General features: G+C 35.5%; 2 protein-coding genes across 4 annotated transcripts; one reads left to right on the top strand and one right to left on the bottom strand.

The window, feature by feature from the left end:
- Positions 1–23,779: 23,779 nt before the first annotated feature.
- Positions 23,780–98,455, bottom strand: DHX15 (DEAH-box helicase 15). Its single transcript, XM_074229696.1, has 14 exons — positions 98,217–98,455; positions 82,840–83,275; positions 79,009–79,202; positions 66,128–66,287; positions 62,189–62,407; positions 55,100–55,267; positions 50,794–50,880; positions 49,588–49,737; positions 49,122–49,230; positions 46,791–46,982; positions 43,552–43,674; positions 40,538–40,728; positions 35,221–35,390; positions 23,780–34,241 (listed from the first exon to the last, which is right to left on the bottom strand). Exons 1-14 carry the CDS (start codon positions 98,285–98,287, stop codon positions 34,124–34,126), a joined length of 2,388 nt encoding a protein of 795 aa, XP_074085797.1. The 5' UTR covers positions 98,288–98,455; the 3' UTR covers positions 23,780–34,123.
- On the top strand, positions 97,931–135,158 carry LOC141518043 (uncharacterized). Of its 3 annotated transcripts, XM_074229698.1 has the most exons (3): positions 97,931–99,547; positions 102,073–102,250; positions 134,940–135,158. In XM_074229698.1, the coding sequence occupies exon 1, from the start codon at positions 98,286–98,288 to the stop codon at positions 99,027–99,029; it is 744 nt and encodes a 247-aa protein (XP_074085799.1). In that variant the 5' UTR covers positions 97,931–98,285; the 3' UTR covers positions 99,030–99,547; positions 102,073–102,250; positions 134,940–135,158. The 3 variants fall into 3 exon arrangements, 2 of the variants coding, with proteins under 2 accessions (XP_074085799.1, XP_074085798.1); XR_012477065.1 differs by lacking the exon at positions 102,073–102,250 and having other exon boundaries at positions 97,931–98,445; XM_074229697.1 differs by lacking the exon at positions 102,073–102,250.
- Positions 135,159–144,179: the final 9,021 nt, after the last annotated feature.

Below are 144,179 nucleotides of genomic sequence, written 5' to 3'. Positions count from 1 at the left end.
TTGTTTTGTTATTGTTCTTTCCATTTGCATTGGTGTATTACTGTTTATATTATTTTCTTGATTCTACTTCATTTTGCATCAGTTCATAAAAGGGTTTCAGGGCTTTTTTTTGTATTCACCATGTCCAATGTTCCTTAAGGTACAATAATATTTTGTTACAAAGATTTGCCACAATGTATTTATTCTCCAATTGATTGCATCAATTTGTTTCCAGTTTTTTGCTACCTGAAAATAATGTTATTCTAAACATTTTGGTCTTTATTAAATACACATATCTCTTTTCCTCCTCCTCCTCCTCCTCCTCCTCCTTGTTTACCTTCTTCTTACAGTGACCTCTTTGGAGTATAGACCTAGAAGTGAAATAGCTTGTTAAAGGGTAAGGACATTTTAATCACGTTCTTTGAGTAATTCCAAATTGCTTTCCAGAACTATACCAATTCAAAGTTCCAGAATTATCATGTTGTCTTTGAATAACCTCTCAAACATGTATTATTTTCATCTTTTAAGATATTTTCTGGGTATAAAGTGAAACCTCAGGGTTATTTTGATTTGCATTCCTCTAGTTATTAGTAAACTCGTTCATTCTTTCATATTGTTGCTAATAATTTGCCATTCCTCTTGAGAAATGTTGTTACACATTCTTTGACCATTCGTCTTCTGGAGAATGGCTTTTGGTCTTATATATTTTCAAGTTGATTTTCTATGATTTGCTTTTTTTAAAAAAAGCTTTTGCCCTTTAGTATGCTATTAGCAGATTTTCCCATATTTTAAAATTTTTGCCCTTTTAAATTTCATAGTTGTGTTGTTCCCAAAGGATTTTACCCTTTATTAAGTAGTCAAAACTAATTATGCAACAACTATTGTCAGCAAACAGATGCTTATTTGTTTGATAAAGCCCACAGAGCTTAGCACAGTGGTAGATATACAATAGCCATTCAACAAATAATTGTTTGGCTCAATTAATAAGTACTTCTTCAGTACCTACTATGTTTGAAAACTCACCCCAGTGATAGAACTCCATTCTGGCATGATTTATTATTACTTGGACTTTTAGATATTTGGTGGAGCAAATTAGAGGCAGTGTGGTATAATAGAAAGGGTATTGGATTTGAAGTCAGAGGACCTGAAGCTTTCTCCCTGGATGAACTTGAATAAGATGCTTCATCAACCTTAGCCTCAGTTTTCTCATCTGTAAAAGGAGAGAATTAAAGAATTCTTTCCTTTCCTAATGTATGGTCCTATGGTTGGACTTCAAGTTCTGATTTGTTTCCTGTGTGACTGAGAAAACCACTCCACCTCAACGAAGAGAATTTGATGGGTGTCCTTTGAGTTCCTACCCATTTTACATAGATGATCCTGTGTATTCCCCAAGGGAACATATAAAGTGATTGGTCTACTGGCCATGTCATTCAGCATTAGTATACCAAAATGGGTTCCACTTTATCTTTGAACAGAGTACTTACCTTTCACTTCTGTACTTTAGGAATTCATGATTTCTTGAATTAGGTGTCCTCTCCAATGATGAAAAGTAAAACCCCTCTGCAACTTAACTTGTTAAGAGTTGTGCTCAGATCTTTGCCCTATGGCCAGTCTGGTAATGAACTCTTTCTACCAAGCTAGACTGGTTCCTAGATAACAGACATGGATGGAAAAATGCTAGAGTCCTTCCACATTGCAATGTCTTTTTCACCTCCCAGGCTCTGTGTATCTTGATAAATCTTTTTGGAAATGTAGACTCCCTCATCCTAATAACAGCAGACCTGGACTCAAAATCTTCTAGGGCTAGCTGGACCTTAAAAAAGTCAACATTTTGTTGGCAGAGCTTAACAGAACCACTATCACCTTTGTACCAGGCTGAAGGTCTGGGATGGGTATAAGCCTGGATACACAAAATACACAAAAAGGGTTGTTAAACCAATGAATTAAGAAATATTAAAGCTTTTGGTTATTTTGAAAAAAATCTTTTCAGAGCCAAAGAATGAGCCATTTAGAACTGACTCAAAATTCCAGGTAAAGCAAGTGCTTAAATGCATAGAGTTATACAGACTGTCCCTGATGTCATTTTATCTTTAACAAGGAGAACACAAACTTATTTATGTAGTTGTAGTGTTTGCTGGCATTAGCAAAGGAGGCTTTTATGTTGCTCAGTTGTCATGAATTGGAGTGTTATGAGAAATGCCTGGCGCCACAGCCCAGATTCATGAGATCAGTACCATATTTGGCAGAAGCCAGTGAAGCAGCCAGCTGGCGTACACATGGCTGTCTCTAGTGCAGGAATGAGCCCAAATGGACCAATAGTAGGCACAACTCACCAGCTGGCTGTCCTGATCTCAGTTCTGACACCCCTGGGAATTTCAGCTCAAGTTCCTTAATAATAAGAGTTTTCAATTTAAATGACCTCCATAGTTTCTTATAACTCTCAGTCTAGGATTGTTTTCTTTTTTTCTTAGCATTATTTCTCTTGTCTATCAAGGGAAATAGGAATTGATGAATTAATTCATCCTTAATTTCCTAAAGGGTTCTTCTTTTCAGGCAAGGCACCCTGAGAGAGAGAGGCAGAAGTGGTATCAGTTCCAACTGATCTGCTACCATCTCAATCACTAACTCCTTTTAGACCTTAATGGAGACAGGCCAGGACTCTGAACCCAAGACCTCAGAGAATAACAGTGTCCCCCCCTGACTACCAGCCCTGCTTCCAACCTACCTTTCACAAGCATCATTGAGGAAAGCAATCTCTATGGAAAAGAGACCCACCTTCCTTGCAACAACTTACACCAGATGCTGACCATTAGTCACAGATGGGCAAGTCCAATGAATGACATATTTCCCTAGACCACTGGCCCTTGTTCCAGCCCAGCCCCCATAGCTACAGTTCCAGCAAACAGCCCCTAAGGAGTTAGAACATGACAACCCAAGCTAGCCTCCTCAACATATCTATTCTAGACAAGAAAAGAAAGCCTTCCACACTGAATTCATTGACACTATTGGTTCTACAGCAGAAACAGATATGATTTGATTAGTGGAAACAACATTGAATAAAATTCAATACTTTGTAGCAGCACCCTAAGGACCAAGGGGCCTTTCCATCTGATTTACTAATGAAAGCTCCTATCTGTTATCTCGTCCTTTAGAATGTGAGGTCCTTGAGGGCGGACAGTCTCAGGTTGTTTCTCCATTGCTTTGTACATAGTAAGAGTTTAATCGGTAGTTAGTTCTTCATTCTTTAGTTTGTTCATTCATTGATTTATTCATCCTCAAGACAACTGGAAATTATTAAGAATTTTCCATGTGCTAAGCATGGGAATATAAATGTAAGAAAAAAAAAACAGAATGAAACGTGGTTGTACTGGGCCAGTCCCAAAATGGAGGTTCTTTAGAGGAATTCAGGGGTGAAAGAAAGGGGTTAGCATGATAATGGGATATTCCAGTGAGAAGGCCTCAGATCTTGAGAAAGGTCACAGGGTCTAAAAGTCACTGAGTTATGATGTCAAAGTCCAAAGAGTCAGAAGCACAACTGTGAGGGTAATTTTAAGTTGCCACCTCCTCCCAGAAATCTGATTGGATTTCCCAATTTCTTAATCTGCTTTCCCTTCTCAAATTATAGTGCATGTACTTGCCTTTTTATATGTTTTTATCCTCCTTAGCCTCAATATATGTTTACTTGAGGGCAAGGGACAGTTTTCATATTACCTTTCTTTGTACCCAGGTATAGTTCACAGTAGGCCCTTTATGAACACTTATGAAACTGAATTATTTAAGGAGTAGAAAGGAAGAATAAAAAGAAAGGACAAAATGTATGTATGAATGCATATACATTTTCATTATCATGATGAAAGTATATGCATATCTATGTACTCCTAGAAGAAAGGAAATTTTAGATAATTAGGAATTTGAATGAAACTAACACTTTAAAGGAAATAGAATCTTCAAGGATTTTCTCTGCCTTGAGGTACATGATTAAAGAGAACATAGATTGTTAGTGTTGGAAAGAACCTTAAATATTACGTTACTTCAATTTATACATTAGTGAAAAACAACAAAACCTGAGATCCTGAGAGAAAAGTGTTTTGTCTAAGTCACTAAAGCAGAAATAGATCCAAAGATTTTCATTTTTTTTCATAGCTTTACTCAAAAGACTAGAGGCAATTAGATGTAGAGTACATAGGAGCACTTGCTCTGAAGTCAGGAAAACCTAAGTTTATATCTTGGCCTTGTGAACCTAGGTAAGTCATTTAACTTTTGTCTGATTCAGTTTCCTCAACTATAAAATGGGGATATTGATAGTACCTACCTGGCAGAGTTATTCTGAAGATCAAATAAAGTACTCAGCACACTGCCTAATGTTTATTCTCTTCCTCCCCTTCTAATAGACATATACTTTAACCACACAGAGATCTATGCATATATCAGGTGGGGAGCTCTCTGTGTAAATATATGCACATCCACAAGATGTGTTACCAAGAGAAATTTTTTTTGCATTAACCTTGGGAGAAAAAATAAATGTATTTTACTCTTTTCATTTGTTGTTTTAATAACTGAAATGGACAATTTATATTATAAAATCAGTCTAAACGAACACTGACATCTAACTAAAATCCATTTTCCTAAACAGTGGAATTTGCTTAACATTTTTAAGGCTCTCCAAGGGGATTTAGTTCTTGATACACCACAAAGATGACATTATAAGGTGACTCCAATGCAAGGGGTGTACAAACAGCATTCAAGAGCGGCTTTGATGTCATTTTAGCAAACTCTGTCACCCTACTTATGACATATTAACTATTCTCTAAAGAGCTGGAAAGAGTAGAGTTCAGTGATTCCCAACATGTGGAACCCAAAGCACTGGTCAGATGGGTAAAGGAAAGCTACACTGGAGCAGAGTAAGGACACAATTTCATAAGCAGTATGATAGTTTTGGGAGTTAAGAGGTCTGGGTTTCAAATCTTGACTTAGAAACCAGACAGAAAACCAAAGGTAATCTTTAATCTTTTGCAACCTCAGTTTCTTTATCAATAAAATGGAGACAATAATACTAGGACTACTTAATTCATAGGACTATTATGAGAAAAGTGCTTTGTAATCCTGAAAGAACTACATATAAGAGTTATTATTATTCCTATCATCATTTTATTGATATTATCATCATTGTCATAATAGAATCAGCATCAGCATCATTGGTATATGCCAGTCCACAAATAAGCAAGCACATACCTCCAGTGGACTGTTTCACACATTTATTGTAAAACTTGACAATGCCAGTACTCATAGTGTTTCAAATGTATGTAGATGTTCTTGTGATTCATAATATAAAAATTCACCAAAATTGTTATTCAGCTCATCATTTTGCCTTCATATATTTTCTTGATCAAGAAATGTTTATAATGGGATTATTATTATGTGGGAATCTGATAAAGTTTTTTATGTTTAAAAGGATTCTTCAGACTCCATATGATTGGGAAACATTGGATCAGTGCAACTAGTACTATTACAGAGGAAGAAAATTATGCAACTAATTCTGGGTCAAACAAGTAAACACAAAAGCCCTACCATGAACCATCATCTTTCCTGCCTCCCAATCTCTTCATTATTTTGGGGGAAAATTGTGAAAGACTAGATTGGAAATCTAGATTGGGGTCAGATTGTAAAGGGCCTTTAAACTAAGGAAGCAAGACTATAAGCATTAAAGTTCCTACAATATACAGGCATGAGCTATTATCCCCATTTTATAGTTGAGGAAGCTGAGGTTACCAGAGGATAAGTGGTTTGCCTGTGGTCACATAGCTATTAAGTATCTGAGGCCAGATTTAAATTTAGGTCTTCCTGACGCCAAGTCCAGGACTAAGGAATTTGGTCATTATCTCGTAATGTGAATGTAATTGTAATTGTGATGAGGAGTGCAATTTTGAGCTGGGAAGTGACATGATAAAAATCATGAAAACAATCTTCAGATATTTACCTAAAGGTAGGTGGCTGGATCAGATGGTTTCCCCCTTTCTGGATCTATTATTTTTTGAATCAAGATTCATATTAAGCTTTCTGCTGAAATCAGAGGTGGGTACACACACACACACACACACACACACACACACAAAATCTGACTCCCCTTGAAGTCTGTTAGCATTTCTCATGTGTAGCTGAGATTAGCAGTTTTATCAAGATAATAGTTTTTACATTTGCCCTTTACATAGCAAAACAGTTCAAATCACAATAATTACTGTTTTGAAATGTTCCTGGTTTGGTACTATATTTTTTTTCTCATTTGCAACATTGAATTAAGTTCTGAATTTATGTCAGCCATGAATACATTTAAAGAGTTCTGTGCTTCCAACTATCTCTTAGGGTTGTTGAAAGAAAAAAGTGATTTGGAAACTACAAAGTACTTTAGAAAAGGAAGCTTTTACTATGAAAGAGCCCTCTTTGCCTAATTCAATGTTCTCAGCTAAGGGAATGTTGGTGAAATCATGGAGAGAGTTGGACTGAAGCACAAGCAGACCATAGATTCAACAAACTAGATTTGCAATCAGTAAGACAAACTATGAGCTGAGGGGGGCAAGGAAGGGGAGGGGGGTAGAGGCAGAGTCAAGATGACAGAATAAATGCAACAACTCAAATGAGCTTTCTCTCAGTCTACCCATAGATTAAAAGGATGGGATGGGAATCTGACAATTAGAAGGAGATTACAGAGGACTCTTTATCTGGCACTGGGAGTGGCATTTGTCCATAGGAGGTTCCAGGTTGCAGTTCCAGGATGAAGAAGAGCATTAGCAGGAGAAGGGACCCTTGTCACAGTTCCAGGGCAGGAAAGCATTACTCACAGACAAAAGCACAGGCCAAGAGAACTGTGATCATATCCCTCCTTAGATTCTGCCCCCTTGGAAAAAACTAAAAATTTGCAGACCTCAAGAACTAGCTCTGAAAATAATGATATGAACAACCTGAAGCTTTAGACAGTGGTCCCTGAACCTCAGGAGCAGAGCCCAACTCTAACACAATGCTAAAAGTTAAGAACCATGCTGGAAAAATGAGCAAGCAACAACAAAAGAACCTCACTATCAGATATCACTTATGGTAATAAGGAAGATCAAAACAGAAACTCGCAAGAGAACTATGGTTACCAGGATTATCAAAACACAAGCCCAGAAGACATCAATGTCAAAATGGCCATATACAAAGCATCAAAGAAAAATGTGAATTGGTCTCAGGCTCAGAAAGAATTCCTGGAATGATTTTTAAAAATCAAATAAGATGGGTAGGGGAAAAAAAATTAAAGAAATATTGAGAGTCATGCAAAAAGATGATTAAAAAATAATAGTCAGTTTGGTAAAGGAGGTTCAAAAATAATGAAGAAACTAATAGCAGAATGGGAAAGGAGGTACAAAAAAATTCACAGAAGAAAAAATGCCTGAAGAAATAGAATTGACCAAATGGGAAAAAAGATACAAAAACACACTGAAGGAAATAAATCCTTAAAAATTAGAAATGTGTGAATGGAAGATAATTATTCCTTGAGGGAAGGAGAAAAAATTTAGAACTTAGAATTTTGAAAAATGAATGTTAAAAACATGTAATTGGAAAAATGATATTTTTCATAGGATGACAAAAAGAGGTTGCAGGATGTCAGTATATGCCCTCACTTCAGGGCACTACATTTTCACATGGACATTAATAAGATGAAAAACATCTGAGTGTGCCAAACTAGATAGTGAAAGTCATCAATATCCTGCCATCCAAATGAGAAGTCATATAAAGTCCAATCAAAGGAATTAGGGAAGTTTAGATTGAAGAAGAGAAGTCTTGGAAGAGGAGGAATGTGATATCTGTCTTCAAATATTTGATGATCAGGGCAGCTAGGTGGCACAGTGGATAAAGCACCGACGCTGGAGTCAGAAGTACCTGGGTTCAAATCTAGTCTCAGACACTTAATAATTACCTAGCTGTGTGGCCTTGGGCAAGCCACTTAACTCCATTTGTCTTGCAAAAACCTAAAAAAAAAATCAGGACAAATATGTGATGATCTGCCTTGTGGAAGAAAGACTGAACTCATTCTGCTTGTTTCTTGAGGACAGAAGTAGGAGCAGTGAGTGGAAGTTGCAGAGGTGACATTAAGTTTAAATTAAAAGTATAAATAGCAGAGATAGATCAGACTGGGGTGCAGTGGAAGTGGGAGAAAAGTCAGAAGTCATTTTTTGCACAGAAGAGTGTTTTAGAATTTTATGGTCAAATTAACTCTTACATAGAACAGAGGGACTATTGGGAGTTTGAAAGTTAAACTTTGCTTCAGTCAATCTAGGGAAGCAAAGTTCTGGAGAGATTTGCTTTATCCAGGGGGTAAAATAAATCCTAAAAATGGTTTTAGAAAATAAGTTTGGTAAAGTCAAACATGTAGAAGACTAGATAAAAGAAGAAAAGAATCCAAATGTACAAAAAGTATTTATGGCAACTCTATTGTAGCAAAGAAACTGAAGGAGTGCCTATGAATTGGGACAAGAGTTGACAAATTATAATACATTATATGAGAGTGATGGAATTCTATTACTTTTTTAGAAATTATAAAGTACTGCTGTGCTAAAAAGAAATGATGAAGGGAATGGTTTCAGAAAAGAAGAAGACCTATATGATCTGATACAAAGTAAAGTGAGGAGAACCAAAAGAACAATGTCCATAATAATAGCAACATAGTAACAATAATCAACTGTGAAAGACAATCAATATAGTGATAAATGATGATTGCAAAGAACTTATAATGAAAACTTTGATCCACCACTAGATAGAGAACTGATGGATTCTATGAGTACAGATTGAAACATATTTTTTCTTTTTGTTTTCTTTCTTTTTTTCCCCAAAACAAAGCTAATGTGGAAATGTTTTGAATGACTTCACATGTAAAATAAGTATCACATTCTCAATGGGAAGAGGGGAGGGGAAGTAAAAGTAAAAAAAAATTGTACTAAAAAAGAAAATCTCACTATGAAAAAGGGGAAAAAGAAATGATTTAAATGATTTTTAAAAAAGAATTTCAGAGAAGCCTGGGAAGAATTGTATGAACAGAAACAGATTGAAATGAGCAGAGAGAAAAAAAAGAATAATTCATATAATGACAATAACATCATAAAACAAGACATTCAAACTTAGAAACTCTGATCAATACATTTATCCACAATCTAAGGAGTCTCAAGATGAAACATATTGTCTACTTCTTGGTAAAGAGGTGATGAATCCAATGAAGTTTCAGAAATATGTTTTTGGTTGTGGGCATGGCAGGATTTTTTTTTTTGGCTTGACTATACATGTTTGTTGGGCAACTAGGATAGAATTCAGGGACTAGTATCAGGAAAACTCATCTTCCTGAGTTCAAATCTAGCCTAAGATACTAGCTGTGTGACCCTGGATAAATCACATAATCTTGTTTGTCTCAGTTCCACCTATGTAAAATGAACTGAAGAAGGAAATGGCAAACCACACCTGATATTTGTCACAAAAAAAACCCCAAATGCAACACAAAGAGTTGCACATGCTTGATGATTAAACAACACATGCTTATTACAGGGGCTTTATTTTTATTGTTTTCGGGGGCGGGGTGAAGGAAAGAGTTTAAATCTGAAAATAAACTTGAATTTCTGGAAGGAGCTGAATTAAGACCTGTTAAATAGAGTCATGCTGAATAGAGGAGAGTTCATAAGAAAGGGAGCAATTAAGAGATAATGTGGCAATTGGTTTCAGCCCAGGTCTCTGAACTCACCATTAGGACCTTATTTGAGGGATGAAAAGAAATCTTCACTTTTATTGGCTGAGAGAAGCTAGCTAAGATGATGAAAGCAAAGCTATTGGTTGAAAATGTGGAGTGGAGGTAGCTCCTTCCACTAAAGGAGTTTAAATATCTTTTATAGTTCTTGTCTAAGAAGACTTGACTCAGCTGCAGGGTAAGAACTGTAGTTGGCCCCACTACTGTATTATTCTCTGAACTAGTGAAATTTAAAAGTGGTTCTAAAGGCAGAGCTTCAGTGGGGACAATAGGGAAGATTAGAAAAAAATCAATGTGGTTGTCTTAAAGAATTGACTAAATTGACCTTTGTTACCAATCCAGAAGAGGGTGGATGTGATTGGAAGAGAAGGTTAAAGACTGACAAATTGCCTTCTGTGGGGAGTAGGGGTAGGGAAGTAAAATTAGGGGAAAAATTGTAAAACTCAAATAAAATCTTTATATTTAAAAAAAAGAAAAAAAAGAGCAGGTTAAAGTGCTGTGAACACAGCACCCCCAGTGGATGTTTGTTTCAAGGAATGATATAATCCTCATACTAGCCAGAGGTGATGATGAATTGGAGCTGATATTTGAGACAGCGGCATCTGACAGAGACTTAGTGTTAGCAGTAGAAGACAGTAGCAACTTTGAATCATTGGCCATGGGAGTTGTGCCCTTGTTACACAAGTTATGTGTGTGAACTTCATGTGAGTCCCTGGACCACAGGTGTTGCCCCTTGTGTGGGACAGTCTTTCAAATGCATACTTGTGGGAGAATAAATTTAAGGTTAATAAGTGAAATGTTCTGGATTAACTTTTACATTAAAATGCCTTTGTTATAAACTTGAGTGTTTCATGGGGATAATTGGTAAAGTTATTATCTCAGGAAGGGGGAAAGGAAGGAAGGGATAGAATTTGGAACCTACATCTTTTTTAAAAACTGTTTTAGCAGGTAATTGGGGGGAAATGAAATATTTTTTAAAAATGAAATCACAAACGTGGAGGGGAGCTCATTAGAAATGGTTTGGAGAGGATTTGGACCAAAAATACATAGAACCTGGAATTGCTAAGTATGGGCAAAGAGTGAAAAATACCCAGCCCAGGAACTAGAGAAGGAAAAATGTCTGAACAATTAGAACTTTCTCACAATGGAGCCAGGTCTTCATTACTAGGTTTTTTTCAAGCAAAGACAGAATTGGAGAAGTTGAAGAGAGGATTCTTTCACAGGCATGAGTTGGACTAGGTGGTTCCTGAGGATTTTTCCAACTCTACGATCCTGAAAGTTACAAGAAGCTGAGGGAGAGAGGGTATCACAGTTGAATGTCGTTAAATAGCAAATTCCCTTTATGAAATAAAATTACTCAATGTTTATGAATACATCTATTGTCTGAAAGCTATTTTTGCTTTTATGCAGTCAATTAATTCTTTATTAACTAGACTCACTGGAATGGGTGTGGAGAAAGGGAAACACTAATTATTTACATCTATTGATGATCCTGTCATTGCCTTTCCCCAAATCATTTTCCTAAAAAATAATCAAACTAATTGAATTTAATTTTTTATTTTCCTTGTCCACCCTCTAGTGGAGATGCTAACGAGTAGTGAAAAAGTCCAAAAGATAGGGTGACAATGAGAAGAACAATAATAGGTCCCCGGATTCACAAACAAGATCAAAGGACCCCAAAAAATGTCAGAGCAAATAATGAGGACAGATGGTGGTACCCTGTACACATGGTAGGTTTGTATTTAATAATTATTTAAGGGACTATATTCCCAACTCATTGTTCACTCTATAACACAAGGTTTAAAAAAAACTTTAAAGGAGCTGGGTTTCAGGGGATCTCAACTCTATTACCTCAGATCAATGAGAAACTTGAAAAAGTAGATTTTTCAACCAGTTTGTGGTAGAGATATTTGAGTCATCTTTATAGTCATTATTAGAGAATCACATGTCCACTGCAAGCCCTCTAGATTCCAGTCTAATAGAACATCATATAAACTAAATTATGGCTTAGAAACAGGCAATCACAGAACTAAGAGCTGTTGCTTTGAGGACTACTGCTTTCTGAATGCAAACTTTACTGCTGGAGCTTTGAAGATAACAATCCAGGGGTACATATGTGGATATGGTGATTCATATTTTGTTTTTGAAGATGACCAGCAGGAGACTCTGTTAATTTAAGGAGATATTATAAAATATAAATAAGAAATTGACATTTGTTTTTAATAGTATTTTATTTTCCCCCAATTATATCTTAAAATATCTTTAACATTTTTAAAATAAATTCTGAGTTCTAAATTTTATCTCTCCCTCTTTCCATCCCCTCCCTGAAAGTATATAATATAAAGACTATAATATCAAGTATTATCATGCACAATCTTATAAAACTTTTGCATTAATCATTTTATTTGAAAAGACTCAAATACAAAAAACAAAAAAAAGAATGAAAGAAAGAAAAAAGGAAGGGATGAACAAATAAATGAACAAAGGAACAAATGAATGAAGGAACAAGGGAAGAAAAAACAGCATATTTCAGTCTATATTAATATTAGTTATTTCTCTGGAGGTGGATAGCATGAAGAAGAATGACATATAGCAAAACAGGTGAATAATTTCAATTACACAATTATCCCCAAAACAAACCAGATAAAAATAACATGAAAAGCAGTTAAATGTTTTCCCCTTCTCTAACTGTTCAATGCACAGGACTTGCGTCAATTCATAAGATTTATAACTGTAGAGAAGTACCAATTCATCTAATTCAATTCTCTCATTCTACAAATAAAGAAACTGAGGTATATATATGACTTGGCCAAGGTGACCTCACTATTAAGTCAGATAGAAATTGAACCTGTGATTTCACTGGTATAAGGTATGGAAGGTGGCACCACTGCTACAACTTAAAATATTAAGAGTTTTACCTAATGCATTGAGAGACTCAAGGACTTGCCCAGAGTCACATAGTCAGTTTGTATCAGAGATGATGAAATAGCTTTGCAGTCTAAGACACTCACACAATGACTTTTACTCTGTAAATGATGCTGCATTCAGTTCTGGGTCCTTTGCCTCCATTATTGTACTCTTGCTTCAATGCCATACTATTTATTAGAAGTCAAAAAAAGAAAAGGGAAAGAAAGGAAAAATAAAGGAAAAGGAAAAAGAAAAAAAGGCTCTATAGGTGAAACATTAACATTCTTAAGCAATTAAATATTACTAATTTGAATATAGCTGTCTACCTTGCTGATTCAACATTAACAGGAGGGACTATGTATTATAAATAATACTCATTTTAAAAAAGAAGTTTGGAACTTTTCATTTCTTTAAAACCTGAGTTTGAATGAATGTATATAGTTGGTATTCTTATAATTTCTATACCTCCTGAACAGTAGCTTCACTTTTAATTTAGTGGTCCACTCTAGCTTTCTTTCTTTTTTTTTTTTTGGCAAGGCAAACAGGGTTAACTAGGTAATTATTAAGTGTCTGAGACCGGATTTGAACCCAGGTATTCCTGACTCCAGGGCCGGTGCTTTATCTACAGTGCCACCTAGCCACCCCTCTAGCTTTCTTTTAAAGAAACTCATTGTCTACCAAAATAATTGTATAGACTTAATAAAAAGAGTTCCTTAAAGAAATAAAGAACAATTTAAACAATTGGAGAAATATACAATGTTGATGACTGGGCTACATCAATATAATAAAAAAATATCACCACATAATTTATGTACATTTGTATACATGTGAATCAATTTATTAGAGATATTTATAGAACTTAGTAAAATGATAAAAATTCATTTAAAAAGACTATAATATCAAGGAAATGATGGAGAAAGGTAGGAGTGAAGCAGGAATAGGACATCCAAGACTCAAACTATTTTATAAAGCAATGATCACCCAAACTATCTGATTTTAGCCAAAAATTAGAACGGTAAACAAGGGAACAAACTAGACAAATGGGAATCAGAAACAACAGAACTTAGTAAATCATTGTTTAATAAATCAGAAAACATGAATTACCTAGGAAAGAACTCTCTATCTGAAGAGAACTCCTGGGAAAATTGTAGAGTGATCTAGCAGAAATTTAGACCAACCCCCCCTGCACCAGAAGTGTCAAACATGCAGCCTATATATGGTCCACAGTACTCCCAAGGGTGTCCTAAAGAGGATTAAAATGTAAATGGGAAGTAAGTAATGAAACAAATAAAAATACAGTAAAAGATAGAAGGTCCTACATTTTAAAACTAAATCAATATGTGACCTGCAAGGATCCTTATGTAGTGTTTGTTAGCACCTCTTTTTATTTGAGTTTGAGACCACTGAGTGACACCATGTTCCACAAAACATTATAAATGGATACATGACCTAAATATTAAAAATCATACGATAAAAAAATTGGAAGAGAAGCAGATCATATGCTTCTCACACCTATGAGTTGGAGATCTATTCTTAAAGGATAGTAACATACAAAAGATAAAATAAATAACTTTTACTGCACTAAACTTTTGAAAAAAAGTGTTGGTACTCACAATCTATAAAAATTAACATATAAGGTATATATACACAGAAATATATATATATATATGAATAATCAAAAAACATTCCTCAATAGATAAGGGGTCAACAACTATAATCAATTTCAAAAGAAGAATTGCAAACTATTAGCAAGCCCATGAAAGAATGTTCCAAATCACTAACGATACAAAAAATGTAACTCAAAACAACCTTGAAGCTTCCTTTCATACCTTGCAAATTGCCAGAAATATCAAAAAATGGGAATAGTCTTTGTTGAAAAAAATTGTGGGAATATCGGCTCACTGATGCATTGTTGATGGAACTGTGGGGGAAAAAATTTTGAAAAGTAATTTGTTATTATATGCAAATAATGTGATTAAAATGTCCTTTGACTCAGATGTTCCATTACTGGACTTTTACCCATGGAGACTGATGATGAGGAGAATGTATTCACATACTCCAAAATATTTATAACAGTACTTTTCATCCTAGCAAAGAATTAGAAACTAAGTCATTAATTGGGGAATTGTAGTACATGAATGTCATGGAATATTATTGTCCTATATAAAATGATGAATATGAAGAATATAGATAAGTATGGAAAGTTCTATATGAACCAATGCAGAGTGAAATAAACAGAACCAAGAAAACAATTTACTACAACAATGTAAATGGAAAGAACAACCTCACAAAATAATCAAAAGTGAATTTTGCAAAATTATAAAAATCAGGCATGAGTTGAAAAGAAGAGATTTGAGGTGACATTACCCCTTTTGTAGAAGGGCTATCTATGAAAGGGCAATTATTCAGCACAGTGGAGAGAGTGCCAGACCTGGATTCATCTTCCTGAGATCAAATCTTCCCTCTCATATTGACTATTTATGTGAACCTGGGCAAGTCATTTAATCTGTTTGTCTCAGTTTCTTCATCTATGAAATGAATTGTAAAAGGAAATGGAAAACCACTCCAGGATCTTTGCCAAGAAAAACCCAAATGGCATCACAAAGAGTCAGACATGAATGAAACAATTGAACAACATTGACAAAAACTGATGTCTACAAGTGTTGCACAAATTTTCAGACTTTTTCAATTTATCAATCAGTTATTCTAATTTTCTCTCCTTTTTTCTTTAAAAATACTATTATGTGACTGAGTCAATCAGAAACAATAGAACTTAATAAGTTAGTGTTCAATAAACCGGAAAACATGAATTATTTAGGAAAGAACTCTCTATTTGACAAGAACTACTGGGAAAACCGGAGAGCCACCTGGCAGAAATTCTGGAGGGGGTGGGGAATCAATACTGGGGGAAAATATGATGATGTAAAAAGAAACAGAAGAAATCAATAAAAATGTATTTTTAAAAGACATCAATAAAAAGTTGTTTTTTAAAAAGAAACTTACTGTTATATGCAAAAAGGAATAATTCACAGGTACTTGGCAAAATAAAGATCACTTGAGCAATGATGGTAGTGATTTAAAAAAAGGAAAACAAGGCTTCTGGTAAAACTGTCTCCATTGTGGATTTTGGTTTGCTTTTTATCATTTTGTGCATTTTCCCTATATTGATCAATGAATACAATGTGAAGCTCACCTAAGTGCTTCATAAAAATATGTTGAACAAACTGATCTTCAGTAAAGGTTTATGTATTTCCTGAAAATTTATATTCAATAAGTAGAAACTGAAAAATCTAATTCAATTCAACAAGTATACAACAAGGGCAAATTATGGACAAGGAATGGGGGATGCAAGGGAATAAGTAAGTCTCTGAAAGGATTATATTCATGCATACACACACTTTAAAATACATATATAATGTATGTTTTATATATATATATATATATATATATATAAAACATACATATACTATAAATAAAACATGTGGGTTTATGCAAAACTGTCATATATAACCATACATATATTGGTTGATTGTTGTCCTTCATTTTTGAAGAGGAGCAAAATGGCATTGCTATTTTAGAGTCTTACAGTCTTATTGATAGGGCTAATCAGACTGATTTGAGTTTGGAATGCTCTGCCACAGGTCAGACACAAATACTCCATGTGAAAACCTACAGTGAGTTCTCAGAACTTATGTATCCCATGTTTCCTTTGAGCTGCTTCCATTCTGCCTTGCTCATAGAGCATAGCACCCTCTCTGATGAGGGCATGTCATGCTAGTTGATCCTGTGCCAGTGTCTCCCTTGCTGCATTCTTTTTTTTTCCAGATTTTTTTTTTGCAAGGCAATGGGGTTAAGTGACTTGCCCAGGGCCATACAGCTAGGTGATTATTAAGTGTCTGAGGCCAGATTTGAACGCAGGTACTCCTGAATCCAGGGCCAGTGCTCTATCCACTGTGCCACCTAGCTGACCCTTCCCTTGCTGCATTATTAAAAGAGACCGTGTCCTTGTATCACTTTTTCTGACCACCATGTGAGCTCTGGCCCTGTGGAGTTCTCCACAAAATAGTGTTTTTGACAAGCACAGATTTGGATTCTAAAAGTCCATCAGAGTTGTGCTCTCTGTAGTAGAGTTTGAATGCTTGGCAGTTTAGTTTGAGAAAGTATCTCAGTGTCTGGTATCTTCTTCCAGGTAATCTTCAAACTCTTCTTAAGGTAATTCAAATGAAAGTGATTTCATTTCTTGGCATGGCACTGGTAGACTGTCCAGGTCTCACAGGCATATAGCAATGAGGTCAGTACATCAGCCCTATAGTCAGGTATTCTCTCCCACACATTCTCTTGGAGCCTTCCACCACCAAGCTAGCTCGGGCAAAGTTTGTCAACATCATTATCAATGGGTACATCCCTGGAAAGTACACTACCAAGGTAATCTTGTTTGCCTCTTGGAATGAAAGTAACTAAAGAGGACAGAAAGGAAGTAAATAAAGCCGAAAAGGTGGGTTGAGGCTACATTGTAGAGAACTTTAAATTCTGGCCAAGTATTTTATATTTAATCTCAAACTTTTTGGTCTCAGAATTCCTTTATATCACTGAGGACCCCTGAGAGCTTTTATTTATATGGGATTATACTAACCATATTGGGCATTGAAACTGATAAAAAAAATTAAAATGATTTTAATTAACATTACATGTTAATATAATATTAACATTACATGTTAAGTTAATAATAACAATTATGTGTTAATATAATTAACATTACATGTTAATATAAATTACATTTTTATGAAGAATAATCCTATTTTCCAAAACAAAAAAAAACATTTAGTGAGAAGAGTGACATTGTTGTACATTTTTGTAAATCTCTTCAATGTCTGGTTCAATAGAAGACAGCTGGATTCTCATTTCTTATTCTGCCTTCAATCTGTTGTGATGTGTTATTTAGGTTGAAGTGTAGAAAGAAAATCTGGCCTTGCAGATATGTAGTTGGGAAAAAGGAGTATTTTAATCATCTTTTTCAGATAATTGTGAATATTCTTCTTTGATATTAAAACTAACTTGATAAGTGATAACTTCTCAAAAGTTAGTTACAATAAGGAATCTGAAAACTATGAACTAATATGAATCTATGAACTTTTTGAACTTTCTTACATTAAATCCACTGGTCTGCTTTGTAATTTGAATGGATCCTTTTATCCATGTTACCCATTGTAACATAATGCATCATTTGGAAAATATTGGTTCACTTAGTCATGCAGATCTTTGAAATGGTGGCACATCATTATGCAATATCCAAAAATCACACTTGCTAGTATCAACTCCTTTCTACCTACTCCATCTCATCAGAAAAATCATAAAATATTGGGAAGCTGTCAAGTTCATGGTGACAAATGTAAGTTCAAATTTTATCATTGCCAATGAACACTGTCAATTGTTTTCCTTTAAGTGACAGGCTGACTTCATTCATTTTCAGGAAACTGTCTGCCAAATGTCCAAATCTGAAGTATAGTTTATCTCTCAGTTGTTCATTCAAGTAACAATGGTGTTCCAGGAGAAATGCAGCTAGTTCATTTCACAACTCAAATAAACAAAAAAGTGCTTCCCCTCAAGACAACCATGGAGCTTTGGCACATTTTATGCATACTTCCCATTTAATTAAATGGGATATTAAAAAAAAGATATGTACTCAAAGGTCAAGAGCTAATAAAATTAATAACTTTTATTGCTTCATGAAGGATATTCTCAAGTGAAACTGGCATTTTATTTTTGAGCTTGTGGCAGTGAAGAATACAATGACCACTAGTTCAGTTTGGTGCCGGTCTTGATTCCTGCTAAATCATCATCAGTTTTACCCAACATTGATTGCTCCATTAGTTCAAATGTCAATAGTTGCTCCAGAGTAAACCATGAAATTCAAAAACTCGTTTTAACATTGTGAATGTATTTGTGCCCATGTACTTACACAAAGTAACAATCTTCTTCAGTGATTAGTTGGTGCTCATACCAGATGAATACAACCAAAACAGATTCATCCACTTACAAGGCAAGAAGACAGTTCTACAGATATTAACTCAGTCTTCATGTTTGCAGCTAAATCTTTAAATCACAGATCTTGTGCCTCTGGAAAACTTCATGAGAGAATGAGAGTGAAAAAAAAATACTGTCGTGGTATTACTAATCATCCCTTCCACATCCCACCATATCATGATTTTCCCCATTGAGATTTCATTATATCAAGATTGGCATAAGAAATTAAATGGGAATTTTAGGGGAGTTTTGTAGAAGCTACAGGTGACACATGAAGATCAGTAGATGATACAGAAAAAAGTTTAGAAACTCAGAAATGTGTATTTGTACAATATGTATTACATTATATGATATAGCCTATGATCAAATATTTAACCCAAATTTTCCCGATAAGATACTATAAAATAACCCATTAAAAACAAGAAAAAAAACTTCAAAAAATAAAGAAAAAATTCAGACTTCTCTGCTACAAATGGAAAGGTAAAAAAATTTTACACGTTTTTCCCAACTTGTTAAGGGCACCACATCCCTAACTTACTGAGATGTGGAAAGGATAACAGTAAAATGAAATAGTTTTTAAGTTTCAGATCCCTTGAAAACTGCTGTTAAAGATAATAACACTGAAGGTTTTTTTTGAGTAGGGGGTGACATAAGGAAGTCCAAAATACAGTTTGTGAGGCTGGATTCTAGTCACAGTAGGAAAGAACGTTGAGGAAACAGTAGGAGCTAGGAAGAGATCAACTGTCTTATTTTCACCAGTTTTAAAATGCTTTTTTGCAGCCAGTAAAAGGAAGTTACTTCCACCTGCATGGTAGTGAGTACAGGGTACTTCCATGTAAGGTATGTCTAGGAGTACCTCTACCTTATGTGTCCTAGAGAGGTTCCAAAGACTGCTTTAGATTTTATTGAATAGTATGCTAAATTTATCTTTTGAAGGCTCACTGCAAGTGTCCTACTTACTAGAGTAGCATGGATGAGGAGGACAATATGTACCTCAACCTATTCTCATTTGATTTTTTTTACTAGACTTTGTCTTTGGTTTTGAATTTCATTTTCTTTTCATTTTGTATTTTTTTTTTTGTCTTTTGATAATGATTTGGCTTCAGTACAGTTTTTTTATTGATTTCTTGAGAATATTCTGAGGATTGGATTTTTCAATATGGGGATTTTGACAAATACATCTTTACATTCTTTAGTTATTTCAAACAATCATTTTGAAGTGAGGTGTTCAGAACTCCAGATGGTCCCTGATGGAATTTATATTAGTTCTGATAGCATCAAACTGTAAAATACTACAATATATCTTTGTCTACTCAAGAGACTGGATCAAAAATCCATGTGAGAAAAAGAAAATGTTTATCATCCAGACCATCATCAATCAATAAACTAAGAATTTATTTTGGCTAGATATTGGGGATACAAAGATAAAAGTTAAAGTGTCTGCCCTCAGGCAGTTTACATTTTATTAGAGGAGAAAATGTATACATGTGGATATTTATACAAAACAAATACCAGCAACATTAGAAAGGGAGGCATTAACAGGGAGCATGGTAAGGAAAGAACTCATACAGAATGTGTTACTTGAACAAAAGGACAACAGTTAATTCTAAGAGGTGGAGATAAAGAGGGTGGAACAATCTTGTAATGGGATGAGCAGTACTAAGGGAGTTAGGAGATGGTTAAGTTATGGTCAGGAATAGGAAGGATATAATATAAGTGAATCACAGAGCTTATGTAGGGGAATAATATTGAAGAATGGAAAGATATGACAAAAGGCTAAACATGGCAAAGTTTATATATGATCCTAAAAGTAGGAAGGAGTTACTGCAATTTAATGAATGGAGGTGAGGTATATTTGTGCTTTAGGAAAATCACTCTGGTTGAGGATGGTTTAGATTGGGGAGAAATTAAGTGATCAAGACCAATTAAGAGGTTATTGCTTTAGGTTAGGAAAGAAGTGATGAGGACTTAAGAGGGTTGGTTACCTGAGTAGAGAAGATAGAATAAGAGGATGCTGTGGAATTAGAAATGTCAAGATTCGGCAACCAATTACAAGACAGTGAGGAAGAGGTGAATACGGTCTTGTCCCATAGCCAATTGATTGCCAAATCTTGTCATTTCTAATTCCACAGCATCCTCCCTTTTAACAAATAAGACTGAGATGAATCAGACACTCATGAAGGAGGAAAAAGTAGTGGGTAGTATTACTAAAATCTAGAGTAGAAATCAAGGAGATGGTCAACATGGTAGAGAGATCAAGATTATACCATGCAGTTAAAAGACTTGTATTATGTATGTATGTGTGTATGTATGTATATGAGCAAAGGATCTAGTATTAAATAGAAAAGATGGGATTGTGTTTGGGAAAATTGTGCAGTTTATTCAGTGATTATCAGCAGCTCCCATAACATGTTTGTCCTTCACTCTTGAAGACCATGACATCAAGAAGGTGATGCCATGACAAGCTCATGCATTAGATGGGTGAGGGTATGTGTGCCAAGTCAACAGCCTCAGTCTCTTCTCTAGAGCCTCTGGATCCAGTGGTAGGCCTTCTGCAATCAGGGTTAAGTGACTTGCCCAAGGTCACATAGCTAGTAAGAGTCAAGTTTCGGAGGCTGGATTTGAACTCTCATCCTCCTGACTCCAAGATCAGTGCCCTATTGACTGTGCCACCAAGTTTACACTAATATTCTTCCAGTTTTTCTTATTGTTCCATCATTTCAGTCATATCCAGAAAATGAAATAGGTACCATTAAGTGAAGGGGAACAGCTTTATTACCAGACTCCATGGATGTTAAAAGAAGTAAATGAAGGTATTGGGGGAGGGGTTGGAATGGGAGCGTTAGATCTTATAAGAGCATGGAAAATTGTACAGTATGAAACAGTTGGTGATCTGCACCACTGGAGGAAGTAGCCACATTAAAATCATCATAGAGCCATTCTTGGAAGCATTACAAATAAGTCGCAGGTTGATCAACCTTGTTGGATGCAGCATCTCTCAGCAGGTCAGAGACCTAGGATAACCCTAGACCACCAGCTATGAATAATGCAAGTCCCATCCAAAGGAAGAAAAACCAAACCAAATCAAACCTTCAGAATCTGAATGATTACCACATTCACTTTTTAAATTTTTTTATGTGATTCTTTCCTATCTCATGGTTGTCTTTCCGTTCCCTTAACCCTAATTCCTCATAGTGAAGATGACTAGTCTGTAAATGTGCTAAACACGAATTGAATATGTACAATATTCACTTGACTGCCTCTGAGGGGGTGGGGTGGGAAGAGAGAATGGAAGGAAATTATTTAACTTAAAAAAAATGTGTATGCTTGTGAATGAATACTGAAAAATTTGGAAAAATAAAAAAAATTTAAAACTATCAGGTTCACATCTCATAGAAATGAATCAGCAAGGTAGGATTCATACATATGCTGCAAATGGTCTCAGGAAGACCTTAAGACTTAAGCTATATGATTCTAATGAAAAAGTCACTTTTTTCAGACATGGTTTGCTCATTTGTAAAATGGGAATAACTTATTCAGAGGGTTATGAGGCTCAACTGACAAAGTGCTAAGGAATTTTCCACTGTTAAAACATATAAATGCCAATCTGATTTTTGATAGGTACAGTTCAGAAGGTAAAATAGTATAGCAGCCTGGTCAGGTCAAGCAGGTCAGTAGAGAAGTGAGAGGGCTTAATTTGGGGGCAAGGAGAAAGGGGTGACAACTGACAGAAGAGACTGTTAAAGGTGGGAAAAAAAAAGGGGAATCTTCTAGAAGGGACTCCAAGATTGCTATGTTGGTGACATAGGAAAGAGTCACTACAAGGGCTAGTTCAGGCTATGGCAGTAGAGGATCGAGCTGCAACTCAATGGATCTGCCCTGGCTGTCTGAATTTGTTTTTCCACACCTTCCCTTGGTTAGGGGAGGTAATTGAGTGCTTTGGTTTAAAAGACCTCCTGCTGGGTGCCAGGCTCCATGGGGAAGTAAAATAAATAAGACATAGTTAATTGTGTCAACTCTGCTTAATTATGTCAATAGAACTTGGAAAGCAAGGTTTGCTAAGGAATTCAGAATCAGAGTTGATTGTTAAGGCAAGGATAGACTACCCAGAGATTGTATTAATCTGACTACATCAATAAATAAACTAGGGTATACAAATAATACCTCAGAAGTAAAAGATAGGACTTTCAGCCTCCTAGTGTAGAGGGAATGGGTAATGGTGTGAGTATACCTGGCTTGGGGGTTTAGACATCTGACTCAGCCAATCACTTACTTACAAGGTTGACCTCCCAGAGGTGACAGGAAGGAACTCTGGAAAACTGTAAAATGTGGTAGAAACAGGAATTGTCAAATTTATGTGTACAATGCTGTGGTTTTAAGAGATTAAGATGTAAAGAATTAAATCAAAACTGAAAAATACCATTTTCCATTTTCCTCTGTATAGCTCAAGAAGTATTCCTCCAAACTTTATCTGATTAAAAAGTCTGATCTTTATCCTTAAATTCTAATCAAATAATTTAACAGCCTCATTGACAATTTTCAGTTCCCTCCCTGACCTAATGGATCGCTTAAAATAGCCAAAAACTTCACTGACAATCATTACCCAGTTTGAAAATTTTTGTCATGAATTCTTATCAGTTAGAAAAATCAGTTTAGAAAGATGATTTTTAAAACAAGTTTTGGACTGCATACCTGCAAATGACAGGCAGCTTATTTAGAAAGAGAACTGCACAGAAAGATTAGGAGACAGATTCTAGTAACATAATAAAATAGATATAAGACCTTGGAAAAGTCACTGAGATTCTCCAAACCTGTATCTTCAAAGATAATTACACTAGTTTTAAAGTTTGTAAAGTGCTTTGCATACATTAGTTCATTTGGGACTTACAATCCTGTGAATTATATGTATCATGCTTCCCATTTTATCACCTTGACTGAGCTCACATGACTTACTACTTTTCCTATTTTACAAGATGGTGGTAGTGGGGAAATGATCATTAGGTGAGCCTAAGTCATATATATATATATATATATATATATATATATATATATATATATATATATATGTCTATATCTCATCAAAATAGAATTTGAACTCATATTTCTGACTTCATGATTCCACTCTCTATTTGGACCAGATGATCTCTAAAATTTAGCCCTACTCATTCCGTAATCACATCATATCAACACAACTATCATTTAAAAGACCAAGAAATCTAATTTTTGATTTGCATTTTGAAATGGTACATAACTTCAGGTTAGAAGAATATTTTCAAAAATAGAAAATTAACTCATTGAAAGGTAAAACCCACCACTCCAGCAAACCAAAGTAGATTTTTCAATTCAGCAGAAAATTTGAATTGGCAAAAGCAAGCCAAAAAATAGCTTGCAAAGCTACAGCTTTCCACAAAGTATGGTCAGGTCATCTAACTGATGCTTGGTTTAACTCTTCATTGTTTATGCTCTTTGTAGCAAAGTAAGGTGGAGTTTAAATGTGTTATGCTTAGAAAAATCAAATGGTAAGAAATGCTTTTCAATGTCAGAGTTGTTTAACAGATTTAAAATGATCAACAGTCAAATTATGTGGCATCCAATTCTGGCTTTATTCACTGAACCCACATGTGCCTTGGCAACAGATGTCTGCGTATATTACACATATACAGTTGAAAGACTACTGTATAACTTTTGATGTAAAGTGGAAAATTTTTTAAAAAATCATTTCAAAATCAAATCTTATATAATGGAAACACTTTAAGCACAGCATTCACATGCTCTTACTGTGGGTCCTAGAGGCTTATCTAAACGCAGGCAACACAATTAAACCACCTTCACTCAAAATGGTGTCAAGATGAAACTACCTATTTACAGACCACTGATAAGTTATGACAACACTATTTCTCTGCCTGTCACTGCATTTCTTTTAACCTCCTGGCACTAGGAGTCAGGATTTCCTCAACACTATGGACTTATCTCTAATGCATTAGTGCAGAAGAGTTGAAAATCTGGGCTGCTACTGCCATATACAGAAATGGAAAGATGATTTGGAAATAAAGGGAAGAAAAGTGATGAACTGCCACATTATCTGTTCTTAAAAGTTTCCAATTTTCAATAAAAGATAAAAAACCCATAAAACTTTATATATTATACAATTGGTAGAAAAATAAATCTAGCAGGCCTGGAAATTCTGATATGAAACATGATGGTCAATGATTCCCTATATTAGAGAATTTATATAACAGCAGTAGTTAACCCATGTTTCTACTTGTGCTAAATTTGTACACACACAAACACACACACACATGCAAAAACTACACATAATGTCAAGATAAACTTGTCAAACTTTGATATTGTTTACAACTGTTCATTACTAGAGAAAAAGTTAAAAACTTGGCAAAAAGGAAACATTTAAGGCTCTAATGTGAAATTATTCCACTATCACCTTTTTCAGAATTTCCTATCAGACTAAAAGCCAAATAAGAATGGCTCTTTAATATGAGAATACGAAGCTAATTTTGTTAACATTCTCTCTGCATATGCAAATAGGCAAAATGGAAAATAGGATCTGTAAAGAAAATTTACTAAAATGAGGCTCAAATATTTGTTCCCATATAGCTACATGAAAAGTGTTGGTATCTGGTAATCCAACCAAGGTCCATGCTTGCTTTCCTTATTGCTACAAACCCCTGAGAGGGGCTGAATCAGACTGGAAAGGCAAAAGGTCTCATTGGGTCTCATTCAAGTATTTGACCCAGAAATAATTTCATAAGGTAATTTGTAATCAACAACAGGAATAGATTTTGTGAAGTGTAAAGATTGCTCCAATATTCCCTAAGAGATATGAAATTAAGGATCACTTGAAGGGCACTCTACAATATATTACCAGAAGGAATTATGCAGGAAAAGAACTAAAAAGGATCTCAAACAATTCTATAATTGAGAAAGATGGGTTGGGGCACATGGCAAGGAATAGCCAACCGTCAGCCTCCATGCTGTGTTGGCATCAAGCTGTCATGAGAATTCAAGGAAAGCTCCTAGCACTTTGAATGATCTCTTAAGTGGAGAATATATATATATATGAAAAGACATAAGAGACGAGAAAGCACAGATCAACTGGATCACCTACAGTCAATTTAAAATGTAAGCTGAATGGATTCAGACATTAGTTTGGTACTAAATTTTGTCTTTTATTTACTTTTGGCATTTGTGATCATAGTTTAGGAAACTTCCAGGGCAGTTACTACCTTTACGCATATATACAACCCTTTAATGAATTGCAAGGAGAGGTAAACAAGTTTGCCCAGTCAGTATTTATTTGTCAGAGGCTTAAGTCATTCCAAGGCCATTCTTTTATCCTCTATGCTGCCCCACCTAATGTTAAATAAAGCAAAATAACTAAGAAACTGTCAGGGTACAATCCATACACATTTTTCATTAAGCCAAAGGCTATGCATGCATCTTGATGACCTTAAGAAATATGAGAACAAGGAGCTAGCTAAGGACAAAAGAATTCTGAATAGTCAAAATAGAGGGTAATAAAGTCACTGTTTGGTGCCTAAGTCTCTTCCAATCCAAATTACTCTCAATTTACACCAAATTTATTTATTATTTATTTCTAAGTCACTACAATTGAAGCAACAGATCAGATATGTTTGAACAATGGAGGTAGTAAAACTTGGAAGAAGCAAAAAAGACGAACCCATATAAGTCACAAAAGCAGGGTCATCTGGGGCCATTCAATTACGAACACCCAAGGCTTGTTCCATTCTGCAGTAGCTCATGAAGCCAGCCCTGGATTATCATGGAGTACTAGAATTAGTGTTCATAATGAAGCTGTCATCAAGAAAAAGTTAAATTAGATTCCACATCCCCTGTTTAAGAAAAGATAATTGTGGGTAATACATTTTAAAAAGATTTCCATCTAAAATAGTTAAATATAATAATAAAAAAATCTAGTACTGACAAAGGTAAGCACCAATAATCTGGAAAATTCACTTTTGTGGAAGAGGTGTTACTATTATAAAAGCAAATATAAATCTTAAAACAATCATCTATTTCGCATTATCCACATCATTGCTTCACTCCATTAGTATAGATCAAGAGCTTAACACAAAGGAAAATTCTCATGGAATATGATGTGACTAAAGCAGAAAAAAAAAGCCTCAGGATCTCCTAATCACCAAGCAAGCAACACCCCTCGGAAAGTCCTGGCTCTCCACTGAAAAGGCGTCTTCTTGGAGCCTGGAAAAGGCTGCAATCAGCTGGGGTCTCCTGAATAGCAGAGGACCAATATTTTCAAGAACATGGGATGGCTGGGTGGAAGACTCCAGAAATAGGGCCTAGATGACCCTCTGCTTATTCCTTTCAACAGTTATAATTTAAAAGAGGAGATAGTACTTGGAAAGGAAGTCGCTCTGGATCTGGAGTCAGAAAACCACCAAGTCCCAGCTCTGCAAATCAGTGGCTAGACCAGTTTTGTTACTTGTACAAAGGCTAGAATACTGTTTGCCCTCATTCTATAGGGAAATGAAAATCGAAGCAGTTAAGTAGGTGCGCTTAAATGTTTTAGATCTAGAAAATATTACTTTATAGTTCTTTCCAATGCTTCTATAAACCAGGAAATTTTTATATGAAGGTCATCAGTAAAATTGCCTATATTTTTGGAAGATAAGAACAAAGTATATGTTGGGAAATTAATAAACTAATCAAGGTATTTTTGGTCATGTATAAAAAAGTCACAGACTTTCTCAAAGTTAGTACTTCAGTGCCTTAAGAGGGTAGGCATTTATTTTTAGTTTTTGCAAGGTCAAGTGACTTGCCTAAGATCCCACAGCTAGGTAAGTTTCTGAGGCCACATTTGAACTCGGGTCCTCCTGACTCCAGGGCCAATGCTTGATCCACTGTGCCACCTAGCAGCCCCAAAGCATTTATTTCTAGGAGCATTTTCACACACTCAAAATCTTATGTAGGAATTGTTGTATACATACCCCTATAGTAAAGTCATTCATCTTTAGAGGAAGTACAAGTAGTCACCTCTGAAAATGGTGCAAAGAATTCATTAGCAGAGCCCGTTTCCCTTTTAAGAATTACTTTCAGTATCAACTTATTTCAACATTAAGCATCCATTTCATTCAGTGTGAGAATGTTTAACACAAAAAAAATCTACAATTCTTCCAAAAAGGCAGTTTTTAAGATGTGGCTAGAAAGACTAATCGACTTGATTGCAGCAATCAGCCTCTATGAATCTAGGTAACTGAAGTCTTGAGACAAAAGGTGCATTTCTCTAACTTCATAGAAATCAGAGTAGTAAGGGAACTTGGTAGAAATTGTCCTGAAACAAAAATCTTCTATTAAAAAATTACATTTGTTTTCCAGCCTTTGCCTAAAGACTCCTATAGAGTGTAAACCCACTATTTTCCAAAGCAGTATGTTCAACTTTGGGCTAGTTCTAATTACTACAAGTTTTTTCTTATATAAAATCCACATCTTTTGCAATCCTATCCATTGCTTCTAGGCCTGTCCTAATTTTCTCTAACTTTACAGGACCTGTCACAGAGTTTATGATTTATTGGCATAGCCTTTTGAGAACCCAGGGTTACCTCCATGAGGTACCACAGAGCAGCACTTTATTGAAAGTTCATCAACAATACACATTTATTTTGCATCTACAAGGGAAAAATGAATATACTTGAGGAAAACTCAAACATCAGAAGACATGAAATTGGAAGATTTAGCAAAAAAAAGCAAGAAAATGTAAAATACAGTAATGCAGGTATAATATAAACCATAGTTCAATCTAAGAAACAAATACATTTCGGTAATGTATTTAATCTTAGGAAGTACATACATTTCAGACAAAATTCCCAAAATAAAGCTTTAAGACTTTTACAATATATCTTTCCAGTAACTTGTTTTTATCTTTTTTACTGTTGATAAGCATAACTATGGTTGCTTTGCAAACATATAAAGCAAAATACACTAAAGATAACCTCAAATACCCAGTCCATCACAATACATAGTGAAATCCTTTTTCATGCTGTCTACTAATAGGTCACAAGTTATTTTCATTGATCTTTCAAAATTAAAATCTTGAGAACAAAAATAGCACTGGTAGACTCTACCTGTGTAAAGCATCTATCTCTGTAGCATCTGGGCTCTCAGATGAGGTATTATGTATGTACTAGTGCCATAAAGTTTAAGTTTCTCTAGTGCTGTTATTCCACTGTACAGTTCACAACACTATGAACAAAATACTCTTACAATCATTAAGAAATATTTGTCCCCAAATCATTGTTTTGAAGAGCTTCCATGCAACAAATTGCTCTCAGTAAAAACACCTATCTTAATTTCCTTCTGCTCATTCCTCAGTTATTAGGCATGTCTAATATATATAGAAAAGAAATAAAATTCTATTTTTCAAATGACTTGTGAATACCTTGTAAATCACATAGAGAATTTATGGTCTGAAATAAAGTCTGTATAAAACATCAAATTCCCCTACTGAATTATCTACAGAAGAACTGTCACTATTGCTTCTGTTTAAGGTAGAACAAATGATTAAAACATGGGGGGGGGGTGTTACCATGTAAAAATACAGATGTAATGCAAATTTATTAAAAAAAACAGTATTTTTTGATTTCTAAAAGATTATTTTATTAAATCATAAGGGTTCTTTAATCTTCATACTAATCCAACCCACAAATACCAAAGGGCTGGCCTTTCCAATCCCCAACAATGGATAACCCTCCACCATTTTTTATGCTAAACTCAGTATTCTAACACTGGTCAGCAAACTATTTGGGCAAACCTTTTGCCCTTATTTATTTAATTCCACATAGTAGCTGCCTTAGGTCTTTTCCAAATTCTAAAATGTCTCCAAACTAGTTCAATTCACTCTAAGCAAATGAGTTCTCTTAAATTTCTAGAATATCTCTATTACAAAACATTTCTTTTTCTCTTCCAAGGCTAATTCTTTCACTTATAATAATTCCATCTCCCTCATATATCTTCAATGTTTTACCTCTATAGTAGTTCCTTTGCTTCTGCCTGAAAACATGGCCAGCTCTCTAGTATTAAAAACCAAAACTTTTCTCAATCTCTTCTTTAACTTCCCTTCAAACAAATTTCTCCAAAAGATTACTATAAACATTGCCTTTATTTCCTTTATCCTTTTTCAATCCCTTGCAAATTAATTTAATGGTCATTCTATTGAAACTACGTTCTCCAAAATCTTATTACTGCTAGAAAGAATTAAACTTCCTAAATGTCATTAAAAGTATTCCTCTTAAGTTTTAAGCTCACCACATCCCTATGACCTTTTAATCTTACATTTCTCTGTAACCTCAAAATTTGTCTCTTTTGACTTCTACGACAGTACATGCCGTTTTTCACCTCCCTGGTCAAATCTCTTGTCCCTGAATGAAGTCTGTCCTATAAGTCTGACATGTTATTTCCCAGAATTACTTGTTGACTAAAATACTATCTTTCTTGAATCAGATAAATATCCCATTTTTCCTAAGGATGTGAGCTTTCTCACCTTATCTTCTTATACTGATCACACACAGGTTTAAAATAAAGTACATCAAATCTCTATTTAGGATGTAAGTCCCTGAAAGGAAGGGGACTAAGGAGACCTCTCATATTTTTCCAACTATGTAAACTTTAGGACATTATTTTACAAACAGTAGGCACTCAAAATAATATATGCTGAATGATAAATTTGGCCAAATTTGTATTTGCAAATTATTCAGGAATACAATCAGATGTAATTGTCCCACGGGACAAAAAAAATAAAAAAAAAAACAAAGCCAAGTACACAAAACTTATTTGTTACATTTACATATCAAACAGACCTCTCCTGACTCTAATGGAACAAGACTTAACACAACTAACTGAATTCTCACTTAATTAGCAGTAAGCATCAACACTATACTAGAAAGAACACTTTGTTACACAAACTATAAACCAAGATAATATTCTTTAGAAGCCTTCTTATAATACCATGAAGGGACTCAAAAAATGGACTATACTGAGATTTCCCAGAAAACTTTTTTTTTTTGCTAATATGAGATTTTACAATCTTAAAATATGCTATTTAAAAAGCCAAACACAGCATCAAGAATGGCTGGCTTGGAGGCAATCAACATAAAAAAAATGTTTTAAAGAACTTACTTGTCAAATGTGATAAAATCCCTTGTGACACTGCTATTAGCAAAACAACTCATAACAATCCCCAATTCTTTTATCTTAGTCCATTATTAGAATCATACAATTTGAGAGTTGGAATCAAACTCCAAGTCTTCCACTCTTAAGCCCTATTTTTGACAAATGAACTTAATCAGTACAGAATCTGAAAGCTGGAAGACCTTCAGCAGTAATCTAGTTGAACATGTCTGACAAGTGATCCTGCAGCCATATCTAGAATATGGTGTTCAGTTGTCTAAGTTTCCCTGAAAGAAAGATTCTGATAAGCTGGATCAATCCAAGAAAACAGATTCAGAGGGATGAAATGTCTGAAAATTATGTAAAGGGAGACAATCTTTTCATACAATGTATCATACAGAAAAGGAACAAATGGGTTAGACAAGAACCAACAAATATTGTTAGAACTAAGAACTAACAAATAATGTTTCAAATTCACATAAGGAAAAACTTAAAAAGAGACCGGCACTTTAATCAATGGCTGGATGATTAATAATGATGCTTTTGAAGTATTTTTCACTGAGTTGGGTTAGTTCTTAAGACTTCTAAGTTGCCACTAAAGTCCTATGATTCTGAGGTTGCATTTAAAATCCTCTTTCAAAATGCCATTCTCATACCAACTGCTTATACTTCAAGAGATAAAGAGCACCTTTTTTTGTTGTAAATAGGCCTGAAAAATTTCTTAAGTGAAGAAAACAACTGAAAAAGACCCTTGTCTTTTGATACTAATGTCTGGCTTATTTTTAATATGATAGTATCTAGTTGGCCATGGTTATAGACTTGTCCTTTCTTGACCTCAGTCTACTCATCTAAAATTCTATGACTGTTTAGTCTCCAAATTACATAATTTAAAGAGTACAAGGAACATTAAATTAACAGCTGCTTTTTTCATGGAAAAATTAACCTCAAATTTCTTTTTGGGAAAATAAAATACATAACAATTTAACTAACATATTAAGCAAAATTTAATTCTAAAGTAGGAATTGGAAAGCTTTATAACAACCATGGCACATAATGTCACTTCCACACGTTTTTCAATCATTAGAAAGCTTAAGCTTTGGTCAGACAACTTCAGGTTAAAATATCATTAAATATGATTGAAGGCAGGGAAGTTCCTACTGTGTCCTAATGGTAATTCTCAGGAGCAATAAGTCTACCCTATTAGACAGTTAATACTTAAAAACTGTTAAACTATGCCTTGAAAATCTGAAAATCTTTGCTCAATACCAACTTAAATGCATAGCTTTCAAGCATCAAATTTAAAGTTCAAGATCATTCCATTTTAAGTAAGCCACATTGGAATCTATAGATTTTTATAGACTGTAAAAGGCTCCAATTGACATTCACAATGACCCAGAAACTGCACACTTGTAGATATTTTTAAACAGGTCATTTTTTAAACTCTTTTCCTTTGACAAAACTTTCCCACGAAAACACATTTTGAGTCAAGTGTCAGTAGGTCACTTTTATTAAGCTTAGCCTTTAAAAAGGAAAAAGAAAGAAAAAAAAGAAACATATTGGCCTCTAGCAGGTAATGCAGTCAAAGGACTCGAGTGCAGTGAGTTTTTAAATTGATCAATAAAGATATTCCAAATGTAATCAGGCATATTCTCCCAGTGTAGAAATTATTCTTTGGAAACAAATTTCATTATTTCCTTCAAGGTCACTAGGGCACTATTTAGTAAACAATAGCTACCATTTAAGGCCTTAGTGCTTCAAAGAGTTAATGTTACAAAATAGGTCTGAATCCTATAAATCCTAAAAAATCAACTACTAAAATGTACCTTTGAATCACAATTACAGACCTACAAATTTGTCTTTAAAAATTGATAAAATGAAATATTTAATAGCACATTTATTTTAATAGCTTAAACCTACAGTTGAAAAAAAAAACTGGTTTATGTGAGATCCAGAAAAAGAATGAAGTTTTTCCTGGAGTCAAAAATGAACCATTTTTTTTGTCATGTTAAAATTTGTTTGATTTAGCCTAACTGCCAAGTTAAAAATTCAAATTCATGATTTAAAAATGTTTTACCTTTAAAATGAATGATGCTCCCTGACCCAGGAAATTCAACACTCAGGATCTATTCTGATCAGTTTCACAAAGCACTAACATGAAAACAGCATCTTTTATATGCAAAAAAGAATGCTGACTATTACAACTTTTTTTCTTCCTTTTTTGGAGGGTCAGTGTAGTGTAGAGGGGATCCAAAGCCTGTGATTTCATCAGTGTGGAAGAAATTCTGTGTGAAAATTCCATCCACTGATATAGGTCAGAAACTCTCTTATAAATTAATGGTCTAACTAAATTAAGTTGTCTATGACATGGGAGAGCATAAATGACCAGCCCAGGATCACAAATTACTTAGCTAGTATATATATGACACAGGACTGCAACTCTGTTTAAAAATATCAGTCCTGTCCCCTCTCCCTCCACCCTTGAATAAAATATATATCATGGGTGGAAAAAATCATCATATATTGTTTTCTGGAGGTTTTATATTGGATGAAAACCATGTACTAGCATTCTCATTTTGTCCAATTTTATATCTTATTTAACAAACCAAGATTCCAGGATAGGCTCTTTGAATGATAAATTTGATTAATTTCTATGAAGTCACTGTAGAGAAAAGCAAATAGACCTGAGTTTATATGATATAACATGTAAACCTTTTGCTTATATCACAGATGTTACATTTATCATTACTTAAGTATTTAGCATTTACACAGGGTGTGGGTGTGGGTGGAGGGAATCTATCCATTCTGAGACCAGAACAAAGATACTGAAGTACTCTGGCCAAAATTAGTATAAATAGACTTTATTGAAGTCATTGCCTCTGTACTGAGACTGAAGATTGTGTCTACATAAGCACAAGTTGTAACATTTCACAACTTCTAAAAGGAATGTCAACAATTACAACGATCATGCATACCATGGTCGATAATCACATTTTAGAAGCATTTTCAACCATTTCTAAAGAAATGCTTTAACATTGTTATATATATAGAACTACTTTCAATAAACTGCAAAACATTGATCGACTTTTCCAGTATGAGCTACAGTGTCAACACAAAAGGGAGGCATAAATGTTTAATTTATGAAATCAGAATGGAATATTTACTGTAAAGAAAAATTAAAAAGCTTTCAAATAAAGGCCATTATTGAACCAATGTGAAGAGCACAACTTGAACTTTGAGTTCATTCATCTTTTAAAGCTGTCCTCTGAATAACTTCAGTTCAAAGCACTCAATTCAGTACTGTGAATATTCCTTGGATTGAAGTTTGGCAATGATGCGGTCCAATTGTCTCTTTGCTTCGCACTGTGGGAAATTGCTCATATCATAATATTGAGGGGCAATTTTCACCAACCTGTCAATAAAAATTTAAAAGTTACTTTATTAATAACATGTGATTAAAACACCATAAGGCAATATTTATTATCTGAACAACAGTTACGGATAATATACTGATAAACACAATAAAATCTGCAAATCCAATCCATTAATAAAAACGCATGTAAAATAGTCCAAGTATTCCAATATTAAATAATAATCTCAATATTTTTTTTTCCTGGCTTTTGCAAAGCAGTGTGGGGTTAAGTGACTTGCCCAAGATCACATAGCTAGGTAATTATTAAGTGTCTGAGGCTGGATTTGAACCCAGGTCTTCCTAACACCAGGACTGGTGCTCTATCCACTGCATCACCTAGCTGCCCCCATGACTTTTAACTAATGAATAAATTAATAATAATAAAGAATAATAATAAATTAATAAACTAAATATCTTTAGTATCTGAGGCCTGATTTGATCTCAGATTGTCCTGGCTTCAGGTCACTGCAGGCTCTATCCATTGCAGCACCCACTTGCCCCTTTCTTATGTGGTAAAGTGGGGATAATAACATCTGTATTAACTACCTTGCAAAAGTATAGTGAATGTTTAGTAAACATTAAATTTGATACCAATGTAAATTAATATTCTTATGGATTGTCCAATGTCTGAATTACAGATATCAACTGAGAAGTCCTTTGGCTAGAGAGCAACAACAAGCTTAAGTGTGGTGACTGCAAATAGTTGTGATTCTTACATTTAAAGAGTAAGACAAGCATAGTCCAGATTAATTTTCTAGGCATATCAAGTCCAGGCATATCAAGTGTGCAAAAAGGGAAAAACAACTGGGAGAAGATCCTCCACAACACAGTACTACAAACGTAATTCCTTTACTCATTTTGAACTTGTTTAATTCATGAATAGACATCATCAATGAGCACATTCATATGGTGTTAACTATTTTTCTACAATATGATTCTAAAGAAAAATGTAATATTTTAGATAAAAACACCTACTTACCATTCTGGTTTGATATCTGTACATGTCCGAATATAATTCTTTGTTGTAAGGACAAATTCATTGTAGAGCACCCATTCTGGCTTATGATCCAGAACAGTTGAAGGATGTAACTGCACTACTTGGTTGTCCTTTACAGTTAAGTAATGCCCTGTTCGTTCCAAATGCGCCACCTAAAATCAAAACCAAGCTAAATCAGTACAAAGCTGTGATATACCAAATGAAAAGTTAAAGTGGGTTAAGAAATGCTTAAGTATAGATACTGCCTTCAATTTTTGTTGCTTTAGATTTCATGGCTCCTGTCATATAAATTACCTTTAAAAAGTTCAATTTGGTGCAGCTAGGTGGTGCAGTGGATAGAGCACCAGCCCTGGAGTTAGGAGGATCTGAGTTCAAATCTGATCTCATTCACTTGAGAATTGCTTAGCTATGTGACCTTGGGCAAGTCACTTAAAACCCCATTGCCTCAAATAAAATTTCTTTTTTTCCTCTAACTTTTGGCTACTTCTAGTGTTAGAACAGATGGAGCACTTATAAAATCAGGTTTTGTATGATCTACCTTTACATGCAATTTCCTGGAATGCAACTTAAAAGATTATTGAAAATATTCAAACCCAGCACTACCCAGGTAGCTTTAGACCCCATACCTTTTGAGGTTCAGTTTCCTAGTTTGTAAAATGAAGTGATCAAACAAAGTGATCTAAGTTCCCTTCTTGCATTAAATATTATGCTTCTATAACCTTTTATAGAGCTTATGGAAAGTAGCAGTAGGGGTTATTTTATAACCATCTCACCAAAGAGGAAATAGGGCTGATACATAATGAATGCTTATTCAATTTATTGAAATAATCTAAACCTAACAAACTTGGTCTTCCAGCCTACTAGCAGATTGGAGCTATGAATATAACAATAGCAGTTAATGAATGATGTCAAAATTGTGAGATATGTTTGAGACACCCAGGAGGAAACATTCATCACACAGGGATACAAGACTGGAAGCTAAGAGAGAATTGGATATGGAAATCTGGGAGTCACTGATAGGAAATAACTGAATTCATGAAAACTTAATTAGATGACCAACAAAGTTAAAGGGAGGTTGGGAGGAAGAGGGCACAGGAAAGATAGGGAGTTAAGTCCTCAAATGAAGGTGAAATACAGATAATGATCTAGGAAAGGAGACTAAGGAGCAGTGAGAATAGTGGAAGAAAGAAAAATGAGCAAAGAACAATCTTATTCCAACTCTGAGAAGAGTATCTAGGAGGGCTGTTTTATCAGAGATGTCAAGGAGGAAAAGGAGAAATGATTTCACTTTTTGTTCAGAGAAGTATTTAATATATCTAAAACACTTTCTAACAAAATGGTTAATTTTTAAAAAATAGTAATTAAAAGAGTAAAGCTTCAAATGTCTGCAAAATACATAAAACATTACAATCCTTCCTCTCAACAATTAAGTGCTATTGTAGTAGGTTCTGGTTAGTAGATTTAGTTAAATCAGATATAAAGTCAATTATGATGAAGCCTATAAAAATAACCCCCCTGTGCATATGGATTATATTAGCATTTTTTGCAGTAAAAAAATAGAGATAAATAAGTGTCTATTGATTGAAGATTGGTTAAAGCAATTAGTTAATAGAATGGAATATTACAGTGCAGTAAGAAATTCTGAGTATTATGTATATAAAGCAAAAGACTTACATGAAGTGATGTAAAACTATTAGATAGAACAAGAAAACAATATAAAACTATAAAAAAATATAAATAGAAAAGAAAAGTTCCCACAAAACAAAACCAAATGCTGGCAAAGTGACCATCCTTGGACTTGAACTAAAAAGATCAGAAGGCACTTCTCTTTCTGTTTCTTTGTGGAATGGTTATCGATGAATGTGGATCACTGTATAAAATGTCATGCTGACAGCACTAACACTTCTCTCAGGTGATATTGCATTAATCTCTATTATAATACTATCCTAAGGCCTTGCAATTTTTAAAGCACTTTGTTCAAAATAACACCATGGGATAGCTAGTTCAATGTTAGTACCCCTTTTCACAGATGATATAACTGAGATACACTCTGATCAGCTAGTAAATGATATGACATTTAATTTTTTTCTCAGGTCCCCAAGATTCCAAAATCAGGTATTTTCCCAATATATGATACTGCCTTCAAACATTCCATGTTTGATGAAGATCTGCAAAAGCTTCTATCACTTATAACATTATTTTTTAATTCTCACTGATAAAATGATGGTATATAATAGTGACTACACAACTTTAGTTAATCAAAATGGGGAATTTACTCTTCCAATTTCAGGCTGGGTTCTGAAATAAAAGTATGGCTAAACAAAATACTACTTTATCAAAGCAAGTGCTTCATTAAAAAAGTATCACAGAAGATGAGTGATTTGACCCAGGTCACATAACAGTGGGAAAATTAGGACACCACATACAACAAAAATTAGTTCATCTCTCAGGTCTTTCCCTTCTATAAAAGATAGGTGGAACCCATTCAGCTTTGAAGAAATCCTGGCATTCTATGATTAGATTACAGATGAACAGTTTAGTTACTTATTATGTCACTCAAATTTTAAATATAATTGTAAAATCCTAATGAGGATTATGCTATATTACATAATTTATAGTACCATGAAGAAAAAGTAAATTGGAGGAATTTAAAATCTTTAAGGGGAAAGATGCTTTAAAATATGATAAAAATTTTCTCACTATTTTCTCTTCCCATTTCCTTAAAAATCAGTATTTTAAATATCAAAAGGTAATCGAGATAAAGTGAAAAATTAAAAATTAAGTGAGGTGAGGATGAGGTAGATTATCTCCATTTTCTACCAGCACTTTCCATCTTCAGACATGATATGTTTAAACATCCTCAACTATAAGGATAAGTTCCATTTATACTCAGTCATTTCTTTTCTTATCAACTGTAAGAAATGGAGAAAAAAATAGCCATAGTAGGGCTTTGTATATTATTCTTCATATAAGTACTCTATTGTGGTTAATAGGGTTTATTTAATTTTTAAAGGATTATTTTTTTTTAGCCTGCAGAAAGATAATTTTTTTTCTCCTATAGAGAATACCAGAGGAAATTACAGCAGACAATATTTAAAATTTAAAAGAATTTAAGGGTTGATGAAGTAAAGAAATGGGATGACATGAATACTTATGGGGTTTTCTTTCCTGAAAAACCAAGGAAAATCAACTATCTTCAAAGGTCCAAGAAGACTAAAGGTAATTCTTGCCTTTGTGGGTTCAGAGTAAAGTAGATCAGTCTAAAACAGTCTAGACACATAATGCTCAATTATTCTTTTCTATACGTTTTTAGTATAAACAGTAAAAACACAGACTAGGGAAAAAAGTGAGAATTAAAGTATAGGTACAGATCCAGATAACTCTAATGACATGAATGCAAGGACTGTATGCAAACAACTATTTTCTATAATCTACTATATAACAGAAAATGTTCTCACCCTGGTTTCTACATTCAATTCATTCTCACAAAAGCAAAAGATTTTGTCTCTTAATATCTTTGAACCCAATTTGTCTCAAGCAGATTCTTTGGCAATATACTTTATATATAAAGTATACACACACACACATACACACAGAGAAACAGTTGTAGATACATATCAAGTAACATAGACACATAAGGCATATATAGAAATAAGTACGACATGGGATACTTTGATACAGGGAAATACCTAGGAAAGCAGATTAGAAGGAAGCACCTAGAAAAGTGACTAGGATTTGAAGGGATGTATTTTAATAGGTAGAGATAGGGATGAAGTACATTCCAGACATGGGGGTTGGCCAGGAGAGGGCATAATGAGATTGAGGAACAGCTATTAGTCCAATTTTAGCTGAAATGGAATATGTAAATGAGGAGTGTTTAATGGAGGCAACTTTAATGTCAAGTTAAGGATTTTAATTAGATTAATCTAGACAATAAATGAAAATTTCAAACATGGAAAGCATGGCCAAACCTCTAAAGTCGGTTCTCGGAAGGATGGACTGAAGGAAAGGAAAGGAAAGGAAAGCCTTAAAGCCAGAGACTCAAAGAGTAAATGGTAATACTGATTTATCTCAACTTTTGTAAAGGGGATACCAAGACCAGCACAATCCTTGCTCTCCAGGACATTTGGGGTGGTGGTGGTAACAACACATAAATTGCTTTGTCCACAGAAGTAACATACAAAATGAAAGAAAAGAACCAGTTACACGAATCAGGGAACTGGGGTCACATGAGGAACAATGAGAAGAAAAATTAATTCCTGATGCTTGCTAGGTAATTAGCAAGCTCAATGCTAGCTCATCTTATGTAAGGAGTCACCAAATATGAATCAAAAAATTTTTACAGTACTATGAGTATTAATATAAAAAATATTTTGTGGGTAGGATCAATAGGACTTGACAATCAACTATATTTGAGGAAGAAGAATGATACCTGAGATCACGGGAATAAGTGAGACCGCCTAAAAAAATGGAAAAACCATTTAAAAGCTGACACTAGAAAGTTTCCTCACTTGACCTTGTAGAATACTAACATTTACCACATAGGTGCAAAAATCCCCTTAAAGCGAAAACAGAATTATCAGCTTCTAATTCTCCACTAGCCTAATTATAAACAATTCTCAGGGAGACAGTTCCAGGAATTATGTGAATCTTGAAGGGGACATAAAGCACTGGAGTGGGTAGAATCTCACTCATTAAACCTAGTTTAACTTTCTGTGTTCACCAGTTGTTGAAAAGCACAAACTTTATTTCCAATTATAAAATGAAAATAGCCTAAGGCTAAAATAGAGTAATTCAAATCACACTTTTACATCTGGGGGGGGGGTCATCATCATATGAATATTGTTAATCATTTCATCGTTCTATAGCCAATATTCTAGTTATGTAAGCTTTCTGGTTGTTTAGATTAAGAAAATTTAATTGAAAAAAAAAAAACATTTATCAAGTATTAATGCCTTCTTTTCACTTTTCAAGTAATAAATGTCAGTTATGTAGCTTCATAATGACCAGATTGGCCATTTGATACAATTTGGATTACATTAATAAAACTAAAATTTAAGCATGCATGATTTGCAATGCCAACTTTGCCATTTACTGGGTTAATTGGTTACACATTCTTAGACACATAAAATTTCTTAATAAAAGCTCCTCTGAGACATCCTGACTAAACAACCTTTTAAGAGCAATTTTCACTGGATTTCTTAAATTCACCTCACATTTGAAGAATTAAAGGCTAATTAGCGAAAAGCAAAGAATATCAATGTGAACAGGGGACTTTTACCCTATTTTCTTCACATACCTGCATAAAATACCCAGTAACCAAAGCTTTTCTTATATTAATGTAATAGTCTCTGCTCGTGAAATCTGTACTTCTACGAGGCAAATTAAATCTGTCCATGATTCGCGACAGCTGCTGGCGTACATTGTCTGCAGACATCAGGGACCTGTAGTTAATGAAGTTGTCATAACACCACTGAACCGACTCATGATCTGCAATAAAAAAAAAAAGAAAAATAGAAAAAGAGGATATGTATCACCTAATTTACCTAATTAAGAAAAAGTGTAACTAAATGGTCAAACCAGGGGAAAAAAGTACTTTATTTACCTTTTCAGAATATATGAAAAACCACAGTAAACTCTTATCATTATAAAAGATTAGATGACAAAATGAAACACTTTCCAAATCCTTAGTGAGTCAATATAGAGATGAGACAATTTCAAAACCAATTGCTTTGTTCTCCCCCATGACCTTTCAAGAAGCAAATTTTATACTAATAAAATGATCAAGGGCAGGGAGGCTCCAAGTTCAAATTCTGTCTCTTGTCACTGGCTAGGTGACCTCAGACCATATCTCCAAGATTCACTTTCCTCTCTAGTAAAATGAAGGTGCTGACGTAAATGTCTTCTAACCTGCCCCCCCCCTCCAATTCCATTATAACAATCCCCGGGTGATATGATTCCATTACAAAATTTTTGCTTAAATTCATTGGAATAAAATCCAGAATCAAGAAATTTCTTTTCAATTTTAAACTGTAATTTGCTTGGCTGTAATGTTATTAAACTCATATACAAGTAGTACCTTTTAGATTTAAAATGAGATGGGTTCTAATAATTCACTTAAAACACGGGATCAAAAATCATACGATTTTACACTGGAAGGGAATTCAGAAACCATCCAAGTCTTCTCTCACTTTACATTATAAAAAAAAAAAAGGAAACTAAAGACTAAGAAGGTCGAGTAACTGACTCATGGTCAAGCAGCTAGTGAGTGTCAGCAATGATTCAATCTCAGGTTTCTCCTGACTTCAAGATCAAGGATTTTTTTTAGTAGTCCCTACTGATTTCTAAGAACTCCCAGTCCTATTGTCTACAGCCCTATCTAGGTAATGCAAACTATGGAATGGTAAAAATTAACACTGTGGCTTGATGCCTCATCCTTTCTTGTGTCCATATTTAAATATCACTATTACCTGGAAAAAAAAATTAATGTGTGACCCATGTGGATCAAGATGGCAAAAAATTTACTGAATCTTGTCACAAATAGACAGTTTCACATGGCATTTGAAGCCTCACAAATTATTTCTAACACAGTCTTTACTTCAAAGCATCTTTAACAGTAACTGTGTTACTTTATAGATATAAAGACTTCGTATCTTAAAAACTGTGTTTAAACTTCCACTTGACAGACTATACCTCACAAAATATATTGGAAGCAAATTATCACTGGCATACTATAAGGAATAGAGCTATATCCATATTTCTCAAAAACAAAAAAAGTTGAGTTATTTGTATGAGGTTCTGCCTTCTAACAGGTTTATACTTATACCATTTAAGAAAATTGGCTATGCTGAAATAGAATGGTACTTAAAAACCAAAAGTGAATCAATTTTTTATTACTCCCATAAGAGATTATCTGTGACAATTTTTAAAAAAAATTTCTTTGTACATTACTTCTGTTTAATTAATTTGTTATCATAAGCCAAAAACAAACAAAATACTAGAAAAACAAATGAAAACCCTCTGACTTAAAAATCTAAGGTACCCTTTAAAAACAAAATTCTTATGGATGATTATGTCCCTGTGAAAGACAAGTAACAACTAAAAAAGTGACAACTCAAATAAAACTCTCCTTGGTTTCTTTATTTTGCTGGAAGAGCTTGATAATTAAAAGTTCAAAAACATAGGTGAGATTTCTGTTTCTCTGTATCTCAAACTATTTTCACTGAAATAGTCTTTGCTAGGAGAAATGGCAAAGCATAGAAGATAAAGGTTAGAGTCAGGCCAAAATGGGTTCAAGTCCTGTTTCTGACACAGCCAGCTGAGAGACCAAGGGCAAGTTAATTAACCTCCTAGGCAACTTTCAAAGAGGACAAACTACAGGGCAGGTTGCTGATCCATAGCTACAGGAGTTTCCTAAGCCTAAAATTACATGGTCAGATCTTTTCTCTGTCATTGACACTAAAAAAAAAAAAATAAACCTTAACAATGTAACTTAAAAGATGAAATGGAAAGATGAATTTAGTAGTGTCTTTTTTCCCCTAATTAACTCCAGTCCCTTGTTGATGTGAGAAATTGAAAATTTGCATGCTCAATTCAGAAAAGGTAAGTAATTCCCAGGAGTTAATGGTAAGGGAGAGTTATAGAGGAGAAAGAAACGTAAAGAGAGGTCAAACAAGAAGTTAATTATTGACCTGACTCCTTTCCTGAGCAGTAATAGACAAATTACATAAATGTCATTGGGACAGCATGATCTAAGAAAGCTAATGTTTTATCACTTCCAAAACAATTAGAACCAGAAACAAAAAGAGATTTAGAGGCCTCTGAATGAAAACTATCTTTTATTTTTATATGATCAGAAACCTTATATAGCAACAACTCTGCATAAATAATCTTAAGAAAAATTAAGTTTTCAGTCTACCGATAAATAACATCATCACAATATGGTTTTATGAACACCACAAAACTCATGCTTTACATTTGGATTAATTTTCTTACAAATATCTGTCACATGGCCTAGAAATGATTGATTTAAAAAATTAGAATAAAAAATTATTACTGATCAAAAAATATTTAAGATATGGCTTTATTGTTGGAACAGAGGATTACTAAAATAAAATAAATTTAGCCAGAATGTTTTTTTTAATCACAGGCAAGAATTTAAAGTAACTATAGATGTGGTTCTAATGGAAAGGTCTCATTAATATCAATAAATACACCAACACAAAAATGAATGAAAGTCAAATGAGAAATAGAAATCAATGTTATTACTTAACATTTAGGAAAAAGTAGAAATTAAATGTAATTAAAACCTACTTTGTTTAAAAGCGTGGTAAACGTTCAGCAGTGTCAGATGATCTCCATCTATGTGGGCAAACCTCATCTTGGCTTCATCTGCTGCTTTCTTGGCCTCCGTGGGGCGAACAAAACACTGTGGGACTAAACAAGGTTGGTATGGGCCCAACACAAACGCCCATATCGATGAGTCACGCATTCACAGACAGAGGAACAAGGCCTAGCTAGGTCAGTTCACAGAGCATAGGGCAGGGCAGGATGGCCTCCAACTGCATCTTGGACTGTTTACTACCTTGATTTGGTACATCAACACCTAACCACATCTGTAAGACAAGAGGGTTTCAAAGCTACAGAGTACCTGATTATTTTGACTAGAACTAAAAGTAGGCATCAAAACAGCTATTCTGAAGGCCATCAAGATTGCTAAAAGTATACAAGGAGAGCTCAAGAGAACTTATTTCAAAAAACCAGTGCTGATAGCTCTACCAATAACCAGAATTATGGTGACAACGGCCTTTTAACTAAATATGTCTTCAAAAAAGAAGTCCACTAAATAACACAATTTAAGAACTTTACTTCACCACTGCTGTGGTTATAAACAATTTTTACAACTAGTCCTATTGACCACAATTAAATGAAAAAGATGAAATAGTGTTGTGGCTGTCACCACTGGTCGGTATTACTATAAGCACCGATGTGCAGAAGCATATGTGAACAAGAAAATCAAGGAAACTTAGGTTTTGATGGTAGCAGTAGTGGTGGAAGGTTAAACCGCCCTTTACTATTATTTAAATTAAGGAAATTCAACCAAAAGGCTGGGGGAATACAGCCTATTCTTTCAGTATCTTAAAGTACCAATAGAATCCTAATGAAGATTTTTAAAAATGGTATTATGAATCAATATCCCCAAATAAAAACCAATACTCAGTAATAGAAAAGTGGACACTGTGAGTCCTTGACATTATTTCAAGGGTCATCCAGAATGCCAGTAAGGTAAGCCCAGTATGTAGTTGTATGAAGCCCCAATCTTAATTCAAATAAGGCTTTAGTCAATACAAGGTGTTTTGTATGCTGCATTAAAAAATACAACTTTCCTTAAACCACTATAGCAATTCCATATTCATAAGATTATAAAAAAAATTAAGTATGTAACAAATTGGGACCTTTTTCAACACATTTTAAAAGTAAAGTTTTTCAATTCGTGATTATCATAAGTCATCATCAAATCAGATGGAAATGGAATTAGCAGACTTTTAGAATGAATACAGAGTCAAATGAATTACTCTTTCCCATAATCTTTTCCCCTTAAAAGGATGACAAATAGCCAACAGAAAATAAAGAGACATTCATGGTAAATACTAGAGGTCTGACTTAAAATAATAGGAGCAAATCAAAACATTGAAGCACAAAATTAATTCACATTGCTGTGACTACATATCAGAAAGTAGTGTGGAAAACTGGTCACCATAACCACAGTGGGAAGGAATAGTATTATAAAAAGAGAAGGCCCTTGGTTTTTTTTTTTTTTGCACAGTTTATGTCAGGACCATATTTCTGAAACTTAAAATTTAAATGGAAAATAAAACATGAGAGGCTTGGCAAGTTGTTCATTTTTGATGGTCCCTCTTTTTAGTTCACTAATTTCTTCTGAAATGGCCTGTCCATGTATTGCTGTAAGCTCAAACTTTGATTTCTATGGTGAACTATGTATTCACTAATCCATCATTTCATGCAGAACATCTATTACTGACCAGGACCATGAAAAAAAGGGAATTTAAAACAAGATGGAAGATTTCAACTGAATCCAAATAATAATTTCCTTAGAAGGGCTAGCTTTCTTATCAACTTGTAAACTAGTTTCCATGAAGAGGGATACATTAGAAAACAAATCAGGCAGTAAAGATTGAAAATGACAGGGGAAAGGTAGGTGAAACATAAAAAAGAACTTGCTGTTTTTTGCAACCACAAATTCTCTTAAATTTTTTTTTGGGGGGGGGATGAAACTGACTGGAGAAACTAATAAAAACAACATATAAGAAAGGCAGACAACAACCTACCACCACCTCCGCAATTAAGACTACAATTTAGTTAAAAGTGATTAGATTCTGCCCTGCCCATCTGCTCTGAGTCTGATCAATTATAACTCTGCAAAAAAAAAACATTTTAGCTAGTTCATAAAAAAAATTCACACCATTAATATATGTCACAAGACTGAACTAGGCCATAACTTTATAAAACATTTTTCAATTTCTCTTTTTTAATAAATTTAGAAGTAATCAGGAGAGGGTTTATATGGCCCAAAGCTTTTAAATATTTAAAACCTTCATAAGTATCCTGATTACCAGTGAGCAGGTGTTTGTAGACATAAAGTCCACTATCCCCAATATCTGAATCTATAATTGTAAGAGCATCTTAGTTATATTCTGTACAAAATCTCATCCCATTGCCTTATTTTCTCTTCGAAATTTCACTCAACTACCACACCAGCAATTTATAGCTGTAAAGCTCAATATTAATTTCTTTACTGATATGTCCTTTCTTGCTTTTGGAATATTTATATCCAAGTTGGTATCATTTCAAAGACTGAGCTTTACACTCAAATGGATGTTTCTTTCTTGAATCAATGTCTGGCTTTCAAATTTAAACTTTTATATACAAAGATATGTCTTATAAATGTTTCTATCACCATGTAATACAGCCATTTAAACAGACTGACTTAGATTTGAGACTTTTGTTATCACTACTATTTTTATTTATTTCAGTGACAGTTTAATTGATGTTCCTTTTCACTTGCATATTCATACACAATCAAGAAGATCACTATAGCAGTGTTCAAAACAAGGTCCTTCTGGTACTAATGGCAAATCTAGGGAGTAAAGTCTACAGATGACTCACCTTGTTCAAAATTCTGAATTATGGGATTATAACAGTTACTGTTATAATGAGGTACCAGTATTCTTTTCTTCACAATTTGGCAATCTAAGTTTACCAGTATTTCAGAGTTGATTTTTTTGCTATGTTCATACAAAAATTATTTTGCTTTTAATAAATTTTGTGAAGATTTTATTTTTCTATGTAAGTAAATATTTTCATATACAAGATATGTGTTTCTTTTTTAAGACTATACACCAAAGTACCATGTTAGAAAAAACTAAGTGATGTCCACCCAAACTGGACTTTTTGGAAGGGGGGGGAAGTAAGAAATGGAGGAGGCCAAGGGAAAGGGGAAAAGGATGGGAGTGGCTTTTTCCCTCTATTACCTGACAACATGGCAGTAATAGAGAGGACCTCATTAGAACAGTTGTAGTCACAACTTGCAATAACCATTTTAGCGAGTTGTGGATCCAATGGAAATTCTGCCATCATGGATCCCAATTCAGTCAAGTCTCCATCATCATTTAAAGCAGCTAGATAATTCAAAAGCTCCAGGGCTCTCATCAGAGTTTCAGGAGCTGAAAGGAAAAAATACTCTATTAGTCAAGCTGCCTTTAGTAAGCAAAAATGTGACAAAGTACAAACTATTATAAGCAAACTCATTTTTCATTCTACAGTGGGCCAAATTCAGAATTCAAGCTGTCATCAAATTCAATTATAGGAATCTAGCAACCAATGAATCACCCAAAATCTCAAAGTTTGCTACAGGAGTTTAGAAGTCAGTTTTTCTTCTAAAAGAGTTAGATAGTTTGCTAACCAATTAGAATTATTATGCTAAATGTATTTCTCAAAGGAAGATAACCACCTTAAATCTTAAAAATATCAATGTTAGTGACTAAATGTGGCCAGACAAACCCAAATGTGCAAACATGTACATATACATACATACACACACCTCACCCCAAGTGTCAAGTCTGAGACTAAAGTTCAAGGATTCAATAAAGGCTACTATTATATAGAACCTTGGTAACTAGAAAAGATGTTAGAAAACAATTTACCTTTCTTAATAGCACTGAAAACCAAAGCAAAAAAGAAGCAAAATGACCGTCCCTTGGTCACCCAGCTAATTCTGCAATACTAGAATTCAGACTAGAAGTCTGGTTTGAGTTGTGATTTCCAGAGAAGTTAACATTGTATGGAAAAAAGTATTCTTAGTATTAACTTAGTTGCATATGAAATTGTCAAGAACTTGAAATCTTCTGAAGGCCATATGTTACTCTCAGCCAAAGAAAAAATGCTCAAACTAAGTTCAAAGTACAGAAAAGCTCCTGAAACCAGGGACCAGGAAAAGGGGTAGATTCCCATGCAAAGCTGTAGTATTTTTATTTCATTGTTATGTCTGTAAGTTTTTGAAGTATGAACTGTTTGGGACTAATAATCATTCTTTAAAAAATGTAAAATCTCTTTTTAGATTAAGGATTCATCATTAATATGATTAATTCAAATTATCTAATGCGAACATCAAGGAATAGAATAATGAGAAATAGAGGATATTTTTTTTTATCTTGGAATGTGAAGATTGAATAAGGTATACCAAGTGGGAAAACTAAAAAAGCTGAAGGTGGGTTCCATGGCATCAGATACTATTATTTGCAAAATGGACTTGATGCCATCTCTAAGGCTCTTTCCAATTCTAAATATATCCTACAATAGTCATCAGGTATGTTGGAGAAATGATAAGTTAGTACATCTGTTCAACCTCTGGATGACCTCAATAAATTAAGGTGCGTTTTATTAAGTGTTGACTGTAGTAGGCACTACGCTAATACTAAGTGTTAGGGATACAAAGAAAGATAACAGTCCTTACTCATGAGAAAAAGTACGAAACTCCAAACAAATAACTGACCACAGAAAATGGGGGATGTAATAACACAAGTTACAACTTTAAGTCTTTCAAAATTTTGTAAAGGGTCAAAGTCACACAAAGAAAAGCTCAGGAAATATCCTCATTCACCTTTTTTTTCTGTCCTATGACTTAGACATGTATTTGTTCTGAGGATGTGGGAGAGTCAAGCTATTAATATTCAATTCTTAGCACTGAGCCCTTGTAACCTACCCAAACCAAATATCTGATCTCTGAATTTTACCAATATTTACATTTCCTCTCTTTAGAAAAATATATAAATAAGTTCAGAATTATGTACAACTTGCTTACAAACTTTTGAGACATAAGTTAATATGTTGAAGACTGGTAGAAAACAAAGAGTTGTCAATAATCACTACAACAATTTTATATATGTACAGGTTACAAGAACTCAATACCACTCCTAAGGAATAAGCAAAAAAACATGCTGGAATACTTGAATTAGCCTGATTAGATCACATTATTGTCATCTCCATTGACTGTGAAACGGAAAAAGTGAAATGATATTATTAAAAATTCTTAATAAGTTTCCATTAATATAAAAATAAAATAATAAAAGGCCACATTTTAAAAGATCTATGTTCTCCAAACAGGATATACATAAAATATTAAGTCATTCATAAAAATATCAAACCATTCATAAAATTCATTTAAGAAAAAGCAAAATTAACACACCCTTTTGAGTTTGATGATACAAAGAAATAAGATAAAACTTAAAACTGTTATTTCATAAAGCAAAATAATATATCGACAATATATTATTAAAGAACAGTATTATTTTAAAAAATTTTACCTGGTGGATCCATAAAATCAAAGTGTACCAAGTCATCAATTCCAAGTTTCTTCAACTGTAACACCACTGAACCCAAGTTAGACCTCAAAATTTCAGGGTAAGTATTGTCCTAGGAACAAAGTACAGTCTATATTAAAACATTAATTTTGTTTTACATTTATTCTCACACCTTTCCACCGGAAATAACATGTTCTTATATCTGCCTATCCCATCAGAAGAAAAGGAAAGCAAATAAGCCAAACACTGACTAATGAATAAGGAAATCTTGCTTCACATATGAAGTGTAGTTTAACATCTAACAGGTACTATACATTAGGTGACTGTCTGATTTTAAGATCTGCATCACAGGTTTTTACTGATAAGAAAGGAGCTTTGAAATTGCTAATGTTGCCTTCTGACAGTTTAAAAACAAATTTGGGCAACTCTACCTGGAAAGGTCACCCAGTAAATGAAAACAACCTCTTACCTGCATTTCAGTCTTATAGGCTTTCTCTGTGTAAAGTCTAAAACATTTTCCAGGCCTGGTACGACCAGCTCGACCAGCTCTTTGCTGAGCAGAAGCTTTACTGATTGCTGTCACCAAAAGAGACTCCACTCTAATTCGGGGATTATATACCTAATGGAAATAAGAAGTCAAAACAACAGTTATTCCCTCCACTTAAATCTGTGTGTCCTGATCAAGACTCCTGGTGACACACTAGCCCATAAAATGTAAACAGTGAAATTCTTGACATACTCATGACACTTGCCCAGTGATAAAAGATGTGGCAGCAATGGAAATTTTGAAGAGTTTACATACATACATACATACATATGTGTATATGTACACACACATATATGCGCCTTGACTTAAGCTGCTAATTTAGCTTTCTAATTCATAAGACTAACCACAAAAAACTTTTAGCTTATCCTATTTATCCAAGACTCTTAATTCCATTGAACCTAATAAAATCAAATTTAATTCTATTACTGTAAGAGTTCATTTTATCCATTAAAAATTTCTCAAATCATTCAATAAAAAGACAAATTGTATTTTCCTCCAGTGAATTTCATTGTAGTCTCAAAAATAAGAAAACATTCCAGGGAATATACTAATATTCATGGTATTCGCTCAAAAAAATTTATGTAAAATATATATGTGTACTATGTGTATTAAATTTCATCCCTAAAGTTAATCTAAATGGACAACTAAAGAACCTTGTATAAAGATTAAGACAGTAGGAAAAGATCGGTTAAAATATTAGGGATCATTCAATACTGAATACTGAAGCAGCCATACTGGCTATGAAAATATTCTAGATATTTGTCCTAGCTAGGAGAATAACAATTATTAGGGTTTATTCGGGTTGGGTTTTTTTTGGGGGCGGGGAGGGGCAAAAGAGACAGATATTAGTCCAATGATTTAGACGCTGGAGTCAAGCTGTACTATTTTCAACAATTACTACTATTCACCTCTCTTAAAGAAAAAAGATATTCCTTAATTCAAAGAAAAAGGTTACAGATGCTAATAAACTAGGATAACAAAGTTCCTACTGTCCATTTTTGTTCTTATTACTGAAATAGGATACTAAAAAGTTCCATTTTCTGAATTCAATTTGAGTGTTAAATGAAATGCAAAAAAGCTATTTGTAGAAACCTAATTATTTTATATTAAGTTAGGAAAGCAAGTTACCTTTTGTTTTGCAAATCCAGGGTCAATGACAAACACAACACCATCTATTGTTAGTGATGTCTCTGCAATATTGGTAGACACAACTACCTATTGAGTAAGATAAACACTATATTTAATACAAAATTAAATGACTGTATAGTTTGAGTGAAACAAATAAGTTATAAAGCACAATAAATTCCAGTAAATGGAAAATATTTTCTAGCATTTAAATAATTCTTTCTCTTGAATTCAACTATGTTCTTAAATCAAACTGAATACAATCTGGCCAACTTAAATCTTAAATGCAGTTTTCTCCTACAAAATTAAAATATAAAATATATTCAAGTTTTGAGTCTATCTTGAGGATAAGCAAATAGCAAAATTTTAAAAATTTCACAAAATCCTCAGTGTTGCTGGTTAATTCCTTTTGACAAACATTCCAATTCGTACTAAAATGCCAAGTTACAGTTTTTCCCTAGGATCACAGACTAAGAACTAAAAAGTATGAAGAATGCAATATTGTTTGCCCTTCATTTTTGAAGATGACCACTATATAAGGAAGGTGATGCCATGACAAGCACATGAACTGATTTGAGTGAGGGGGTGCTATGGCCCCAGCCTCCTTTTCTCCTCCAAAGGCCAGAAATGATCAGAACAACTGGAGATGGTCCTGATGCAAGGCAATCAGGGTTAGGCAACTTGCCCAAGGTCATACAGCTAGTAGGTGTCAGAGGCTGGATTTGAACTCCCTTCCTCCTAATTTCAAGGTCAGTGCTCTATCCACTGTGACATCTAGCTGCCCCTTGATAAGTAACTTCATTCAAAGTCAAAAAACTGGGAAGTTAATAGGGTCAAATCGTTATGTTTTTCACTGCACTATACTGCATCTTCATGGCAGTATAAATGAACAATTACATGATCCTAATGAGGTTTTTGCTACACACACATAGCCACACAAATAAAATTCTTATAGCTTACACCTATATTTTGAGCATAAATTATTCTCACATGCACCAGATCATCAGTGGCACCAATAATTAAAAACATTAATAGTCCTTATTTGACAATTGCATTAGTTTTTAAAATTAATTTTAATGTTACATTGACATTTTTAATGTTTTACATTACATAGTGATTCCATTAAAAAGGACTGTATATTAGGTATAATCAATACCCAATTGCTTATCATCTTGAAGAACGTAAAGAGCCAGGAAGGAGAGAATTTGAAAACTTTAAAAAAGGATTGTCAATTTTTTCTTTTACATGTGATTGGGAATTTTAAAAAATAAAAATAAATTTTAAAAAGTGACCATTTTCTAAACTTGCCAACTTTCTTAATACCTACCACAGAGCTCTGCAAACAGTAAATATCAAGAGCTTGATGCTTACTGAATTGGGCTGAAATTGAACTTTTCTCATTTAGCCACTACACCTATTATAAGAGGTTGTTGAATTGCTCTGTTTGTGGCACAGTAGAACCCCACAAATTATATACAATAACAGCCACAGTAGTACTGTTTTTATATAACCTAAACCTAACCACTAGTGAATCCCCAACCCCTGTTCTAGGTCTGGGGTAAAATATAAGCTTAGATGTCAGGCAGATTAAGCTCTAGTTCTTGTTCTGTAACGTGGACCTGAGGAAAAAAAAATCACTTCTGATTTAATGATAATGTTTATATAGCATATCTATATTCAAAAAGTACTTTCTTCACAATAAGTCTGAAGTAGGCTATGATCTCTTAAGATCCCTTCTCATAAAATAGGTTAGAAGGTACCTAACAAGACTGATTTCATTGGTCTAAGTTTTCCAAAACAGAAACTTCAGTTCAAAAAAGTGGTTTGAGCTGTTTTCTACACATAAGGGGAAACCTCAAAGCACACTTTGTGGTAGTACAGAAAAAGAGGTTTTGGTGTACATTGAATACATCTTATTTTGGTGGGGGGGAATAGATTTGCATAACTGTCAGCAATATGAAAAGTAATTTTAAATTCTTCTTAGATACCCCACTGCCACAAATGACATGACACCACTACAACCAGAATAATAGTGTGTTGTATGTGTGGATATTGACAAAAGTCCAGGCAGACAAAAAAACAAATATAATGTCATGTCAAACAAAGTTTTTCAGAGAAGAATTAAATGAAGAATTCAAGAATTGGTTAGCTTAATGACTCTTTCCCAGAAGTCTTGTCAGATGAAGACAGTGATATAACTGTTTACTACATGCAAAGCATGATGGAAATAAAAGACAGTCTGTGCTTTCAAGAAGATCAAATTATAATGGGGAAGACAACACAGATGTAAGTTTACAGCTCCAAAAATAGGTAGAAAATTCTTATGGTCCTAAGGATGCAGGGATAAATGTCAATCCTTCTTGAATACCACTTATTCTTGACTATCTGTTTCTGATGCTACAACTTCTTACAGTGCCATGCATTTTCTTTGCGGGGTCTCCTACAGCACCTGAAAGAATAGGTGCCAGGCTACATCTCCACAGGAATTTAATCTAATGACTGTCATGAGGAGGAATTGATCTTGATAGTTACAGAGCTGTTGAGCAACAGTGTCCATGAAATCAGTTATTGGAAACAATATCTTCCTCTAGGGATAAGAAATAAAAGGTAAATCATGGCATCTACTTTTGGAAGTGAGGATGAACACAATGGAGAAAAATCTAACAGGTCTTTTCTATGAATATCTTCATGAGTCATGATTATTTCCAAGTCCTTGAGAAAATTCACTATCTGGAGTTTGGAGGTAGGTGGAGTATAAAGAATTCTGAAAACCCTGTTTTAGAACAGTTTTAAAACAGGGCAGATAACTGGATCAGAGATTATTTAAGAGATAAAAGTCAAGACTGAGGGATATGGCAGTAAATGAGGAACAAGACAGAGGTGGTCATAGTTCAGGTTAAGGAACTTAGGGGTTAGTTAACATGTACATCACAGAGATTTTACTGGGAATATGCACATAAAAAAAGTAAAATAAATGAGTGGGAGGGAAAAAAGACTTAACTACTAGGAAGTCAAGAATGTCCTTCCTTCACTCCAACTGCAACTAAGCTGAACCAAGAACTAAATGAAAGATGAGAGAATATTGGGAGAGTAGAAAGAGAGCTAGATTTGGAGTTGGGTCCTTTTGTCCTGCTGTTCTGCTGCAGTCTGTCCAAGGCATCTGTTCATCGTTTCTATACTAGCTATTTATCCTATCTTCCAATTATGTGTCCAAAGTATTTAAGCTCCAGTTTCAATATTTGACTTTCCTGAGTTAATTTCTATTGCTATCCAAGAGACTTTCTAAAGTCTTCTTCTGTACCACAATTTAGAAGCACAGATTCTGTGGCACTCCACTTTTCCTATAGTCCAACTCCCACAGCTATACACTGCTATGAGAAAAACCCTCACTTTGACTCTATGGATCTTTATCAGCAAGGTGATGCCTTCTTTTAAGAATGCTGTCCAAAGCCACTATAACTTCCTTTCAAGAAGTAAATTTCAAGGTTTATACAACATCAGCAGTGATTTTTGAGCCCAAGAATATAAAAACTACCAAAATGAGTGATGACTAAGTCAGGTCTCAGTTAAAACAAAGTTGGGTTGGGGGGGGGGGGGGGGGGAAGACGCAGGTGTAGGTATATCATAAAAGCAAAATTATAGTAGTGTTCTTATTCATGTAAACTAGTGCTAAAAGGGACTCAAGTCTTAATTACAGTCAAAAGCAATACATGGAAAATGATAATAATGAAAAATAAAAAACAATTCACTTCCATTAATCATCTTGGTTCCTATTATTACAAGTCTTCTCCAAGTAAGAAAGAGAGAATTCCTATTATGATCAATTTTGACTAAGAATATATCTAGTCACAAGATGTGAAATTGAGGAATATCAATTAAAATATTTAATCATTATTCCTTGAAGACAAAGAATTTGAAATTTCTAAATAAAATCAAATCCATAATTACTCACAGCACTATACTTCCCAAATTACTTAGTTTAGTATTCCCCAAGGTATTTTGGAATTCATTTAACAGAATATCATACTAATAGTATTTCTTATGTGACTTATCTTGTAATGACTAAGTAATTGCTTTATCCGTTTCCACCTGCATCTCTATTCCAGCCTTGACACTTAGTAGCTGCCCTTGGACCTCTCTGTGTCTCAGGTTTGTAGATAATAACATTTGTGCTTCCTATTTCCCAGTTATTATGGAAAAAAAAATTTGTGAACCTTAAACATTAAAAAATGTATAATTATGATGATTATTTTGCCACAGTAGTCTATTTGCTATAAAATACGAAACATAAGAAATCTTTAATTGTTACCTTTCGTCCTATTGCTCCATTTTGTTTTTTTGGAGGAGGAGGCTCAAAAATTCTCTGTTGTTGTTGAGGAGGAAGTGTGGAATATAGAGGAATGATTTTAATGTCACCAACTTCTGGACCTAAATCATCAACTTCACGCTTTATTCTCTTACAAGCTTCATCAATTTCCTTCAGAAAAAAGTTTAAAGTAAACAAAACCAACACGAATTTAAATTTTTTTTCTAGTATTTATCATAATCAAGTTCTATGCAAAGTTTATTTTGTATATACTAGTACATTTTAATCTTCATAGATACTGTATTCTCAAATTAACAACTTAAATTAATCTAGTGAATATCAATAGATTTTCACCACAGTCCTAAGAAGCTAAAGTTGCAATATTCTAATGAAAACATAAATGGCCTTATTTGCATTCAACACCCCTTTTTTCTTCAAGTCAGATTTCCTAATTAATTCTCAACAAATTGTGCTAAAATTGAAATCTCTCACCCAGGAATATTAAACTGTACTCATGACCTTTTCAATTTTCACGATCTAAAAGAAATTGATGGGCAAGATATTTTAAATAAACCAATTAAGCTTTACTGTCACGTATCACTAATGCAATTATATGGAAGATTTGCTTTATTGTACCTAATGAGGACAAACACCTTAATATTATCAACACGGATAGCCAAGAATGAGGCTTAATATAGTTTCTAAAAGTATTGTTAAAAATTTTGGTGAAATTTTATTACAAGGCAAACCATTATTAGCTGAGGTAATTCAAACACTATATGTACAGATTCAATTAGAATATACTTTAAACTGTGCTTTTAAAGAAATGTTCATTAAATACCAAAGTAGAAGGTAAACAATCAGATATGCAGTGTATTTAACTTAATATTGTGATTTTGTTAAAATGGTAACAAACATTTGCTTGAAAAATCATGGAATGTCAATTTAATTTTTACTAAAACATTAAATAATTCACAATATAGCAATTAAGAAAGTATCTCAAGTCAACTTCTACTTGATAGAACTATAGCTAGCCTTTGTCAAAATTGTTATTTAATACTTTAAAACAGTGACAGATTACCTCTGAACACAAAAATAGGAATGTGGGGTGGAGGTGGAGAGAGCGGGGAAAGAAGAAAAATTTGGCCATATTATCCTAAGGTGTGCCTTTTGTGCCTTTCTTTCATTCATTTAGAGAATCTTTATGACAATGATATCAGGAGGAGAAAATCCTTAATGAAATTAAGAATAGGGCAGTATATCTGCAAATGATTAATTACAGCACACCACATATCTATAACCAACTGTCTAAAAGATTCTTGGGATAGAAGACCCCAATGAAGTTTTTTCCCCCTCTGAAAAAGAATTTCCCACGAAAATTATAAGATTGTGTAAAGCAGTTGATGAATAAAATCAGAAATAAAACGTGAATAGAATCAGAGATGCTAACTTGAGAAAGGCACCCTTTAGTTATCAGCAACAATCAAGACCTAAAATGGGAAATTTATGCTCATGAACAGTTTACAATAGCCATGGATCTTGGTCTTCATGTGTTTGAATCACTACTCCAGGGAGGAACTTTTAATAGGTTTCCTCATTTGATTATACTTTGATTCAGAGAGAATATACTCTAAGGAAACTTAAGAGAAGGAAAAATGGCCTCAATACAAAATCTAGAGTATTTAAGATTACTCTTGCTTCTGCTACTTAATATTCTTGTGACTGTAGCCAAGTCACACCTTAAGTTTCCTCATCTCTAAAACGAGAGTGGCCTAGTTTTCTTTAAGATCTCAGCTGCTCAACTTGGTTTCAATGCCACGGAACTTCATTGCCTTTCCCAGGATAAGTTCTTCATCTGAAAAATCACTTCAGCTTTGGTACCCTGAACCTCAACAACTGCAGTTTCCTTCTTCTCTGAGTGGAAGGCTGAAGGAACAAGAAACCTCTCCTAAAGTCTACCTTTGTAGAGGGCTCAGAACCCAACAGTTAAGAACAAACCCTTCAAGCTGGAACCCCCATCCTTACCCAGCGCCATCCAGTTCTTTTCTATGTAGTCAATTTTCCATTAATTAGACTCAGTTTCTTGAGGGCAAGGACTTTCTTTTAATTGTATCTGTAGCCTGGATATAGTAGGGTACTTAATGGTCTCTAAAATTACAATTATTGTTTTGTGGGAAAGGAAGAATATGAAGTATTCAAGAGAAATTTATAAAAACATTTGAATTGAGGAAGAATGAATTCGGAAGATCCAAAAAAAAAATCCAAAACCAAAAAAACAACCCCACAACAAACTAAAAGATTCCAAAATTCAGGTAAATGCAATGACCAATCCAAACCCCAGGATTATAAATGCATGCACATTCACACTGAAGAAAGTACATGAGAAATTATAAGCAAAGAATGAAGCACCTACAACTTATTAGTGATCATTAATACTGTCCTTTTGTTTTACTTCCTTGTATGTCTTTGTTTTTTTTTTTGATACAATGGAAGTTTGTTTTATGGATTTTGCAGCTTCAGCTTTTAAAAAAAAACAGATGGGAGAATTTTAGGAACAGTCAGCTTTCCCCTAAAAAATTTAAATAAATTTTAAGAAAATTCTTCAATGGCACACTAGTCACAACTCCAGAAGAGTTAAATTAAGTGAGTTCACTTATTTCTACTAAAATGCTCTACACAAATGGCTAAAACTCATTAGTAAAATCACAAAAAAAAGACATGAAAAATCTTAATGTGTTTGCCTCCTAATGGTTTGTAGTGTGCAAATAATCCCTGACTTCTGCCACAAATCAAGACAATCAATTGATGACCTAGTAAATTTCAAATCCTTCAGGCAGTTAACTGGCACAGTGAATGGAGCCCTAGGCTGGGAAATAGGAGGACTCATCTTCCTGAGTTCAAATCCACCCTCAGATCAGCTGTGTGACCTTGGGCAAGTCATATGACTCTATTTGATTCATTTTCCTCATCTATAAAGTAAGTTGGAGAAGGAAATGGTAAAAACACTCCAGTATTTTTTGCCAAGATAACTACAAATAGGGTCATGAAGAGTCAGTTACAACTGAAAACAACTCAACAATACCGCTCTCAAATATAGCGAGACCACCAGAAGAAATTAGATGATGTTCTAACCCAAATGAAAGCTATCCAAGATCAGAGAGATCATTAGTATAACACCATCATACTAATTAAAATTATTCTTAATCTGAAGCAGTTCTCAAAAGGGCTTTTATTAGGTAAAACTTCAGGTTATCCATTATGTGCTTTTGTAACAGAATCATTATTTTTGGAAAAATTTTAAACTAATCTAAAATTGACAGGATTTAAACTATAAATGATTTCTCTAATATGTGAGATTGTACTAAAGTACTAGTTCAATGCTTAATCGGGAAAAATAAACCAAAAAAAAAAGGTACAAAGAACTATTAATAAAGAGAAAAGTTAAAATCTCAGGTTTTCAGAACCAAACTGAGCACTAGGATATAAAAAGAATCATTGCAACAAGAATTATCACAACAGTCAATGACCAAAAGCTTGCATTAACTCAGATTCTATTAAACAATTATAACCAGTTTGGATACATAACTCCCTACTCACTAAAGACTAAATTTTTCTCTTCCAAAATCAGTCAATTCCTAGAATAGTTTCTGACACATAGTAATCACTGTCATAAAACTGTTGCTAATAATGTAATAAGATCATAAAATCTTGAAGAATATCAGATGTCACCTATTCCGACCTAACACCCAAAGAAGCAATATCTTCTGTAAAAGCTATCAAGGTTAGATTACAATCAATATGTTCAATTTAAGGAAAGATATTTTAGAAAGATTGGGAAGGAAATGGGGAGGAAAAAAAAAAAATCAGATGTTTTATGTCTAAAAGGAACAACCAAAATCAATTGATTCCCCAAGGTTCTGATCTGAGTGGCAGAAGCTTTACAGATTTTTACTTCAACTCTCTTTGAAAAAGTCCAAACTTTTAAAAATTAATCATGTAAAAAGCCTTACTATGAGAATTAGCTACCAATAAAAACAGCTTTAGATTAAGCTTTAAGTTTAATCTATCCTTACTTTTCCTCTGATGTTGCAGGAAGAAGCCTAAGAAAACCAAGTTTTAAGAATAAAAATCTCTGAATAATTTCAAAGGAGTAATTGAAAGTGTGACATTAAAATAGGAAAAATCTGTTTATATCTATAGTCATATGAAAAACTTTTAAATCACTACTGATTATAGAAAAGCAACTCTGGGGGTACTACTTCACACCTATCAGACTGGCTGATATGACAGAAAAGGAAAAATGACAAATGTTTGAGTAGATGTGGGGAAATTGAGACATTAATGCATTGATATTGGAGTTGTGAACTGATTCAATCATTCTCAAGATTTGGAACTATGCCCAAAAGGCAATCAAATTGCATACCCTTAACACTACTAGGTCAGTATCCAATGAGATTAAAAAAAGGCAAAGGATTCACATTTACAAAATTATTTACAGAAGTTCTTTATGTGGAGGCAAAGAATTAGAAACGAGAGGATGCCTATCAATTGATGAAAGGCAGAACAAGTTGTGGTATATAACATAACCTATATGAAAGGAGCAGGATGATATCAGGAAAACCTGGAAAGACTTACATGGACTGATGCTGAGTGAAATTAGAAGAACATTATATACACAATAACAGCAAAACTGTGAAAGAGCTATGAAAGTCTGAAATGGAGTCTGAATACAGGTCAAAATTTTCATTTTTTTTTTGGTTTTTGTGGGGATTGCCCCCCATTTGTTCTAGTTCTTCTATTACAATATGACTAGTATGGAACGGCTTAACATGACTGATCATATAAATAAGATTGCTTTCCATCTTAGGGAGGGGGAAAAAAGGAAGCAGAAAAATTTGGAACTCAAAATGCTATAAAAAAATGAATGTTGAAAATGATATTTAAACAATCTGGAAAAAATGTATTTACAAAAAGAAAGCAACTGAGAGAATTAATTCTTTGTCCACGGTCTAGATATAACCTGTAAGCATTTGTATAGCCAGGAGAAGCACCCAATTGGAAGTAAAGCACTTTCCCACTATACAAGTGAAAACATCAGAGTTTTTGCCCACAAGATTAATAAGACAATAATGTGATGGCTATTAAGAAAAGATTAGGTAGTAAACAAGTAATGTTAAGGGGGGAGGCGGGACAATATTAAACCCAGTAGATCTGAATTGTGGTTATGTTAGCATCCCATTTCAAAAGAATAGCATGACTTGTAATTGAAAGCAGTTGTTATTAATAGTTTTTTTATGTCATAGATCCCTCCTTTGGTAGTCTGACAAAGCCTATAGATACCTTTTCAGAATGTTTTAAAATGTATATGATTAAATATCAAGCATTAATGAATGAAAACAATTATACGGACATGCAGTTATGAAATTATTTTTTAAAACTAAATTCACAAATCTTAATCTAGTTAAGAACCCCTGGAACAAAATCATCCCTAAAGTTCCTTTGAATTCTAAATCAATCTTCAGCCTTAAATTCTAGATCTAAAAAAAGCTTGGTTTTGTGATTTTTGGCAGTGAATTTTCTTAAATATATTCTATAAAATGAAAAGGATTATAAAGGAAACCAATTAAAATGAATAATAGTAATGAAAATATCTAAAAGCAATGGTGAATCTAGAAACTGTAAGGTAAAAAATGCTTAAGGTACCAGGAAATTTATTATGGGAAAAAAAAGATCTAAAAAAAATACTATTTGCAAATATTTAAAGGACGGTGACATATTGCATTAAAAATATTAGCAGCATTGAATGCAAGTTTTAGGGAGGTAAATTTTAAAATATTACAACAGATTCCCTGTATTCAAATGTTTATGATATGGTGCTATCCATGAATTCTTGAAGTTATGCCATTAGGGAAGACTTGGGCACTGAAATAAGTTAGATATCTATCATTGGATAACTTCATCCAAAATTTATGAGTAACTTCCATAAAGGACAAGGAGACTTGTGATCTCTAAACGAATAAAGAATATCCAGGACCAAAAGTCCTTGAAGTATTAGAGCAGATCAATATTGGTCAACTTCATGAAGTAATCAATTCCCCATCTAGATCCCTGGGACATTGTAGAAATGTTTGTTAGACTGTAGGAGTAGCAAACATTTTCAGTAGTTTCCAACAATGAGATTCTAAAATTAAGACTGAAGTGCAAATAACTGATGAGTTCTTTTAGAAGGACTTAAGAAATTTGGAAAACAAAACAAACAAAAAACTTCAGCATATCACCAGTCCAATGATCACTATTCTCCAAGTAGAGAAGGTAAAATGATTTGAGAAAAAGCTTTACAATTGCTTCAGGAAATGAAACATTCCTTTAAAAGAGTAGGGTGGGAAACGGGAGAAGAATCTGAAATAAAGAGGAGGTCTAACAAAAAAGTTCCTTATGAAGGAACTGGAAAGCAGAAGGTTAGCATACAATGGAAAAAGGAAAATGATCCTTGGAATTAAAAAAAACCCCTACACAACTGAATCTCCAAAGAAGCTAGATGTCCTACAAAAGAAGTAACTTCTTGCTCTTTAAGCTAGAGTCTGAAATTATCAAGCATAATCAGAAAAACTGATTGAGTGTAACATAAGTAACAGTTGTGAACTATCTCAAATAAGTACTAGGGTATTTTTGACATAATTATGTGGGGCAAAATTTTGAAAAATACAAAGGCTTATTATTATTATCCAAGACCTGTCAAAATGGATGATTACTACCCATTTCTAATGACTGATCAGAAATGTTACTACCAGAATGAAACAAAAAGTACTGACAAAGATCACAGTCTTAAGAAAGAAACTTGGGAGTAGATACATAACATACACACACACACACACACACACACACACACACACACACACACACACACCAGAATATATTTACTATTATCCAAGGAAATTCCTGTTTAATATCTACCAAGGTCAAACACAGAAAATGTTATATATATCATCATCATGAATGCTAACAGCTACAAAATGATAAAAAAAAGTTCTGATAAATATCCTAATAATAAAAAATCACTATAGTTTTATAAAATGAAGAAAATAAAAATACCTCTTGTCCAGTGAGGAAAAGAAGAAGATCTCCTTCCTCCTCTTCACACATGTGAATTTGTATCACAGTTCGAATTGCTGCTTCGAGGTAATCTCTTTCTGGTTCCGGAGTATAAAAAATCTCAACAGGATGTGTACGGCCAGGGATAGTTAAAAGGGGACAATTATCAAAGTAAATTTGAAATTTCCCCGCATCTAAAGTAGCACTCATAACAATAACCTGAGAAGAAAAAGAAATACTAAAATTATATTGATGTATAATAAAGGAATAGTTTTAATATGTAAAAACACAACTCTAAGCATTATCCTTTATTGTGGCTGTGAAAATTCATAATGAATTATTTAACTGATATTTAAAACGGAATTCAAATCAGAAATCCTGGATATTTATTCTTGGAAAGCCTTCTTAAACTGTACTCTTCTGTTAAAAATATACTTATATATTCAACAAAAGACAAATCAATTTATATTGGGCACATACTTTTTCTGCAATACACTTAAAAGTAGCAAAATCCATCTTACTCAAACATTCAAAAAATCTTGGCTCAGCCCTACTCTATCTACCATCTCCTTCCTACAAAATGCTTCTTAAATCTAAACAATTTCCCTGACATTGACTCTGGTTTCTTCTTTTTGAATAACCCATCTATGTTTAGTGATTAAGAATTTTTTCAATCAGCAAAAATCTGCTTTCTTTCCCTCCTCTAATTCTCTCTTCCACACCACTTTCCATCTCCACTGAAAAAAGAAATAAACTAAACAACTGTTGTATAAATATGTACAATTAAGCAAAAAAAAATGTTGCATTAGTAATGTCCAATAAAATGATTCATTTGGCACTCTGAGCTCTCCACCTTTCCATGTAGCATGTTTGTTATGAGTGCTCTGGAAAAGTTAGTCATTATACTGATAAGAATTCCTAAGTCTTTCAATCTTAACAACATTGCTTTCATCATCTAAATTGTTCTCCCAGTTTGGTCACTTCACTCTAAACAAGATGGCTTCTTTGAAAGAGTACCCTGCCTCATGCCATCCCATTTATATACTGTAACATGTTCAGTTACTCTCTAATTGGTGAATACTCCCCTGCAGTTTCAATTCTGGAACATTTCTTTTTGTAATGTAAAAGAATATTTTTGTATGTGCTTAGAACTGGTTTGGCTTTGAACTAATCCCTTTCTTATTAATCTACTCACCCTCTGGTTCTAAGAGATCTGGGCAGTTTTCCCTTATGATTTCTTGAAATATGATGTCCAGGCTTTGTTTGGGTCATGATTTTCACAGGAGTCCAATGATGATCATTGTTTTCCAGGACAATTATTTGTGCCTCCTTATTTTCTTTTATTGGCTTCAATAATTCATTTTATAAAATCATTTTATTCTTTACTCAAGCTTTTGTATCTCTTGTTTCAAGATGTTACATTCCCTCCAATGTTGTCTTCCATTATTCTAATTATTTTTCTTTTAGGATTCTTGCTTCATGGTTATGTTACTTTAGCATCTGAGACGGTTCAGACTGGGAATCTACTCCCCAAAATGGTTTGCTATAGAGCAAGGTCTGACTGTTGCATCACTAGCTAAGATCAGAACGTCCTGATCAGGTTCAGGCCTCCCCATGCTTAGAAGACTCAGCAGACAGATGATAGATTCCTCAACTAACAGCCACCTAAAAAGCTCTGCTCCTTCTTAGTGCTAGGCCTACAGAATTCCCTTTGGCCTGGGACTCATGTTGGTTATTCTCTAAAAGTTCCAAAATGGGCCAGAGGCTAGAAGCAAAGCCCCCGTGTTACTCCAGAGGGCAGTGACAAGGCTGCTCCTCCCCCTGATGCTGCAGCACTCTGGGTCCACTCTAGAACTTGACCTAGAGATGGGACAGGAGCAGCAGAGCTGCACTTGGCACTCTTCCTGCAAGGTATATAGAAATTTAGGTCTGTGGGCTCCAATGGGAACTCTCTTTTTGAGCTGGTGCAGCCTCTCCAATTTCTCAAAAAGGAATTCAGTCGAGTGGGTTGCCTAAATCTTTTTTGGGAGGAGCTGTGGCCTAGAACTCAGCTCTATTTCTGTCCCTGATAAACTGAGCCAATCCCTTGCCTCTTTCCAGAATGACAAAAAGTCTATCGGGTACCCTTACCATCTGGGAGGAGAGTCTATAACTCAAGACAACCATGTCATGGATAATATTTCTAACAATTGTGAAAGAGATAAAAATTTTAAAAAGTTCTACCATTTAAAGTATCCTTTAGCTTACTTTCTGTCCTGTTTGGCAATGTTAATTAGATGAGGTTGTCTGAAGCTTCAAAATTTGATCAATTAAGGAATTAAAATGTTATTCAACATTTTATTTCTTAAACTTTCTCTAAATACAATATTCTCTTACCATAACAATGTACTGTTAATTTAGAATGTTATATCAATTAATATCCTTCTTCCTTCAAACTCTAGAACAAATTTATTATTGCTTCATTTGAGCTTTGTTGGAATTTTTTTTTTTTAAAGGCTCTAAGATGGGGTGGCTAGGTGGCACATTGGAGAGAGTACTGGCCCTGGAGTCAGGAGGACCTGAGTTCAAATCTAGCCTCAGACACTTAATAATCACCTAGCAAGTCATTTAAACCCATTGCCTTGCAAAAACCTAAAAAACAAACCAAAGAACCAAAACAAAAAGGCTCTATGATTATGATAGTCACACTTCAAAAATGCTTCCGTTTATTCAACTTCTACCAACCCTTCAAAATCTAGTCCAAAGCTCAAATTTTCTATATGAAGTCTTTCTCTCTTTCAACCCTTCAATCTATAGTTATTTAGTAATTTCATAAATAAGGTATGTTTTCTCCTAATGATTAATATGAGCTCCTTGAGGAAAGTGACTGTTTTATATCCTCCATAATACCTAGAAACAGACATTCAAAGATGAAAGAAAAATATTCCTATTGTTCCATACTATCTTTAATATATCTCAAAAGGATTTTCCTAAAGTTGGGAAGCACAAACATTCATTTTTCTCCTTAGTGTTGCCAGGTTTTAAAAATATATCAGGGGTAAGATGGTAGAGAGCAGGGACTGGAGAAGTGGGTCTTGTATTTTCACTGGTATTGGAAATTAAGAAAGAAGAAGAAGAAACTCTCTTATACCATTGAAGATTAGCTATTGCTGTGAAATTTAGTTGTAAGAAAGCTCACCAGGGACAGAGAAATAAGATGGCTTGTCCAGGGTTATGATACCAATATACCAGAGACACTTAAAGCCAGTTTCTGTCTAAGGTCAAGTGTCTCTCCACTATACTAGAATCAAAACACCACCACCCTCCCCCAAAGACTGATTACATTTGTTATCTAAAAAGAACTGCATCATGTCAACATGTCATAACAGTAAATGCCTTAAATACTCAAAATGGTATACGTAACAGCGAACATGTTAATGCTTCAAGACTGCAGGTAGAGAAAGAGGAAATGGAAAAAGGGAAAATGAGCTCAGTTACTTTGGCTACTCATTTTATCTTTAAAAAGTATAACATGTTTTATTGAGTTAGAAGTTGAAAGATTAGCAGGAGATAGCCACTCTTTTGGGAAAATATATAAAACAGTAATGTCATGTTAGGAAACTCAAAAGAAAAAAATGAATTAAAATATGGACCTACATGTAAAAAAAAAAACAAACCCAAACAAATATTAAGAATTTCTTAAAAAGAGGTTTAGAAAAAACACCATTCTGAGAAAACTCAAACACAAAACCCCAAATAGATAAAAACAAGAAAGAGCAATACAAGTTGCTAGAAATGTATTTGGAGATCCTGGAATTTCATTTTATCTGTATTAGAAAATTCAATCAAGAAGCTTACCAGACTTCATGCTTATAAATGAACTGCTAAAATTTTCTTTTAATATCCAGAAACCAACAAAGGTATTCTGAATATTTTTTAAAATGGGAAAATATACCTTACCTTTAAATCTGACCTTTGCCTCACAACTTCCTTCAGAACTCCCATAAGAATATCTGTGGCCAAGGTCCTTTCATGAGCTTCATCAAGGATTATAACACCGTAGCGCTCTAGAAGGGGATCATTCATAGCTTCTCGAAGTAACATTCCATCAGTCATATATCTGAATTTGAAAAGAAGCACCAATTAATCTGAAGTCACTGTACATTTACATTTTTACTCAATATATCAAAGAGGGTCATTTTTAAAAACAAATAGAAGCTCAGAGTAGGGAGCAACTTCACAGGCACTCCAATACATAATTAAACAAGAACCCTCTCTATAAGATACCCATCCATGTACCAAGCACTGTCTGAAGGTATTAGCATGTCACTTCTCTAAGTCCCTAATGGGGATGAGACTACATTCTACATGAAGGACAAGTCTTGCTTTATATAAATTCAGATTAAGTCAATTTGACTTTTAAGAAATGCACATTCCCTAGGGGCGACTAGGTGGTGCAGTGGATAGAGCACCAGCCCTGGAGTCAGGAATACCTGAGTTCAAATCCGGCCTCAGACACTTAATAATAATAAGATGCGTGGCCTTGTAAAAAAAAAAAATCCACATTCCCAAAATGTCTATTTTTTTGCCATATAGTCCTGTGCTCAGTGCTGTCCCTGCTCCTGTTCCTGGGCTTGGTGTTTGCTCCTTTGCTTAACATCCCAACAGCAAAAAACTTCCTCCAAGTAGACTCATCTGCCATATCTGGGGCTTGACTTCAGACCTTGCCCTGCTCAACCCACCAGCCAAGTCATGGCCTGCCGTCCTCACTCAGGCATGTCTGTCTCTGTCTCTAGCCCCTCCCGCCACGGCACCACAACTCCCTTTTCTGCCTTTCGCCCTCATTTTCCCAAGTTGTAGAGAAAATTTGCATTATGTTTTACTTAGTGATCTACTTATGTAAAGCAAGAACTGCCAGTAATACAAATAAATAATAATATAAAAAGAATACAAAAGCATAAGGCAGTTTGAAAAGAACTGAAAGGCAGTGATAGAGTGGCAACTAATAACAGGGATTCTATTCAAATAGATGAGTGAACATATTTCAAGAATGACCACTTTTTTTGCAAAAATGCCAGAAAAGCTTATCTATATTCATTGTCCCTATTTCCTCACTTTTCATTGAATTCTCAAAAATGTGAAATCTGGCTATCCTGTTCAACTGAATCTCTTTCCTTTGAAGTTACCAATGATCTTGTCATTAAGTAGTCTTTTTTAAAAGTCCTCACTCATCTTTCATGAACTCTCTATGACTTTTGACACCATACTCTCCCTTCCTGGATTTTAATGACATGATTCCCTTGTTATAACTGTTCATCTTCCAGCTCATTTATTGGGTTACCTTTCCTATCCTGTTCCTTAATTATATATAAGAACTACTTTCTAGGTTATTTCATCAGTTCCTGTTGATTCAAACATCTCTATGCTGATGAAGCCCATATATAATAAATATATTGTCCTTTTCCTACGGAGAATCAATTTGACATTATCAATTACAAGACATCTTCACCTGGGTATACCATTGGAAGGGATCATAAACTCAAAACATTTCACTCATGCCTGACTTTTCATGACTTTATTTGGGATTTTTCTTGGCAAAGGTACTGGAGTGATTTGTCATTTTCTTCTTCAGTTCATTTTATAGATGAGGAAACTGAGGCAAACAGGATTAAGTGATTTGTCCAGAGTCACATGGCTATTAAGTATAAGATGCCAAATCTGAACTTGTGAAGCTAAGTTTCTGACTCTATGTCCATCATTACTACCTTAATTTGCTTAGCCATTCCTCAATTTAGGGAAAATATCCACAGTTGCTGTTCCTCTTGCCAGCAATACACATCCTACTTACTTTTACCTCTTGAAAAAGTCCTAGAATCATCAATTCAAGAGACACATACTATAGGAAACTTAATTCTGTTCTCCCCAGTTAATAGTGATCTCCTTCACAAATTTATCTTGAATATGTTCATGGTATACTTCCCAAACTCACAGAAGAAACTAAGGAATTGGTATACATATTTGGTGAAATGAATTTTATTTTAAAATATAATTTTTTATCTGCTTTAGTGCTCACTATGGTATATCTGTATTTCATTAAATATTTTCCAATTACATGTAAAAAATGTAACAATTCATTTAAAAAAATTTTGAATTCCAAATTCTCTCTTCTGCCTTTTGAGAAGGCAAGCAACTTGATAATAGTTATATATATATATATATATGAAGTCATACAAAATAATTTTTCCATATTAGTCATGTTGCAAAAAACAAAAATGTCACCAGAGACCAAAAAAAGGGAGAAAAATAAAGGGAAAAGAAGTATGCTTCAATTTCAGAGTGCATAAGTTCTCTGACAGTAGACAGCATCTAGTCAATCCTCTCCTCTGGACTTGGATCATTGTTTTGATCAGAGTAGCTGAGGCTTTCACAATTATCATCCTTAGAATATTGTTGTTACTTTGGACAATGATGTCCTGGTTCTGCTCATTTTAATTTGCATCAGATCATATAAGTCTTGCCAGGTTTTCAGAAATCATCCTGCTCATTATTTTCTTACAGCCCAGTAGTCCATCACAATCATATACTAAATTGATCAGCCATTTTCCAATTGATGGGTATCCCCTTAATTTTCAATTCTTTGCCACTACAAAAGGAAATGCTAAAAATATTTTTGTTCAAATAGGTCCTTTCCCTTCTCTTTGAACTCTTTGGGATATACCTTGTGGTAGTATTGCAGGTTCAAAGAATATGCATAGTTTTATATCCCTTAAGGCAGTTTCAAATTGTTCTCATCACTGTATTCTATTCTTGAAAGTTTTTGAGAGAAATAAAATTTCTCTATTTGTAGTATACATTTTTTGACAGCTCATGTCTTTCTGCTTAACTGTGCTATGCTCACCTATATACTATACCTATATACTTTTTTTTGCATTAGAGTTACCGAGTATTAAAATGTACTTATTTCTGCAAAGTCAAAAGTAAGTTTTTAGAATTATCTACCTCTTCATTCTCAGAAGTTGATATATATAAATTTCATGGTGGTCTTCTTATAAATGTTTATCCTAAGATAATCCAATATCTAATTAAATTACAGTGCTTGTTGTCCTTGGGCCATGATAAAATCAACTTTGCTGATATTGTTATCCCCAAAACCTTTGAATCATCTATTTACCTTCATTTATTTCACAGGAAATAACAAGATGAATATGATTCATTTTCTCTAGCAGTATGTTTGTTACCTTGCTAATCAATGGTTATGGATTTCATACTTAAAAGCACCAAAATATTTGTAGGCTTTCTAAAAATTGTCCAAACCTCTACCCTCTTTTCTGCTACTGTTACCACATAATTGAGGGAGGAATACAACAATCATATTATTTGTTTCAATGGCTACCATCTTAAAGTGTGCAGTTAGTGGTGATAAATTCAACAATCTTAGGCACATCCTCAAAAAGCAAACAGTTTTAATGCTACATGAATCTAGAATGCAAATTATTTAACATCTATTTTGATACTGTATCTCCTTTACCCTACCAGTCATTTTAACTACCTTTTCTTGAAACTCTTATTTGCTCTTAAAAGAAAGACCAAAATAGCAAATGTATTAATATTCCAAGTACAGTGTTTCAAAAGTCTCAAAGAGGTTCTAAGCTCAGTTCTTCTTGAGCATTCACTCCAACTATAAAGTAGGTAGGTACTTTTGTTATAAAGAGTAAGGGTGAATGTGATAAATGACTAATCACTTTAAGGTATAGAGTGTTACCAGATCAGTGCTAGTAGTATAGATGACCCAAGAAAAACATAATCATTGATTTTTTTAACTTCTTTTAAAAAGTACTCAACGAAATGAAATCTAGCTATATTTCCCTAAACCTTAATAATATAATATGTCAGGGACGGCTAGGTGGTATAGTGGATAAAAGCACTGGCCTTGGAGTCAGGAGTACCTGGGTTCAAATGTGGTCTCAGACACTTAATAATTACCTAGCTGTGTGGCCTTGGGCAAGCCACTTAAACCCATTTGCCTTGCAAAAACCTAAAAAAATAATAAAATAAAATAACACGTCTTACTTGTCCATTACAAAGAAAGGGGAGTATGAAATGGGTAGTAGATAAACAAAAACTAGCCTGACAAGCAATTAAATTGAAAGTTGATAGAATTTTTAGGAATGATTGGAGAGACAGAGAGCAAAGTCCCCACCCCTGCTTATGAATACAAATGTCCTGCTTTCAAAAAAATCATCTTCATAATATAAGGTGTTGCAAAATTTTTTAAGGTTTTACAATTTTAAGGTTAAACAGTTTAAAATTATATTTTAGAACAACTTATAAACAATTTTAAAAGACTAGGACTCTGAAACAAACCTAATAAAGACATTCTATTTGATTTCAATTTCTTATGTTGTTCTCTTTCAACACAAACAAAACACTCTTCACAGGACATCTAATAAAATTAGACAAAGGAATAAGCAAATGCTCACTGAAGGTATATTACCCTGGAGAGAAATACAATATGGTTCTTGAGGAAAAAGATACTACAAATTTTTCCCCATATTTCTTGACAATGGGAATCTAAAACTTCAAAAATGGTTCTGCTAGAAAACACCTAAAAGTATTCAATACTCCCAAAGAAGTAAAAAATAATTCATTCACAACATTGTAGCACTTTTTTTGAATAGAAAGAGTGCTTTGCTTTTGTCTTTTTATACCCAGTATGTGGAGGGTTAATAAAGTTAGTCTTTTCACTCAAAAATAAGATCTTAGAAAACAGAAACCAAGAAATGCTTCAACTTTGAATTCGCTCTGAAATTCAATCACTATGTAGAAAATCAAGTCCCATGAGGTGAGCAAGCTATTATTTTGTTGGGTTAGTAAGGTATTTTAGGAGATAAATAAAAATAAATAAAAAAATTGAATAAGTTTTCCTTATATTATTAAAGGTATAGAGTATGCTGTCTTCCATACAATCTGACAATTCTCTACCTTTTCCACTTGCCTCTAACTACATAAATTCACTGTTGTAGCTCTACTAAAAAAGGCCATGAGAAATAACTTTCTGTCACTTGCTCTTGCTATTCCATTCTTGCTGATCTATGCATCTAAAGTCTGTCCATACTTCAAGGTCCAGTTCTCTCAATTCAAATATGTCTTTTCATATCATCACAAAGGCCTGGTAATCTCACTTCATTCTATTTAGCATTTAATGATTCAAATGTTGTCAAGAAGTGATGTAGATCTGAAGAGGGCCAGGAAAAAACAGCTGTATGTAGTTTTCTGAATTTAATCATGACAGATTTAAACTAAGAGAGGAAGACAGAAGGAGAAAATTGTTCACTTAGCTCTGTCAAGTTGGTACCAAATTAGAGGGGAAAGTATACTACAGTAACTGGGTGAGCTAACAGTCTTAAAATATAGAGGTCAATTTGGCTACATAAGTACTCTGACAATTGGTAGGCTGGGCTCATGACTAGAAGCATGCCTTTATTCAAAAGAAAAAAAATTCACCAGGATAGTCTGCATAAAAGATGACTGCCTACTAAGATATAGGAGAAAGGCCAAAACTTTGAGGTGAGTAAACCTGCTGTGAACATAGAGATAAGGAGTAGTAACAAGAGCAACAAGCAAGTCAACTATTTATTTAGCACTTGCAATATATGCCAAGACTCATACTATGTATTTCTTAAAAGGTCAGAGTTTAAAGTTTATATTTTAATGAAGAATGCAGAAACGGGAGGGAACATAAGAACTAGGTGTGTGTGGAATGAGAAGGAAAATTGAAAGCCATTTGAGAGGGAAAGGCAAGCAGGGAGTAGAAGAGCTTAGAATGACAACTAAAGAGGACAGAATTTCACTAGGTCTTCAAGAAGATGAAGGGGGGGCACATGAGGGTAGGCAGCACAAAGGCACCAGATTCCTAAAGTGGTAAAGTTGACCAAGACTTCATGAAAATCCTTGAAAACAGTTCTAATATCTCATTAGCTTTCTAACTTTCTAGAGTTCTCTCTGGAAAAATATAACACACAAATGGTAATGGCAGTTTTATTAATTTATTATTATATTAAAATTTTTAATTATTTCCAGATAAGGTGGTTAAATAGCCACACATACACCAGATTCAATCTTGTGAAAAGCCCAATTTACTATCTAATAGGACAATTGATAACAAATAAGGAATCTGATCACTGCCATTATAAGTTGTGAATTCAGATAACTAAGAGGAGGAAGCTACCTACCTCTTATAGCTAAAGAGACAGTGAAATATATTTGTAGAGTGGGACATATATTGCAGACATGTCCAATGAGTTAATCTTGCTTTGGCTGATTATACACTTTGTTTCTTTTTTTTGGTTCTTAACTAAATTACCTTGGTGAATCTGTTCCTCCACAAATACATTAAATATTCATAAAATGAAAAGAATTACATAGCTGAATGAGGTGAATTTCTAGATCTCACTACACAAATTTTTAAAAATGGACTTCTTTACCCAGTCATTTTAAAGACAGCTCTCAACTCTCTACAAGAGGGGCAGGGAACATCATTTGTTCTGGTGCTGCCAAGGCAACCTCAGGCCTCAAAATTCATTAAATCCAGGAGAGTTTTAGGAGTGAATCAATTAAATCTTTGAACAAATTACACAGGTTAATTTTAAATTTTGGCCCTTGACAGAAAACAAAACGATCTAATGAGCAGTATTTACATCTTCAAAAAATGAGTCATAATAAGGACATTTGATAACTTTCTAACGTCCTGGGAAACTACAAAATAGGGTGGTGTCTCTAGGAGAGAGCATGGATACTGTGGAAAATGTAGGTGACATAAAATCAAAAGATACCAATCAAATTAAAAAAAAATTCCAGCAAGGTTTACTTGATGTTCAGAAAATTAAGCTGTTAAAAATGTTCCTACTGCTCCTACTAGAAACAAACTGGCTATATGGTCAAAAATAATTTATATTCAGTACTCACTTAAAACCTATATTTTAAAGGATGAAATTTTAAGTAAATTAGAGAAACATGAAAAAAATTTTACTGATCAGTTCTATGGATAAGGGAAGAGTTTATAACAAAATGAGTTAAAGTACATAATAGGAAGTACAATGGATAATTTTGGCTTTATGAAATTTTTTTTAAAAGGAGTTTTTTTTACACAAACAAAATCAATGCAGACAAAGGAAAATAGGACTGGGAAATTTTTCTTATGCAAAGTTTCATAAAGGTCTAATTTCTCAAATATATAGGAAACTAAGCCAAATTTCTAAAAATAAGTCATTCCTCAATTAATAATAAAAGATATGAATAGACAATTTTAATTAAAAATCAAAGCAATCAAAAGTCCTATTAAAAATGCTCTAAATTATTACTGATTATAGAAAAGCAAATTAAAACAACTCTGAAGAACCATTTCACTTATTTGATTAATATGACACAAAAGAAAAATGCTAAATGTTGGAGGGGATGCAAGAAATAGGTACATTAGTGTAATATTGATGGTATTCTGAACTATTTCAATCATCCAGGGGAACAATTTGCAACCAAGCCCAAAAGGCTATAAAAACCACATATCCTTTGACCCATTACTACTAGAGTTGAATCCCAAAGGAATCAAAGAAAGGGAAAAGAACCTATACGTACAAAAGTATTTTTAGAAGGTTTTTTTTTTTGTAGTGGCAAAGAAATAGAAATAGAAATTGATAAGTTATCACTGGGGAATGGCTGAACAAATTGTAGTATATGACTGAAGGAATAGTATTGTGCTATAAGGAATAGTGAGCACAATGGTTTCAAAAAACTGATACAAATTTGGTAAACTGAGCAGAAGGAGGAGAAGATTATTCACAATAATAGCAATATTCTAGGGGTGGCTAGGTGGCACAGTGGATGAAGCACTGGCCCTGGAATCAAGAGTACCTGAGTTCAAATCCGGCCTCAGACACTTAATTACCTAGTTCTGTGGCCTTGGACAAGCCACTTAACCCCATTTGCCTTGCAAAAAAAAACCACAAATAAAAATAATAGCAATATTCTAAGGATGATCAATTGTGAAAACTTCAGATGCTCTGATCAAGACAATCATCCAAGACAATTTCAAAGGACTATGGTGAGAGACATCACCTCGAGAGAAATGAAGCACTCTTGAGTACAGAATGAAGCACTTTTTTTTCACTTTATTTTGTTTGCTTTTTTTGAGTCGGCTGGTTTGGATATGTTTTGCATGATTCCAAATATACAATCAATATGCTGCATTCCTTCTCAATGACTGGAGAAAGGGGCAGAAAAGAGAAAAAATAATTTGCTATTTTTAATAATATGAAAAAAATTTTAAATATAATTGGAGGAATGAAGTAAAAATAAAAAAACCACACCATACCACACCCAACACACATCCAAAGCTGTATGTTTTTGTGACAGCAAAAATGACAGCAGATGCTCATAGTTTGAGGGTTAATTAAATTATGTTACATGAATATTGTACCATATAGTACAATGAATATGGTACATGGGATATTACTATTCTATAAGGATGAATACGAAAAAAGAGGTAGATTAAGACTTTTAGAAAGACCTGATGCAGTCAAGTGTAAGTAGGACCAAGAAAACAATATATATAAAATGGCTTTATTAAAGAGAAAGAGAATCAAAAGTGACTTGCAAAAATACAAAAAAGCATGACCCCACAGAAGATTTTGAAAAAGCAATTCATTCCATTATTTGCAAATATGGTCCACTGGCATGGTACATTGCATATACTTTCGGACTCTTTTGAAATTATCAATCAATTGGATTGATTTTCCCTCCCTCTTTCTCTTCAAACTTCTTTATGAAACATTTGTCATATCTATCTGGAAGAAGCAGAATATTGGGATGAATTATGTTGTTAGAACAAGATATCAAAATATTTTGTTAAAAGTATTTGGCTCTGAGGTACCACCTCACACCTCTCAGACTGGCCAAAATGACAAGAAAGAGCAACGATCAATGTTGGAAGGGATGTGGGAAAACTGGGGCACTAATACACTGATGGTAGAGCAGTGAACTCATCCAACCTCTCTGGAGAGCAATTTGGAATTATGCCCAAAGGGCAATAAAAATGTGCATACCCTTTGATCCAGCAATACACTACTGAGTCTATACCCTGAAGGGATCATGAAAAAGGATAAAAACATCACCTGTACAAAAATATTCATAGCAGCTCCGTTTGTGGTGGCAAAGAATTAGAAATTGAGTGAATGTCCATCAATTGGGGAATGGCTGCACAAACTGTAGTATAAGTACAATATTGGAAAACTATTGTTCTATTAGAAACCAGAAGGGATGGGAATTCAAAAGGCTGGAAGGATTTACATAAACTGCTGCTGAGGGAGATAAGCAGAACCAGAAGAACATTCTACAGCAACATGGGGGTGATGATCAACCTTCATGGACTTGCTCATTTCATCAGTGCAACAATCAAGAGACAATTTTAGGGTATCTGCAATGGAGAATACCATCTGTATACAAAGATTGGGGAGTTTAAACGAAGACCAAAGACTCTTATGCAATTTTACTATCTCTTATATTGGATTTTTTTGTACCTTAGGATATGATTGATCTCTCAATATATTCAATTTTGATCAATGTATAGCATGGAAATAATTTAAAGACTATCAGACTGCCTTCTGTGGGGGGGAGCAAGATTAGGGGAAAACTTGTAAAATTTATAAAAATAAAAATATAAAAGCATTTCTGAAATAAAAAAAACTATTTGGATGAAGTTGTTTTTTTAATTGAGTTCAGTTCTTCATTTTCCCATAGAGAAAGCATTCACGGGGATTTCTTGGAGTGGTTTGTCATTTCCTTCTCCATTTTGATGCTAATACAGCCAGTAAATGTCTGAGGTAGCATCTGAACTCTGGTCTTTCAGATTCTAGGCCAGGACATCTATCCTTGATGCCCCAATTGAATGATTACCAACAATAATTTTAAAAACAACACTGAGCTTAAATACAATAACTAAACTAAAGCTCAGAGATTTCATCTTATAGTTTTCTTCAGGTTCCAAAATCTAACCTTCATTTCAAGATTTACTGAAATTGTAATGCTAACGAACACTTAGCAACTCAAGAAATAATCTCCTTCCTAAAATGTGAAGCAACAGTCTACTATTCTCTCCTAACTTTGGGTTAGTATTTTAAGTAGACCAAGATCCTTGCTCTTGGGACCACAATGATTGATCAGGGTTCCATAGTGAAAGAAGCATTGTACAAGAAAAAAGGCACCTTGAAGAGTGGGGAGAAACAGCTGTCAAAAAGCATAAGCCTATATAATCAAAATCAAGCTAATCATTTACTTTTCAAAAAGCCAAAATTTTGATTAATTTATTGTTTTAAAAATTATTCATAAACCATCTCAACCCCCAAAATGTGTAGAAGTTGGGACACAGGTTAGACCTGTGTCTCTTTCTACAAAATCAGTTTAGTCCTGATCAGGTTAAATTCTCCAAGTGGTCTCCAAATCTCTGAAGTTAACTGTTAATGTAACAGCTTGTAGTAGCTTGCTGTAGCACTAAATATCATTACACTATCTAAAAACACAAAATAGTTTAAAAAGAACAAATTCTGTATTATCTGGATTGTAAGTGATGAATTTAGGTAACAATACAGACCTAAAGAACTAAACTGAATTATCCAACCCGGGATTAACAGAAGACAAGATAATATTGTGAGATTAAAATATTCAGTGATTCCAAATGCTTTTAACATGATACTAAGTTTATTATTATGAAATAAATATATAGCACTAAAATTAAATGTTGAATGAAATAAATTTCTTCAACATATTTATCAAAGGGAAACTACAAATAACTACTCTAGTATCTGAAACTATAGTAGATATCATACAATTCTGAAACAACATTATGAAACTGTCTCTGAAAATCTCAAGCAATTCATTTATCATGTGACAATGGAGTTATTAATTAAAAAAATATATGGGTGTAAAATAAGCAGAAGCTACAGATTCATAGGTTTTCCTGAAGGTCATTATATATGGAGATACTAAATGCAGAAGATTAATAAAGCAATTTAAGTTTTGAAGAAGCAAAGCTAGAGCAAATCTATAAATAAATTAAATATACTTCCTGCTGCAGTAAAGAGGAATAAGGATCATGGGAAAGTTCATATTAAGTAAAGGGAAAAAGTATCCCCCCCCAACAAATCACATCTATATGGTACTTTCAAGGCTTACAAAATACTTCACATTTGTTATTGCATTTGATTTAGTATCTGTGAGATAAGCAACAGTTATTATCATCCCCATTGAGCAGATGAAGAAAAAGATTCAAAGAGACTTAAGTGGCTAGCCTTAAAGTACATAAAGACAAAAGTAAAAAAACAAATTCTCCTTCCCTCAAGGAAGAAAGGGATCATTAATGTTTTGTGTGTGTGTGTACATGCAAGAAAATCAACACATCATTAACAATATTTTATCTATAAAACAATCTCAATCTCTCAATCTCTCTCTCTCTCTCTCTCTCTCTCTCTCTCTCATCTGGTTTTTGCAAGGCCATGGGGTTAAGTGGCTTGTCCAAGGCCACATAGCTAGGTACTTATTAACTGAGAATGGATTTGAACTCAGGTCCTCCTGACTCCAGGACTGGTGCTCTATTCACTGCGCCACCTAGCTGCCCAAGAATATATTTACCAAAAGATATACTTCAAAAATTGCAGGGAAATGGGAAATAGCAAAAACATAATTTCTAACACTCTAAAGTTATATTTTAATTTAATTATAACTTTAATTTAATCATTCCTGTATCAGTCATTTATTAAAGAATTTATTAACTTCTTTGACATTTATTAATTACTTGATGGATTCAAACTATTGTTCTTCTGATTAATGAAATGAGGATTTCTTGGTATGGAAATCCTGTCCTATGATACAGATCTATAATGCCTATGTTAAGTTGCAAATGGAAAAAAATTATCAATATCACTTGCCCATGTAAAAGGGTCATTAGATTCCAGAGGAATGGGCTCAGACTTGGCTCCATCTGACCAAGTCTGGTTCTGTTTCCACAATAATATTTTGTCACTAAGGATAATTGTTGTAGATATTTGGGAAATTACATCATGAGCTCTATACTGGTCACTATGGGCATTCTTTCAGTCTCTGGGCTTCCTCAGACTTCTCAACTAAGATTGCTGAAGCACATGTGACAATACTGTTATACTGAAAAAACCTCCAATTTTATTTTAATAGCAGAAAAATTAAGCTGTAAGAGGTAGATCATTAAAGTTAGAAGGATTCTAGAGATGTTCTTGAATAAAGAACAAAATTGTCTTTAAGATAATAGCAAAATTGTACACCTTCTAAACTATACTCCAAGTACCAAATTTTAGTCTTTCATCCCAACATTGGGTAGTTTAAATACTAAAACATGACAAGGCACTGATCCTGCAATAACCATTCACCAAACTGTGTACTAGTGACTAAAATAATCACTAAAAATTTACCTTTAGTTTTCCCTTTCAATGAGCTAATAATATCAGCGTATTTTTGTGCAACAGCTGAAAACTACTGTATGTGAACTTAAAAGCAGGGATTCTAGGTTATTCTAGGTTTCAAAGAGAAGAGGATAATACATAGTAGGTACTTAATAAACTGCCTCTGGGAAGATGAAATCTACAACTATCAACAAGATAATTACCATTATTAAGCAGATAAAGTTCCATTCAAGAAAGTGGAAACCTCTACTAATCATCCATTTTATATTTTAATTTCAAGATGACTTTTTCTTGGCAACTAAGTAGCAGAAAATCCCTGTAATGAAAGTTCACAATTGAAAACAGAGTGTCAGCACTTACTTGAGAATAGTTTTTGCACTACTGCAGTCTTCAAATCGAATGGAGTACCCAACTTCCTGGCCCAACATCACATCCATTTCATCAGCAACTCTCTGAGCCACACTCATTGCAGCAACTCTCCTGGGTTGTGTGCAGGCCACTCCTCTCTTGGGTCCTGGTAAGGACCGCATGTACTCCACACACCACTGAGGGATCTATCAAAATATTTTCAAGTTTAATCAAAATACTGGCTCACTTTGCAGACATAGCAAATATATGTACTTAAACATTTTCAAAAAGCTTCATTTAATCATGTCACAAAGTATGATTTTTAAAGAAAGGTGAAAAATAACATGGGGCTAAGAATCATCTTTTGATTTAGTAATTTAATTCAGTGAACATTTATTTTCTGTCCACTGTGTGAAAGGAACAAAAGTTATGAATGTACAGCTGGTTCCAGTGCTTTTTGTTATTCTGATTCAGCTACAACATAATGAAAATTATGTTACTGAAGATTTAAACCCAGCTGGACACCCTTCCAACCCAGTAAGAATATCCTTCTTTCTCTCAAGAATAACCCCACTGCTTCCAGAAGGAAAAAGAACTGCTCCAAGAAATACAACTTGGGCTCCACATTTAGTGGAGTGCTTGAAGTGTCACACCTGTTTCAGGATTGTCTAGAATTAGAGTTATAGTGTTACAAAAGAACACAAATAAGGTGATAAAAATACAATAGAATGACAGGGCATTTCTCCCCTCTTTCACAGAGAGGAGCTTTGAAAGGTAAGAAGTCATGAAATTAAGTGGAAAGAAAAATAACACAATGACAGAAAACAGGGAAATAGTGGCTAAGTCTCCAATAAATTTTCCAAGAACCTACACTCCTTAACATACTAATTTTACAGAATTATTACATATACACATGCGCATATCTATATCTATCTTTATGTCACCACAAGAAATTAATATAGACAATCCAAAATTACTAAGTACCATATTTAGAAACTATTAAAAAAAAACCTTTATACTCTCAAAACAATCTTTTGGCGAGACAGCTAATATTCACCTCAAAAGCCTCCCAAACCAAAGACTGAATCTTTTTATTAGGTGGTTTTCCAACCCTTCTATGCATTCTAGAATACCAAAAAGATTTAAACTAAACAAAAAAGTTCTGCCACGTGAGACAGTAGAAGGAAGGGAAAGGTATTGAAAAGCAAAAATTATGCAGATAGGTTGAATTTCCTTGTGTTCAATTCCTAAAATAAAAATTCTGGTTCTGTCCTGTAGTTCAATGTCTTGTTCTTCAAACTGTTTCATTTGTCTGTCTGGACCTACTAACTCAGTATTCTTCAAACTAAATCCTCTCAACTTTGGGTTCTAATTGAGCTTGTCTTGACAACACTTGTGGCTTGCAACAATTCTATTCTTCCTTCAGCTTGACTCCAGGAAAGGACACTGATATCATGTAGTTCAATTTCCTCATTTGAAAGACAACTAGGAAACTGAGGATGTAGCTTCCTCAAAAGTTACTGGCTACTTATTACCAACCTAGAATTAGAACTTAAAACTACCAGTCAATGATTTTTCCACGATAATATCCTTCCCCTCTTGCTCACCAAATATTAATTAAACCTAACAACTATTACTGTCATAGCATAAACAAATAAAGATATAGGTTTCTTTTCCATGTCTGCCGATAAATGAAACTCCCTTTTCCCAAATATGCTGACACTATCCAATGTGCATCATTTTGGTGAAAATGGAAAACAAACTAGAGTTGGTGGCAGCAGCCAACAACAACACTGTCCTAACAACTTCAGCTTCTCTCTTCTCAGCAGGTCAAAGAAGGGCAAGGGTTTAGTGACAAGACCTTGCTTTTCAAGAGACAGAAATGTTCTAGGTTAACAATATACTTCAAGAAATCCAACAGAAAGCTAGTGGGAGAAACAATTGTACTACTAATTTCATATATATATGTAAGTCTTTCCTATTAAGGCTGAGGGGCTTTGAGGACTGGGGTGTTAAAGAGATTCCAAAACAGGCAAAAGAACATAATATAAATGAGAAAAGAATACCAAGTAATGTTATGGAACACTATCAAAAGAAAAATGGATAAATTAGATAATGTCCATTTAAATCCCATATCTAGAATTCAAAATATGGGTGAGTAAATTAGTTTATACTATATTCTAAAGCTATCATAACATTTTCCTCAAGTTTAGCCTTGTGATTGCAAGAAGTCCCCATGGAGTTTATTTTGGGGTACTAGAGGCAGATGGTAGTATGTGGGCATAAAGCTTCAATAAAACAACATTTGAGATCAAAAGGTAAAGATATGAAAAGCTAAGTTTTATTAAAAGAGAAAGTTTGAAAGTGCCAAAAACAGGTCCATAAAGTTGAGTCACTTTTGACTATAGACCTTTTGACTACACAACTTCTAACTTGAGCTTTTCTCTTCATTCTTAACTAAAACTACAAAATTGCCTGGAGAAAATGCAAAACTGAATTTAAGTGTTTTAAAATAAACTTTTTTCTTCTTTATTTTCCCAAAGCAGTTAATTCTATTCAAATGTCTGAATGAGGATAGTAAACATGAAGGATAAGAACAAGTAGACTAGCCAGTATGCACTCTTTCCCAAAACAAAAATGATTATTAAAGCTGGTAATTCAAAATATTTTAAAATTCTAGCATAAATGACAGAACACCGGAAACTAGAACTTCCAAATATTGCAAATATGCAATTATTTTATAAATCAGTAACCAGGAAGTCTATTTTAATTTAGTAATTTGAGTGACACTGTACATTTGAGAAAACTGAGACAAAGAGAAATTAAATGATTTGTTTAAGGTCACAGGATATTAAGTGGAAGAGTGAGAATTCAAAACACAATTTTGTCTCCAAATTTATGTAATTCTTTACTTTACTGCTTTACATTGTTTCTTCACTAAGGCTCTTTCCAACAAAGCTTCCCCTATAAGTTCACAGACATTAAGTGTGCCCCATGACACTCCCTGATGGCTCTCTTACTCCATGTAAATATAGCTGAGGCTGCTTTCCTGCCACTAGGATGGCATAACCTGCCTATCTCCACAAACTGCTTTATTAGCACTCCTTAAGGAATTCTACAATAAATGAACAAAGGAGTGATTTGTGTATATACGTAGTTGTTTTTTTTTTGCAAGGCAATGGGGTTAAGTGGCTTGCCCAAGGCCACACAGCTAGGTAATTATTATGCGTCTGAGGCCAGATTTGAACTCAGGTACTCCTGACTCCAAGGCCGGTGCTCTATCTACTGTGCCACCTAGCCGCCCCTGTATATACATACATGTTTTAAACATTAATGGATAAAATATGAAACATACAGCCCATGGACATCAAAGACAGAAAGGTTCTAGATACGAAAGGATGCATAGCATCACTTTTATGGTATCAAAAAAACTGAAAACAAATACACAAATGGTTAAACAAAATATGGTTTATGAAATACAATGAAGTTTTACTGTCATAAGGAATGGCAAATAAGGAATATAGAGGTACCAGAAAAGACTCACAATTTGAAGTAAGCAGAATCAGGAGGAAAAGTCATTAATGTACAGAACCCATGAATATAAATAGGATGGGAGGTATAAAATACCCTAATAAATAATATGATAATAAATAAATAAATGATAGTGATAATGATCAGTTGGTCCCAAGAGATGAGAAAGTATCCTCCAGCTTTTTTTATAGGGACTGGTCAAAATTCTGTGTACACTATCAATTCTGTCACTGTACAGACTGGTTTTGCTTAACTTTTATAATGAAAGGTTCAAGAGATATCTAAAAACAAATGTTATACACACACACTCACCTGTGTTGTTTTGCCAGAACCGGTCTCACCAACCAGCACAAACGACTGATGCCTAACCAGAATATCTGTAAACCTATCCTTATATTCCCAAACAGGGAGTTGAAGTCGCTTCTTTAGAATGTCATAGTAACGAGGGGTGTGGGGTAGATTAGTGAATGGATTAATACACTGTGGAAGTGATGTGTGTCCTGCATGTCCTGTATGTGTTGAATGAGCAGAATGTGTTGAATGTGTTGAGTGTGTTGAATGTGTCGAGTGTGCTGAATGGGATGCTTTTAAAGGGGGTAATCCAGCACTAATGAGCATAGCATTAGTAGAGGCACGCAATTCCTTTTCCTTCTCTTTCTCTCTCTCTCTCTCTCTATCTCCCCTGTCACGTTCTCTATCACGATCTTTGGAACGATCTTCACGATCCCGGTCACGATCTCGATCCTTCCTAAAAATAAAAATAAGAAATAAGATTTTGCTAAATTAAGATAATATATTTAGACATTTCCTTTCAGAAAAAAAAAAGGAAGCCTTCAATCTACTTCTCCAAACTGAGTTCTATGAACCTCCAAGAATATCAAGTGCTAGTTATTGAAAGCAGGTTAAGACATTTCAGCTAATTAAGAATGACACTTTAGAGCAAGGGAACTCTGTATCCCAGTGCTATGGAATTGATATTGGCTATAAGCATAGTGACTTCCTTGTCAGTGGAGAGCTTTAAGACTACTTATGGGCTAAGCTGTAGGGAGAATTCTTTTTCAGGGAAAGGGATGGATGGGTAGATGGCTGTCGAAGTTCTTTCAGAATTCTAAAGCTTAGTTATCTGCTTATCATTTGACTGCTCTGGGTCCGTTATTTCTTACTGATCAGGATTAAGTTTCCTATTATGTGCCAGGTACTATGCTACAAATACAGTGAATAAAACAGTTCCTACTTGGGCAGAATTTACATTCTATGCTAGGTGATGCAGAGACAAATACACAAAACATTCTCTTACTTAGGACAAGTATGTACATACATACATACGTAGGTAGACAGAAGAAATATAAAGAGATTACAAATAAAAACAAAGTCATTTGAGTCAGAGGGTATAAGAGGTTTAGGACATAAGCAAAGGTTTCAGGTACAAAGTGATTTTGGAGCTGCATCTTGAAGAGAAGACTCTATGAAGCAAAAGAGAGTACATTTATGGGGGTATGTCTGGGTCTGAGCAGCTGGTACAAAAGGAACGAGAGAAGATATGGAATATTTTCAGAGAGAAAATGACCTCACAAAATCCCTTCCTGGCTTTAGCAGTTTTGAAACATTCTTGAAAAAATGTTATTCAACATTCTGTAAATTTTTATTAAGGACTTATTATGTATAGATCAGAAATAAGAGTTCAGAGTTTTGAGTTAGGAAGTTCATTTGGAGTTCAAATCTGACCTGAGAGTCAGACATGACTGAACAACAACAAATGTATATATAACTAAAAGTAATGATAGGCACTTGTAGAAATATAAAGTTATAGTAAGATATGGTACTTGTTCTTATGGAACCTATAGTAGAAGGATAAATTGTAACAGCAGACATTTATATAGCATTTTGCAAAGTACTTGACACAGATTATCTCTTTCACTCACTTACCAATCTTATAACAAGTAGGTATCACAAATATCCTCATTTTAAAGATGTGAAAACTGAGGTCTAAAAGATTCAATTACTTATCCACACCACAAAGTTAAATATGAGTTAAGAATAGAATCAAGGTCAGTGCTCACTCTTCAACACAACCATTTTTTAATTATACCATACTACATTTGGGGCATATTAAGATATATGAGAGCTTCAGAGACCTCTTTCCTGATTGCCATTTATGGAAGGGAGCATCCAGGTCACCTATCTATTTTCCACTCAAACTGGGAAATTTCTTCTCTGTACTTCATGATGCCCAACCATCTCCACTCCTCTTTCAGCTTCCATAAACCTGGAGTCATCTTCCTTCATCAGACTATGAGCTCCTTGAGGTTAGGAAACCTCTATCTTTTGCTTTTCTTATTTCCAGAGATAGTACAGTGACTGGCACATAAAAATACATTTTCAGTGACTGAATGACCTTTCAAATAAAATGAATACTTGAAAAATCATGAAGTGAAAAATAAAATTTTAAAACAAAAGTTAAGGAAATAGATCTCTTATCTCATGTTCCCATTCAATAACACAAAAATAAAATATAATATCTGTTTCTCTCTGAAAACCCTTAAATAAACACTCCTGGAGTTTTATTTCTCAAAGATGATATTTTAGCTCCTATCTTCATGCTTTGCACAGGCTATCTCCCATGCCTGTAGTGCACTTCTTCAAAGCTTAGCTGAAATGTCACCTCTTACGTGAGGGTTTTCCAGATCCCTCTAGCTACTGGTCCACCCACCAAAAAAATTACCTACTATTTATAACTGTATGTCTTTGTTTCCTTAGCTCCTAGTATAGTGCCTGGCGCATAGGAGGTGCTCAACACATGTTCACTGATGCTGATATTTGTCTTTTTCCTGAAGAAGACCAGCAAGGGGGTTGATGTCATGATAAGCTTGTAAAATGGATCTGAGTAAGGGGGTGCTATGCAATGTAACCAGCCTCAATTTCTTTTCCAGTACCATCTGAGTCCAGTGGCTAGATATGAATCAGGATGACTGGAGAAGGTTAAGGGACATGCCCAAAGTCACACAACTAGTAAGTATCAGGTGTCTGAGGCCAGATTCAAACACCTGACCCTCCTGACTCCAGGGCTGGTGTTCTATTCACTGTGCCACCTAATATTTATCTAATAAGGAAACGGGTTAAACAGGCATAGTTTGACAATTCTCCTGTAACAGACAAAAGCTCAATCACACAGTCTGAAGTTGAAAAGTCACACCACACAAAACTTAATAGACACAGAAAATTTTTGAGAAAATCTATAATCCTGGGATTTGTAAAAATCTGTCTCCCTAAGCAACGATGAACCTCTCCTAGTTGAGCTATGCTGGTCCTTAGGCAGAGACAGAAAGAATGTCCCTACACCACAGCAAACTTTCTAATTTAGCAAAAGTTATCAGACCTCAGGGTCAAGCCTTCACAAATCCTGATATAAATTCCAAACACCAGGAACCAACAGAATTAGACTTTAGTGAAGAATAAAGAGGTAAACTGGAATCCCAGCTCTAAAGAATTTGCAACTTTGTTTTTATCATTGTTTAGTTGTTTCAGTCTTGTCTGGCTCTTTATTACCACATTCAGGATTTTTTTGGCAGAGTGATATACCATTTCCTTCTCCAGTTCATTTTACAGTTGAGGAATTGAGGCAAACAAATCCCATTGCTAGGAAGCATTTGAGTCTGGATCTGAACTCAGAATTTCCTGATTCTAGGCCCTCCGCTCATTTCACTGTATCTAGCTGCCCTTATGCAACACTGGACACCTTAACATTCACAAAAATTTTCTGGGGGTTAAAATTGGAGATAATGATTATGTATGATTCATCAGGTGGTTGTTATCTCATGCTATAATAAACAGTAATAATCATGTGGAATCATTGTTAATACATTCAAATTGCTTTTTATAGTTAAAATGCTTCCTCATCAATTGGAAACAGTTCTCCAAAAGAAAATTAAGTTCTCCTTGGGAGAGAAGATGACCTGAGGAACCTTAAACCATCTCTTTTGGATTTTTATTTACACCAACCTACCTTAAAGAACTACAATCACAAGGTTTCCTATTTCAGTCCACCCCCAGAACTTCCTATTACTTCTAATTAGTGAAATTCTTTTATTGGAAGCAAGAGCCTTTAATGCCATAACACAAAATTAGTTTTAAGTCAGGAGGATCAGAGTTCAACTGTGAACTCAGTCACCGGACTATTAGTAACTGTGTGACCCTGGAGGAGAAAGTAAGGCTGATGACTTCACACAGTACTCCCTCACTCAAATTCATGTGCCTGTCAATAGCATTACCTCCCTGATGTCATTGTCTTCTTTGAGAATGAAAAGACAAACAGCAACAAAAACAACACAAAATCAAAGTTACAAAACTCCAAGGTATAGAGGACTGAATGTCAGGTAGACCTGGACTCAAATCCTACATGCCCTCATTTGTAAAACAGGGATAGCTATTTTAGTTGATGAGATTGTTGTAAGACTAAAATAAGATATAAAGTGCTTGTAAACTTGTAAAACAAGATACAACTAACAATTACCATTACTAAATGCTTGTTATGTTTGCAAAAGTCTTTGGATCTATCTGTATGGTGAATTTAACACTGTCTTCATGGTCTGTTTATGAGAAGTCAGTGGTTAACTGGAAAATCATCTGACTGTGAAGCTCCTTTAAAACAAAGTATCAATTTACCATCATCTTACTAGTCTTTTGCTCCTCCCATTATCATTCTAGTAAGTTACCTTAACATTCCCTTTTCACTACACATTCTACTGGGACAGACTCTTAGTGTGAGTGTCCAGTGATGCATATCAAAGCCCCTCACTGTAAATTTTGTGAAATCTCAGTCCACACATTTCCATAAATCGTCCTTTTCTAATTACAAATGTCCCTTGACTAAGTATTTGATACAGATGCCATTAATTAGCTCCAGGAAAACAAGGATATTATGCCCAAACTATGTTACAATGTGTTCAACAGATAATTAAACAGAAACTGGGGGCGGCTAGGTGCCATAGTGGATAAAGCACAGGCCCTGGAGTCAGGAGTACCTGGGTTCAAATCCGGTCTCAGACACTTAATAATTATCTAGCTGTGTGGCCTTGGGCAAGCCACTTAACCCCATTGCCTTGCAAAAAAACCCAAAAAAAAACAAAAACAAAAAACAAAACAAAAAAACAAAAACCAGAAACTGGGTAGAGTGAAGATTATATCACTTCAAAATGAAATTGAGGGCAAGCATTTTGTCCCCCCCCCCCCCAGTTTTTGCAGGGCAATGGAGTTAAGTTGACTTTCCCAAGGTCACACAGCTAATCACTAAATGTCTGAGGCCGCATTTGAACTCAGATCCTCCTGACTCTAGGGCTGATGCTCTATCTACTACTGTACCACCTAGCTGTGCCCCCCCATCAAGCATTTTGAAGAGCTTGTTATATACTTATATAAATCTTAATGACAGTGCCAGGAGTAGAATCTGTGATAGGGTGGTCAGCAAGGGGCATAGAGTTAGAAAGTCTGAGTTTAAAGCTTGCTCCACACCTACCACTGTATGAACTTAGTCATGTCATTTAACATCTCTTAATCTCAGTTTCCTCATCTGTAAACTGGGGATAATATCAGTACTTTTCTAACACAGTAAATTTGAACTATGAAAAAACCTATGTACAATTGTCAACTGGGGGGGTTCTAATTAAAAAGCTTTCTGGCAATTCAATTTTCATCTAGTTGAATGAGGGTTAATTACTAGTAAAGATAATCAAAATCCAAATGAGACCTCAGTTCTATTTCCTTATGGTAACAAAACTGTAGTAAGATATGGTGGTACTGAGGCCTGAAACCACACAGCAGTTGGGGGGGGGGGGGGGGAAGAAACCCTGGAAGGTCAAACAAGCAAGGAACTGGACTGAATGGAAAAGCACAGAATTCCCTCATATGCATTGCTAGCTGGGTTGAGGATGAGATAACTTTCTCTTCAATTGACAATAAATAACCTTTTTGTGGGTTGCTAGCTTGAACCATCTAGACAATTATAATACAGAGGCTGACATGAGTTTAGTTGTAGATATTATCATAAAGTAAGAGTGTTTTTTGCTCTGCCATAACTAAAATGTTCAAAATTCTATTGAGGGGTGGGGAGAGAAGATACCAATACAACACTAAAAAAATCATTTTCAAAAACAAAGTGCATATTCACCTCAGTACTCAGCCTATAAGCAAAATACAAGTTGAAGTTGTTGAAGTCATAAGCATTAAGAGCTAGCATTTTCATTACACCTAAATATCTTACAAGCCACAAAAAAAGGAGAAACACCATAGTACTCACATGAGTTGAATATAAATACATATCTCATAATTTACACAAGGTTGCCAAAAGAAAGACCCTGGTCATCTAGGTCATGCTATAGAATACCCCCCAATCTATCATTTTCAAGTTTTCTTTCCATTATAATCTCTAACCAGTCTGACATTTGCATTTGAATCAAGCAGACTGACAAGGTGCTTTCTTAATACCCTAAAAGCAAATTAGAAATATTTTAAACCTATATTCACTAGCAAGCTTATTTGACTAAGTAAGTTTTTTATCACTGTTGCTAATCTGTCTCCCAACTTTCCAAATGTAGACTTTTGTGTTCTAGCAGACTGTAAAACTAGATAATAAGAATTCACTTGCATATATATTACAAATGTGTCAAACTGTCTATTCCAGCATAAAGGATTGGAATCAGAGTCTGTGACTCACCTAAGGTCATAGAGCAAGTAATAGAAAAGTCTTTAGTCTGGTGCCCATTCCACATTCATAAAGTATTTACTAGGTCCCTGCTGAGCTACTCTAAAGCTATGCATTCAGAGTAGAACTTTTGTGATAATTCTCTGTTTTATGAAGAAAAAAATCAATCATATAGATGGCACAGGACTAAATTTCAAAATGAGAGGAGTTTCAATAGAGAAACTACTGAATTAAATATTGAAAAAAGCATTAAATGTATGAGAGCTAGAGGAAAGTGGTAAAAGTCCAACCTGTTCTGGACCCAAGTACTGACAGGAGTTTAAGGAAGAAAGGTAGGACCACTGAAGTTAAGATATATGGCAGTTCACAACAATGGGATAAAGGAGATAGAGGCATTCAGCAGTCATATTCTTCCTTCCTTTCTTCTGTTTCCATCAAATTTAGCTACTAAACAGAAAGGTGATTTCAGGATGCTATCTGACCTCCTAGATTATGAGTTTGAGTGACTGGCAAAGTGGCACTCTTGCCAGTAACAGAAAAGATGGCAAGAGGGGAAAATTGGAGGGAAAAGGCAATGAATTCAGTTTTGGACAAGCTGAATGGAAAATGTCTAGAATATCCAGATTGATATATTCAATAGATGGCTAGAGATGTGAGATTGAAGGTCAGTTGAGGAGTTAGGGATTAACAAGTGAATCTGAGAGTCTATTTGCAAAAAGAAAATTGAAACCATGGGAAGCTGAAGAGATCACTAAATAAAACAGAATATAGACAAGAAAAGAGGGTCCAGACAGAGAAATGGTAGATAAAGCTCTGGCAAGGCAAAGATGAAGAGGGTATCAACAGTATCAAAATCTCACTATCAGGCTGCAGATAGGTTAAGCAGGATGAGGACTGAAAAAAGGTCATTGGATTTGGCAACAGTATTTCCATACACTGGAAATAAGAGTTTCCATTGAATGATTAAATAAGAAAGAGATATCAAGGAAAGCAGAAGACAGAGATCATTAAGAACAAGTCAGTTTTGTTTGTTTTAAAGAAATAAGCTCAAAGAGCCGAAGGTCAAATAGTCCAGTAACTTTTTACAAACTTAACTTGATATTAGTAGCTGTACTATTAATATATAAAGATTTAATTAAATTATATGACAAAAAAATTACTGAGTACAAAATGCTTTCAAATATATATATATAACTAACCACAAAGCATCTAGTTATTTGATAAATATTAATAGAGGTACAAGATATTATTTTGTCCATAGACATGGGCTTGTTTTCTTTAATTACACTGAGGTTCTTAAAAAGAATCTCTTACAATAATTCTACACCCTTAAAGTCACGAACTACTGATACTGTCCAGCCCACATCACTTCATTTTAAAGATGAAGAAAACTGATGCTCAGAGAGGATAAGAGATTTGTTTAGGTTCAATTTCACAAAAGTAGCAGGGTTGGAGAGGCACTATGCTGCTGTGGAAAGAGCAATGGCTCTGAATGATTCTGAAGACTTGGGTTCAACCCTTACCAACTGAGTGAAACTGGACAAGTCACTTGAATATCCATGGATCCCAGTTTTCTCAACTAAAATATGAGGTGTTCGGATGGTGTCTGAGGTCCCCTCCAATTCTAGATTACCTTAAATTTTGCAGCCATTAAAAAAAAAACTTTCTCAGTTTGCATTATTAAAGTGATTTAAATAATAAGTAGCTAATGAATATACAGTGCTTTAAGGTTTGCAAAACACTTTACATATATTTTTTAATTTGGTCCCCTCAACTCAGACTATGACTTATTGATAGGCTATACAATCAATCAAAATAAAAATGTCATCTGATTCTTTCCTATAATGATAGGAACTCTGTATGCCAAAAGTGGTAAAGGAAAAGACAAATATAGATTTCCTAGCAAAAAATATCATCCAGCATCTACCCTTATATACCTTTGAAAAAGCAGGACAAAGAGAAGCAACCTTTTTGAATAACTGCAATCCCTCTTACTAGAATGAAGAATTTTTACTTCAAACAAAACAAACAACTTTGCTATAAAGATATATGTATTATATATATATGTATATATATATATGTATACATACAGATATAAAGAAACTCTGTTCTCAGGAGTTAAATGAAAAAAATATTTTAGGAACTTAAAAAAGAACACCTTCAGAAACCCACTTCTTTTCTACAAAGGACATCCCTACTATTTATTAATAATTTCAAGCATAAAAATGTTTATTTTCAAATCAAATCTAAAAGGAATCTTTTAGTCCTATGCTCTCATTTCATTTATTTTTAATAATAGCTATGATTTCTTATGTTTTTAATAAAATATTATTCCCAATATTACCTGTTAAAACAATTTTTTTTTAAAAATCAGGAGTGGTGGGGTAGTGGTTTTGGGTTTTGAGTTCCAAATTCTATCTTGCCCTGTGATGGTAAGCAATCCGATATTGGTTATACATGTGCAATTTTCACATTGGTCATTAGGTACAAAAAGACTGGAGGGAAAGGAGAGAAGAAGGGAGAAAAAAATCACTGTGTATTCATATAATATCAATTCTTTCTGTAGTGGTGGACGGCACACTTCATCTTGAGTCCTTTGACATTGTCATGAGCTAAGTCATTAACAATTCTTCATTGTACAATACTGTTATTACTAGGTATAATGTTCTCTTGGTTCTGCTTACTTCACTTTGCATTAGTTCATCTAACTTTCCAGATTTTTCTGAAATCATCCTGTTTGTCAGTACTTATAGCACATCCCATAAGAATTATATATCACTTGTTCAGTCATTCCCCAATTGATGAGCATCCCCTCAATTTCCAATGCTTAGCTACCACAAAAGAGATGCTATAAATATTTTTGAATAGTCCTCAACTCCTTAAAAAAATCTCTATTATCCTCTCATTTCAGAGATGAAGAAATCTAGTTGTGCTCGGTCTCATGAGCAGCAAAGTAGGAGAGCAAGGATTCAAACTGTGGACCTCTACTTTCAAATCCAGTGAGGATTCTTTTCTTTCAGTATTATTTCTCTAGAAAAGTACAAATAGGCACCTATCTACACGTGACATAATAGGACTTGTGGCAACCTTGGGACCGTTTAGTCCTATCCCTTCAGTTTACAAATAAGAAATCCAAGTCCCAATAAGACTGAACAATTTGTCTAAGGTTACATAATAGCAAAATTGTAAAAAACAGAAACAAACCAAAAACCTTAACTAATTTGAAATATCTATATCACCACAAAACAGCAGTAGTAGCCTATTTTGGTGGCTTAATTGTTACAAATAATGAAACTTAGCTCTCTGAGGTTCAAAAGAATTTGTAAATAAATGAATATCTAAAGAGCACTTTAAGATTAATGTGAATGTAATTAAGTCTGTATTATCTTTTTAAGATAGGAGAAAATTAGAAGTGTCCAAATTCAGGGATCATTTAAAAACTGTGTTTTTAATGTTTATAAAATGATTTACAAATATTACCATATTTCCCTATGTATAACAAGCTCCCATGTATAAGACACACCTTAATTTGGGGGCCCAAAATTTGGGAAAAAAAATTACATAAAGTTATTGAACAAGTTTTATCTATCATAAAATCCATCACTGTCAAAACTCCCATCCACTAGCTTGTCCTCATCTGTGTTTGATGACAAATCTATCTTAGGAAAGACTCTGACTGCTCTCCTGCCTGTGCTCTGGTCTGTGGTTGACCATAAGCACTTCCTGGGTAAGTGTGATGTGTGGATTCATGCTAAGTTCATTCCGTTTCAGAAACCTAAAGCACCAACTGTATCCTCCTTTGAAATTAGTCGCTTCTTTTTCATCAGTAATTCTTCTGGCTTCATGCTGAACCATCTTTGTGAACATAGGATTTCCAATTGCCCTTTGCTCTTCAAATCCATCTCTTCAATTCCTTCTCTACTCAGATCATTTAGTTGACTTTGCCTCTCAAAGCCTTCTTCTGCTGTGGTGTTTTCAGTAGCTTTCTTCTTCCTATAGCCAGTCTAGGATTGTTTTCTCAGCTGGAGGACCAAACTGATGTTCAGCAACACAATTTCCATTCATTTTTGCAAACTGGATTACTTTGAACTTGAATTCAGTACAAAAATCTTTTCTAAGTCATTGCTGGGCAGAATGTGGCAAAATGTAACCTAATATGTGAAACAATGAGTGCAAGACAACAAATATGAAAAGCGGGAAATGCAAGTAAAAAAATCTACAACAAGCACAAAAACTGCAAGAAATTCAAGAAAATCTACAACCACTGTACAAGACACTTTCAGTTTAGACCCCAAATTTTTTGGAAAAGGGTGTTTTATTTATGGGGAAAATATGGTATTTCATATGCTACCTCACAACAATACTGTGAGATAAGTACTACAAGACATTATATCCACTAAAATAAGTTGTGACTTGCTCATGGCAGAATATTGTTTAATTTAACTGGAAATGACTGAAATTGAAGTTTCATTTCAGAAACTGTATATCCAGTCCTAATAATACATTGAACACTCTGGCCAGTAAAAATTTTCCTTTCCCTTAAAAAAGAAATGGAAAGAGAAAGGAGCAGGATTTTTCAGGATTTTTACTGGTTAGTTTACACAAATTTCAGGGGTTGGAGAAAGGAACTTATTCAATTATCTGAAACTTAATCTAGACTAAAATTCAAGGGGGGGGGAGATAGCAATGACTTCCACATATAGTTAGGTGATGCAATGGATAAAGCACAAGTCCTGGAGTCAGGAGGACCCGAGTTCAAAACCAACCTCAGACACGTAATATTAACCTAGCTGTGTGACCTTGGGAAAGTCACTTAACCCCACTGTCTTTCAAAAACAAGAAAACAAAAAAAGAGGAAAATTCAAACACTTATTAAATATCACTACATACAGCACTGTACATGTGAAGAGCATCTGTTCTGACAGAGTTAATCAAAACTGACAGTGTAGTTTGAATTCTGTCCCACTGATCAAGCAATTACAGACAGCATAATTCCAAGTATAAAATATGATGAAACCTTTTAAATGTTCTTGCCATCTTTTACAGAACTATAGGTTTTCCCAAGTACTGTGTGATGAGAACTATAGAACTGAAAATTGGAACAATTTGTGTTTTACGTGCTTATACAGGTAGAATCAATATTATTTAAAGTCTTCTTAAATAATTTAAACTCTGATTTTAAGCTAAACACTATAACTCAGTTCATGTCATAAAACCTAAACTTTTAATATTGAATGCCAACAGTGATAAACTATACTTCATTAACATTCCTTGATTTCAAGAATGTTCTTTGGTTTGAAGTAGCACATTGCTGCAAAAATCTAACCCTTCTATTTAATTCCAAACTTATGTTCTTAGGATTTCTAAATAGATGGAAGTGAGAAGAGAAAAAGGGGGAGAAAAGGATATAACACATTGATTACTAGTAACTCTTGATGCGGGCACAGAAAGAAAAATATATTACCTCTATCTATTTAAAGCAGACTTGGAAGTGGCACTCCCAAGGCTGCCCTGCCAAGAATGAACCATTAAAAAGAAAAATTTACTCACCAACGGCCTACATTTAAAAAACAAAACCTGCAGACTTGCATTTAAGTCAATTAGCAATTATGAAAACTTCTTAAGCCCTCTCAGTGCCATAAAATGACAATTTACAAAAGTTGCCACTTCTCTGGAAAGATCCAAGGATGTAGATGTAAGTCGGGGACTTCAGAAATTGTCTAGACCAATTCCATGATTTTACATCATGAATGTAAAAGAAGTCTCAGAAAGGTTTAATGGTTGCCTCAGGAAATCCCTACCTGACTCTTCAGAAATACTATCTTAAATCAAAATCCAGTTAGAACGTTGAAGACAATCAGTTAAAGTAAATCAACAATAGAAAAATATTCAGTGAATAAGGTTAGGGGGAGAACTAAATTTGTAAAAAAAAAAAGTCCACAACAGAACTATCTTTCCTTCCAGTCACTGGGTTAGCAACCTGAAGTTATTCTCAACTCTTCATTCTCCCTTATTCCTCACATCTAATTGGTTGCCAGTCAATTTTTCCTCTAGAATATCTTTATTTGTTATCTCAATTAGCACGGTCACTATTCTTATTTAAACTCACCTGGACTATAACAAGAATCTCACTTGTCTGCTCATCTCCAGTCTCTACTTGCCATTGTTCACATTATTGGTCAGAGTACTATTTGATAAGCACAGGTTTCACACTTCTGTTTATGAAATCCCAGTTAGGCTACCTATTGCTTCTAAGGTACAATACAAACACCTGTTTGTCACCCTTCAAAATCTGCTTTCATTCTACCTATCCAATAAGTATATCATACATAACTCCTCTTCACACATTGTTACCTTCCAGTAAAAAAAAATTGGGTTCATATTCAAATATAATGTTGGTTGGTTTAGAGATCTAGAGCAGAGGCTACAAAGTCCAACCGGAGAAATGTGAGATTTGGGAAGGCTAAATGTCTCGATGGTGTTCACAATAACTGTAAAAGAGAAGATCTGAACCTAGGGCTTCTGACTTCAGAGCCAGAATTCTTTCCAATATCAGTTTCATCCTGTCTCCTACCTTCAGTGCCTTCGAGGAGACTGGTCTGGAATTCACTTCTTTCTAAGTTTCACTTCTGAAAATTCCTAGCTCTTTCCAAGTTCAAGTGCCAGCTCCTTACAAAAGTTTCCTGACATCCCTCACTCTCAAAATTATGGCATTTAACATTCGATATTACATATTTATCTATGTGTACTTGATATTTCCTTTCATAGAATGTTAACACCTTGAGGGAAAGATTGATTTTCTATTTGTAGCTATTGTGTCTAGTACAGAGTAGGTGCTTTCAAACTTACTAATTGTCCAATATCACTCAGGTTAAAAATTAGGAGCGGATACAGGATTCAAATTCAGGTCTTCTGATTTTAAACCCAATGTTTCCTGACTGCATCAATCCTTAAGCTATTTTCTGCTGCATTATATATAACTTAACCATGAGTTATATCATCATTTTATAAAGATGAAATCTTTGAAAGATAGGTAGAATAAATCAACCTAAGTATTCTATAGCTGAGCCTGAGAGCTGAAACTTAAACTTTTACATCTACATACACAACTTAACTCAAAGTAAGTCTAACTACCTAATAATTATAAATATGAAGATATTTGTCTTGAAGGACTACCTTAACCAAACACGATGTAGCTACCTGGACATGAGACATTACTGTACAGATGCACCAACCACCTCACTTGAGAAAGAGCATTTAAAAGATAAAGTGAATTTAACATTTCCTCTAACATAAACCCAGTCTTAATAAATGTTAGTTTCAGTTTCTTAAAACACTCCAACAGTATTTGGTTTCTCCCCCAAAGGAGACAAAGCCACTTCCATCCCTAGGGATGACAAAAGCAGTCTATTCTGCTTCAAAAAATTAAAGAACCTAGTGTTCTCTCCTTCATTGGGCTACTGTAGATAACTTTTAATTTCAGGACTAGAGGATATAGGCCTCCAGGAAACAAACTTTTCAGAAATGAAAAAAAACCAAATACATATCAATTTAGTCTTAAGTTGTGAAACTTCTTGAAAGATAGTGAAATGTGAAATTCTATTTTTAATAGTCAAAAGCTAGGTAACAAAATTTTTTTGCTTTATTCTACACACTTTGATACCAGAGAAATCACAATTCACTTTCTATCTGCCTGGAGTGAACTCAAGATTGAATGTTTAAGGAAAAAAAAAGGTATAATTTATCTTAAACTAGTATAAATTTGGTGAAATGACTAATTGGGAGCAATCAGCTTTGGCATTTATAGGATCACAGAATTAAAAGCTGAAGTGACCTTATAGAACAAAACCATTATTTTAAAACTGAGGAAATCGACTCTAGTGATTTGTCCGAAGTCAGAGATAAGTAAAGTTGTGGGGATGAGAATGGGTACAAATAGCAATAACCTGGGATGCACAATATTACTCATTCCACAGTTTTTTCCCCTATTATGTGCAAGATTACTGGAATGAGCTTTAAGAAGATTTGTATCTTCTCCAAGATACAAGAGAAAACAATGTAAATGTGTTCCTAGGAATTTGACCTGCAAAAATTTTGCCTTTCAAATAGACGGCTTTAATTGATTCAAAAATCATAGAAAAAGATTTAAGATTCAATTAAGTGTATGGCCTCAGAGTCCAGGTTACAAAGATGAGGTTTCAGGACTCCAGATCTCAAAAATACTCTGAGTGTGAGTTAGAAGACGCAGGAAGAGAAAACAATGTGAGTAAATGTGTTCCTAGGAATTTGACTTGCAAAAATTTTGCCTTTCAAATAGACGGCTTTATTTATTCAAAAATGATAGGAAAAAAAAAAAGAAAGACGCTTGAAGACTCAATTAAGTGTATGGCCTCAGAGTCCAGGTTGCAAAGCTGAGGTTTCCTGACTCCAGATCTCCAGATAGTCTGGGTGTGAGCCGGAGGAGCGGTGGATCCCGTGGGCGCCGCTGCCACCCCGGGGGCCAGGGGGTGGCCAGGGCGGCCGAAGCAGCCGCGCAGGGGCGGAAGCTGCCCTCCGGTAGTGTCCACTTTAAAGGCTGTGAATGGATGCGGGCCCGCACCCGCCGGCCCCCACGCTGGGCCAGACAGCACGCGCGCGCCCTCCCCCACGACCGATGCCCGTCGCGCCCCCCCGTGGCACCCTCCCCGTCCCGGGCCGGGCCCGCACGCCTCCTCTCCCGGCCCGGGGAGGGCGGGCGGCGGGGCCCGGGCCTGCCGGAACTTCCCCACCGGGAGGCCGGAGGCCCGGCCACGAGGCCCCGCGCCAGGCCTTGCCCCCGCAGCTCGCAGGCCCGGGGAGGGCGCGCTGCCCCCGCGTGGGGCCCTCCGGCCTCCGGGCCCGGATCGGGCCTGGCGTTGGCGCCGCCGCCCGCCCGAGTCCCGGGAGCGGCAGCCCCGGCCTCCGACACCAACAAAGCCCGGCGCTGCCCCCCGCCCGGGCCGGCCGCGCTTACCCATCGGTCCCCGCACGCTTCTTGCCGGAGGGGTAATCCTCCCCTAGGTCCAACCGGTGCCGCTTGGACATGGTGGCGCTGACCCGGCGGCGATGGAGGAAGGGACTGAGCGAGGCGAGAGAGGGGACTCGACGAGGGGCGGCCGGCGGCGACGGGGACAAGGGCGATCCTCGGCTCGGGGGGCCCCCCCCACCTACAACAGCCTCCGCCGTGCGGCCAGGACCAGAAGGTAAAATGGCGGCGGCGGCAAGGACCGGGCCTGCGCGCGCGCCCCCGCCGCGTGCGTGCGTGCCCTGGTGCGCGCGCGCGCCGCGCCGCTCCTCGCCGTTTCCCTCTCGCTCATTCGTCCGTCCGTCCCCCCCCCCCACCCCCGTCCGGCTCCTCCCGCCTTTTGCTGAGGAAGAGGAGAGGGGGGAGGGGCAAGACATCCCCCCGCCCTCCAGGCTGGTCGGGATGGGGCACGTAACGCGAAAAGGCTGCCGGGAAGATTCCCTCGGTGTCACCTCCACCCTCGGCCTGGGAGAAGCGGCGGGAGAGGCCGGGCCGGGCCGGGCCGAGCCCCACGTGCGGTGGCCAGTCGGGCCGCGGGGAGGGCCTGGGCCGCCCGGGACACACTCACCCGCTACATTGTTGCCAGCTGGAAGGGCCTGGGAAAGGAGCCCGGCTCCAGTGCCTGGACTTCACCCCGGAGATGCCCAGCCGCAGCATCAGAATCTCCCATGCTGCCGGCCACTAAATCAAGCAGTTAGTAGTGGGCGAGGGGCCCACTCACACCTGAACCAGAAGATCCCCACACGATTTCTGACAAAATAGCCATCCAGGTCTTCTAAGACTTCCAGCGAGGGGGAAACTCATTCCCTCCAGCGGCAACTCCAGCTCATTTTTAATAAAAGGACATGATCAGACACTTCCTACAAGAAAATAATCATATATTTGTCAATAAGAATGAATAAATGCTCCAAATCCCTATTGATAAATAAGAGACAACTTCACAAGCAGCAAATCAAAGTTGACAAAAGAGGTGTGCGGAAAACGGGCCATACTGATACACAGCCGGTGGAGCTATGAATTGGTCCACCCATTCCGGATTGTAGTGATTACAGTGTCCATATCCTTTAAAAACTATTCGCTGAGAAATGTCCCCAAAGGGTCAAAGATAGAAAATCTCCGCATATATCCAAAATGTGTCAACCTAACTACAAAAAAAAAACAATTAGAAACAAAGTAGTTATCTGCTGGTTGAGAAATAAATTGTGGTGCTGTAGCAACAGTTGATATAAAGAATACAGAGGAAACTTTGGAAGCTTTTAAGTCAACTGATGGAGAATGAAGTAAGCAGAACCAAGGAAAGAATGTACACGAATTGAAATAGCTAGATGGTCTAGAGGATAGAGATTCAGGAAAAATGTAAATACACATCTTTTCTGAGACCCTATTAGCTGTGTGACCCCGGCCAATTACTTCAAAGCCTCAGTTTTCTTAGCTATAAAATGGGAATAATAATAAATATCTCAGATGTGAGGATCAAGTGAATATATGTAAATTTTTTGCAAAAACTTTACAGTTATAATTGTATGTAGCTTTAATTATTACTATAGCAATATAAATGAGAAGAACCTTAGAAAAAAAAATTGAAAGTGAATGCTGTGTAATGCCACCACCGGTGGGAGGATAGAGATTAAGTTAAACTCACCAAAAAGTGATAAGAAACTATCCCCTTCACTGGAGAGTTGGTTAGAATATAGGAAAGGGATATTAATTACTTGATCAATTAAGCCTTTGTTAAGTGCTTAATCTGTTCAAAGCACTATGGTGAATGCCAGAGATGCAAAGAAAAAGCAAAAAACAAAAATAGTTCTTATCTCAAGGAGTTTAAATTTCAAATATATTCTATATATTCAGACTTATTTAATGTGTTGATTTTGGAGAACTGTTTTTTTTTAACAAAAGATGATTTTCTGAGTAGGAGAGGAGAGAGGGATAAGTTTAGAAATGAAGGTGATCTAAAAATAAAAGATAAGTTTAAAATATAAATCAGTTTTTAAAAGGGAAGAGATGTTGGAATGGAGCTTTAGACTAGGAAATAAGATATAAAGTACAAAATCATTTAGGTGATGGCTAGGTGAGTATATAGAGCACTGGCCCTGGAGTCAGGAGTACTTGAGTTCAAATCCGACCTCAGACACTTAATAATTACCTAGCTGTGTGGCCTTGGGCAAGCCACTTAACCCCATTTGCCTTGCAAAATAACCTTTAAAAAATCATTCATAAAAGCACAAATAAAGCCAATATGAATTTTAAAAGAAAAAACTTGAGACAGTAAGACAGTTTTATATCTCAAGATTGTTTATAACAAAAGTTTACAAGAAAAACTATGATAACCCCCAACAAGTTCCATCAGATTAGTCCCAGATTTGAACTATTCTCTACTCTGAAGAACATCAAAATAAAATGAAAAAGAGCACTTTCGTCTAGCTTTTACATAAGAATTGTATGAAACTGTGAAATACTTTACAGAAATATAAATTATTTAAGTATTTTCCTGATCTTTCAGTCTATTAATCCTGTCAAAAAAGGAAATAAAGTTAGTATTCCATGACCTGTTCTTGATGAAGCCATGCAGGTTGTTCTCTTTTCTTGAATTCTGCCCCAAAGGAATTACTAAGTGTTTCTACTGCTATTCTTTCTACATTACAGCTTCTCTCTATGTTATCTTGCATGGCTGATATATGCTGATTTTTCTCCCACTCTTTTCACTTTAAAGGATTTTAGAAAGAATATCATTAGTGTAATTCTGTTTACCTGGTCTGAAGGCCAAATATGATACATCTCACTCCTCTCATAAGGTATTTGGACTCTTGACTAATGACCTCATATCAATCAGATTTGCCTTTATAAGGGACTATTTACTTTAAAGGTATAATAACAAATATACAGGTATACTCTCCAACAGGTAGAAGATGATTCCCCACCCTGCTTTTCACCACTTCATATACTAGGGTGGGGAAGGAGATTAGATTCATAGCTTAGTTCAGTTCCTATAAAGAACAGTCTCCAAGTCCAAACCTGTTTCATCTTCAAGTATCAGTCATCCTGGCTTCTCAGATTTTCTTTACCAGGCTGACTAGCTATAACATCTCACATGGATTCCTGGATCCAAGGTAACTATTGTTAGAACACTTACACTAATAAGGATCACCACTAGCACCTGAAACTAAGAAGGACATGATTTGGACAGAGATCTCAGGTCTCTTGCTATATAATCATTAGAAAGAAGCTACACCCATTCACCTGGTAGGAAAACACAGGATGCAGAGTGCTTCCTTGTTAGGAAATCTGGGTATGACCAGGACAAACCCTTTACATTAGCAATTTGGGGACACAAAGCGAGCTTCACAAAGTATGCCTTCAAATTAGGCTTCTTTGTTGTGTGTGTATGGAGGGGGGGGGCAGGGATGGAAGGTGGAGAAAAACTCCAGGAGAAAAGATTCTATGATGGTAGACACTTTAGCACACTGAAAACTCCACCTTGGAGAATGCTGGATTGGAAATAAGGTTGGGAGTAGAGCAGTAAACTAGTCATTTGATGGTTTTCTATTTTAACTTCATTCATAGATATTAAACTCAGCTGTTTTTATGCTGCTGAGTTCATACAAGTACTATCAGTTCCTTTTAAATTTGTGGTTTGATCATTCCTATTTATAGCTTTCCTGGAATCAAAAACTGTATGACCACCTGTCAAGGATGCTGCATAGGTGACTCCTATTTATGTATGCTTTTAGACTAGATCACTTCTAAGGTCCCTGTCAAGTCTGGAATTCTATGATTTTTTTGAACAAACTTTCTTTTGTTCTAGATGGAAAAGTGCAAATAGTGCTAAGGAAGGACAGTGGCACCCTATAGTCTAAGAATCCATAGAAGACATTCAAATTGGAGGGAACACAATTTTGAGAGCAAGGAGGGATTGATTTTCAAGATATCTGAAAGATGATGTTTGTCATTCATCCTCCAAGAAGACCATGACATCAGGGGAGGTGATTATGAAAAGCACTTGAATTACATTTGGATGGGGGGGGTGCTGTGCTAAGTTACCAGCCTCACTTTTTCCTCCAGAACCATCTGGGTTCAGTGGCTAGATATGAAGCAGGATGACTGGAGATGACCCTGGATGTATGGCAATCAGGGTTAAGTAACTTGCCCAAGGTCACTCAGCATGTAAGAATTAAGTGTCTGAGCCTGGATTTGAACTCCTATCCTCCTAACTCCAAGGCCAGTTCTCTATTCACTGCTACCCTTATCCGATAGAAAGGAGAATGCCAAGTAGGGGGAGGGAAAATTCTTACCAAGAATAGATAACTAAGAAAAATATCAGTGACTGTTGACCTACATGCATCCTTTTCCACCTCTTCAAAATCTTCCTTAAGCATAATCTTTGAGGGTACGATACCATGATAATGTATGTTATTCTAGTAGGTAATATGCTAAAGCCTATTTGTGCCTACCCTAAGAATAATCTATATATGAGTATCCTTGATGAAATTATGAGAAGTGAGCAGGCAGATTATCTTTTTACAATTGCACAGTTGATCTAAAGATTCTACTTTTAGTCAAAATTCTACTACTGTTTGTTGAGTATTGTTTAAAAAAAACATAATCCTATAGAGTAAAATATTGGTTTAAAAGCTTTCCTCCACCAGGGTTTGTACTCCCTTACATCTATTAAAATCACATAGAATTTCTTGAAAAATGTGACAAAAGAAATAACTTTGTTTCTAAACCTTATGATTACTAATAATCACCAATAAAATAAGGAGACATATTTAGTAAATGTATTTGCCACTGTCATGGTATATACCCAGTGTATAATCCAAATGGTAGAGGATGATTAAGTCTCCTATGTTTTCTTCATAGCGTCAAACCCCAGCACTTTGCTGAGGTTCCTATGTAAGATCCATGATCAAAAGAATTCAGACCAAGTCTCCCCGCAGGAAAGACCAAGTGACTGGTGAATGTTTATTATCCAAGCTCTAGTATACATTTGTATGGATAACCTTAGAGCAATGTTTTGAGTTCATATCATGGACAGACACTATATATGGATGATATCTGAATTGGACCCAGAATTGAACAGGAGGAGGACAGCATGTTTGATCACATTTGGGAAACTGCTTTTAATGATCCCCAAGTTTTTCACCTGAAATACAAATTCCCCTTTTAAAATATTACTGCTTTTCGAGTGTTGCTTTATGATTACAATTCATGAAATATCAAGATTTCTAAAGAATTAAAGTTGAGGGTCTCCCAAAGGACAACAGAGAAGTGCATGGTGAATAAGCTACAACCTATTACCAACTTAGAATCAATGAAGAAGTTCAGGAGAAACAACATTGATGTATGACCGAAAAGAATATAAATAGATCAGGTAGTAAGAGGCAAAGATAACAATTCATGAACAGCCCAAATGCACTTATAATATCCACAAAATGTCAAAAGATATATATGATGATTGCCAGGATCCTCTCAAGTATCTGCAAAAGGACATGAACAAGAGTGTCAGAAGACGAGAAGGCATGGTCAATTTGCATTCTATACTGTTGGAAAGAATAATCATGCTGATGAGATCACAGATCTATTTAAGTATTTCAGTTGCTATTTTATTTTCTCATGCATAGTATTTTTGTACTTTGGGTGAATCCATGATTTTGCCAGGGTGGGGTCTTTGCTCTCACTTATATAGATCACAAACCTTTCACAACTTCTCATCCTGATCAATTCTTACCTATATCTTTTTCACAAATATTCAACCTGTTTTTTTCAGACTTTCTAAGTATCTTGGATATAGTCATATAATGTGTGGGCTGCTCTTCTATTGCCTCTCTAGTTTATTATTTTATTACTCTCACAACTTCTTCTAGATACATTCCATACTTGAATTTATAACTGGATCTTAGAAGTTATCTAAAGTTAAGTTATCTAAAGCTATCCTTTTTGAGATGAAGAACTAAGAACCAGAGAATTGAAATAAATATAATATTTATATGATATTAAGAACCACATACCAGATCAGGCTAAGTGCTTTATAATTATAATTTTATTTGATTTTCTCAACAACTCTGGCAAGTACAGGCCAGTAGAGAATACTTTATTTTACAGATAGGAAAACTGAGTTAAATACAAGTTAAGTGGCAGCTAGTAAGTGTCTGAGGCTGAATTTGAACTAAGGTCTCCTGGCTCCAGGTTCTCTTTACTTGGGTTCACCTTGCCCATAGAAGTTAAGGGGAACAGTAGCTAAACTTGCATTTGAACCTACATACTCTGACTCCACATACAATATTCTTTCCACTATACCATGATAATGTATGTTATTCTAGTAGGTAATATGATAAAGCCTATTTGTGCCTACCCTAGGTCTTTTCCTTGTTTTATAATCTAACTTGATATTTGGAGTAAACATTGGCGTAATGAGGAAGCAAGATGGTACTGCATTTAGAATCAATAGGATCTGATTTTGAATTATGGATTTGCTACTTACTATCTTTGTGACCTTGGACATGTCATTTAACTTCTATGGGACCCAAACATAAATAAGAGAGTTGGATTAGTTGCAATCTGAGCTATCTTCTAATTCTTGATCTAGGATCTTACCAGTCAAGCATTGTGTTAAGTTCTGGGAATCAAAGTCAAAAAAGCTGAACAGTACCTGCCCTCAAAGAGCTTAAATTCTGATAGGGGAATATCATACATAAAGATGACCAGGGAGTGATGCCAGATGATGATGAGTGGTAAACTTTATTTGATTCTTGCTCTTTGACCTGGAAGAGTTAACGGCCTTGGAGGCAATCTGGAGCTTTGTGTAGTTTATTTTTTAGCTGAATATATACCTATTAATGAAATTCAATTTCTTGTTGTTACTTAGTTGTTTCAATCATGTTGAACATTTGCACAATAAGGTCTTCATGACCTCATTTGGAATTTTCTTGGCAGAGATTCTAGAGTGGTTTGCCATTTCCTCCTTCAGATCATTTTACAGAGGAAGAAACTGAGGCAAAAAAGATTAAGGGATTTTTCCAGGGTCATATAGCTAATAAGTATCTCAGACCAGATATGAACTCAGGAAGAGTTTTCCTGACTCCAGGCCTAGCACTCTATCTACTGTACCATCTAATTGATCACAAGGCTATAACTTAAGTCTTGATAAAAACAAACAATGAATCCAATGAAGTGGTTCATTATTTAAATTCACAATGCATATTTCCATTGGGTGGGAACCAATTGCTATATTTTTCATAATTATTACTTGGAATAGTATGATTTCAAATAAATGTAACCACTTTATAGAATTCATTTTTTTTTTTTAGGTTTTTGCAAAGCAAATGGGGTTAAGTGGCTTGCCCAAGGCCACACAGCTAGGTAATTATTAAGTGTCTGAGGCTGGATTTGAAGTCAGGTACTCCTGACTTCAGGGCCAGTGTTCTATCCACTGTGCCACCTAGCTGCCCCTAGAATTCATTATTTTCACTAATTGGAACCTGGTTGTAAATTGATGAACTGCTGTATGATCTGGGCAATATATATTTTTCAATTACTCTTTTTCCCCCCCAGTGTGGATGATTTGGACTGCCATACTTTTTTTTCTTAGTAGATGATTTGTGCTTCTGTGTATATCATGTAATAGCTCCTTTGTAGGGTTTTTTCCAGTGTACCAGTGTATGATTCAATTAAAGGCATCAGTAATTTTTTTCAAAGCTTTCATGATCCTGGTGAATCACTCAAATGAGTATGTCTCCCTGTTTTGTTTTGTTTTGTTTTGTTTTGTTTTGTTTTGTTTTGTTACTTCATTTGATTATCAGTACTTTGAGGATCTTTGTATAAAGTTATCTCTGTAGATGTATCTCCTAAAATGTTGTATAGCTCAAATATATATAATATATATATATGAAACACCTTTCTAAAGGGATCTCAGTATATTAAATTAATTTTAAAAATTTAAAAATTTAAAAAATTAATTTAATTGTAATTAATTTTTAAATATCTAATAGTAAACATCACATCTTATACTGTCTACATCTCTCAATCAGAAATATGATCATAACATATAATCTCTCATAAAAGCATCTGTGAAAAATGCTTTTTTTCTTTTCATATTTTTATTGAGATCTTAGTTCATTGTACATAATTGGGTAATATTGTGATGAGATTTTTTGCACTCTGTTTTTCTTTTGAGTGACTAGGAAAAATAAATGACATCTACCAGAAAGCTCACAAGGAAGAGACTAGAGATGAAAACAGGTGGAGAATGGATTTTTTTAAAGTAGAAGAGCCAGGAACAGGAACCCAGAGAAAGGAAGAAAAAATGAAAAATGAAAGGAAACAGAAAATAATAAATTTTTCCCCTCCATCCACCAAAGAACAATAGAAAAAATATAGAAGCTGAAGTATGGGATTGGGGTGGGGAGGAAGTCTGCCAGAGAAGTCTTCAAATACAGGAATATAAATAAATTGGATTGTTTTACATTTGGAGATTAATAATCCATCATGTATCTTCTTTTTTTGGGAAAACAACATTCTATAATATTATGAAATATATTTCTAAGTTGCCAGTCTATGAATACTAAAGAGTACTATTTGTAAATTTCATCAGTTTTCTTGTTTGGGGCCTTTGAGCTAAGAAAAGTTAGAAATTTCTCCAAAATATACTTGGACCATTCATATCATGAAAATTTGACATAGGTGCAAACCTTTTAAAAATATAAACCTAAGAAGAGTTGCATATTCTTGGAAGGAGACAAGGTGTTGAAAAGAAGCTAGTCACACTCCCTCCACCCACTCATATGACCAACTGAGTTAGAAGAACTCAAGAAACCGATGAAAGATAGCAACTCTAGATCTGTAGGAGGTATGTGAAATTCATAGCATGGACTTGATGATAGGGGAAAAAAGTATACTCTGTGACATTAAAATTTCTTGAAGAGTGGGGAAAAGGAAATCTTATCTTACTTTTCAAAAAAGAGGGAAAGATAAATTTTACAATCAATATTATTGTGAGTTTGAGATGGCCTTAACTACTATGTACTGCCAGACTCTGTCCTAGACCCTTTTCTCTTTCTCTGTCCTCTTTCTTCGTAATTTAATCAGCTCCCATGGGCTCAATTATGATCTCTATGTAGATCTATATACCTAGTTCCAGTCTCTCTTATGAGTATCAATGATTTATCAGCAGCATGTATGGTTCATATAACAAACTTGCCCTCAAAGATAAACTATGCATAGATACTTCTCCTGCCCCTCTTTTGCAGAAGTGGGGGGATTTACATGTGTAGAACATTTCATAGAATTTCAGATTTTTTGAATGTATTAATTTGTTTTGCTGATTCTTTTCTGTTGGGGGCGGGGGGAAGAGGCTTGGCGGTCGCTTAGAGGGGGAAACATAATCACCTTATAAGGGAATGTTACAGAACTCGGCCCCTCATTGAGTAAGAGTTCATGGGAGGGAGGACAGAGGGGATAAAAGGGTCTGCTGAGAGGTGGGGGGAGAGCGGGAATGTGATCACAGAAGAATAAAGACTCATGACCCACCTCAGGCGCTCTGTCTGGTTCTTCCCCCATCAAAGAGTGGGGGCCGGAGGTACCCCGAAGACTCACCACGCGTTGGACTGGTGAGTAAGAGGACGGACTAGCATAAAGAAGCCGGTGTTGTAAATAAAAACCCGGCAAGTGGTGCCGAAACCCGGGACCTGATTTTGCTAGGGAACGTCTGAATCCGCTGGTCGGATTCTCCAGACAGCCTCGGTCGTTTCTGACCGGGAGGAAGGAGAGGGCGTTTACTCTCAGATATTGCCTGAGGGACATATCCCTATTGTGTTGACTATGCTTTCTTTCTCTCCCCTTTCTCCTTCTGCTCTAATCACGCTCCTTGCCGTGCTGGCCTGTCTGATTGTGCCCTGCTGCCTCCTTCTCTTTTGCCGAACGGGAACTTTCCAGTTCTGCCACCTGTTAGGATTGCAGCCTCGGCTAGTAGACAGCATGGGGGGCCGGAATAGTATTCCCGCCTTTGAGCCGGAGGAAAAAGAGGCCGTTGCAGTGCAGCTTTATAAACTCTGCGCTAAGCATGGTCGTAAATTACCTATCAAGACGTGCCGTGCTTTTGTTGAGAATATCTGGAACATCTGCCCTTGGGTGCAACATAGTGGGATCCAACCAGATAAATGGAAGGTGGTAGGGCAGCAGATGGCCTCCTATAATGACACCTGCCCGGGAAAACTGACCCCCAAGGATTTTACAGTGTATAAGATAGTGGATGCAGCCCTGCATCCCCAGAAGGTGACTTTGGCACGAACAATCAGCACTCAGGTGGGTAGCTCGTTGGCGGGATCGGATTCAGAGGGCTCAGAGGAAGAGGGAAGGCCACTCCCTCCCCTGTATCCGTGGGAGGAACTTAGAAGAAACAATGGGGGAACAAGGGGCCCCCAGGGAGAAGATTCAGGGCCGGAAGTTTCCGAGCGCGGGAAGGGAGGGGTGCAAACAGCCCTCAGGGGTGGCAGGAAGAGGAGCGTGAGTAGGTGGGACCGGGAGGCTGCTGACGAGGAGGGAGAAGTCCGCGCTGATTGGACAGCTGCCGCGCCCCAGGCTTGGCGGCCCAGCCAGGAAACAGAGGCAAAAAATCCCCCGTGTTCCTTGTCCGCCCTTCAGAGATCCCCTCAAGGGCTCCGCCCATCCGGCCTACTTGCCACCAGTGCCTCCATAGCAATAGAGAAAGGGGAGGAGGTGGACTGGGATGACTGGGGCCTCTACCCGGTATTTACGGACCCCCTTACCGGAGCCCGAGACTACCGCCCTGTCCCTTTTAAGATGCTTAAGGAACTTAAGGAGGCCGTGACTAAATACGGCCCAAGCTCCCCTTATGTAAAAAGACTGATGCAAAACCTCTTCGCTACGCACCCTTGGACCCCTGCTGACTTTGACGAAATTGCAGCCGCGTGCCTAGATGCCTCCTTATATTTAGCTTTTAAGGCTCAGGCCCGCAGAGAGGCCTCTAAACTGGCAAAATCCCGGGGTTATACTCCCCTGGATTTAGCCATTGACCTCCTGTGTGGAACTGGAGCCTATACTGACCCTGCTGTTCAGGCCCAGTATGGCCAGTTTGAGCTAGAGACTGTTAAAGAAACACATGTTGCAGCTTGGGATAAGATTGGAGCCATGAAAGGGGGGAGAGCCACACAGAAGTTGGTTGGGCTGAAGCAGAGAGCAGATCAGACACCCCTCTCATTTGTGAACGAGGTTAAAGAGACAGTGACTCGTATAATGGGAGACACCCCGGGATCTGATCTACTTATGAGACAATTGATTAAAGAGGGTCTTCGCCCCAAAGGGATCGCAGCCATTAGCAGCCTTCCCCCCGACGCTTCATTAGAAGGAATTGTTGACAAATTGCTGGACATGCCCAGCGAGGATTCAATTCAAGCCTTAGTGACTGCCATGGAGAACCGGGAGGATAGCCTCCTGACCGCCCTTCACGGTATGCAGGTGAGACCCACCTGTTTTGGGTGCGGAAAGCCAGGGCACCTCAAAGCACAGTGCAGGCAGCGGCCCCCCTCCACTTCAGTTCCGACCTGTTATTCCTGTGGAAAACCAGGTCACATAGCCAGGTTCTGCCGATCCAAAGGGAAGTCGGGAAAAGGGAAAGGGAGGGGCCCGGCCGCGGGGCCCCCCCCGTGCTCGAAGACAGCGGCCCCATTACTGTGACTATCCCCGTGAGGGTTGACTATAGAGAAGGGACACAGCAGAGAGAGATCGGGCCTTGGGAAACCTCGATGATTCCCATTGAGCTAAATATTTTCCCAGCGCTCATCACAGGGGCTGAGAGATGTGTGGACTTAGTCACCCATACCCAGGTCATTTTTGGTCCCGGAAGTCCCACATCCGTAAGGGTCACAAACCCCCACCCCTTTCCCACCTTGGTAAAACAGGGCCAAGAGGTAGGAAAGGCGCTGCCCTTGCGGACCCCTCCCGCTCATGTGAACTGGGTCCACCCGGTCAGCTCTGGGCGACCACTGTTAACCGTCACGGTGGAAAATCAGAAGCTCAAAGGGATAATTGACACTGGAGCCGATTGCTCTGTCATAAATAGGGGACAGTGGAGGCGCGAGTGGCCACTCCTACAGAGCCCTCAAGCAGTGACGGGGGTGGGGGGCAATAGATCTGCCATGAAAGCAGCACACGCCTTACGGTGGTCAGCTTTGGAAGAATCTGGACTCTTCACCCCACTGTGCCTACCCGACCTCCCTTATGCATTATGGGGTAGAGATATCTTGAGCCAGCTTAACCTGACACTTGCCACCCCTGTTAGCCTGCGGGGAAATTAATTGGGGCCACTCTAGAGATGAGCTTTTCCCCCAGAATAACATGGATTAATAAGAAACCTATTTGGGTTGAGCAGTGGCCCCTGACAAAAGAAAAGCTCATCGCCCTCACAGACATAGTAATGACCCTCCTGCACGAGAACAAAGTGGAACCGTCCCTTAGCCCGTATAACTCCCCCGTCTTTGTCATAAAAAAGAAAGGGGGGAGTTGGAGAATGTTGATTGATCTTCGGGCAGTAAATGCCAACATGGTACCCATGGGGACCCTCCAACCTGGTCTCCCTATGCCCACTGCAGTCCCGCAAGGGTGGACTATTATAGTGATTGATGTTAAAGACTGCTTCTATAGCATTCCCCTCCACCCGGAGGACAAAGAAAAATTTGCCTTTTCCCTCCCCGCGATCAATTTCCAAGCCCCCAGTAAACGTTATCAGTTCACCGTCCTACCTCAGGGAATGGCCAATAGCCCCACCCTGTGCCAGCTTTACATGGATACTCTGCTACATCCTATCTTTTTAAACAGAAAGGGGGAGTTAGCAGGTCACTGACCCATTCAGACCTGTCTCAGGTACTATTTACCATGAATTTCCTACAAGTCAGGGATGACGGCACTACAGCCGCCCAGAGATTTTTCTCCCCAAAAGGACATGCTAAGAAAGAACCAACGCTCCTGCCCTCTCCCACCAAGGCCCTACCAGGCTCTAAAGTCATGTGGAGAGATGAAGAGGGAGGTTGGCATGGCCCTGTAACGGTAAAGAACAGAAGACAGGGCCACCTGTCATTTCATCCCGAGGATAAGATAGAAGAGCCAGAAAGATGGCTCCCTGTTTACAAGATAAGAGACCTTGATTAATGCCCAACCCTACGGGGTGAGAGGAATTTCTTTCTTTTTCAGGCCTTCTGATCATCGTAGGGATCCTTGGAGGTGCTCCATCTGAAGGAAATCCGACATGGGGAATACTCCGAGTTATTCCCTCTCCCCTTCCGGTAGCACGGAACTCCCCGATCTACCCTCGCCTGCTAGTGACCAATACATCGATGGGGCTCCCTTCTGCCTCGGTGGGGCCCCTCATGTGTGGCCACAGGGGAAAACATCGAGGATCCCATACCATGGAGGGATTGCCAGATGGCGGGAGGATACCCCCTTGAGGGTGAACAAGGACGCTGATTCTGGGAATCACCCTACTTGTTGTCTGTTTCTGCCGCCTAGCTAGGCGACAGAGGGGCTATATGCTTCTTACTCAGAAAGCCTTCATGGCCATGGAGACGGGGGAGGATCCCCAAGTCTGGCTAGCCGCCATGCATGACATGTGACACCTAGGGGTAAGACGAGGTAAACCCCAAGACGGGCAACTTCTCCTGACCCAGCCACCTAAGACGGGCAAGGTCCTGGGTTGAAGGAGATGACCTAAGACAGGGTTCCTCGCCCCCGGCGGATCCCCAAGTCTGGCTAGCCGCCATGCATGACATGTGACACCTAGGGGTAAGACGAGGTAAACCCCAAGACGGGCAACTTCTCCTCACCCAGCCACCTAAGACAGGCCCTGAGGGTGTCGGGCGCCTAGGACGGGCAAGGTCCTGGGTTGAAGGAGATGACCTAAGACAGGGTTCCTCGCCCCCGGCTATCAGAGGCCAGTAGAAATGACACCGCTTAAGGCTAACCTCAGCACCGCTTAAGGTCACACCAAGTGCTAACCTTGTAAAACAGAAAGGGGGAGATGTTGGGGGCGGGGGGAAGAGGCTTGGCGGTCGCTTAGAGGGGGAAACATAATCACCTTATAAGGGAATGTTACAGAACTCGGCCCCTCATTGAGTAAGAGTTCATGGGAGGGAGGACAGAGGGGATAAAAGGGTCTGCTGAGAGGTGGGGGGAGAGCGGGAATGTGATCACAGAAGAATAAAGACTCATGACCCACCTCAGGCGCTCTGTCTGGTTCTTCCCCCATCAAAGAGTGGGGGCCGGAGGTACCCCGAAGACTCACCACGCGTTGGACTGGTGAGTAAGAGGACGGACTAGCATAAAGAAGCCGGTGTTGTAAATAAAAACCCGGCACTTTTCCTCTTCTCATTTTTCTTTTTTTCTATTAAAAAATCTTTATTATAGGAATGAATTCTCTGGTAGAGAGAAGGAAAGGATTTAGGAGCAAATTTAGGCAAAATAAAAACAAAAGTTATCAGTAAAAATATTTTTAAAAGGCAGATGTTTCCTTTGTCAAATTTGTAAGTGATACAAAAATTAAGAAGGATATTTTCTATATTAAGATAAATAATCAGGGGTGGCTAGGTGGCGTAGTGGATAAAGCACCGGCCCTCAATGTACTCTGCCCAGATCAGACCATATCTTGAATATTGTGTATAGTTCAGTGTGCTGTATGTTAGAAATTACATTAATAGAGTGAGATACATTCAAAAGGTTATGACTTAGAAGAAAAAAAGGACTGAACATGACAACATATGAGGATCTATAGAATGAACTAAGGCATTTAACTTGGAGAAGAAAAGACTTAGTGGAAAGATGATTTCTTTCCCCAAGTATTTTTAGGCTTTTCATCATATGAATGAAGAATTAGATTTGATCTGCTTGGTTTTGAAAAGGATCTGGATCCCATGGATAGAAATTAAGAGGTAAAAATTAAAAGTAGATGTTGACTTGAAATAAGGAAAAACATGTGTCCCCAGATAAAATAGGATGCTCCAAGAGGCACTAAGTTCCAAACTGGAGGTCTTCAAGTGGAATATCACTAAGAATTTTGTACAGTATTCAAGATTTGTAGAGATGTACATAAATGATTTATGAAGTACTTTTCACCACTAAGTCTATGATTCCAAGAGGTAGAGGAATAAAGCGCAAAACTTTTTCTCAGAAACTTGGATTCCAGATCTGGCTCAATGACTTATTAGCTTGGTAACTTGGTGTAAATCATTTGACATCCTTGAGCCTCAGTTTCCTCATATACAAAATGAAAGAATTAGAATTAGACATTCTTTAAGGTCCCTTTTTAATTCTGATAATTCTATGATTCCTTGAGAATGAAACCACTTCAGAGCTTTGTTTTTATGTGCTCATTGAGTAAGGTTTAGATGAATCCAGAGGCATTTCACCTTAGTCAGATTTTCAGACAGCCACAGATGAGATTGACTTTAGTTTAGTCTAGAGACTTATATCTGAAAGTACGTTTTAAGTTGTCCTCTGAGCCCAACCTCAGCTGGGTAGGGGAAGGGGTGGGAGAGCTTGGAAAGAGAGAAGAGGGAGAGAGAGTATCTTCATATTATCCCCTTTGGTTAATGTCAATTCCAGATAAAATTCTAGAATGGGTTATTAGACAGATGGTTTATGAGGAAAGGGAAGTGGTGATCACTAGAAATTGTCATTTTAAACTCTACTTTTATAGACCATGGGTTCATTAAGAAAAGTCATGACAAACCACATTTTCTTTTTTGAGATATTAACTAGGATGATATTCTGAAATGCTCAAACAGATCTGTGATTTCATCAATTTATATTATCCCTACAACAATACAGATTACAACCCATTCATCATGCCTGCTTATATTATATGACTCTTGTCCATGTGTTCCCATGATTTTTCCAAAGGGAGTTTAACTGAACTGTCTGGGGTCTTCCTTTCTTTCTCTTGAGCACCTTCCCTGTCATCCCTCACCCTCACAACAGGACTAACTCACTTTATTTTCTTAGCATATATTTACCTGATATCATTTACTCCTCAATTGCTTTTTATGCTGATTGGTTTTATATTGCCACCTCCTTGTGCCCAGCATGGACTTTTCCCTTCTTTTCTGAGTGATTCTTGTGAATAGCAAAAACAACTGCTGCTGCTGCTGGAGCCAGGAGGACTCTTCTCTTAGGATCACCTCCCAGGTCTAGACTTCTGCAGACCAACCTCAGGTCTGGGGTCATCTTGGCCTCTAATTCAAAAGGTTATAGTCTTCCTTGCACTTTCTGGTGCTTTTCTTGCCCATCCCAGAGTTCTGGGGAAAATTACTTAAAGTATAAGTTTGGTGCATGTCTAGGTTCTCCTCAAAAAAAACGACCCTACAATCCAACCACAGTAGCCTATTTCTCACACATGTCACTCCATTTCCCTTTTTTCCTGCTTTTGTAATGGACTTTCCTCCAAAATTTGGATTGGTTTCTCTCCTCATCTCTACCTTTTTATTCTCACTGACTTCCTTCCAGATTCAGATCAAATATGATCTTCTACAGATGACCTTTCCTGGTTCTCTGCTAGGATGTTCACCTGAGATTACTTTTTATCTTTCTATGTTTATGTCTTTTTTGTAGCTACTTAGAATATGAGCTCCTTGAGAGCAGAAAATGATTTTGTTGTTCTTTGTAAACCCAGTGCTTAGCTCAGTACCTGTAACATAATAAGCATTTATTAAATGTCCCTTGACTAACCTGAGTAGAAAGTCAGTAAATGTAAAATGTAAATCAGTTATGGGATAGCTATTTATTTCCTCTACACACAAAATAAATGCTAATTCTAAGGACTCAAAACCACACATTGACAGAAAAAAATTTACACTCCAATTCAGGGTACCATTATATAGTTTGTTGTACTGCTCAATTAATATTCAAATTTCACTCAAATCTGCACTATACAAATAATTACTTTCACATCCATAGTTTTTGACAGACCAGAACAAGAGCTGTGCTCTTTTTTCTGATGGTGGTTATCTTCTTTCATATTGAAATTTCCTTCTGCCAGTCAACTCTGATGTAGAAATCCCTGAAACTCTTAATATTGCTTCCAAAGCTGGAAATGGTAATATCAGACCAACCATTCAATCACCTCTTCTCAAGTTAGAAACAGAATATAAAAAAAGGCAGCCAAGTATCAGGTTCAGCTCACCTGACTGTAGCTGCCATATTGCCTGGTTGGGGAAAAAAATTACCTCTCTCCCCCTCCTGCTCATGAAAAGTAGGACAAGGGAGAACTACTTCCCAATTGATTGAATCTGTTATGCATACATCTTATAAAAATTATGTTAATCATGTAATATTCTTTCTACCACCCATTCATTATTTTTCATTATTAATCACTTATTCAAAAAATTCAAGATCAAACTGTTTCTGTGATATAATATCTACTTATCAATCTTTTTATTCTAGTTTTATTTCAATTTTGATCTTTTCTCTAACAGATCAGAGGTCTCACTATACTCAGCTGATATAGGAAAATCTAAACTGGTAGATCAGATTAATTCTGTAGATCTGATATAGGTAGATTTCAGCAAACAAAATCTCCAAAGTTATTTTTTTGTGCATAAGACAGTTTAATGTAGATGACAAGACAGCTGGGTGCAGAGTGGATAGAATGCTGACCCTTGAGTGAGAAAGATTTATCATTATGAGTTCAAATCTGGTCTCAAGAACTTAGTAGTTCATTCTTTGACTCTGGGCAAGTTACTTAATCCTTTTTGCTTCAGTTTCCTCATCTGTAAAATAAACTGGAGAAGTAAATGACAAGCTACTTCTTTGCCAAGAAAACCCCAAATGGGGTCACAAAAAGTTGTATGAAATAAGTAAATGACAACAATATAATAGATTTGGAGCTGATTTACTGATTCGACCTAAGAATTCTGACTAATGCACTGATATAAAATGTGACGGGTGGCTTTAGTAGAACATAACTGAGTTCTGTTCTTTTCAACATCCTTATCAAGGACCTAGCTAAAAGTATTTGTTAGAGACTAGCTAAAAGTAGCAATCAACTAATTTGATCTCATTTGGAAGTCAACAGGTAGTACTAATATCACACAGAGATGTCAACTATATCAACCAAAGGGTAAAGAGTAAATGGTATCATAAATCAAAAGCAGGTTATCTCAAGGGTCATTTGATACAAGCCATGAAATGAGATTTCAGATTTCAGGTCTCTCTAAACAGTGCAGAAGTCAATATAATGAAGTCAGTCATTGACATTAAGGAGGATTTAACTAAGTTCACTAACCAATGATCAACTTTCAGCAGTCAGGTAAGCCTAAGAGTAACTCATGCCTCCAAAAATGCAAAGCTGCTAAAGTCTTCAATTGATGTCATTGAACTATTCTTTGCCAGACCGACTCCTTGCCAAGCATCACTCTCCAGGATTCTGTGTCAGACATTGTTCCCAGTTGTTCTTTGCGAGGCCTTGTTCTCAGTTATAGCTGGTCATCAATCAATTCCAGTTTTATTCTGTGTCACCTAGTAATTTATATGATATTTACTATTGATGTGGTTATAACTACAACTAAAAGCAATTATTTTAGTTATCTCTACGAGTAGTTGAAGATTTTTTGGTTAGGAAGCTTTTCCTTTGCAGAGGAGAGGCTGCAGTTCTCTATTGGCCTGTCATACTGCTTCAAAGTTTTCTTATATGCTTCTACTAAGATGCTATCTACAGAGCTATCTGCAGTCTTTCTCCAATTTTTGGAAGGACTATGCTTAGTAAACCAGTTCTCTGGTTTTTAAAAAATATTTTATCTGTTTTTCCAACTACATACAATGGTAGTTTTCAGCAATCTTTTTTTTGCAGAATTTTGAGTATTACATGTTTCTCCCTCTTTCCCTTCCTCCCCCTCCTCCCTGAAAGAAAGCAATCTAATATAAGTTATATAAGATAACCATGCTGAACCGATGTTGCAGTCACTGATTTTAAAGTTTTATTCTCTTCAGTCAACATCTCTTACAGAGGCTGAAGCAGAGTTCAGATCTGCCCCTTGAATTCTCCTTAGGACTCTTTTGTTAACTTTTTTTTTTTTGGTGAAAACTTCTTTTAAATGCCTTGTCTTCTACTCTCTCCCCTGGTTCTCTCAATTCAACTGTCACCCAATTTCAGGTTAAAAAAAAAACAAAGCAAAACTCATTTTAATTCCTAAGTCTTATCATAACCCTTAAATGAGGTAAGTCTCCCCAGTGTTCGCTTTCTCAAATGGAAAAGGGATTTTGAGACATAATGGTAAGGAAACTTTTAACTTCATCCAACAGCCCCTATGTTTGATTCAAAAAAGCATTATTTATCTTGGTTAGGGAATTTTAAAAGTCTATTCCATTTTCTCCAGCAACATGTCAGTCTAGTCCCTTCCTCTGACTTCAATACATAAAGAAAACCAAAAGGATTTATTTGAATCCAAGAGCTAGCATTATATGAAACAAAGAAACATTAGAAACTTTCCTAATAAAAATATGAGTACCAAAAGGCTGTTCACTCTCACAGTTACTGTTCTGACATAGTTCATAGTATAGGAATAAGGCAAGAAAACAAAGAATTATCATTATTAAAGAGGAGGTTAAATATTTCTCTTTGCAGATAAAGTAGTTTTATAGGCAAAGCACAAGAAATTCAACTCAAAAACTCATCAATATAATAGTTTCACACAATTTTTTCACTTCATTTTTCTTGCTTTTTAAGTATGGAAATGTGTTTTGCATATTTCACATGTATAATGTGTATCATATTGCTTGTCATCTCAATGGGTGGAAGAGGGCAGAAATGATGGAGTTTAGAACTCAAATTTTTAAAAAATGAATTTTAAAAACTGATTATATGGGGCAGTTAGGTGACACAATGGATAGAACACCAGCCCTGGAAGGGGGCTGAGTTCAAATCCAACCTCAGAAACTTGATACTAACAAAAAATTCATTAGAAACAATTTTCGAAAAAGGAATAACCTCAGAAAGAGTTGGTGTGACAAATGAATAAAGAATTGACTCCAGGCAGGAACCTGGGTTCAAGTATTACCTTTAAGCTACACTCACTATGTGATCCTGGGCAAATCTCTTAACTTTTCAGTTTCCAAGGTAAGTACTCTTAAGTTTATTAGTTGCAGAACATTTTCTGATCTTTATTAGTGGAGGGAGTTTTCTTCCCAGGAGTACCTTACACCAGTAAAATTACAGGTTCAAATTCAAAAAAAGTTTTAGAAATTATGGGATATAGGGGCGGCTAGGTGGCACAGTGGATAGAACACCAGCCCTGGAGTCAAGAGTACCTGAGTTCAAATTCGACCTCAGACACTTAATAATTACCTAGCTGTGTGGCCTTGAGCAAGCCACTTAACCCCATTGCCTTGCAAAAACTAAAAAAAAAATTATAGGATATAAAATTATCTACTTTCCATTCAAGGAAACATCAACAATATTACATAGAAACCAAAATAAAGGTGAAAAGATAAATTAGTTGTTTATGAATTAATCTATTAAGATTCACAAATAATCTATAAAAAGATAACTATAAGATAATTGTCATAGAGACAATGGAAGAATTAATTAATTGAAGAAGCATTTAATGACCAAAAAGGTCAGACCTTTACAGAAAAATGATATTGCTCACATTACTATACTGATTTAATGCAATGTTAATATTTAATGCAATGTCAATCAATAAGCTAAGAAAATTTATAAAAGTAAGACATTTACCAATAGGCTAGTGAAACAGGCAGTTCTAAAAAGAAGAAATAAAAATTGTCAATAGCTACATTAAAATAGATTATCAATTCTAAATTTAGGTCCCTCCAATAAAAATTTAGATATGACTTCATATTTATCATTTTGTCCAAGATAGCAAAAAATGATCAAATGCCCTCAACAGTTAGCATGACTATGGGGAAGACAGAGGGAAGGTGGAAAAGGGGTTAGCAGTTATATTGCTGGTGAAGATGTGAATTGATTTAATCTTTCTGAAAAGCAAAATAAACCTAAATAATATCTTACAAAACTTTGTTGACCTTTTAATTTAGCGATCTTGCTACCAGGGCTACAGCCACAGGAGATTGTTGACAGGATAAAAAAGAATTCATGCAAAAATATTCCTGACAAAGCTGTTTATAATAGCAAAAGAATGAAAACAAACTACCAATCTAATGATTATGGAATGGCAGAAAAAATTATAGAATACAGTTTTAGAACTAGAAGGAACCAGAGAAGCCACTGAGTCTAATTCCTTCCTTTACAGATGAGGATGGTGAGGCAAAAAGAGCTTAAGTGATTTGCCCACAGTCATATAGCTAATAAGTATTTGAGGAAGGATTGAAATCTAGATCTACTTATGTATCTCTAAGTCTAACACTCTATCCATTATTCCATGTTGCCTCTTGGTATATGAATGTAAACGAATATTATTCTGCTACATGAAATGATAACTATGAATAATAATAGCCAACACTTATACAGTGTTTTAAGATGAGTACTTTTCAAAGAGATTGAACCAATTCATAGCTTCATCAGCAGTATGATTATGAAACTGTTTTTGATAGCTATACCAGCTGCTGTTACTATTTTATTTCATTTGAAAGATAAAAAGAAATGAGGCAAGTCTAATGTAAAATGACAGAGAATACAGTATCCAGAAGTAAAATAATAATAATAATAGTTAGCATTTATATAATGCTTTATGTTTTGCAAAGTGCTTTATACTTTGTTATCTCATTTTATTCTCCCAATAACTCTAGAGATAGATTGCTATTATTATCTCACTTTTGCAGACAAGGAGATTGAGGCAGATAGAGGTGAAATGATTTGCCCATGATCATGCAGCTAGTAAACGTCTGAACTTAGAAGTCCTATAAGAACTAGCTGCACATAAACAACATTTATGATTTGGTTGAGATCCTGTCACCTGTCATTTTCCATCCTTGAGCTCATTGTTCTTCCTTTTTCAAGAAGACAAATTTTTTTTCTATAATCCAACCAATGCCCTCATAGCTGCAGTCTTTAGTCTATATGTGGATGTTCTCTTTCTTGTTTTCTTTTTTACGTTTTCTTTTTTGTTTTTTGCAAGGTAATGGGGCAAGTGACTTGTCCAAGGTCACACAGCTAGGTAATTATTAAGTCTGAGGTAGGATTTGAACTCAGGTCCTCCTGACTCCAGGGCTGGTGCTCTATTCACGTCCCATCTAGCTGCCCCATGTGAATGTACTTTCAAGCATCCTGTTCTCCCAGTACATCAATTTCATTAATTCCAATAATTTTTTACTCTACCCACAGAGATAGTCATATTTTATCTCCCCATCATCCATAACCATAATGCATCTCTGGTTTTTGAACTTTGAAATTCCTCTCTCTAATCATAATTTCCTGTCCTTTCCTCTCTCTCTCTCTCTCTCTCTCTCTCTCTCTCTCTCTCTCTCTCTCTCTCTCCCCTCCTTCACTTCTTTGAAACCTTGCTACAACTTTCCTAGTACTCTCATTGCTTCACATTCCTTTCCTTCTTTAACATTGACTTGAACTTGAAAGTTCAGCTATGCATTGTTCTTTGCCCTTGACTCTCTTGTAGTCATATCTTACTCCCTTTACATACTTCCAATTCTTTAAAGCCTAGTTCATCCGATAATTAATTTTTGACAGTTTCTCAGTTTGTTAATATTTAACTACAAATTAGATCCACTCTTGGTTGGAGAAAGGCAAAAAGAAGAAAGCTAGATGGGAAGCTAGATTAAGCTACAATAATTTAAAGAAAATAAAATAATGTCCAAGAAAATACTTCATTTGTTCTATTCCTATGCTTACCACCCAAACTTCTGTTTTTGTAATTTGGTTTCTTGACCAAAGGAAGTCCACATAGACATTTTATACCAGTCTTCTACCATGTGTAATTTCCATTATATATGTTATAATTTGGGCATTATTTGAACTCTAGACAGGTGCTATGGGAAGAAAGGCAGAGCGGATTGCCAGTTAAGTAATGTCACTGCAAATTATTATTCAATTTTTCCTGAGTTTGATTGGTATGAATTAGATCCCTAGATCCTATCTATCACTTTTCAATGGAAGATATCATATTTCTTACCCTAAAGAATGAGGCTCATACTTTGACATATGGTAAACCCATAAAACCACTGCAAGAATAATATGGTTTGTCTCTCTTACTTTACTACCCTTTAATATAAATATATGGGAACTTAGAGAATATATTGTTCAAGACCTTCATTTTATAAATGAGGAATGCAAAGCTTTTAATAATTATAAAGTAGTATAGATATTCATCATTCATCATTTGTAGATTCTAGAATGAGAAGGGATCTTAGAAAATATATGCTCTTACCCATCATGTTATAAACAAGAAAAACTGAGCCCAAGAAGGGTTATAACTTACTTAAGGTCACACAATGATGGTGTAACTTTAAATATTAGAAATGGAATTTGAATCCCATTCCACTGTCTCCAAATCCTGTGCTCTTTCTGTTAGCGTTATCATTATTCTCTCTCTGGATAACAGGTTACAAGAGGTTGAGTCAGTTGGTAGTGCATGCACCAAATAGTCTCTTAACTTCAACCTTCAATGTCATCTAGAATCTAACTATCATTTTATAGATTATGTAACTGAAACCCAGAGAAATTGTGATGGTATTATTTTTTCATAATTGTTTGTTTAAAGGTCTGAACATTAAAAAAGGATACAATGGTGCCTTACACATAAGTACTCAAAAATATATGTTGATATTACAAAAAGGAAGAAAGGCAGGATGAGATAAAGCAAAGTATAGTAGAGATAAGACAAACTAATTTGGATTCCAGGTAACAGTTTTTTCAAACTTCATGTTTGTTAAGTTTTGAATTTCCTTCAGGGTAATGTTATTTGAGCTTCAGTGATAACATAAATAACTTTATATGACAATAAAGTAAAGAAGTCCTTAAAGGTAGGCTTTTCTCTACCCAAGGAAAAATCATGGTGTATTTCCCTTCATAATCACTTCTTTAATATAGGATTTTCACTTTTCAATATGGAAGTGGCTAAGAAGGTACCTTTCCCCCTACTCTAATGAGAAGCTTGAGATCATCCATGATAAATTTACTCCTCTCCCCTACATCTAAAAACTTCTATATAACTTTATCCATCTTCAACTCTTTTTCTCTTATCTCAGAGGAAGAGGCAACCCTCCTCCTATCATTCCTACCTATCCATACATTTCCTTGATTTCAATTATTTCTTCCTCTGTCAGGAACTTGTTTCAATAATCATCTCTTATCTTGCATTTCCAATCTCTCCTTCAGTGGTTCCTTTCCTTTTGCTAAAATATGCTCTGGTTTTTTACTGTTCTGTGTTGGGGAATGAAATGACTTGAACAATTCACTCCAAAGAACAATGTACCCCTTAGTTCTTATGGACCATGTGGAAGCTTTCTGGACCTTCCTTTGGCCATGTGTTGATGCTTCAATAAAAGAATTTGGTATTTTGGTGGCAAACCCTAAGTGGTACTTTAATTTTCTCCTCTCTCATCCCCATGATAATAGCAAAGGTGTAAGGGTGCTTTGTCAGTTTAAATAAGAAACAGCTTCTTTTCTATGATTCAGTTTCTTTTCTTTTGACTCTCCAAGGGACATTATATAACTTTGAGAATCCCTGGGAGGAGTGAGGAAGGACTGACCTTTCTTCACTCCAGCACCTTGGAAACCTCTCATGTGGTATCTAGTATGGTGTAGGTGAACTTGTTAACCCTTGGCTATCTTTTTTTTTTTTTTATCTTTTGGTTCAAGCCTAGACTTCTTAAAGCCTGGGATGAGGAGATGTTCATCTCACTATAGGGACCATCACAGAATTTTGAGATAAAAGGAAAATAACATTGCACATTCAACTATTTTTTTCAGTAGCTGTCAGGCTCTGCATTAATTCTCAGTGTCTCTTACCTTTCATACCTTTTCCAAGTTGGTCCCAATTAAAATTCTCCTGGTGATATTTCTATAGTCTCCTTCCAGATCTTTCAGTGACCCTTCTTGACCCATTCACTGCTGTGGTTCATATCCAGTTCTTCTGTTCCTGTAGCTATAATTGAAAGGGGGGGAACCCCACTATTTTCTCCTTGCTTTACAGTCATTGATTCACTCTATCTTCTCAGGGTGACTTGTCTTGCTTCACTTCTTCCTTCCCCTTATCACCAGAAAAATTATTCCTAGCATAAAAATGCTTAAATTTTTTTGGGAAAAATTCTAATTTGAATATTATATAGGACCTCAATGTTCCACAGAATACTTTGGGCAACATGAACACTATATTTTCACTTTTGTCTCTGTAGAAGCTATGTTGAATTTGCAATTTGTTGGTGTTCAGTCATTTTCAATCATTTATAACTCTTCAAGACATCATTTGGGGTTTTCTTGACAAAGATATTGGAGATAACCACCATTTCCTTCTCCAGCTCATATTAAAGATGAGGAAATTGAGGTATACAAAGTTGAATGACTTGCCCAGAGTCATGCATCCTCCTGACTTCACTGAAACACCTAACTGCCCCAGATTTACAATAAGCAGCCCCTAGTATCTCTCATTTTAATTTTTTTTCAACTATGACTTCCAGGTATTATTTTTTTCTAAACAATGCTTTCTTGGTATTATGAGTGGACCTATCTCATCAAAATCTTACCATATAAACAGAGACTCCTTTCATTCAATAGCTAACGAAAGGAGGTTTCATAACTATAACATAAAAAAGGATACTTAATACAGAAACAGTAGCAATTAGGAAAGAAAGTAGGCCTGGAAACCCTTATGACGCAAGACAGATATATGGTGACTTGTTTGTCCTCAGGACATCTATCCATCACCTTGAGGGTGACCCTTTTTATGCCCTTAATCTACCACTAAGGCACTTAAATCTGACTTGAGGTCATCAGAAATCTAATACATAGGACAGGGGAATCCTGAGAGATAAGGATCTTGACATACTTAGTTTCCTTGTTCTGGTCTTTTCCCTCTCCAATCCATCTCCCACACAACAACCAAATTAAAATTCCTAAAGTATAAAACTGACCAAGTCACTTCCCTGCTCAAAATCTTCAGTGACTCCTGATTGTTTCTAGGATAAAATTTACTATCTGATCCCATCTTTCTTTCCAGACCTCTTTTATATTATTTCTCTGTACAACTTCTTCACACTAGCTAAGACCCAGAATCTTGCTGATTTCAAGCTCAGTGGCTAGGTCATTGGGTCAGAAGTCAAGGAGATCTGAATTCAAGACACTTAGTATCTATGAGACCTAGGGCAAGTCAATTGAATTGCCTCAGTTTCCTCATCTGATAAAGTGGGATAATAATACCAAGTAGGTTGTGAGGATCAGATGTGATTTGAAAAGTACACAGAGCCTGGTTCATATTAGGTGCTAATTATGCTTTTCCCAGAACTGAGCATTCTAACTTCTGCCTCCATATTTGGAATGGATTCCCAAATTTTCTCTGCTTTTTTGGAATCTTTACCCATCTTTAAGATTCAGTCTCCCATCTATTATCCCTCCTCCACTTAGTGCTTTTTCTCTTCAAATTAGCTATATGTATCCTTTGCATTATTAGAATGTTAGTTCCTCACACTCAGGAGAGCATTGTACATATTGAAAGCCACTTTGGGTGATAATCAACTATGATGGACTCAGTTATTCTCAACAGTTCAGTGACGAAGGAGAATTCTAAAAGACTCATGATGGAATATGCCATCCACATGCAGAGGGGGAAAAATTATGGAGTCTTAATGCAGACCAAAGCATAGTATTTTTACTTTTTAAAACTTGTTTTATGTCTTTTCTTCTTTTTCTCAGGATTTTTTCCCCTTTAGTTTTGATTCTTCTTTCACAATATTACTAATATGGAAATACATTAAACATGATTATGCATGTATAACCTATATTAGATTATTGTCAAAGGGAGGAGAGAGGGAAAGGAGGGAGGGAGAAAAATGTGGAACTCAAAAGCTTACAAAATAGATGAATGTTGAAAACTAGCTTTGCATCATGCAGAAATTGAAAAAAAAAGACTTAGCTTCTTCAGTGCAGGGGCAGTTATTTTTTTTTTCTTTTGTCTTTGTATTCCTAGAACCAAATGCTAAACATAGTAGGTCCATTATAAATGATTGTTGAGTTGACTGTCCATGCTCTATTACATCTTAATAATGTTCTATTACATCGTAATAATGTTACTCTTCAGTATAATATACCACTCTACAAATTTATTTCAAATTTCATACCATTTTCATCAGGCTTTTGTTAGATGACCTTGAATTTTATCTGTGCCTCCCACCCCCCTCCCCCACTCGTCATCTGTATCATACACATTTTGGAGATTCTAAGTGCCAAGGTCATTTGCACGTTTTCTTTGGATCATGGTATTTAAATTTGTTTGCAAGACTTCTTTCAGCAGTGCTTAAGATTTGAAATTTTGCTTTTAAGCCTGAATTATTCTATTCATTTAAAATAATTGAGCTTTATTAATCATAACTTGATCCTTAAATGTGTATAAAGTAAAATATATTTTGATGGGGGGAGAAAGGAAGATGTTCAACAACAGAAAAGATCAATATTCTCTATTCTTAGATTTTAATGACCAATTAGATCCTTTTAATTCCCTTGGTTGCAGCATATCTACTTTAAATCTGTAGGCCTGATAACTGAGTACTTTTCCCATTTCCAGTTTCAGATAAGAAAGTTCTGAAGTTAGAGAACCCTTAAATAATCAAATCTCCAAATCACTAGTACTCAACATAGAAAGAAAGTTAGATATGAAAATTAGAGAGATAGACAAGCTAGTTAATAGATTCAGAGGGAACAGAGGGGAAATAAGAGAATCAAGCACAAGAATCATTTATTCTTAAGATGTTAAAATTACAGACTTTTTAATTTACAGGTCTGCCACTTACAAAGTCAATTTGTGATCCTTTAAATGCACCTTGTCTTTGAAAAGAAAAAGAAATCTACCTATCAGGGATAACTGATTTTTGGACTAAACAGTGATAATGTGATGATAATAATGATAGTCAACATTTATATAGCACTTTAAGATTTGTAAAGCACTTTGCATATTATGTCATTTTATCCTTTAAAGCAAAGAACCTAGGCTAGTCTGTTGAAGTTTCTGGACCCTTTCTCAGAATAGTGTTTTCAAATGAGTTAAAAAAAAACCCCACAGGATTACAAAGGAAACCAATTATACTGAAATATAATTATCTAAATATTTTAAAAAATTGCTGGGTCCCTTGTCTAAAGAGAAAGTTAAAAAAAAATCTCTTTTCACCAGAAACTTCTAATAATTCTATTTGAATAGGAGAATGCTTAGTTTACCCTTAGGATTATGAGCCACAATTGTTGGGTTGATTAACTGAAGCTCTGTTTAGTCAAATTTATCTAATTCAATCTTACCTTGCTTTTTATTTAAAAATGAATATTTACTTTTCCACCTAATTACATGTAGAAACAATTTTTAATATTCTTTTTCGGTAAATTTTGGGTTTCAAATTCTATTTCTCCCTCCCTTCTCTGGAGCAATTCAGAATTATGCCCAAAGGATTAGAAAATTGTGTATACCCTTTGATCCAACAATATCACTTGCTAGGTCTTCATTGCAAAGAAAGTATAAAAAGGGAAAAGGACCCACATGTACAAAAATATTCATAGAAGTTCTTTTTATGGTGGCAATGAATTGAAAATCGAGGGGATGCTCATCAGTTGGGAAATGGCTGAACAAATTGTGTTATATAAATGTAAGGAATATTTTTTTTCTATGAGAAATGATTAGCAAGATGTTTTCAGGAAAATCTGGAAAGACTTACATGAACTAATGCTGAGTGAAGTAAGCAGAACCAGGAGGACATTGCAAACAGTAACAGCAGCATCATAAAGAGAAATCTATGATAGATTATCTCTTTGGCCATACAGTGATAAGACAATTCTAAAAGACTTATTATGGAAAATGCCATCCACCTCTAGAGAAAGAACTACAGCATCTGAATGCAGATCAAATATGCAATTTTCACTTTTAAAAATTCTTTTTGTTTTTTCCCTTTTGTAGTGATTCTTCTTCACAGCATGACTGATATGGAAATATGTGTAGTATTCTTGTGCATATATAACTTATATCAGTTTACCTGCTATCTTAGGGCAGGGGAAGGAAGGGTGGGCAGGAGAAAACTTGACAAAAAATGAATGTTAAAAATTATCTTTACACAGAATCAGGAAAACAAACAAACAAACAAATAAATAAATGAAGTTAAAAAATAAAAAATTATTTGTCAGAATGTTTGGATCAGATCACAACTCCATCAGTAGTACGTTAGTGTCCCAGTTTTCCCACCTTCCCTCCAACATTTATAATTTTCCTTTTCTGCCATATTAGTCAATTTTGATAAGGGAGAGGCAGTGTCTCTGAGTTTTTTAATTTGCATTTCTCTAATAAATGGTGATTTAGATAATTTTTTATATGACTAAAAATAGTTTTGATTCCTTTGTCTAAAAATTGTCTGCTCCTATTCTTTGACCATTTTTTCAATTGGGGAATGACTTGTAGTCTTAGAAATTTGACCCAATTTTTATATTTGAGAAATGAAGCCTTTATAAATTACTGTAATTCCCCTCCCACCCACCCCCACCCCCAGTTTTCTACTTTCTCTCTAATTTTGGTTGCATTTTGTTTGTACAAAATCCTTTCTAATTTAATATAATCAAAATTTTCTGTTTTATGTTTCATAATGCTCTTTGTCTCTTGTTTGGTCCTAAATCCTTCCTTTCTCCATAGATCTGACAGGCAAACTATTCCATGCTTCCTTTGCTTATGGTTTCATCCTTTATGTCTAAATCATTTTGATCTTATCTGGGTATATGATGTGAGACCTTCATCTATGCCTATCCTATTTATTAATTTTCCCAGCAATTTTTTCAAATATTGAGATTTTTGTTCCCAAAGTGTAGATCTTTGGGTTTATCAAACACTAAGTTACTATGGTCATTTATTACAGTATACTGTGTACTTAATTCAACCCACTGATTCACCATTCTATTTCTTTGCCAGTACCAGATTATTTTAATGATTACCATTTTTTTATTACATTAACAGATCTCTTTTTATGCTTACACGTTTACATGATTTTTTTAATCCTATGACTAATATATCCTTGAGACAGGAAGAAAAAGTTCTAACTTGAAAGTAGGACTAGGAGCATGAAAGGTAAAAAGCATAAGATAAAACTCTCATTACATTAAGCAGCTATTCCTTGCAGATGCTTTTTTCCCCTTGGTTTCTGAGAAAACCTACTTTCCTTGGATTTTCTTCTGCTTTTCAAAATCTTCTTTCTCAATGTCCTTCACTAGCTTCTTACTTTTTTCATGACCTCTCAGTGTATAGGTGTTCTTCTAATAGCATTTTTAACCTTCATTGTGTTATGGGAAATCTATGGGGCCTCTTCTCAGAATAATGTTTTTAAATGCAGAAAATAAAAGTTACATGATACTAGAGGAAACCAACTATATGGAAAATATAGTTTATCTATCATCTATCTATCATCTATCTATCTATCTATCTATCTATCTATCTATCTATCTATCTATCACCATCCATCTATCTTAGGACAAGACCCCAAGCTTCCAAACCTCTCTACTAGTATTGTTTTTTTGTTCCTTTCTCACTCTACATTCTTTGACAATTTTCTTCAATCCCATGAGTTCAACTATTACTTATATTCAAATGATTCCCATATCTCTATCTCCTGTCTTGAGCTCTTTACTGAGCTCCAGACCCACATTTCCAACATTTTGCAGGCTATCTCTAAGTAGATATCTTACCAGAACCTCAAATCACCTGTATTCAAAATGAAGCATATATTTTTTTTTAGGTTTTTGCAAGGCAAATGGGGTTAAGTGGCTTGCCCAAGGCCACACAGCTAGGTAATTAAGTGTCTGAGACCAGATTTGAACCCAGGTACTCCTGACTCCAGGGCTGGTGCTTTATCCACTGAGCTACCTAGCCGCCCCATATTTTTTCTTTAAAAAGCTATTTATTTAATATTTTATTTTCCCCAAATTACATATAAATTCAATTTTTACATTCAATTTAAAAATTTTTGAATTCCAATTCTATCCCTCTCTCCATTCTCCTCATTGAGAAGGCAAGCAATTTGATATAGGTTATACATATATAGTCTTGCATAACATATTGACAAATTAGTTACACTGTCAAAGGAAACATAGATCAAAAAACCCCCAAGAAAAATGAAGTTTAAAAAGTATGATCTGCTCTGTATTCAGACTCCATTGGTTCTTTCTCGGGTGGGGGAGGGGTGAAACTTTTCCTTTCTTTTGAATTTATTATTCCTGCCAGTTCCTCTTAATTTCTGATGCTAAAAATCTTGCTATTCTATTTTATGCCTCTCCCCTTTAACCTTATATCCAGTCAACACCTAAATCTTGTCAATTCTACCTTTGCAATAGTTTTTTCTTTTATCCTTTCTTCTCTGTTTCTATTACTACTACTCTTGTACCTATTTTTACTACTGTGATGATCTCCTATTAGGCCAAACTAGTTTTCAGATCACTCCTAGAATTATCTTTCTTATGCATAGCTGTATGCATACTTTTGCATAAAACCCTCAAGGACTCCCTTGGGTCTATTGAGTAAAATTCAAAACTCTTTACCTGCCACTCACAAACTTCTCCACAAATTGGTCTCATCTTATCTTTTCAGTCTTATCTCAAATTCATCCCTTAAATGTATATTAATGGACTCCCTGAGCTGCCTCTTTGCCTTTGTTCAAACTCTTCCCCAAACCAGGAATGTTCTTCTTCCCCTTATTTTCCTGTTAAATACTTATTTATCTTTTAAATTTATAATGCAAATTCGACCAACTCACAGTCCAAATACAAAGCTTTTCTTGATCCATTCAGAAGACATTCTTATTACTGAGATTTCTCTCTCCACACTCTCTTGTTTAGGGACCTCAACTCTCAGGGGTTTAATTAACATCTCTATGCAGATGATCCAAAGATCTACATATCCAGTTCCAATTTCTCTCCTAGGACAGGGGAGAGTTTTCCATCAACAAATGCCTAGAGGACATTTCAAAGTGAATGTCCCAAATGCTGCTCCAGCACAACAGTTTTAAAAACTGTATTTAGTATCTTTCCTACTAAACTCATTTCCATAACACAAACTTCTTTATTTCTGCTATAGGTCTGACCATTCTTCCAGGTTATTAGGTTCATAATTCAATAAGCATTTATTAAATGCCAACTATTAAATACTACCCTATGCTCTTAGTATTCCCTGCATTCAAAGATCATCTGTTTAACAAGAGTATTTTCCTTGTGATGTTATATGATTGAGAATAATAGAATAATACCTTGGTCTCTGAAGAATCAAAACTGCATAAGATCATAGGACAGTCTTACTTAAGCACAGGTATAACCAAATCACTCACTTAGTAAACTCCCCTCCCTCTAGGTTCAAAAATAAATTCTTCTCAACCTGGTTTCAACTTACCTTTCTGGTCTGATACATGACTTCCCTCCACCCAAATATACTACTATATTCTGTAGATTAGGCATGATGCTAAGAGCTGGGGAAGACAAAGAAAGATTAAAAATAGTCCTTATGGGGCAGCTTGGTGGTATAATGAATGGATAGAGCCCTGTAGTCAGGTGGACCTCAGTTCAAATCCAGCCTCAGACACTTAATACTTGCTCAGCTGTGAGGCCTTGGGCAAGTTACTTAAGCCCATTGCCTTGCAAAACAACAGCAACAACAAAAAAACAAAAACAGTCCCTACTCTCTAGGAGCTCACAGTCTAAAGGGAGAGACAATATTAAAAAAAAAAGGAAAACATGTGCAAACAAGTTATAAATAGGACAAATCACAGCTAATCTTAGAAGCAGTAGCATAAAGGTACGGTTAGAAAAGGTTTCTTGCAGAGGGTGACATTTTAGTCAAGACTCAATGAAAGTCAGGGAAGTCAGGAAGAGATAAGACATGAATGCTTTTTCTCTCTCTCATAATATTTATAGTATTATTGCCAACTTGCCAAATTTGGCAATTTGCTATGCCCACAATAGCTCTTATTCCCTCTAATTTATTTCTATGTTCACCTTCGTGTGACTGCATATTACCAATATTTAACTTGTTCATTGGAAGTGGCATAAAAACATAATCCATGTCATGGGTTACAGGAAAAGGAGGTGACCTAGTCCTGTATCAAGAGCAGAGACAATAATAGAAAGGCAATCTGAATATTGTACTTGTATTCACCCAATAATTCACCCAATAGTAAAAGGCCCAGATGAAGTCTTTCAATGTATTAGATGGATCTTTTATAGAAAATTTATGGAATGACAGAGTTGAGAATCATACAGAAGGTGAAGGCATAGGTGTATTCCAGTCTACAACACAAAGTGTCACCTTTACAAATACTATCAATTTTAATTCTTATAACAATGCTGGGATTATAACCTCCATGTTTAGATGGAAAAATAGTGAGGCACAGAGAAGATAAATTACTTGCTCAGGGTCACACAGTTAGTAAGTATCTGAGACAGGATTTGAATTCATGTCTTCCTGACCACAGTATGCTATTCACTACAATGGCATATCTTTAGAAGTATCAAAGTGGATTTCATATTTTATTGTATCTTTCAACTTACATTCAATATAATTTTGTATTTTCTTTTATTTATGTCCTTTTTATATTCCAAAAATAAAAACATTTCAATGTTAAAGTAGACATGAAAACATCCTATAAAATAACTAACAATGATCCTATTTTTCTCTTTAAAGGGTTGTATAATATTTTTTACAGGTTTTCAGGGGGATCAATTTAAAAAAAAAATAATGAGCTTATTGTCTCAGTGGGAGAGTAATAATCCTAACACTAGATTTAGGTGCGGTACAGTGTCTGTCATTCCTTCCTTTTAGCTTCTTTCTTATAAAACTTGCAAGTCATTTTTAAGGCTTTTTAAGTTGTCTGCTTATACCTTAGTTGACAGTCATCTGTGATCATGACCTTTCTGGACTATAGATTAAACCATTCAGTGATGGAAACTGGGTGGGGAAGAATTTGGGAGGTATTAGAAACAAACTTTGCCTATTTATAATTTTGCCCAGCCATTCCAACTCACTTCTTTACCACTTCCCAAGCAACAGCCTCAAAAGTCTTCTCTTCCATTGCTGAACTGTTCACAATTTGGATAAAGGGAAGAAGTCTAAGGGACTTTTCTCATCTCTGTGCTTGAAAAATATCCATTACCAGCTTCAAAGGTTACATGAAGTATGCTGCCATGCACTACAACAGAATTCATCATTAGAAAGACCTTACTGTCTAAATTTAGCATCATCTAATCCTAGTATGCTTACTGTAGTTACATGATCTTGTTTGCTTAGTTGGTTACAGTGGAGCCCTAATGTGGCCAGGGTCACGAGTCTGATCTTTTAGTGTCTTGGGTTCCAAAGCAGAACCTGCAATCTTCATCCTTGCCAGCTGTCTTATGAAAGCATGCCATTAATTACAAGAGGGACCAGGTGATGAAGTGTGGATGGATCAGTATAATCCTATACTCCTTTAGGTAAAAACAACTGTATATCCAGGGTCAGTCGCAGGCAGAGTTGTAATGTCAGTCAGTCAATCAATAAACATTTATTAAGTGCCTCCTATGTGCTGGTTACTATATTCTCATTGCTCTGCTACCAATGTCAGTGTCTCATCTTGGGATCCCTTCCTTAAACATCTAAGACTCCCATTCCATCAGGCTAGTTGAAAATGGTCTTGACCATGTAGCACATAACCTAGTCCAGCACAGTGCCAATTATATCCCTCTTCCTCCCCTTTCTAAAACTCCCTAATTGGTAGTCAGTGTATTTGTTTAGTTCGTGGTGGTTCAGACTTGGAATTTATGATTTCATCAGTGGAGGTAAATCTCACTGTGAAACCTATTCATAGTTGTAAATTAGCAACAATAGCACCAGTTTAGGAGACAAAGGAACTTGGTTCAAGTCCCACTTCTGATACTGTTACCTTGGGAAATCACAAGCTCCCATGGTCTCAGTTCCCCCATTTATAGAATGAGGGATTATGTTGGATGACCTCTGTGGTCCCATCCAATTCTATATGATAATCTTTTAGTATGACTGTTTTATCTTTGATGGATATTTTATTTTATTTTTCCAATTATATGAAATGAAAGTTTTTCAACATTTATCCACATGCAAATTTATGTTACATGTTTTTCTGCCACACTGCCCTTCCACCTCCTTCCCCTCAGTGTGGAACAGTCAGGGAAAAGTTGTACATGTACATTTGTGTTTAACATGCTTACCTATAGTCATTTTGTGAGGAATATGAGGAATTAGAACTAAGGGGGAAATATAAGGAATTAGAACTAAAGGGAAAGAAGGAAAGCCATGGGATAGGAAGGAAAAAACGTAAGAGAAGGTTTTTTGTTTTATTTTAATTTAATTTAATTTCCCCCCTCTTTACATACCAAAAAAAAGTTTTAACATTCATTTCTAAAATCTATAAGAAAATAAATGTTTAAAAAGATGAACATAATATCTATTCAGTTAGTGAGTTATGAGGGGCACACAGCAATTAATTTGGTGTCTTGTTCTTCATCAAACAATCAAGCCTTCAACTCAAGTCCTGATTTTAATTCTAGCTTTTTATCCTTTGTTACACCATCTCTTATGTATTTAACTATCAAATAACACAATGACTTAAGTTGGTTTAAAAATACATCTCTTGGGTGGCTAGAGCACGGGCCCTGGAGTCAGGAGTACCTGAGTTCAAATCCAGCCTCAGACACTTAATAATTACATAGCTGTGTGGCCTTGGGTGAGCCACTTAACCCCATTTGCCTTGCAAAAAACCTAAAAAAAAATACATCTCTTTAAGAAGGGAAATCAAGAATGAGCTAATTGGGAAATTTTAGGTAGGTAGGAGAATGATTTCTCAGAGCCTTCTGTGGCAGCTTACTCCACTAGTGACTGTTTCATATATTTTTATAGAAATTACTTTCCCCATCTCTCTCTTCTGACATAAACCAATGCCACTCTACACTGTTTGTTACACTTCTACATTTCTCAGGTAATGAGCTGTATTGCTTTGTGACAGGAAACCCAGAGATAAAAATTAAGAGACTCAAATTCTAGGTTTGGTTCTATGTCATGTAATTCTAGATAAGGAACTTAACCTCTGTGGGCTCAATTACACTTTAATGTAGCTGAGAGAATAATGGATTTAGATCCAGAAAATCTGGGTTCAAATCCCAGTTCTTCTATTTGTTACCTCCTTGTGTGACCTTGAGGAAGTAGCTTCACTTTCCTAGAATGGAAATAAATTAGATGCCAAGTTTCTCCTCTGGTTCTAATGGATCAAATGTGATAATGAATATAAAAGCACTTTCTAAAGTGCTATAAAATGTAATGCATTTTGCCTTGTATTATAATCCCATTCAATAGGTCTGCCTTAGAATATTTATTTCAAAGATAAAATCCACTTTTCCAAGCTGAGTTTCATTGTGCTTTTTTTTATTCCAAGCCTTTCTGCTTCCCTTTTTGAGATGCATGCAGTAAATCCTCATTTAGCATCGCCTGTGATTATAATTAATGTGCTGTTTACTTTCTCTTCCAGATCATTAATGAAGATGTTAAATTAGACCAGAATGAAAACTGATCCCTGTGGCACCCTGCTCGACACCGCCAAACAACAGGACGCATTGCCATTTGCTGTATCATTACCCTTTGTTTCTCTTGTGTGTTTAATTCCTTGCTTTGGTAAAGAGTCAAAAATTGCTTGACATCTCCACCACTTGCGAGAAACTGCTGTAGAGAGAAGAGCCATTAAAAACCTGCCAGATTCTAAACAAATCCTTTTGTATTTTGAATTAAATGCGGATTATGAATAGAGAATTGTTGGGATTCGTTCTATTGCTTATTATCTTAGCTGCCTTTGTTTTCTATTGACTTTTCTGCAGCTGTTCTGTCTTTGCTGGAGCAGATGAAGTTAGATATTTGCTATATTAGAGGATGTTGCTTGCATCAGCTTTACTAGGAACAGCCAAGGAACTCTGATCCTATACATGAAAGCACATATTTGTAGTATTATGGACTGCAAAGTCATTGATCTCCAAGAAGAATTCAGCCTAGTCAGTGTTAATAGAAATATTGTCATTGACAGCAGAGTTGAAATAAAGAATCCTTAGATATAGTGGAAGGAATTACCAAAGAGACTACAGAATAAGGTTTTTTTTTTAACCTGAGGACCTTAACTTATTTTTTAAATGTTTTTATAACTATTTCAATATAACTGACTTCCTTTGTAATACTGTATAGTTTATTTTATATGTAAAAGGGGTCTGGTGTAAGAACAGATCCTATTAGCTTTCTTGGTTGATGCAACCTCTTCTCATGGAGGAGGCTAGGGAGCATCATGATGATGTTTAAGTGACATATCTTAGAGAAACTGTAGAGCTCCCCTAGACAATCTATAAGCAATTCTGGTTGGCTGCCCAAATAGTGAAGAGGAGGATTTTTGATTGGCTGCAGAGGCATTTGATTAAAATCACTCTGCCTCATCATCTCATTTAGCTTTTTTCAGTGAGTCAATCACCTTATCCTGTCTAGTGTGAGACCTTGCAGCAAGGGAAGGACCTTCTCCCCTCTTTGGACATGTGACCCTGTTAAACAGGCCTCAGTTCTTTTCCTTTTTATTTGGTCTAGCTACTTTAGATTAAGGAAAGCAGTTTTTCCAGTCCTGTGAGTTTGAAATGTCCAAAGAAGATATCAATATCCTGGCATTCCAGAATCTGTGTTCCAACTGGGTGTTACAGCCAGGGGCAACCTATCCAAGTGCAGTGAATAGACCACCAATCCTGGAGTCAGGAGGACATGAGTTCAAATCTGATCTCAGGGGGCAACCAAGTGGGGCAGTGGATAGAGCACTGGCCCTGGAGTCAGGAGGACCTGAGTTCAAATAAGGCCTCAGCCACTTGGTAATTACCTAGCTGTGTGACCTTGGGCACCACTGCCTTGCAAAAAAAAAATCTGGTCTTAGACATTTAATACTCACTAGCTGTATGGCCTTGGGCAATTGATTTAATTCAAGGGCCATCTGCAGTGATCCTGACCAGTGGATCCAGATGACTGGAGGAAAAATTGAGGCTGGTGACTTAGCATAGCACCCCTCCTCAATCCAATTCACATCCATGTCATGGCATCATCTCTCTCTGATGTCATGGTCAGGGACAAATAAGGACAAATAACACATCCAGTTCACCATGATCTATCTTAGATGTTGTGAAGAAAGTGCTTTGTAAATCATAAAATGTTTTTGAATATAAACTATTATAAAATGCACAATAAAGTTATTATATTATAGTAATTTATTATTAAATTATTATAAAACAGAAGAGGTAGCTAGATGGTTCAGTGAATAGCAGTATCTAGCCTAGAGTCAGGAAATTTCATATTCCTGAGTTCAGATTTGATCTCACTTACTTCTGAGCAAGTCTCTTAGCTTTACTTCAGTTTCCTCATAGATTAAATGAACTGGAGACAGAAATGGTAAACCACTCAGGAATCTTTGCTAAGGAAATCCCAAATGGGGTTGCAAAGAGCTGGACACAACTGAAATCAACTGAACAAATTATAAAATGGAAGGGTCTGTCCAAAAGAAAGGGAAAATTTGTTAAACATTTGTTGATGGAGTACTGAAAAGAACAATAATGATCTTTGTGGTCAAGTGTGGGGGAAAAATCTGCTTTCAAAACCTCCAATTAGAAAGTAAACTTTTTTCCTCCATGAGAAATGGGAGACTAGGATGAAAAGCATACCAAGAAGAGATCTAGGAGTATTGCTTTCATCATAAATAATGACATTATGGGGGTCTTACTTTTCTTGTTTTTGGTTTTTACAAGGCAATGTATTTATGTGACTTGCCCAAGATCACACAGGTAATTAGTAACTGTCTGGGTCTGAATTTGAACTCAGGTCCTCCTCACTCCAGGGCCATTGCTGTATTCACTGCACCACTGAGATGCCCCCTTGGTGTTGCTTTCAAAAGCCTGACCCCCAAAAGTTGCATACCTGAAAAAGTCCATACCTGAAAATATATATTAAGAGCTTTGATAAATATGAATGCAGTGACTTAATCATCTAATCCCAAGTTTAAACTCTCTAAGAAAAGACCTTTTTACCTACTTATTATGCCTAGTGTCACAACTATGGCACATCCTCAGTCTCTGGGACATGCCTAATCTTATGTTCATCATTTTCCCTCTGTACAAATTGCCAGTAGTCAATAAGGCTTGGAACTCCAGGGGACTTGGAGACTTGGAAAAGTAGTTTCATTGACAGGTTATCTCTTTTCTTGAACTTCAGATTAGTCCTTGGTATTACAAATCTAATGTTCATACCTTGAATTTGGAAGAGTTGTCTGCATGAGCTCTAAATAGCTTTAAGGTCACCTCTATTCAAGCTTTGAGCATTATTATATAATATAATTAATAATAATAAGCTGGCATTTTTATAAATTTATATGGGACTTTACAAATACTTTTCACTTTATCCTCACACAACTCAGGAAGAAAGGACTTATTTTCATTTTAAAAGATGAAAAACTGAGGCAGAAATAAAATGACTTGTCTTGTAAATAGCTGAGGTTAGATTTGAATCTAGATCTTCCTGATTCCAGGTGTAGCACTTTACTAACACCACATAGCTTCCTGCAATTATATCAAGTAAAGTTGATCAAAGTTTGAAACTTTTATCCATTCATATCTAAATGTTAAAAGGATACTGGACTATTACCATTTTCTTGAAAAATATACGAAGTAGTTTAATTCAAAGAAACTAGCATTAAAAAAAGTTCTCATATAGAATTATATAAGAAACATAGAGAAAATATAATAAATAGAAATATAATAGAAATAGAGAAGAATCTGAAATGGTTAAAAGAGTTGGATTTAGGAGGTAATCTAATCCTTAGTCAATTCACAAAAACTAAGCTATAGATGGATGTGATGGAAATACAGAAGAAAAGAAAAAGAGAGAAGTGTCCATTACCATTTTGAAAAAGAAAACCTAACACACACACATATATATGTTCCATATAAGTATACATTTATACATAATTTTTTAAGAAAGATTTTATTTATTTTGAGTTTTACAATTTTCACCCATTCTTGCTTCCCTTCCCCACCCCCCCACCCCCACAGAAGGCATTCTGATAGTCTTTACATTGGTTCTATGTTATACATTGATCTCAGTTGAATGTGAATGCATACATAATTTTTAAAGATTTGCAAAGTACTTTCCTCAGATCACTCCTATGAGGTAGGGGATACAAAGCTTATCTCCCTTATACAGAGGAGGAAACAGATTCAGGTAGCTTAAGTAACTTCCTAAGGGTAAAAACAACTTGCACATGTCAAAGTGAAAAGTGAGATTCAATGCTTCTGGCACTAAGTTTGATCGTTTTTTCTATCACATCACACCTGTTTCTGTGGGAGAGGGGAGGAAGGAGAGAAGTAGAGAGGAAAAAGGAAAACGGGAGAGGAAGAAGAGGAGTAAAGAAGATAGAGAAGAAGCAGAGAAGAGGGAAATGAAGAAGAGGAGAGGAGAGAACTATAATCTGTAGACAATAAAAGATTCTATTTCCCCCTTTTTTGTTTTGGCTCAGAGTTTCTCCTTTTTCATCTACTCTCACAGAAACATTGACATTAAATATCCAATCTTCTCTGCCCCATAGCAACTTGAGTAATATACCACAGCCAAGGTTGGCTGCATCTGCTTCTCTTATATGATCTCTTCCTTTTTACACATTTCCAGTTAAGATTTTTTTTATACTCCACATTACTATTGGGATTTTAAAAGTGATTTATTTTGCTACATAATCCAGACCTTTGATGCTGGGTGCTTTGTTGACATAGTAGTTAGGATAAAAAGAGTTTGGGGGATTGTGGAAATCTGACTTTCTATAAATCACTAATTTTATTGTAGTAAATAGAGGTCACCTGCTGAAACTTCAAAAAGTCTCCATTTAAAAATAGTACAAAGCTATCAGTGTCAGTCAAATGAAAAAATAGGACAAAGGGTGTAGGGAAAAAGCTATTATTTTCTAATTTTATTCAAGGCTGTGCCAAGATTGTGACCAAAGGATGGCTAAGGCCAAGGGGTAAGAGCAATGATGGGGTTAGATTTGACCTAGAGGTGGACTCTCAGGAAGTGCAAAAGGATTTATTCTGTACTGTCCTTGCTCAATAGGGCACATTTTAAAGTGCTTCTTGCACCTCCTTCTTACACCGTACAAGAATCAAGAATGGGGGAGATGAAGGAGATGGAGCCTGAGGAGTACAGCACTGTAGGATGCTTTAAAATACCTACATCCTGGATATAAAGTTCAAGCAGATGTATTTAAGCATAGGACCAAGGTTATTTGTCTCTATTCAGTCCACAATAAGGTTGGTGTGCTTAAAGAAAGATCTTTTCCTATTCAAGCGACTTTTTTATAGATGACTAAGTAGCTATATGACTTTGTTATTGCTGAACATTTATTTCAGTCATGCTTGACTAGTACTAAGCTAGTTTTGAGATTTTCTTGGCAAAGGTATTGGAGGAGGCTTGCCATTGTCTTCTCCAGTTCATTGTACAGATGAGGAAGCTGAAACCAGCAATGACTTGCCCAAGGTCACATAGCTAGTTAGTGAGGTCAGATTCAAACTTTTGTCTTGCCATCTCCAAGATCAGCACTCCATATACTTTGCCACCTAGCTGCCCTGCATAGTTCCATAGTGCTCTTCAGAATGGTTGAATCAGTTCACCACTCTACCAACAATGCATTAATGTCTCATTTTCTCTTCATACCCTCTGATATTAGTCATTTTTTGACTTATTGACCAATGTAATAGGCATTAGGTAGGACCTTAGAATTGTTTTAATTTGCATTTCTCCAATCAATAGTGAGTTAGAACATTTTTTAACATGGCTATAGATAGCATTGATAACCTCAGCTGAAAACTGTTCCTATATTGATGCTAAAATCTTTAACAGCACTTTAAGCAGCAAATAATTGCCTGATTATGTTGCAAAGATATTTTCTCTTTGGCAGCAAGCCAGCACATATTTGAAGGTTTATAGGTTTGTTTCTGCAGCAGTTTGAGCCCCAAGTCATTATAATGATCATTATGTTTGCCTATCGATTACACCAAACTTTGGCCACTCCTGACTAAGCAACATTTTCTTATAGTTTCTCAACCTGTCATCAAATTGTTTCTAAACTGCCATAAAGATTTGACATTTGAGAGCAAATTAGTTCTAAATATGGTCAAATGAATTCATAGGCCCTCATTTGTCTTCTGTTCACTTCACGAAAACATCTTCCTGGTTCTTTGTTACTTGGTCATCATATTTCTTCTGCTGTATCATCACATTATCAAGTTGTCACTAATGTTTGGGCTCTTGTAGGGTATATGTCAGACTGTTTAAAATTCAGTATACCTGGGCATATGCATTATAAGCCATCGTGAAACCATTACATATCATCACAAATGTACTGTAAAAACAAGTTTGAAGGGGCAGTTAGGTGGCACAGTGAATAGAGCATGGACCCTGAAGTCAGGAATACCTGAGTTCAAATCCAGTCTCAGACACTTAACAATTACCTCACTGTGTGGCCTTGGGCAAGCCACTTAACCAGTTTGTCTTGCAAAACAAACCAAAAAACCCCCACCAAGTTTTATGTTGTTCTCAATACTGAATTAAGTCTGTGTTTTAAAGGAACTGGTTGGCAATGCTGGTCAGTAATTCAGTAGAGTTTCTGTGAGAAAGTAGTTGGTATACTAGTCATAGAAAAGAAGAAAGTTACATCTGAAGTATTCCTTCCAAAAGTTAGTTTATAGATAAACTTTGTTTAATATGAAACAATAGGGGTAGGTAAGTGGTGAAGTGAATATTGCACACTGGTTCTGAAGTCAGGAGGACCTGAGTTAGAATCCTAATTCAGTCACTTAATAATTACCTAGCTGTGTGACCTTGGGCAAATCACTTAACACCACAATGAAATAATATAAGTAATGGAACTTTAAATACATTAGTCATTTCCTATATTTCATTAGTTGAAACAAAAAAATTTTATATCATTACTAGCTATTCGTTCTCTTCAGTTAGTTGGTTGACTAAAAATTTAAAGAATGAATTTCTATTTCTTAGCGAAAAAGCTTATAACAGCCTCCTACCATTTTCCATCATATTAAATAGATATAAGTAAACATTTTTAGTGCATTATTGTTTTAAATAAAAATTCAGAAGCAAATCTAATACAGAATAAAATTTAAGAATATGTTTGGTATTAAGCTAGATATTGGAAAACTTTTGTTCAAATAAAAAAAGTCCAACATAGAATTAGCTTATATATTATTATATTAAACCTCTTATTTCACTAAAATGTCACATTCAATAAAAATTATAAAATTCAAGAATTTAATGTAAATTCTTTCAGATAATAATAATAATCACATAAAGTCTGTTTTGTGTTACTTTTAATTCTTGCAGAATGTCCCAAAATAATTACCTAGAGTTTTATAATTTGATGACTATTTAGAGTTCTCATAATTATAAATAGAATAAAATTTTATATTTTGAAATTATATAATATAAATTTATTTTTGGGGGGAGGCAAAGGCTACTGTTATTAGAAACCCTCAATAAGTCTGAAAGAAGGGGCAGTTAGGTGGCACAGTGAATAGAGCACTGGCCTTGGAGTCAGTAGTACCTAGGTTCAAATCCGATCTCAGACACTTAATAATTACCTAGCCATGTGGCCTTGGGCAAGCCACTTAACCCCATTGCCTTGAAAAAAAATCTAAAAAAAATAAGTCTGAAAGAATGTTATGAATAATCTATTAAATTGCCATGGGGGTTGGCAACACATCTTTTTGTTTGTTGTTATTAAAAGGATTTTGAGAAACAAAAAAAAAGGTTGGGAACCATTGGTTTAATAGAAAGGATTAGATTTGAAACAGTGGACATGGATTCAAATCCCAGTTCTGTCGCTTATTGTCTCTTTACTATTGGGCTAGTCATATAACCTTGTGGATGGGCCTTGCTTTTCTCATCAATAAAAGGAGGAGGATTGGAATAAATGAACATTGAGGTCACTTTCTGTACTAAAATCTATGATCCTATGACTAAGTGACTTCTGAAATCCCTTCTTATTCTGACCTAAAATTCTCTGACTAGATGATTTCCAAGGTCCCTTCTGGCTCTGTAATTCTACATCCTACATTTTAAGTATAAGATTGATGTCCCAGGCATCCTAGATCTAGGGAAAATTATATGAAGTTGGTTAAAAACATCTGAATGTTTGCAAAGTCTTTCTCACCTGATAGCCAAATATATTAAGTTTGATTCTTGACCCTATGTGGACAAAGAGGATAGCAGGGTAAAACTATGGAGAATTGTACTCTAGTTCTTTTCTAGAATAATTTTTGTTTCATTTTGATTACAAATAGGTAAACACCTCTAGAATATCTACCACCTTGTCCTCCTTTCTCTACTCCCACCTCTAACTTCTTCCTTCTTTTTAACTTGGCTCCAGAATGAGAAGTGCTTGACTTTGATATTTGCAAAAAGAGAAAAATTTGCTTCCCCTTTCCTCAATCACTAGCCCTTAGGTGAAGGTTGGATATAACCAAGGCACCTTGAGTTCTCATAAACCTTTCAAAGTAATGATGCTCCAGACTTTAGGAGACATTGTAAGACCAACAACTGTACCACTCTCTGCCTATCATTCCTACCATTTTACTTTAATAACTATGCTAAAAAAACTTTCTAGGAATGATTGTAGCATTCAGAAGAGAATTCTGGGTTCCATGTATTCCATTATAATGTGGGTGACAGTCAGTGGAGGTGTGAAGGCAGAAGAGGAAGAGGAGATGTGGGTATGGCAGGAGGAAGAAGGAAACCTAAAACATAGTCCTATCCTGTGCCAGCACTTATTTAAGCAAGAAGATGGTGATCCTCCCCTTCCTCACAACATATAGAATACAGAGACACCCTGCAGAATTGTGTTTAGTGCAGGTAGTCTTAGAAAGCAAGGCAACTCACCTTATTTGGGGTGGGGAGGTGAGGAAATCAGAGAACACAGGCTAACGAGAACCTCTGGTTCCTTTATGAACTCCTGCAGGGGTATGGCAAGCTCATTTTCAAAGGTTCTTCTGTAGATAAACATTTCTTCCTTTTGGTCAATGACCAAAGGGAAGGATCAAGGAGGAAGAAAGAAGAAATATTTTCTCTCTTCTTCACCTTGAATGTGAATATTTGCAATAAATTCAGTCTAAAGTTCCAAGAACAAGTTCACATCATCAAAAACCCCACCAAAATACTCCTCTCCTGATAGAGGAAATGCTATCTTTGGAACTATATCCAAAGAAGAGTTGACAAGTCAAATTGGATGCCAGAAAAACTAAGGAGAAACTTTCTTTTCATATTAAAAATGTATTCCATTTCTTACAAAGTTTTAATTTATAATAAAATCCAGTAATAAAATGATCATTCTGAATAAGATATGAGGAAATTTGTTTCTCTTCTCCCTTGAATATGTGGGAAACTACAAGGTCAAAATGTTGCATATGTCATCAGTTATGATAGGTTGGTTTTAACTCTTTGTTAACTCTTGTTGCCAGGAAAGTTTCATTGGGTAGGAGGATGGGTGGATGGAGATGGATATAAGGAAATGATTTTGATACAAAAACACATCAAAATATTAATTCAAAGTAAATAAAAATTGTATTTTAAAACAACTATAGTAAGAATAATACTTTGAAAGAAGTGAACTAAATGAGGGATTTTGACAAAGCAATTGTTAGTGTTTCTT

Source organism: Macrotis lagotis, chromosome 3 (genome assembly GCF_037893015.1).
Source record: "Macrotis lagotis isolate mMagLag1 chromosome 3, bilby.v1.9.chrom.fasta, whole genome shotgun sequence".
Lineage (NCBI taxonomy): Eukaryota > Metazoa > Chordata > Mammalia > Peramelemorphia > Peramelidae > Macrotis > Macrotis lagotis.
Note: the sequence above shows the minus strand (reverse complement) of the source record. Positions and strands in the feature narration are given on the sequence as shown.

Coding starts and splice junctions, on each gene's coding strand:
- LOC141518043 (XM_074229697.1), top strand. CDS start 98,286: ATGGTGGCGCTGACCCGGCGGCGATGGAGGAAGGGACTGAGCGAGGCG.
- DHX15 (XM_074229696.1), bottom strand. CDS start 98,287: ATGTCCAAGCGGCACCGGTTGGACCTAGGGGAGGATTACCCCTCCGGC. Junction 55,268..62,188: donor TTTTCCTCACTGGACAAGAG/GTATTTTTATTT, acceptor TTTTTTCTGAAG/GAAATTGATGAAGCTTGTAA. Junction 49,231..49,587: donor CCTATAAGACTGAAATGCAG/GTAAGAGGTTGT, acceptor CTTTGTTCCTAG/GACAATACTTACCCTGAAAT.